Source organism: Myodes glareolus, chromosome 1 (genome assembly GCF_982192425.1).
Source record: "Myodes glareolus chromosome 1, mMyoGla1.1, whole genome shotgun sequence".
Taxonomy (NCBI): Eukaryota; Metazoa; Chordata; class Mammalia; order Rodentia; family Cricetidae; genus Myodes; species Myodes glareolus.
In genome coordinates this window covers 20440328-20584506 of record NC_142026.1, presented here as the reverse complement: position 1 = coordinate 20584506, position 144179 = coordinate 20440328, and the positions used below count along the sequence as shown (strand labels likewise).

At 43.9% G+C, this 144179-nt stretch overlaps 2 protein-coding genes across 2 annotated transcripts; both read left to right on the top strand.

Moving 5' to 3' along the window:
- The first annotated feature begins 3531 nt into the window (after window positions 1-3531).
- Window positions 3532-6255, top strand: Rnf228 (ring finger protein 228). The gene has a single exon (XM_085697872.2). The coding sequence runs from the start codon at window positions 3665-3667 to the stop codon at window positions 4679-4681; it is 1017 nt and encodes a 338-aa protein (XP_085553998.2). The 5' UTR covers window positions 3532-3664; the 3' UTR covers window positions 4682-6255.
- An 18333-nt stretch (window positions 6256-24588) lies between these two features.
- Window positions 24589-120815, top strand: Pax3 (paired box 3). The gene is made up of 9 exons (XM_048459193.3): window positions 24589-24994; window positions 26132-26367; window positions 27648-27777; window positions 28907-29041; window positions 89809-90014; window positions 100264-100429; window positions 101274-101488; window positions 118528-118774; window positions 119264-120815. Exons 1-9 carry the CDS (start codon window positions 24910-24912, stop codon window positions 119296-119298), a joined length of 1455 nt encoding a protein of 484 aa, XP_048315150.1. The 5' UTR covers window positions 24589-24909; the 3' UTR covers window positions 119299-120815.
- The last annotated feature ends 23364 nt before the right edge of the window (window positions 120816-144179 follow it).

The window sequence follows — 144179 nt, the reverse complement described above, 5'->3', positions numbered from 1 at the left end:
GAGGATGCAGTGAGTACTTTGATCCTAATTTTGGTTTAGGAAACCAAGGCACAGAAAAGGTAGCCTGGAAAGACACTAAGGGTGAAAGACAGACCTGGAATCTGGGCTCAGAACTGCCAAGGCACATGTTCGGTGAATGAACATCCCTAATCTTTTGTCGAGACAGAGACTTCTGAAACTAGAATATTGTTTGGATGGCCAAGGGAGGGACCATAGACAAAAGATCATTGGAGAGCATGGCTGTTTCCCATTTAATTGGGTCCTTCAAAATCAAATAATCCAGCAAACAATATCTGATACGTTCAAGATATGAACAGGGTTCCGGTAAAGGCAATTCAAATCCTAGAATGCAAACTGAGCTACTCCTTGCCAACTTAAGGCCCAGTTCACAGAGGCAGGCAGATCTCTGTGAGTTCAAGGCCAACCTGGTCTACAGAGAGAGTTCTAGGACAGGCTCAAAGCTACACAGAAGAACTTTGTCTTAAAAAAATGAAACAAAACAAAACATACAAATAAACAATACTCAATTCAACACATTTTTCTTCCTAGGGAAAGTCCAGGTTCCCAGCATGACCAAGCTGACATTGTGGTTCACTTGGTCTGGTGTCGTGGCCTACCTAATACTCTTCAGGTATTGCCAGCCCTCCCTGTGGCACCAAGGAAATCCTTATAAGACATTTTTATGAGTCCTAGGAATTAACATCTGTCCCTAAGTTATAAAATAATTGAGGTGTTGGATTCCTTTCAAAACACTATCCAAACTGGTTGTGTTGGCTCATGCCTGTGATTCTAATACTTGGGAAACTGAAACAGGAGGATTGCTGTGTTTGCCACCCATGAGTTCCAGAATAGCCTGAGTTAGAATGTGGGATACTGTCTGCCCACATCAAAACAAAAATATCACCTATCCAAGCACAATAAATTTTGTTATTGGTAACCAAAGTCCTGTAACTATTTATAGAAAGTATTGGCAAAAGTTATACCAGTGTCTTTCAAAGATTGTTCCATACTTTGGGACCTAAACCACCATGACTTACACAAGAAACATGGTCACAATGTGATAAAGACCTTGTCGATGCCATTTGCATACACCGGATAAGAGATGGAAGATTGGCTTCAGATCTCACTTAAAGCAAATCTATGGTCTCTGTGTCTGAAGGTCCACAACCAGGGATGGTTTTGTCTTCAGAGGATTGTTTTGGTTGTCACAATCTGGATACTTCACCATTGACTTCAAATGGGTAGAGGCCAAGGACACCACTTAACTTTGGTCATGAACAGAACAGCACCTGCAATAAAAATTTAACCCGCTCAAAATGTAAGTAATGCTGGTGTGAGAAGCCCCGATGTAAGGTGAGAATGCACAACCAGGTAAAACTGCTAAAGCTTATGTGTTTTGCCCAAACACACACTATATCCTAGCACACAGGTCTTCAGAGCTCTTACATGGCCTTTTGGGCATCTTCAGCAAGGAGCTGGGTGCGTTAAAAGAACCACACAGCCACACGTTAGCTCTCTTGAGTCTGTGCGTTGTTCCTCCTGAGACCGTTTCAAGTTTTCTGATCAGCATGGCAAGCATAGTGCACACCTAATCAGAGCTTAAAGAACCCAGTGTGGAACTGTGCGTGAGACACACATGCTGAAAGGGAGTGGCAGGTGAGGCGTAGAAAAGTCTCCAAGTTGACTCAGTTAGCTTTGAGTCAGTCTGCAACCTCTCAGAGTCAGAGGGGAACTTTTTGTTGTCCCCCAGCCGGGCCTCTCACTCCTGTCCCCATCACAGAATGAGGTATTTAATAATATATATATTCCTACATAATAATTAAAAAGCTCGAAACTAGAAAGTTAGTGTGTTTAAACAAGTTCAACTTAAAGCCTTAAATTTAAGACATCGTACTTTCACTATTCACACAGAGTGAAACTACGCTTATTTTCCAATGTTCCAGATATGTCTTATTCAGATAGAATTCCCCCAGAAATCCGTCTCGTTTTGTTTTGCTTTGTTTTGTGTTTGGAGACAGGGTCTCATGTAGCCCAGGCTGACCTCAAACTCCCTATGTAGTTGAGGATATTTTGAATGTCTAATCTCCTGCCTCCACCTCCCAAGTGCCTGGATTACAGGTTTATGCTACTTGCACCCCCTTTCTGGAGTGCTCAGGATGCTGGGTGTGTCAGCATCTCCCAGCTGAGCTGCTGCCCCCGCCCTTTTAGGTAACTCTTGTTGGTTCTCCGCTGGTTCCTTTCTGTCCTCTCTCTTGAGTTTGCTTCCTTGTTATTTTTTTTGCAGCTATTCTCCATCGCACCTGGCGATCTTCAGAGGATTAGGACCGAAAGGGCAGTGTTCCTACTGCCTGAAATAAAGGAAGAAAAAAAAAAACTTGCAAAGCCATTTTCTCCTTGTTTATTAAGTGGAGAGATGGGTGGCCATTCTCCTCTTCACAGGGTGGGGTGAGGGAGCCTGGAGAGACACAGGGGAGGAGAGGTTAAGGCTATCTCAATATCACTGCGCGGGTTGTACCCAAAGACTCCTGTACAATATACTGCTGACTTGTTTCTTTGGAGTTCCGTTACACACATCTTGGGGTTTTCAAAAGCTCAGTGTCTCCCCAACCCGAGGTGGAGAATTCTGTGTTCTCTGCGTCTGGATGATTAAAGAAGGAGCGGGGTGAGATTAGCCTCCGGGTTTAAACTGGGCTTCTCAGTCTGTGAACTTCCTTGCCAACTTCTTTCTTTGCTCTCTGTCTCTGTAACCTGGTACTTAAAACAGCTGCATCTAGAGCGTTCATCTCCAGGGGAACCACTGCACTCTGCTCCCAAGCAGTCTCCACGCCTTAAACTCAAGAAGCAACCTTTCGGAGGAGGAAAGGGGTATTGCCCGCTTCCCAGATTTCCTCCAAACAGTGGAGGGAAAATGCCCTTCTTCGCTTCCACTCTGAGATGAACACTGCACGTCTGCCTGGGCCCTGCTAATAAAAGCGCAAAGCGTAAATGGCTTGGGGATTATTGGCTTTCGCCCTTGGACTGAGACGTGAGATCACGATTTTCAGGTGGGGGAAGGAACCGCCTCTACCAGGCTGAGAGGCCGCGGCTTCCCCTTCCTCCGCGGGTCCTGCATGACATCACGGTGAGCTCTTGCTGGTAGGGGGAGAGGCGACTTCTCCCGGGACCTAACCCCAGACAGGCAAGGATAAACCAGGTTTTATAAAAGGAGAGGTGGGAGGAGTAATGTCGAGGAAGAGGAAAACAGAATAAGCGGGTCCGGTACCACACCATCTTTAGCGGCTGTGTGTACAGGCAAAAAGGAACAGCCTTAAGCAACTGCACCCCCAAATGTTTTCCTGCAAAATCCCCCAACCCATCTTTACCCTACTTTTAAGTCCAACATAAATCGACACAGAAAGCTGTGAGGAGACCTAGGTGGAGAGGATTAGGGGTATCTCAGTCAAGGACCGGGAAGGACCAGAGCATCCGCACTGGGGTGGGGTGGGGTGGGGTGGGTGGACCGGAGGGCCGGGCGGGGGCGCAGCAGCCAGCGGTTACCTCCCCCGCCAGGCGACAACAGTCAGAGGGGGGAGGCAGAAGCGCCTCCTCCCCGCCTGGAGCCCGGGCTTCAACGCAGGGGGAGGAAGACGCCTCACCTAGCCCCCGATGAGGGGCGGATCATGCCATGGCAGCGCTTGCGAACGACAGCGGCGGCAGCACCCAGAGCCGGAGCAGCAGCCTCGGGAGCCGGGAGGGAGTTGGGGGTACTGCGGCGGGAGCTCGCGACGATGGGGACACCGCAGTCCGGGACACCGCGGTGAACGCCCCCAGCCTCCCTCCTCTCGAGGACTACGAGTGCAAAATCTGCTACAACTACTTCGATGCGGACCGGCGCGCCCCCAAGCTGCTGGCATGCCTGCACACCTTCTGCCAGGAGTGCTTGAGCCAGCTGCAGCTCCGCGCCGCCGCCGCCTCCAGCGCGGCCCCTGAGCGCGCGCCGCGCCCGCCACCCTGGCACGGCCCGCCCGGCGCCATCGCGTGCCCGGTGTGCCGCCACCGCACGCCGCTGCCGGACAGCCGCGTGCACGGCCTGCCCAACAACACCAAGCTCGCTGAGGCCTTCCCGCTGGCTTTGCGTGCCGCGCACGATCCGCTACCCCAGGACCGGCTTCCGCCTCTGGCCTCTCGCCGCCCCGCGCCCACCGCTGCCTCGCCGCCAGCCCCCACCCCGCAGCCGCCGCAGCCGGCGCCACCACCCGCGGAGGACACCGTCTCTGGGCCTCGCGGCCGCCCAGGCCTCCGCGCCCCGGGAGCCTACGAGAGCTGTCAGAACTGCAAGCGTGCAGCGCTCACCGCCGGCTGCGTCTGCGTGGTCTTCTCCTTCCTTTCCATGGTGGTGCTGCTGTTCACCGGTCTCATCTTCGTCAACCACTACGGCGGTGGCGGGGGTGGGGGACCCCCGGGCAGCGGTTCGTCCCCCGGTTCCGTCCCAGCTCCCGGAGGATCGCCCTCGCCCTCGCCCGTAGGACCCATCTGTTTGTCAGTGGCTAGCATCCTGGCACTCTTCTCGGTGGTGGTCACCTGGATCATCTGCTGGCTCAAGTATCGGCCCGAGGGGGCGGCCGCGGGCTCGGCAGCAAGTGGCACGAGTGGCTCCAGGGCGCGGGCAGCCGCAGCTCCCGGCAGGAGAAGCGACAGGTAGAGGGGGCGACGCACCCGGCTCCCAGTGCGTTGCCTGCCCTGAGAGGCCCCAGAGGACCTGGCTTCTGGTCCCAGAGGACCTCAGTGCGCTGGGGTTTCTGCTCCCCCTCCCCTTTCGTCTGTGACCATGGGCTAATGCAGAGCCTCAGTTTCCCGCCTCTCTGTCTTTCTGTTCCCTACTTCATTGGGCAAGAGGGTTACTGGTGTGTGTGGGGGAGAGGGGGTCTCTTTTACCCAGATCTCTGCATTATGTGTCACCTCACCCTGGAGTGTGTGGCTGTCCCTTCCTAAAATCTGGGGATGTGCAGAAAGCGGATTGCCTCTAGCGCGTTGAACTTGTATTGCCTAAAGGAAGACTGACAGCGACGTAAATGCAAATAACCTTTCTGCATCTCAAAGATCCCCGGAGGGGAGAAACTGTCCGCCTCTGCACGCTGAGGGGTGCGCGTCTGGACCTACTTAGGACTGGTCGGCCTCTGAGCTGTGCTGGGCAGGTGCTCAGCGCGCGTGCGTGTGCGTTCCAGGCCATCTCTGTTCTCCCTCAAGCTGGCAGGCACTAGTTGGTGATGCGTTGCTTTCCGCCTGGTGGCTGGAGCCGAGCCCAGAAGTCCCATCTCCTGGAGGCTTGCGGTTGTTTTCTTCACAGTGCTACTGCCAGGAAAGTCATTTTCATCTTCTGTAACCGGACTCGACTCAGGGAGCTTAAAGAACTTGACCTCCTTTCTCTCAAAACTGACTGACTGTTGCCCCCACCTGGAAGATAATGAAAGCTATTTACGCAGAGTATAACCTATAGGCTTTCCCTTTTCCTGTGACCTTCCTCTCATTTCACTTAAAAATAATTTATTTTTGAATATATAAATCTGGAAGTTTTGCACACTGAGATCTCTAGAAGCCGTTTTGAGCGGTGTCACGTCTCTGTTACCTCTGATTCAAATGCATTTCAGAACCAGAAGCCGAAAAATCAAGGAGTGTTGGTAATTCATTCAAGATTTTATACTGTGAAACAACTTTCAGCTCTATGAAAACATAGACTAAAGCCCAAAGATGAAACTGAAAAGTGTCTCCGACTCTAATGATTATCGAGATAATGTACATTTATCATATCTTGAGTTTGGCTTTCTGCTGTCATGGAAACCATTGAAATGTCCACACCTGATGGGGGAAAATACATATCGACCTGATTTTGAGACTAACGGGAGTGATTTGTGAGTGTGTACTTGACATGGTGTAGCTGCCTTTTCAAAAGAAAAACATGGATCTAAGTGTATTTTGTATGGAAACAAATGTTCCTTCTTTTGGAAATTGGAAAGAGATAGTTTTCATGGTTTGAAAAAAATCAGAGATGTCTCTTGGGGGTGTGTCTTTTTTCCTTGTGTATTGTGTCGTCTGCATGATGCCCTGACACCATCTTAATAACTGAACTCGAATGAAGCATTTATATCTATCACATGAACAAAGTAATTTATTTGCCGTCCATAAGTAGCGTGGCTACCATTTAGGAACCACAATATGGTGTTGTGTTAGATGTCTATGTTGTCTGAATAAAAAATAGGAAGTGTTTGTAGAAAATCAGCCACACTGGTTTTGGTGCAACTTTATTTATGGTGGAAATGCTCCGAGCTATTTGCACAGCCTTTCTTTGCCTTGCACGCACCTTCCCAGCCAGGTCCCAGCTGCATGTTTTGAACGAGAAGCAACTCACACTTAAGAGTGGGGTTGCTTAAGATGAGCGTTTTGTGTACTTCTGGGCTTCTTTTCTTTTAAAGAAATGTTCCTATTTTTAAAAAAGATGTGTGGGGGTGCATGTATGTCTGCGCAGCACATGTCATCCTGGTGCCCATGGAGTTGTGAGAAGCCATTGGGGGTCCCTATGGGGGTCCTGGGAGTCTAACACTGGCCCTCTGCTTCTCTAACCAGTGAGCCTCTTTCCCAATCTCTGTTTCTGAGCTTTTTAATAAGACTCCCTAAAGACTCACTGAGGACTGTTGCAATGCTTTGGAGAGAGAAGACTTTAGTTCCTGTGGGTATGACACTCCCCCCCCCCAAAAAAAAACCCTAGATTTTGATGTCACACTGCTCTTGGTTTCTGTGAGCTATGTCAAGTCCCAAATAGGAGTCACACTTCAGAGATGACTTGTGATTATTTATACTACAAACAGCTTTGCTGCCTTTATATTTGCTTAAATGTTTTATTCACCTTTCCTACCTCCAGAGTTGTCATTCTGTTTGTAATTACTGTGACCAAAATGTATCCACACATGTATATTTGTGTGGATGTGGATGTATACGCATGGCACATGCACACTAGTAACAGACCTTGGTTTTGCAGATGTGGTCGTGAGTACACACACAAAAAGCAAACATGTGTTTGCTATTTCAACCCCTTCAACTGGCAGCCAATGCCTAGAGTTACTTGGGGACCAGCTTGCTTCTTACTTATAGTTTATTTATGCCCCACAGAAGTGAGCCAGCAATGTAGGATGAGGAATGTGTCTTTGAGGTGCCTCCATCACAATGAGAGCCACATTTTGCCTCTTTCACGGATTACACGTGCAAATGTCTTGTGAAAACTGAGTTAAAATTGTTGAAAATAAAATAGATATCACTAGAAGATCAATACTTAGAGTTATTTTCCACCTTGGCTGGCCTTGCTTTAGTTGCTAATTTCTAACTTTGTCACCAGGAATGGAGTGGTGACAAAAACATGTGTCTGCTCCTCTTGCATTCAGATGTGTGAGCCCTCTCCCTTTCGGCAGATTCGATTTAACCATACACCTTTTGCTACTTTTATATTTATACACATCCTTTATCCATTCTTTCCTTATTTTCCTCCAGTGCAGAGATTGTAATTGCTATAGCGAATTGCATCTCCACATGTGTATATGTTGTAAATATGAAAACATATGTATTTATTCTTTTGGTTGGTTTTCGTTTTTCAAGACAGGGTTTCTCTGTAGAACAGTCCTGGCTGTTCTGGAACTTCTTTTGTGAACTAGACTGACCTCAAACTCACAGGGATACAGCTTCCCAAGTGCTGGAGTCAATGGTGTATACCACCATGCCTGACTTAGGTGTGTCTTAATTATGCACACTCGTAACAGAACTTGGATTCCATATATTTTAAGTTCTGACAGAACATCATCTTAGACAAAGCAAGAGTTTGGAAAGACATTGAAATAATATCTGAGTTGTCTAGAGGGCTTCTGGGGTAACGGGAAGCACCTTCCCATGATAATTCTCCCCTAGATATTTCTTTTTCCTTCCTTCCTTCCTTCCTTCCTTCCTTCCTTCCTTCTTTCCTTCCTTCCTTCTTTCTTCCTTTCTTTCTTTCAAGTTTTCCAAGACATGGTTTCCCTGTGTTGCCTTAACTGTCTGAGAACTTGCTGTATAGACCATGCTGGCCTCAAATTCAGAAAGATTCACCTGCCTCTGCCTCCCCAATGCTGGGATTAAAGGCATGTAACATCATCTGGAGTCCCTTCACCATTTTAGAGGAAAGTGACTCAATCCTGGACACAGATCCATCTTAAGAGTAAGAAGGTCTGGTAAAATTCTATCTGGTCTGCCTTGCACAGGTTTCAGCACTCCACTTGTGCCTGAGTTCAAGGCTGCAGGTTCTTCTAAATTTCAAGCAAAAGCTTTTGTCCTGAGGGTAAGAAGTTGGATGCTTTCTTGGCCCCTGAAGGCTTCCTGATTTGATGAACAGGATCCTCCTCCAGAAAGTGCATTTGCACCTTCAGTCAGGAGAGGCGGTCTGAAGATTGCTTTCTCCTTATTTGGAAAGACCTTGGGAAATTTTGACCTCTTTGGACCCCAGGCTCTTCACCTGTAAAATGTGAGGGAAAGTTCTTCAGTGACCCACCTCTGCCTCAAGATATTGGCGGGAGGATTTGTACTATTAGGAGGACTAACTGTTAAAATGCCCTGGAAACTGAAGCTTCCTGAACCCATGTTGCTGCTTAAATTCAAGAGTCTAATGTCATTTCACAGAGAGTTCTGTCGTGTCTTCTATCTGTCCCCAGATAGTGGAACACCGTCTATCTTTCTGAAGTTTAAAATTGCTGACATAACTTTTGTTTATTTGCCCTGTTGGGTGAGGAGAGAGTACCGTAATTTGTAACCAGAATGTAAAGTCGAGAACTTTAAGAAATCTTGTTTTTCTGGTCTTCTTACAAAGCGTGTGTGAGTTCTCAGTACAAAGCAAGTGGCTAATAAATGCAGCGGTAAGCTGGCAGAAGGAAAACTCTGAAATAAATGTTGGACAGCTTGGCTCCTGACTAATTCTGCCAGTCAGTAACTCCCTCCTGAGATCCGAGGGCCAAAGGTGAGAGGGAGGGGAGAGAGAGAAGGGAGGGGGCTTTCTCTGCTTCAGAAGGATTTTTTTGGGGGGATGGAAAAACTAAGGGCCAAGGATTAGCACAGTTAGTGCAAAGAAGGCATAGGTCTAATTCCCAGCATGCCTAAAACTGAGCATGGTGGCACATGGTGCCCTCCTGTGATGCCAGCCCTGGGGAGGTGGAGGCAGAAAGATCCGGAGTTCAAGTCATCCTCAGCTCTTATGCAACCCAGGCTACGTGAGAAGCAAAACAAATGCATAAGAAATATACTTACAAAAAGCACTTTGAGTCCTGAGGGAAAATGAGACCCTGCAGGGAAACTCACACTGCATATTCAACAACAGAACCACCCAGAGCTTTTTGGCTTTTGTTTCTAAGCATTTCTGCGTTGTGACATTAGGATGTATTTGTGAGCATGCTTGTACCGTGTGTTCCATAGCGAGTGGCATCTATAAACTTGACAGAAGGCTTCTCCACAACACCAAGAATCGATCTGTTACATTTCCCTTTACCCACTACTCCCTGTTTTATTATCAATCCTGTTCACTAACCTGCTAATTTTATAAATCTCAGTAGTTCCGCAATCTGATTACTCGGATTACCAATCGGTACTCTCTCACACATCTTAATTCCTAATTGTTAATGTCTTTTTTTTTTGCTAATAAACAGATTGTTAATATCTTTACATTTCTGCTTTCACACAAACATGAGTAAATTCAGAGAGCGGGCAAGCATCCTTGTAGAGTGTACACCTCTTTCTTCCTTTGAAGTCGTGTTTTACTGAGAATGTTAGAGTGTGCCTTGACAGACCTACTACTTGAGCGGTCACTGTCTCACGTCTTAGATGAGTGTTAGAAGCAGCTGGAGTCGACCTTAGTTTGAAGTTATGTGGATGTATCAAGTGCAGGGATGATTGTATCTATAATTCACTAGGTCTCTTGATTGTCTGTGTAAGATAAAGTTTATAAGGATTACCTCATCACTTTTCCCTTCAATCAATTTTGATTCTGAGGTTTCAGCTCTCTTAAGCAGACCCAAAACTTGCCAAAAGAGAAGCAGTTTTGTTTCGGTGATAAATTTGCAGCCATTCCTGATCATAAGACATTTGGGGAAGTGAGTGTTTATAATCCAATCACCAAGAATATTCCTAGGAGCCTCGGAAGAATGCGCACATTTCCTTTACAAAAACAGTTGTCTTTGCATGTAAAATTGGATTATCTTTGGTTTAGAAATGCCAATTTCCAGGGGGTCCAGTGTGTGCGGGAGGGGCTGCAATGAGAAGAGAGGAGTGGAAAAGTCTTTCTACCCTATAATATTTCAAAACAAACCCCAACATAAACTTAAGAAAGTGTCTAATCTATGCGGAAAGACACTTATTTCAGCAGTCATTTCAGAAACCATGAATTGTGGTCCCCTCCGGCACCGAGTAGTCTCCATCACATATAAATGAATATTTCTTTTTGTTTGTTTGTTTTTCCGAGACAGGGCTTCTCTGTACATAAATTAATATTTCTATTGTGTGCTCGTTGACAAAATATTTTTTCAGTCGAACGCCAGAAAGGGTATTGCATCTGGCCTTACGGTTTCCGGGGGGAGGAATTACAATTTCCAGTGAGAATTATAAAGCTTTTGGCTGAAGGAAAATCTGGGAGAAGCAACCTCGGCAAGGAAAACGATTTGTCTTCAAAGGCCTATTTCTTATGAAACACACAGAGCGAATTTATTTCTGTATGGGAGTCTTCGCAGCTTCTCCGTGCAGGTTCAGAGTTACCTGGTGGCCTGCGAGAAGTGCGTGGAAGCTCCCGCCCCCAGAGGCTGCTGTTGATTGGCCAGTAACAGGAGGGGCGGCGCGGTGGTTTTTCTAAAAGGCGCCCCAGGTGATTTTCTAAGCTGCTAAAATTGGGAGCCACATATTTCACACCTTATTGAAACGCCACTGTCTCCCTAATCTCACTTTAATGAACTCGACCCTGCCACTTTTGTTTTGTACTTTGTTTTAAACAGAAATTTCTTGAAGGAGAGGGACAGTCCTTGGATTTAGTGAGTGGTTATTTACTTTAGAATCAGAAGGGGACTGTTTCACAGTTGGACCTTTGCTTTCTCTCTCTCTCTCTCTCTCTCTCTCTCTCTCTCTCTCTCTCTCTCTCCTTTCCTCCCTCCCTCCCACCCACACCCGTGTGTGTGTGTGTGTGTGTGTGTGTGTGTGTGTGTGTGTGTATGTGTGTGTGTGTGCGCGCGCGCGCGCGCGCGTGTCGGGGTGTACTGTGATTATTGTAATCTAGGTGCAATGCCTTTTAAATTGAGACTTTTTTACGAACTTTCCCACCCTCGTCACGGTGTCTGTGGTCTCAGATACTTAGGAAAGAAACTGAGGCAGGAGAATCGCTTGAGACTAGGAGCTGGCGATAAGCCCCAGCAACATGGTGAGACCTCATCTATAAACAAGTAAAGATTTGGGGACAATTTCTCAATAATCAGGAAAGTCTTGCGTTTAAGTGAACAGACTCCAACGGACGTGTGCAGCCGAGGCCAGCGATAGCCACAGGCTACTTCTAGCTCCTCTGGTGCTGGGGACAGGTGCGGACGTTGGCTCCAGCTTTGGTGTCAGAGCAAGCTAGCTGAGTCTTTGAAACAATCACCGGGAGAGCGGTTAGGTTCCTTTAGGAAGTTCCGCCTGCACATTAATTCCATGCCCTTGGAACCAGGTGTGAATAGATTTGCTCTGACACAGACCCGCCTCCAGTTCTGTGAAGCAAGTCAAGCCTTGATTTTTCTGTTTGAGCACAGTCTCCCGCGGTGACTCCCGCTGAACCTATAGACTAGGGAGAGCGAGTAGAGGCTGACTCCCGGATGCACAGGGGTCTTCTGCTACAATTGGAAGACCCTCCAATTGAGGGGTTGCAATGAGGAGTGAGGAGTGAGGGAAGAGGGCAGTTGCCGCTGTAGAGTCAGTAGAGAGAGAAGGATCTGGCACCCTGGGTCTGGGGTCTTCTCTAGCTTCCCACCGGCCTTCTAAGCAGACATAATCCCTGACATGCTAGGAGCGCAGATTGAAATCTGCAATGCCCCTATTTCTAGCCCAGGTACACATGCGTTTAAGATCCCTAAAGGAGAGGACCAGGACAACTTCAAGGCTCAGAGATACAGTCCAGAAATGTGTCTAAAAGCCCCACCTTTTCAACAAGAGATTAAAAAAGGAAGGGAGAGGAGGGGGGGGGGAGAAAAGAGGGGGAGGAGAGAGAGAGGAAAGAGAGACAGAGAGACAGAGACAGAGAGAGTCTACTAATGTAGACTAATGTACTTGGCTTGCTTGTCTATTTTATTCGGTGCTGAGGGTAGAATCCAGGTCTCCCTACCTGCCAAACAAGCGATTTACCCATTAGGCCACACCCCTCGCCCTGTCTCTGTGCCTTATCCACTCAGTCATTCAGATCCTTTAGCTAAAACGATTGGTTTAGTCTCTCTCTGCCTCCACTGCTGTAGCCCAGGCCTTCTGCCTGCTAAGCAAGAGCTCTCCCACAACCACACCCAGACCCACTTTGAGTAAACTTGGTTTTCAGTCCCAGGTCTCTTTGGTGACATTTCCCGGCTTCAGGTTCTGAAGAGTATTATTATTACGAATGACTAGAGTTTTTAACACCCAGGAATCCCACTAGCCACCCCTACATCTCGCCAGAAAGTTCATGTCTATTAGAACTGGCTGAAGCATCCAAAGCAGGAGTGCAGCTGCGCCAGGAGTTGCTTTCCTTGGGTTCTCCTGCCTGGCGGAGATCTAGGTTTGTGGAATTGCTGCCACCTGTGGCTGGGAAATCAGCCTTTGCTGAGTGCCCAGACTCAGTTTTATGTCTGCCGCCTGACCACGAAAGAAGGACTGCGGGGCACCCCGGTAGTTCTAGCGCTCGGGAAAACACGGACAGAAGGATGGCGTGCAAGTTCACAAGGTGGAGTGTCAGACCGAGGTCCAGTGTCTGTCAAACCGGAGCGCAGTGGGGAGATAGGTGGGAATCTTCGGATTTCCGTTTATAAATTACTCCTCAATCCCCAAAAGGGTCGCGCCTGAGGGCGTGGTCATCTGAGTGCCTCAATCTTAACGTGCCACCTTGCTGGACAGTGATGCAGAAGCAGGTAAGGAGGTAGTGGTTAGCAGGAAGGCAACAGGTGATCAGCGCCAATGAGGACCTCAGGAAGCCCCCACGCTGCCCTTTCCACACCCAGTGCTGTTTGCTTCAGGTAGGACAGAAGTCTTCGAAGTCTTTCTTTCTGCTAATAGATTTGTGCCTATTATGTGTCTCGCCTGCATACTATGCATCTGGCTAGAATTCTCAAGTCCGTCTTGGGGTCCCCAGAGAAGTAGAAACGCTTGTGTAAACTTAACAAAAGATTTGTAGTGGTTTTACACCAGGAGATGTGTTTTAAAAAGTCACCGAGACTAGATAAATTTGTGAATTGTTTTCTATTGAACCGAGCTAGCTTCGTGCTTTCTCAAAGTATCAAATGCAACCTTTGGCTGAGGGTACTGTGCTACCTTTGGGATCAGAGGAGTAAAGACTGAGACAGGAAGTTGGTGAGTTCAAGGCCAGCTTGGGCTACAAAGTGAATTCCTATCTCCAAACAAACAAACACCTAAATAAATGTGTTGAAAATTGTTTACAGCCAGAACAAAGCAAACAAGGGAAAGTAACAATTTTACGTAGCTTCCTGATCTCAATTCTTATGGATTCAATTGGGTTGAAAATTGGGGATTTCTGGCTACAGAGATCAGCAACTAACTGTTATTCTGAGTTGAAAATACTACCTAAACCTCCTAGCTGTGTATTTTGGGGCAGACTATTAGCATCTCTGTGTTTTTTCTTTTTCTTTTGAGACAGGGTTTCTCTATGAAACTGTCATGTCTGTCCTGGAACTCGCTTTGTAGACCAGGCTGGCCTTGAACTCACAGAGCTCCACCCAGCATACTCTTATAAATTAAGTAAGGTTGTCAACACGTATAAATTCTCCCAACTCTACCGCAATGCGTAGTTATTTGCTAGAGGAGGGAGATTAGGCAGTTGGATCATGGAAAGTTCAGGCTGTCTGAGCTCTTAGGCTGTTAATGCTTGGACTCCAGACATATCCTTTGAGTCTTATAATAAGACAGATGCTGAGACTGGTTGACAGAGAAGAAGGCAGAAGAGGTGGCTTATCAGGTATTGGAAAGGGGATGATGGTCATTTTCTTCTGGAGTCCCCTCTCTGACACTTTCTTAATGCCTATTTTATTACTTATTTTAAAAAATAAAGAAGACTCCTGGCTTTTGTTGTTGAGACAAGATTCCATGGAGCCCAGGTTAACCTCAAGGTCGGTATGAAGCCTAGGTTAATCCCAAACTCCCAATCACACCTGCTCAGCCTCCCTGGTGTTGGGATTACAGGTATGTGCCTCTAGACTGGGCTCTATAACTTCTCCAAGGACAGATGCCATCCACAAGTTCTTTGCACTCATTCACATGCTCCCATTTTCCCCAAGAGCCTTGGAGTTCATGATCTGAGATGGCAGCATCCTACCTCTATCTATCCTTTGACTTTTTTTTTAACAAAGGAATTTCACAACCCTGAGAATGAAACAAATCGAATTATTAAGTCAATGCTAAGTGAAGAATCTGAAGGCACAGTAAGGGATCTGTCATGTTTTCCTTCTAGAAAACATGTCACCCAGAGTTTTTACCATCCCCAGCTGCACAATTCTTGGGCTTGCAGGAGTGGTACTGGGACTCAGTTCCTATCTCCAGATACGGGTTCTTCCAGCCATGAATAGTTAAGTCATTCTGCCCTGCTGAGTGTGATCCCTCCAGCTCTTCCCCTCTCACGTGGGAATGATCTTCTTTCCAGTGGTATATTATTATTATTATTATTATTATTATTATTATTATTATTATATTCAGCTTTGAGCTAAGAATGATCTTGCTTTTTCCTTCTCAGTCTGAGCTGGCACTCTGCTTCTGGGAGCCCCTGAATCTGGTTCTGACTCCTGTTTTCCTGGGTCCCCCTAGTGAAACCACACAGTTTGTTGGGCTCTTCTTACATTTGGATCTCCTAAGCTCTACCCCCTCGTATGATCTTGTTCAGTGCCACAGAGATGGTCCCTTTCCATGACAAGGGGTGACATTTGTGTGCCTATTGTGACAGAGATGCTGATCCCTTGAGACTATCTCCAGTTCTGGAGATCTTACAGTGGTTGCTTTTCCACAAGGAACCGCTACAGTTCTCCGTTCTTCCTTCGGATATAGGACCAAGACATGGAGACATTAATTGACTGTTGGGGACAAGTGATAGTGGTCGTCTTTAGGTGAACTGTGTCAGTCCTGAGAATTTGTGAGGCACTTTTCAAGCTCCCAGTGTTGTCACCTTTACTTCCTCTTCCTTGGTCCCAAACTCCCAAGGCTTTTAAAAGATGATCTGGCCAGGAGGTGGTGGTACACACCTTTAATCCCAGCACTCAGGAGGTAGAGGTAGGCGGATCTCTGTGAGTTCGAGACCAGCCTGGTCTACAAGAACTAGTTCCAGGACAGGTTCCAAAGCTACAGAGAAACCCTGTATTGAAAAAACCAAAAAAAACAAAAAAACAAAAAAACAAAACAAAACAAAACAAAAAAACACTGAAAAAAGTGGCTGGAGAGATGGCTCAGAGATTAAGAGCACTGACTTCTCTTCCAGAGGTCCTGAGTTTGATCCCCAGCAACCACATGGTGGCTCACAGCCATCTATAATGAGATCTGGTGTCCTCTTCTGGTATGCAGGCATACATGGAAGGAATGTTGTATACATAACAAATAAATAAATCTTAAAAAAAGATGATCTGATGCCAAAGTCTAAAGTCTTTCTGGTAATAACTTATAGAGTTCTGTGTGCAATGTCCTTCCTTCCCAGCTCTCCTTGCATCTTTTCTGCTTGCCTCAAAAATTCACAAACCAGGGGATGCTGGCTAGCTCTTTAGAAAATCCATCTCCTCTGTTTTTCTGGAGAGAATTTTCTGCAGCTTAGTGGATGAGAGCAACAGGTCCAGGGGAGTGAGGACCTAAACACTGTATTTTTTTTTCTGTCAAATAAAAACTCCATTTACAGTCAGTGGTGGCCAAGATGAAGGATGAAGATGCCCAACTACTGTGACTGCCTTTGGTTCTGGAGGTGACCTGTGAACGAACAAGATTCCTTCTTAAGAACTTTCCAAGGAAGTAAAGGAAGGGACAGCAGCAGCCCAAGTGTGACCTGGGCGGTGAAGTGACTGGGAAGAGGAAGGGAGGGTAGTGCTTGCTCTGGCTACTGCCCCCACCCTCTATCCTGCCCCATTCTTCTCCCTCCTCCCCCAAATGAAAGCCGACCATAGGGTGTGTTTCTCCACAAGACTCAGGCACCAAACACTGTGGGCCAGGGTGGGACAGCCCCCTGCAGCTCCTCAAAAGAAAGCTAGACTTTTCCACTTCTGAGAAAATCTCCAAAAGGAACATCGGGCTAAAAGTGCACAAGGAAAGATGTAAGCGCCCTTAAGGAATCCTTTAAAGGGGGGGGGGTACACTGCAGGCTGTACTTCCAAAGCTGAGCTTCATATAGTGTTTACAATTGGGTTGCAAAGCCAGGTGGCCAACTAGGAACAGATGAAGTGTCCTTCTGGGTTCAGGAAGAGGGATTTGCAGGTCATGCACCACCCGCTGGGATCTTGGAAGTCATTATTGTGGATTTGGGCACTGCCACCCCACACACATTTTAATTCTTACGGACATAGGGAACTTTTAAACTCTAATGTCTAAACTCAAGACACCAGGAGGGAGGTGCTGGACAGATGGGGTTCCAGTGGGAGTGGGCAAGGATAGGGCAAGAGACAAATTCTGGTCAGGTCACACCAACTACTTGCCAGAGCATCCTTCCATAAACACCTAGAGTCTCTGCATTACCAAGAACAGAGAACCATAGGGGTGAAGAACCTAAAATTATCCCCCAATCTCCATTCCAACCCCACCCCTCCACTCCCACCCCCAGCCCACCCCACCCCACTTCCAGCTAGCTTTTCACTGAATGCCTGGAAGCTGAGACCTTTCTCTCTGCCAAGAACTGGAGTGCCTCTGCTTCAGCCCAGGCACCTGGCAGAGCCGCAATGTCCTTAAGGGACTAGAAGGCACTGGATCCTTGAACATCTAAAAATCTCACCACCCCATTATTTATGGAAGATCGTATAGGTGTCATGGAGAGGCAGGCTGAGCTAGGCTTCTACTTCCTTTTCTAGAAATGATCAGAATCTACCAGGATTGCAGCTCTGCCAGGGTTTGAGCCTTGGAAGAATTGGACTGCTTTCAGGCTCTTCTTTGCACACCCATAGTTGGAAAGACAACTGGGAGTTGCCGCGGGAGCCAAGAAAGGACACACGTTGGCACGATGGAGGGTATGGGCAGGAATGTTCCCAAACTCGTTGTGTCTGCAAACAAGCACACCCAAGTAAGGGATGTTCTTGGGTGGAGGCTTTTCCCCAACCGGGTCCAGACAGCGGGAGCCAGGCGCAAAGAGGACTTGGATGTGTAGGAAAGGCCTTCTCACCAGAGCTGTGTCCCTCTGACTGCCGCTTCGCTTCAGGGACAGCCCAGAAAGATGCAAGCAGTGGTGACATTTGGGCTCCTCCAAATGTGCTCTGGGAAAGGGATCTGGCGTATCTGGCGTGCGCGGTACTTTCGCTTTGGGCATGATTGATGCGAGCTGGGCTCTGAGGGCTGAGTAATTAATAAAGATTACACTCGTTTTTGTCGGAATGTCTCTCTTAATTAATGGAGAAGGGAGGTCGCCGAGGGTGATTTATTTGCATTGGGAATGTTCTCCAGGCAGTGCGAGCGAGTTCCGTGGAGGAGGAGGCCAGTAGCACTCAAGACTAATTGGCAATCAGTAGGTGGAGGGGTTCTTTTAGGGACTGACATACTCCACCGTCCTTTCTTAGTCTTGCTGTCTAGGAGGTTCCTCCGACTCTTATTCAGGCCCTCTCTTCTGGAGGAGCCTCCCTTTCTTCAAAAGAGGAGGCCTGCCTGGAGGGCACTGGCCAGCTTCCTGTGGAGGACACTAGCCCTTTGAGCTGCCTCCGACCCACCCAGAGTTGGATCCTTACTCCCCACCCACTCTTGGCCTTTCTCAGGTCTTTGGTAGGTGTTCTGGGAGCCTAGGCCGAGGTCGGCAAGGGCTGACTCCCTGTTCCTAACACTAAGGTTTATAGGGAAACCCACCCCCTATATGTTAGCGTGTCTGTGTTTCTAGGTGTCTGGGCGTGATGAGCTCACCCCACACCCCCCACTACAGTCCATTTCTAAATCAGCCCCCCCCCAAAAAATAAAATATACTCCTCCTGCCTATAACCCTGCTGCTTAAAAATCCTCTCCAGCTCTAAATGTTGACTCTTCTTGACTTTCTCACTGACTCTGCAGTGCAATAAGCCAGGACTTTCAGTTCTGCCTTAGGTGTGTGTGTGTGTGTGTGTGTGTGTGTGTGTGTGTGATGGAGTAGCTCCTGGAAGGGCGGCAGAGCCAGGAAGCAGCTTCAAAGGTTTCGGTAACGACTCTTCGGCCTTTATTTATGTCCCTATTAATACAATATCCATCATATGCAGATATCGATCTTTATCCTTTAAACTGATACGCTGGGAATCAATTAGCCATGCAGATTACATTTCCTACGTATCCGAATGTTAATCTTTCAGACTCAGAGCTGGTGATATATATTTTTGCAGCCAGATCGTATTAGATTTCGTTTGGAAAAGAAAAGAAGAAAGAAGAAAGGCTCTCTGACGCGCTTTCCTCTTGGGGCTACTTGTCTTGACTCTTGACTCTGTGCAGGAAATTGGAATACCCCCTCGTGAAGCTTTTTCTTGTTTGTTTGCTTTTCCTCTAGAAGGGGCAACCCTTCCACAGTGACTTCAGTGAGTTGCCACCACGCGGATCCAGGACAGCTATCTTCGAGATGAGTTTGAGAGGGCCTTGCTAGCGGGGAGAGTCTGCTCTGCAAATTGCGCGGGCTAAATTCTGGCGTCTCTCTGGCTGCTTCTTCCTTTCGTTTGTCCAAGATGGTCAGTTTTCATCTGTTCGGAGTTACCCTCGTGATTCTCCCGTTCCCAAGCTTGGGATTCAAAATAATCCTGCTCTCACTCTCGTCTGGAGAAAAGAAAAATGTATTTTTTAAAGCGGACGGACATTTTCCTCTGACCGCGGCATGGGTGAGGGTGTGGAGAGAAGGTTAGAGATGAAGAAATGGTTTAAAGTCTAGGAAGGAACTTAACACTTAAGTCACATCTACCGATTCCACCACGGCAGGGTGATTCTGGGTTGGTTTTTTGGACAGCGGGGTTTTTGTTGTTTGTTTGTTTGCTTTTTCTCGTTCCATTTTTCCTTTTCTCCGCTTTTTTTCCTTTTTCTCAGTATTCCCTCACCTCATTTTTCTTATTTTCCCTTCCTTTTCCTTCTATCCACCCTCTTCACTATAGAAAGTCTTAGGATCCTGAAAACAGCAGACTCTCCCTGCTTAGCCAAGTTGCCTACTCTGTGCGCTGAGCGTCCTTTCCGAAACCACTGAGTCTCTTCCAGGCAGGTGCACAAGGCAACTTCCGGTTGTCCACTCCTCGCTCCAGGCTGGCTCCCCGCAGGGCTTTGGCCAGATGATCCAGCTTAGAGGATGGGAATCTTGTCTCCTTCACCTGTTGAGATTTCTCTGCTCAGCGCGTTCTGTGTCTCCTGCTCCACTCCTGCCTTTAAAGTCCCCGGGTCGCAGAGCTGGGGGCACACTCGCTGCCCGCGGTCTCCAGCTGCTGCCACGACTCCCCTGTAACTAGCGTCCAGGCTCGGCGAGGGGCACCCTGCAGTTGAACACTGGCTTTCGAGTTTTCTCCCTTTTTGTTCCTATTAATTAACTAACCCTCATCCCTCCGATTGAAATCATTACAAAAATCTCCTGTAAGTCGAAGGGCTCGGATCCAGAGGAGCTGTGTCACCCTACGGCCCTGACGCCAGCACCGGGATGACTCAGAAACAGGTTCGCACTCATTCCAGCGACAGGCCTGTCTCCTCGCCCCGCCACCTCACCTCCGCTTTGCTTCTCCACCACTTTGTCAGCCCCTAGAGCAGAGCAGGATTCACAGTCCGGAAACTTAAGTCCAGTCTCCCCGGACCAGGAGCTCCTGGGAGGGCCATTTGCCTACTTTTTTTGTTCCAGTCAGCAGTCTTTAGAAAGTTTGTAGACCTTGCTTCTCTCTGACTCACTTCTCTTATCCCGGACTCAGCCTCTCCGCCTGCCTCTGCACAAAGGCAACCCAGGCTGCTCTGGGTACCAGTCAGTCAGTCCTCAGGCTAAGGAAAGCCCTTTCGCCTTCCCCCCTAACCACAGACACACCAGAGTCAGATCTATGAGCACAGGCTGTCACGAAATCGGCTCTTTTAGAGATAAAGTCCTCCTCCTCCTCAGTTTACTCCCATCGACGCGTGCAGAGAGGATTAATATATTATTATTGTGATTATTACTATTATTACTGTTACTGTTATTATTATTATTGTCATCATATTTTGTAAGACTTTTCCGACTGTGCCAGATGACCATCTGTGTTTATTTAAAGATAAATCTTGCAAATGATCTTCTGTAAGACTACAGAAACGCAGTTTCTGCCTATTCTATTGGTTTTCAGTTTGGTCTAAATTTTTTTCTTTTTGTCTCTTTTCCTTTCCTTTTTCCTTTTCCTTTCCCCTTTCTTTCCCACAAACCATATGTTCTTTATTGCGAACCCGCTCGTAGCTCCCCAAGGACCCCTCTGCTACAGGGGCATGACAAGGACAAGCCCGCTGTGGCTCACCCAGAAATTTCAAGATCCGCATCTTGTTCCTAAATCCGAGCTCACCCTGCCTGATTTTTTTTTTTTTTTTTTTTTTGATGAAGAGAAAAGCGGCGCCAACGCTTTTGACAAGCGACTGTGGAGCTGGGTTGCAAAATGACCGTCCTTGATGCTGTGGTGGGCGCGCTGCTCCACGGGTTTAACCCACACATTCACCAGTAGGTAACACTGTTGGTTGGGAAGCTCACGACTTGGAATCTAGAGTTTCTTTAGACTCCTTTTTGTAGAACTGAAGATTCTTACTCAGTTGTCCCACTGTATCCTGCCGCCCAGCGGCGCAGTCAAGCAACCTCTACCTCCCACCCCCGTGGGCTGCCGGTCCATGTCTCAGCGTCTCTCCCCACCAGCCCCGACAGAGAGAGCCCTGGGGGCCTTCACCACCACTATTCTTCCCTCTCTCTTAACATTATTTTACATTAATTATAATTCCGGGTTGGGACTTCCGTCCTACTGGAAGCGAGGTCATCTCCGAGGGTCCTGGAGAAGCCCATGCACGGACCCCACCCCCCACAAGTGAAAGGATACATAGAGAAACGTGCCCCATCAGAAGCCACTTCAGGCTTTTGCGATGTAGAGTCGCAGGTCCATATCCACTTGGGAACTAAGAAATAAGTACAGTTCACTCAGGCTTGGATTGTCAGTTTTATCTACAATACCCGAAACACCTCTAAAGTGTATGTGTGTGTGTGGGGGGGGTGGATACAGGAGTCAACTGCAATGTTCCCTTCTTCAATCCCCACTTGTCACAGGAGCTAGATAATACTATTTTTGTCCTCAAGACTCAAATTTCATTTTACAAATATGTGAATATCAGGGATGGCTGCCAGGGTTATTCACGGGATGGTGGCAGGCACTTCTCTAGACACATTTGAGGTTCGCCCTGGGCCTGAGAAGGAGTGCTGCTGTCCAAACCTGGATTCTCCATCCTAGATCCACGAGTGGCACATGTTTGCCCAATTAGGGGCTGTACTGTGGCTAGATTGAACACCTTGTCTTTGTAGCCCAGCGGCTCCTAGCTGGGACAAGCCCTGTGGGTGGAGACTCCCCCATGCAGGCTGTTGGGATAGGGTGGTTTCAGCTTCCAGACATATTTGGTGAAAAAAGGAAGACCCCAACAAACCTTCTTCCGGAAACCAGGGCTTGTCAGACCCGGCAGTAACCTGTTGTGTGCCTCTTCCAAGTTTGCTTTGCCTGATTTGATTTGGCATTGGGTGCCACACTCAGGAGATCCTCAGCCTTGGCCTTCGCCATGGAGTTTTAGAAATGGCCCATCTGCTTAATTCACTCAGTGCCCCCAGGATCCTGGGGACTTCTGTGCAGAGATGAGTTAGCCTTTATCCTTTAGGGGCATGTGGACCGGAGAGCACTGGGTAGGGGTGGGAAAGAACACACTCCTTGACCCTACCCCTACCCCATCTCCTCTGCTCGAACATTTTCCTAGCAGGTGGTAGGTATGAATGTACTATTGAACTAGCGCCCAGGAGATGTTCAACTGGCAATACCTCGGTGGAAGTGTCCCAGAGGACTTTCTTAGCCCAGAAAGAAATCTGCATCCACCCATTACAAACAGGTCACCACGGCTGGCTCTTCAGCAGGGTCAGTCCTTCAGCAGGGTCAGACCCTTCAACAGGGTCAGAACTGGGGATATACCACTGAAGCCTAGAACTAAAAAGGAGAGGAGGCTTGGCCCCAGCGGGGCTCTAACCCTCAAATATGGACCCTTTTTCACTGAGTGTATAGCCTCAGTTTACCCTCTTGAAGTTCACCTTCGGTCCTTCCTCCTCCCATGGATTAAAGTTGACCTTACAAGATGGGAAGCCCGGCTATGCTTAGCTATGGGGAGACAAAAAACTTGGAAAAGTCTGACTCCTTGGTCACTAGGGATGTACCCATGGTTTAGAAAACAAATACCCAGACTTTGAAGGACCTTAATTCTGAAAAAAGATGTGAGAAAGTTTTGGCCCTTGACAAATTGAATCATTTCATATAAAAACTTGGTTAAGCAGGACTCCAGGCAAACAGCTTCTCTGCTTTCCACTGGGAACTCAAATGCTCCTCCCTCAAGTATGGGTGGGTGGGGGTGGGGTGTCCAGACATTTTCTGGAGTCCCCAGAGGCCTGTCTCGGCTGCTCCCAGGGTCAAGGAAGCCTTTTGACTTCAGGGGGAGCACAGAACTACCCAGCTTTTCCCACTGGGAGTGGACTCTTAAAGGGCCAGCTCCTGGACTTTGAACAGTTACCCGCACCCTCCCCACCACCAATCTTGCCTCTGGAGTTTGCCTTAATTAGGGCAGGGCAAGTAGGATTGGGGGCCTGAGTTCATGTCAAAACTGTCAAAGGAGATGCGAGTAGAGGGACATAGAGAGGGGTGGAGGACTCAGGGGCAGGAAAAATTCAAATATCATAAAAGGGAAAAGGGGAACTTGAAGCCCAGAAGTCATTGTTTCCTTTATTTCAAAGGGAAAAAACCTGCCCGATTCTCATCCTTTTGATTGATTAAGGCCCTGAATACCTCTCGGCCCCAGACTGACAGTCCCTGAATAGACGGGAGGGAATAAAGAGCGGAGCAGAACGCAGGGCTGGCACTCGGGGGTGTAAAGGAGGCGAGTTCGCTGGCACTTACCAAGTTATAAATAAAAGGCTATGCACAATGGTACCTTCTCTAAGGACAGACAGTCTTTACAACACTCCTGGCGTCATATCCTGCTGGGGACACTTCAGCTCCTAGCCAAGACTTTGCTCCTTTTATTTTTCCAGCAGTTTAGTCTGAATGCCATAATAAATTCCTGAGAACAAACGCTGCAGCCGGGCAAAACCTCAACATATAGATGCATGAGCATCAGGGATCGATCTGTATGTGTGATTTAGAGTCCCCGACTTCCCAGAAGGCCTTTTAAATCGGGAAAAAAAATTAAAAATAAGAGTTGAATCCCTCATTCCAGTTTGCAACTTCTAGTTCGGAGGCCTAGTCACGGCCGGCTATGTCTAAGGCTACCCCACCTATCAGTTTCAGACTAAGGAAGAAAAAAGGACCTTCTGGGCACATCCTGGACTCTTCCCGAGGGGAGCCACTCTGGGAGGCTCCCATAGCGAGCCCCGGCACAAGGCAGACCAGAGAAAGGAACACTAAACCCAATCGGGACTCCTTAAGCCCTCTTCCGAGCTACTCCGCCCCTAGCCCCATGTTAGTCAGCCCGAAGAGAAAGCCAAAGGTGAAAAGTAGAGACAGACAGAGAAAATAGGAGACAGAAAGAGCAAGCCTCTCCGAGAGAGACACAGAAAGACTTAACAGAGAGACAGGAATGGAAAACCAAAGAGATCAGAGAGACAAACACGTGGAGTGACAGACACACGGCGAGCCCTTCACCAGCCCCAGCCGCTCTCATCACCCAGGCTGCCTCTTCCAATTTCAACCTGTCTACCCTTTTCTCTCGGGGAAAGGGGCACAGAGCTGGTCCCCCTTCGGGTCGGTGGAGGCCTGGGCACCGTCAGGGCTGGGAAGAGAAAGTAGCCTCTGTCGCCCAATCAGCGCGAGTCTTCGCCACCCGGGACGGTCTCCTCATCGGCCAATCGCAGCTCAGGGCTCCTGACCAAGCTTTGGGCGAAAGAACTAATAAATGCTCCCTAGTCCGGATCCGTGCACTCGGTGTCACGACGGGAGGAGACTCGGGCCGTGCTCCCGCCTCGTCACCACCCTCCCGCCCCCATCTTCGTGGCGCCTTGAGCACCCTTGCCAGTGGCCCCAGTTGAGGGGCCTATCTGCCAGACTCGCACCAAACTTGTTCGCCTTGGGCTTAGGATCTTTCATTCTAGGGACTCCTCTAGAGCGGGTGGACTAGGAGCTAGCAGCCCCCCTTCCCCGCGCCCCGCCTCTCTCTCCTCTCCAGTCTTCTTTTTGGGGAGGAGCTCTCCGCGATCTGGAGAGTTCCCGAGGGTCACCCGCCTCATTGCGCTCGCTTTTCCGTCTCGCCTTCACCTGGATATAATTTGCGAGTGAAGCTGCCCCCAGGATGACCACGCTGGCCGGCGCTGTGCCCAGGATGATGCGGCCCGGCCCGGGGCAGAATTACCCACGCAGCGGCTTCCCGCTGGAAGGTATGTTAGGGCCTCAGCCCATCCGGATCCCGGGGCCTGGGATTGGCTGCCTCACCCCATTCCAGGTCTCCCGGGCCTTTAGTCGTGTGTTCCCGAGAGCCTCTTCCTCTTTACTACCCATTCTAAGAAGCAATACTGGGGAGGGGTTCTCGTGGAGGGGAGAGAAGCCGCATTTCACTTTCTGGCTGCAAACAACACATCACACTCTCTACAAACCTTCGGAACTTGCCTGGCCTATTCCTGCCTGCTCCTCTTTGCTCTGTTGTTTTGGAGTTGCTGCGGTGAGAAAGGTGGACAAGCTTCGCAGCAGCGGAAGCAAATTCTCAGTCTGTTCGCACAAAGTAGCTAGGAAAGTGTCCCGGCTGCGTCCACTTTTGAAAAATTCCTGCTAGTTCGGCAAGAATTTTCCTGCTGTGGAAAATCAAGGGGTCCGTCATAACTGGAAGTTTTATTATTGATTAGTAAATTCCATTCAACTCAAGAGGCATCTCGAAGTTTCCTAATATGTTTAGAAATGCCATTTGATTTGCTTGGGGAGGTAGACATTACTGCAAACCCGAACCTTACCAAACAATTTGGGCTGTAAAGGCACAGTTCTTAGACCTCGGTCCAGAGCAGACCGTAGAGCAGTAACCTCGGCTGTGGGGACCACAGCAAGGCTCACCGCGGGTTTCCTTTCTGAGGCGTAACAGGTGATACATGCTGTCACCTGCGTCTCCTTTCTGCACCCTTGCCCACTACTCCCTGATTCGGAAACACTAAAAGCTGTCTGCTTGCTCCAGACCCGGCCGGATTCTGTTGCAGTTATTGCAAGATAGTCTAGGCGCCAGCCCTGGTTCTCCCTCCGACGTGCACTACCCCCTTTCTCCCAAAAAGAGAAAATACAGTTTCTTCTGCAGCAAGTTATCTTGCGGCAATTACTCAATTTCCGAAAGATTTTATGCCCCTGCAGTGCGTAATTATTTGAACAATCATAACCGTAAGGGTCCCGGACTGGGAGTCGAAAGCCTGGTAGCTGGTGTTTGACTGACACAGGAGGGCTGACCGGAAGGTTGCAGAATTAGTTTCTTTCTGCTGCGTTCCTTCTATTCTTCTAAATGACTTTTGCCTGGTCTCTCTTTTGCATTCTCTTTCCAGTGTCCACCCCCCTTGGCCAGGGCCGGGTCAACCAGCTCGGAGGAGTATTTATCAACGGCAGGCCTCTGCCCAACCACATCCGCCACAAGATCGTGGAGATGGCCCACCATGGCATTCGGCCTTGCGTCATCTCTCGCCAGCTGCGCGTGTCCCACGGTTGTGTCTCTAAGATCCTGTGCAGGTACCAGGAGACAGGCTCCATCCGTCCTGGTGCCATTGGAGGCAGCAAGCCCAAGGTGAGTCTGGGGCCTAGTTTCGTGGATGCGGGGCGCATGGTCCAGCGGGTGGGGAGGAGGCACTGTCTAGCTGGGAGTAAGGGACTTTTCAAGGGAGTTATACCTCATATCTAGGAAGACGCGTTTTTGTGTGTGTAGAACTCAGTTGTTATGGTTGAGGTGGTCCTGGAACACTGGAGAAAGGCTTGCATTTTTGGCAAAGGGACGCAACATTAGTTTTTGATGCCTAGGAACCTTGAAAACCTCAGCAAATTATTTTAATAAACACCTAAAGCAAGCCCAACCATTGCCGATTTTCCCCAACAGTCTTCCCAGCCCCCAATAATGACAGCATCCTAGAATGAAGCTAAACATTCCAATTTGGTTCTTGAACAGTTTCTTTCCCAGCTTTGGACCGCACCGCCCCCCCCAACCTCCGGGCGAATTGTTTTCACGAAGTCAGAAGTCAGGGCTATTCTTTTTTTTTTTTTTTAATAATAAGCCCCTTGACTCCATTTTTGAAAAGTAGTTTTGTGAGATCCTTAAATTATGTGATATATATATATATATATATATATATATATATATATATATATAAATAAGCAAGAAAGTCCTGCAGGCTAGAGAGTGGGAGGAGAAGGACCTGCCTTCTTTTTGGGTTATGCAGAGAAGCCAGTATGATTTTCTAGTTGTCAGAGGTGGGGAGTAAAATCAGGTGGACACTGAAGGCTCCCAAAACACAGTTCCTCTCTCTCCCCATTTTTCTCACTTAACCTGAGAATCTGAGGAGACAGTTTTATTTGAGTGGGTGAAAGAGTCATTCTTTCAGGTTATCTATGTTTGTTTAATTAAAAGCAACAACAACAATAACACAACCTAAATACATGGTCTTTGAAATCTCATTCTATTCTTTTCTTAGCTCAGCTCTGACCTCTTCGGAACTGACGTAATTTGATTTTTCTGTGGCTCTTTCCAGCATTCTCCTTTTAGTTTCGTTTTTATGTGGATTCCCTGCAGTTTCTGGTGATCAGACTCTACAGCCCCTACCTCCAATCTTACTTTTTTTTTCTTAATTTAATCTGGTTGCTCTTGCGTCTTTGGGCAGGTGGAGGGTCTCCAGGCTGTCCCGAATGGGATAATTTCCTGTCTGCTTCTTTCTAAACTGAATTGAAGTCATTTGGCTAAGCAGAGGGACATTCCCAGAGAATGCATGAAGGGGCATCCAACAGACCCTGAGGTGGGGGCATCCCATCGGGCTCACAATACTGGGTACCAACGAACCACCCGCCTATCTCTTAAAGCAGGTGACAACGCCTGACGTGGAGAAGAAAATTGAGGAATACAAAAGAGAAAACCCGGGCATGTTCAGCTGGGAAATTCGAGACAAACTGCTCAAGGACGCTGTCTGTGATCGGAACACTGTACCCTCAGGTACTGGGTCCATTAACTTTTCCCGGAGGCGCGACCGTCAGTCTCATACTCCAGTGGGACACACCAGCCATAAAATCGCCCCAGTTATCTATCGCGGCTATTAGAAGACTGCCCAGAAATATTTACAAGCCAGACATTCTTGATGTTTTATAGAGTATTGGGTGAACTGCTGGTCCCCAGAGTGGCGGCTTGGGGGGGGGGTGACCTGAGGTTTCCCGCAAACGGATTTCTTCTACTAAGGAGGCTGGGACGGAAATGCCGAAATGCGGGGCACAGGCCAAATGATTATGAGTATTGATGTTCCCTTCTAAAGAGAAACCAATGTTTTGGTAACCTCTACTGAAGGGAGATCCAAGCCACACCGGTGGAGAGTTGGCTGGGGCAGTAAAGAGGGTGAAAATTCGTTCAGACGCGATTTCCCCAGGAGTTCCAGAGTCGGTCCAGCATCCTGGCAGCTTGGGAGAGGTGGGGGGGGGGGGGGGAAGAGAAGGGCCAGCGCTGGGCCTCCGCGCGGGAAGAGTTTGTTTTTAATTAAAAGGGAACTCCCTTTTTCCCTCTGTGAGAACGATATATTTCAGAGCATGGATTTGTTTACCAGACTGGAATCTGGAAAAAATAAATCGTAGAGAGTGCGTTTTCTTTTGATTTTTACAATAGGGAAATATTCTGCAGTTGAAATTTAAACCCTTTCTATTCTGAAAACAAGTTGATTTGCAGGCGGCAGGCCCTCAGTGGTTCTTCTTACCAGGACTTTGGGACCCAGTGTGGGGAGGGTCACGGTGAAGGGTGAGCTGGTGGGGAGCCTCTTAGGGTGTTCAGAGGCAAGTAGCTCACCTCTTCTCGGAGAGGGACAGAGGTAACATTTCTCGGTTCTAAATCGGAGGTGCTGCGAGGTTTCTGGTTTCCAGTTCCAGTCTAAGCAATTAAAACTCCACGAAAGTGTGAGGGGTTTTTTTAAGACCGGAGAGAATGCAGAAATACTCGGATGCCACCAGAGGCAGGACACAGCAATGATGATCCCTGCCCAGGAGAAGGGCTGAGCGCCTGGGCAGGGCCTTTGAGGTCTCTTCTTTGGGATTCTTCCCTACGTCTCTCAAACTTGTATGCTCCCTTCCTCCTCTTATCCCAGTGAGTTCCATCAGCCGGATCCTGAGGAGCAAATTTGGAAAAGGAGAAGAGGAGGAGGTGGATCTAGACAGGAAGGAAGCCGAGGAAAGCGAGAAAAAGACTAAGCACAGCATCGACGGCATCCTGAGCGAGCGAGGTAAGGGGCCCCACTGGGCCGTGAGCTCCAACTAGCAAGCGCTTGGTTCTAAGACTTCTGGGTCTGCGCAACCGCAAATCGGCCGTGGCTCATCTCAGAGCCCACCTCCGGCCTCGGTCACAGCTACTGCTCTTGGGAAGGACATTCACGTGAAAGACCAGCGAGGTACTTGGTATTAAACAAGCATCTTCTCTATTCTAATTTTTATTTTATTTTCCTGGATCTCGAATCCGGTACCTCATACATGCTCAGCACGTGCCACCTCCAGTAATATTAACTCTAAGCTATTGTGAGTTTTATTCTCCACCATTTCCAGTTCCTTGGAGTCGAGAAGTCTGAAATGCTTTGCAGGTGGACGCTTTCTAGATGAAAACTAAGCTGCTCTGAAAATATATGGGTGGAGAATATGGGGGTTGTTAATTAAGTCTTCGGAACTTGAAGTAGATTTTACACTCTGGAAAATACTGTGCGCGTGGGTGAGAATTAATGAGAACATGACTCTTCTGGGCAGTGGGAACCCAAAGATGCCCCACCCCTGCTGCCTTATACATGTGTGTGTTCGTGCATGTGTGTACATAAACTGGCTATGGTTCATTTATTTTCAAGTAGGATGAGGGATATGTAACCTGTATGTGTCTGGCAACAGACGGTGCCCACGTTATAGCATTATAGGAATCTGGGTCAAAGGGATCTGTGTTCTTGAGCCTCCCTGGTGTTATCACCCTCTGTCCCCCAGGGGTACAGACCACCCACTCCATGTTGGTTGTGGCCTGTCAGCACCAAAAGAAAAATCTCCCTCCGGGGCATAGAGAATTACAGGCTGTTTCACTATTACCTGCTTGGAGTCATCTTCGAAAATAAAGGTTTACAGAAAGGAAGAACTCTTTTCTACCAGAGCTTTCCAGGATGAGCTGGAAGATGGCTCTAGCAGACAGATTGCTGTATCTTTTTTTTTTTTCAATCTTCATTGTAGCCTTGGGACAACTGCTGACCTTCCAGAAAAGCAGTCTTACAAACCGATACAAAGGCACCCTCGATATTTAGAGTTGGATGTTAGCAACCAAGTGCCTGACTTCTAATATACAGATGTTTTAGGGCACACATATAACCAATAAAAGGCATCCGGAATGGAAGAAAGTTGAGCAGGGAGATGGGCATGCTGTTACTTCTGTGTTTACAATAGGGCTCCTGTGAACCCTGTGTCAGCCTGGATAAATGCATTTCTGGTCATCTCCGGTTTTTATTCCAGCCCTAGTTGCAGTCTAGGGGTGCTAGGGTGAAAGAGGGCCGAGGGCTGAGGACCCAGACTTCTCCCAGGCCCAATGGGCTCTTAAAGCAGAGGCTAGAAGAGAGGCTCTATTTTAGTGTAGCTGTGGGGGAGGCCTTGCCAGGATCCATGGCTTTGCTACTTGTTGCTCCGAGCTCGAAGTGGCAGCCAGGCAGAGCAGCCGCTCCCTTGCAGCCGCAACAACCGAGGCCCAGGAGACAAAACGTCCCAAATGAGCTGGTCAAACATTTGTACAACTTTTCCAGCGTTTACAAAGAAGGCCTTCTCTACACAATCTACACTTGGAGATGAACTTGGGAGACAAAGCCTGGAGAGTCCATTGAAACTCACACTTTAGCTTGGCCCAGACAAAGCTCCAGCACCGAGCAGCTTGATGTGAACAAAGGAAGGCAGCCTTTTTATAATTCAAGGAGAAAAGAAGAGAAAACAGCCCCACAAAGGGCCCAGAATAGACATTATGGGCTTGCAATGAGGGATGAATTATTCAATGAGCCCCAGTAGCTGCTGAGCCAGGAAGTTTTATGGACTCTCCAGCGTGGAAAAAGTGGCCATTTCACCTACAAAATGTTTCGAGTCTTTTGGGTCGCCTCACTGGGCCGGCTGCCATTCAAGGGCAATTGCTACCATTTTTAAAAATCAGAGTGTTCCCCCACTGGGGGCTGAGTGCTTGAAACACACACACACACACACACACACACACACACACACACACACACACACCTCAGAGGCTGAAGTCTAATTTAATTTGGGGTTGTCAAGGAAGGCGCAGCCTGGGTCCCTTCAGTGCCTCCAGCTTCCTTTCCGGATGAACCCTGCAGGGCAAGGGGGCCCAGAGAGAGGATGGAGGGAGATGCAGTTTGAAGTCTAGAAACCTCAAATATTCCGCTCTGTTGTTTGGGCGTCAAAAGTCTCCGGCGGTCCCACTTGTAAAATAGAATGGAAGTTGAGAAAGGACTCTCTGAGGCCTGGCAAAGGGGAGGGAAAGGCTGGCGGAGGAGGGGCTTTCGGGAGTCCCCACCACTGCTAACTGTGTGCTCTTGCCAGATGGGCCTTGTACCTGCTACTGAGACTGACTTTCCTGGACACAAATTTGGCCTGGGGTCTGCTTGGCAGACGCTTGGATGCAGGCAAAAAGGCACCCAGACAGAGGTCAGAGCCACCCCACCCCCCAAGATCTTGTCCTTTTTCCTAAACGGTCCCTTTTGTCTTGTCCAATTTTTCTTCTCCCTTGTCCAATCCAAGAGTTGTTCACCAAATACAGCGGGTGCGTCTAGCCCTGCGCTCCAAGGGAACCCTAGGCTCTCTGCACTCCTGCTGAGACCATCCTCCCTGCACCAATACTCTGGTGAAAGAAGAGCAACGAGCGGCCGGGGACCTTCCACCCTGTCCCTGGCCAGCAGTGCGGACGGAGCAGGCGCAGCCGGACTTGCGGAGTCCTAACTCAGGCACCCCGGGCTGCGGGAGCTCAATGGGCGCCTCTGTTCCTCCCCCGGCGCAGTCGAGCGGGCCCGCGGGCGCCGCCACAATAGCCGGGGCCCCCGCTGCTGCGCCCTGCGCCAAAGCGCCGCGCCGCCCCTCCCCACGCTCCGGCCGGCCCGCAGCTTAGCTCGCCGGGCTGCAGCCGACTCAATTGCCTCCTTTATGTCCCTCTCACTTTCATCTAGACACAGCCCGCCTCCCCCTTCTTCTCCTCTTTTTTTTCCCTCCCTAGCCTGAGGCTCACATTAGTGAAATTTCTGCAACCTCCCCCATTTTTTTCTTATTTTAAAGAAAGCCCTTAACACAAAAGCGGTGACTAATCGATAGAAAGTGCTCCTTCATCATCCTCTCCTTCTCCACCTCCTCCCCTCCTTCTTTTTCCTCCTCCCTCTGCCTCTTCCTCCTCTTCCTCCTCCTCCCAACCCCCTCCCTTTCTCTCAGCAGGGTGACGCTTTTCCTGTTTGTGAGTTTTGGGCAACATTTTTGCTTTGTGCGGTAATGGAATTACCGGACAGACGGGGACTGTAGATGGACACGCGACGGGAAGACTTTCCGCTTAAATATTTAGATGTAACGTTACAATTACGGACTTGTTGCCGCGTCTTTGAAGTGGCCGTGCGGGAGCGCAAGGCGAAAGAGGCCAGATTGCCAAATTGATGTTTTGATTGGGACTGGAGACACACTTTCACCGGACTCCCCCCCCCTTTAAAAATAAAATCTCAAATAAGCGTGGGAGGTTTGCAACAATTGCAGGGATGAAACTGAGAGAATTCGGACACAGGATCGCTGGGAGCCTGTATTCTCTTCACATTTCTTCAATTTGTGGAGAAAAAGGGGCTTTTTTTGATTTTCAGAAAATACAAGTGTCAAAAGTTTTCCCTGGCCCTTTTTGTGTATAAGCTCATGCTCTTTTCTAAAATTAATGACAAATGACGTCAGATTAAAAATGTGTGTCTCTAAAGACCAAAAAAAGGAGGGGGGGGGTAAAGTTCTTGGGATATTTCGTTTGCAGTGGATTGTTTGAAAAGCTCTTTCGAATGGAGGGGGTCCCGCTGTGAAGAGGAAAGGCATTTGCTTCTTCCGTGTCGGTGGGGAAGGGAATTGCTGGTGTCGGCTTGGTGTGGTGTGGAGGCGCAGGCTGAGCCGTCCCACATATTAAAATAATGGGGTGTAGGATCATAGATTTCTGGACCCAGATCTTTTATTACTGATCGCTTCCGGACCGTTTTCAAGTCCACTCTCCAGGACAGGAGTTTGCCTTCAACATCGTATTTGGACTTGGAGATGAATTTTAAAGTTTTGCGATTCTACTCAAAGAAAACGTCCCATTTAAAGGGGGGGGGGGAGCATTGGCGGAGATAGTAGGCCACCACACTGCAGTGACATTCTCTAGACAGGACAATGAAGAGGTTGGGGAGGAGGTTTCTGTCCCTTGCCTCTTTCTTTCTCCTCTTGTTTGACTGGGGTAACTTCTGTATGCTTACTCTGTAGCTTTATTGAAAACATGCAGATTTTCTAATTAATGCTTGAAATCATATGTTTATTTTGGGGTTTGATGTGATTGTTGATAGCACCGGAACAGGAGGTAGGGGCTTCCAGTGCGTAATAATTACTGAAGGATCATTTAAGAGTCCCGAGGGCTGAGCCATAAAACCCACCCAGGCGGTGATGCGGAACCAGAAAGTGTGCCTCGGTTCAGGCAAGTGGAATATACAGGAATCAATCAAGTGCGCAGGAGCGTTGCACCAAACCCGCGTGGTTTCCAGATCCATGAATATTCTGAGGGCCAAGCAAAAACCCTTCCTAATTGCGAGATTAAACGTTCAAGTTATGCAGAAATAAGTGGGCAGCAGTGATGAGTTGCCTGGCCTGGGACCCAGAATGTTGCAGTTCAGTGGGACCCTATGACAGGTAACTTATTCATTCGCTCCAGTAAATGAAGATTAAGGAACTATTAAGAACAAGAACCGACCACGTAACTCACTAGCCACTAAACGGCAATTAAGCAGTCAGCTTGGTGCCTTATCTCATTGGCTGCTCTCGGGGTGTTTTACAACCGGGAATTAAAATCTGAAAGGAGCGTTTTCTGCAGCTCTGGCCAAATATTGATTAAGTAGCCGGTTGTTGATACCATTGTCATCCATTAAAAGGCCAGGAGCTCAGTCCCTCGGTGGCCACCTACTTTTGTGAGGGCTTCTTAACCACACAGATCAAAGCAGGATCATTTCAATTTATCTGTCTTGGAAAAAAAAATCCCCCTTTCCCTCTGAAATCTCTAAGGAGAAACTGACCAAATTCCCCTTCAAGGAATAGGAACTGAAACCAGTTCTGTGTTGTCATCTCAGAGAGACGGCTCATGGGGTGTTTTTTCAATTATCCTGTGGCGAGTTTATGTTCAGAACTGAGGCTGAGATAGTGATTTTTATCAAGTTGGTTCTCTCTTTGGACCCGGGCGGGGAAGGGCGGAGGGGGGGGCTGGGGGGGCGCAACTGTCTGTTATGGCAAATTTTCTAAATCTGAATTTGTCACTATAATTGGCTCCCAGGCTGGAATGTTATGCGGAAAAGATATCAGATTTTTATGTCAAATTAGACGGAGCATAAATTACACAGAAGACTGTGCGGTAGAGTGGCCACATCTCTCTATAGGTGGCGTTTCCATAATTTGGTGTTTGTTTTTAAATCCCTGTAACAGAGGAGTAGATATGTGTTTGTGTGCACAATGTGTGCCATCAGGGTTTATTTACAAGCTGGTGGCCGAGAATGAAGCTGGCCCCGGCGTGTTGCAAAGGTGTGTTATCCTGCAAACTGTTCTAGAGGCCTCAGAGTTGGAGGTAACAGTGCAGATCTTAGTGCGTTCCCAGATGGCGACTGCTGGGAAAAACACCTGAATCCCATCATGGCTTCTGCAGTTGCTGATTTTTAGGTCAACTATTAGGTTTTTGTTTGTTTAAGAATTTACTATATTTGTATTGGTTTTTCCTTTCTTTATGACGGCAAAAAAAAATCTTTCAAGGGCTCCTTTGGAAATATACCATTTCTGTGCTTGGTTTGCAAATTCCAACAAATTACTCTGAGGTTCCCCTATTTATGCCAGAGTCAGGCTTGGGATAGTTCCCTGTGCATCATGTGTGTGCCACTGTATGGAACTTTGTGAGCGCCCTTGCAGTGTGCATTTTGATTCTAAATAATAATTTTTATAAGGGTTTATATTTTTATTATTTACTTTTCCTTTTTCATTCTTGAACAAAGTATATATTGACATGCTGAATTAAGCCATTGCTGACTGTATTTTTCTTATAAGTATTTCTAAAAATGTCATGCAATAATCCCTTGTATTAACTCATAATTAATGATCTCATTGATGATTCATCTGTGTTCAAATACCTACTAGTATAACATAACACTAATCAACCATTACAATATACTATGCCCAAAGTAGATTAGGCTGTAAGTTAGAGTCTGCTTGAATATGTGCATATGCCTTAACTGGGTCAGGTACAGCATTATTTTATCTTTTGTTGCATATTTTACATGTACATATATTTTTATGCACACACAGAGTTAAAGCAGCTTTCTCCTCTTGAATGTGTGCTCAAACAGTGCCAGGGAGACAGTAGATTCCAGTACTAAGTTGGGCCAGATCTTCGTCCCAAGGCCAGTTTGATAAGCTCAGAATGATAGCGTCTGTCCGGGGAATTATGGCCTCAAAGGAGGAACTCTCCTACATTCTGCTTTATTTAAAATCCTGCAGCAAAATTCAAAATGTCACAAACTTTGCTGCGTGTCACACGAAGAGAGAGAAAGCGAAAGGGAACTTGGACTTTGCCGTTCTCCCTGCAGATGAACACCAAGCTGAACGTGGTGTTTTCCTACGGCTTTCTCATGCCCTACAGTTGTGCTTCTCAACCTTCCTAATGCTACGACCCTTGACCCTTTCATGTAGTTCTTTATAAGGTGATGGCCCCCAACCACAAAATTTTTTTTGTCACTACTTCATAACTGTAATTTCTGCTGCTGTTATGAATTATAACGTAAACATCTAATATGCAGGAGACCTGATACGGGACCCCTATGAGAAGGTTGTTCCACCCCGAAAGGGTCATGACCCACAGAGAGCCACTGCGTTAGAAAGTTGCCCTTGGTGAAGGGAGACGTGAAGATGGGGCTGAAGACAATCACACAGGTTGATGGGTTCTTCCCTTCGATTTCCTGCTTTCCTGTTGTTCCTGGTAAAAAGGGACAGATCGCTTCTGCTATGCGAATGCCCCCTTCTCTTTTTACAAAAGAAGAAACTGTATTTGCAATAAGGAGCATCTGTGCAAAATTTAGAATTTGATTTGTTACACTTTTCTCCCAAAAGGGAAAATGTTGAGAAGGCAAATCAGTTTACCAGGCAAATAGCAAAATAGTTTCCCAGCGTTTACAGTTCTGCTGCAGATTTGTAAGTAAAGCAGAAGCAAGGAACACACGTCCCCTTTGGGACAAAGCGACTTGATGCAAGTCATCTGAATTTTTATATCCTCCATCTACTGCACTGACAAACGGTCTTTTCTACGGCAGTTAGAAATCATGACAGTCAAAAAACAAATTACTCTCTGTCTGTGTCCTTAGACCCACTTGGTAGTTTACTGGCTAAAGTTTCTTGTGGACTTTTAGCTGTCTAGTTTTGTTGTGTCTATAATAGCATATTAACACCAATTCCCAATTCTAGGGGCCAATTCTTCTTGCTCTGGATCCAATCCAACAGATTCCATTCAGAAATAGTTGATTAAAATGCTTTACAATGAGCAAGGGAACCCCTTCAGCACTGACCAGCAAGGTGGAGGGAGGGGGCTTACAACTGGGTCTCCAGCGTGCACCATTCATAATATCATAGTAAAATTCAAAAAGTATAAATTTGTGGAAACTTATGTCGATATTTAAAAAATAAAATCAATAAGTATGACTCTCTAGAAAGAACTGCAGCATTAAATCTGCTTGGTCTTATACCATTGGATAGACACCACAAGCAAATTAGGGTAGAATAGCTAAGAAAAGAAAGTTAATTATGTTGCAGTTTGTATGAGAACATAGAATTGACTTCATTTATTTTTGTTTTTATATTGAATGTTGATGCAGTCACACACTGGCATTTTAGTAGAAAGTTAGCATTTTTCTTTTGTGATTTTTTTTATGAGTGACATAGATATGCCACATCCCTCTTATTTTTTAGGGTAAAGCTCTGGAATAAACATGGAGCTTGTTTGTTTATTTAACTCCGCTGATGCTAGGGACAGAACCCAGGGATCAACATGCCAACATGCATTCTCTTATTTGGGGCATCTCCCTCGAGTCTCAAACATGTATCCTGGAATTTAATATTCAAATGTATTGTTATCATTAAGAAAAATTGTGTCCAAAGGGTGTGTTTGTCTCTCAGTTTTCATAGCTGAGCCAAATTTGAACTAAAGAAAATTAATTGGTGTCATTTATTTTATTGTAAAGAAAGTAGAAGCCTAGACTGAACAGTTTCCTGGTTGAAGGTTGTTGGGACATTGAGTGTGTTTATCCTGTCTGGTTTAATACTTTCCTACACCTTTTTGTGCCCCAGAAGAACACAGTGCCCAAAGTAAAAATAGCCCGTGCTTGCCTTACCCATGAGACTGTGAAACAGTGACCAAGCACACTGTTCAGGTGTGACTTCCTAAACCCCATTTTTGGCAATTTTAAGAAGAAGTAGGTAAATACTAATTTCCAGGGTTCTGTGAGACTAAAGATGAGAAGATACTTGTGTGCAAATTATATTCATCCTACCAAAACTCACAGTCCTGGTGGAGTAGGGGCCACAAAACTCTGAGCATGCTGAGAAAGTGACCAGCCTACAGACTGGCAGATGGGCTCTGCCCAAGGGCAGATAAAAGCTTAATTCAAGGCTTAGCAGCAACAATGAAGACCAAACAAACACACTCAGCCTTCACACACACAGTACACACACACACACACACACACACACACACACACACACACACACACACGCCACACTCCACTTCCCTCATGTCAGAAGTGTGAGTTTACAAGCAGTTATTTCATAGACCAACTTGACTGATTTCATGGGTAAGAAAAATGATAAAGTTCTCAAACTTTCACCAAATGTCAGAGGACGTGTCTTCACTCCTTTTCCTTCCCAAGCTATCGGTTTTCTGTATTAGATGAACTTGCTGTTTGCATACTTTTGTTTGTTTGTTTATTTTGCTGGGTCAACGATGAGCACACTACCTTGTGAAAACTGATCTCCAACTTTCGCTCCAGCAACTCTGAAACGAGTTCCTCACCCTTTCTCAGGATGCCCCGTCTTCAGCCCGCCCATCCTTAAATATCCTTGCAGTTCTGCGCGTGGGATTACATGCATTCTCCGTCCTTTGTGTGCGTGATTCTTCTTAGGACTATAGCTTAGACGTGTTGAGGAAACCTTCTGAAGTAGCCATCTTAAGCGGGAGGAAAAATTACAATGACCTTTTAATATGATTTCCTTCTACTCAACCCCACCCCACCCAAAAGTGGTGGTGAGGCTGTGTGTGTGCCCTTGTGTGTCCTGTTTTACCGTCATGCACTGTGAATGAATGAAGCGAGTACTTGCTCCTGAGGCCCTGGGGACACAGAACTCCTGCTCCTGTCTCTGGCTTGAGCCGCTTGCCAGTGCAGGTCCTGGCTGCAGGGACGCTTGTTTTCTTATCCCCACATGGGCAGCTCTGACCTGTCTCAGAGATAGGTCAAGCTGGGGCATGGCCGGTTTATGCAGCTGTTACGGCTTAGGCAGCACAGCGGGCAGTCTCTGCTCCTTGGCTGCCAGGCCCCAGTAAACTGATAAAAACTTATTGGAGTGCTTGCCACTTTCCTTCTGGATGCCCCCTAACCCCCTGAAGGCTTTCAGATGTGAGGGGACTTCTAGGTTTTGGGAGTCAGCTCTCAGTTCCGTGGGCAGACTGAGGATCACATCCTCAACAAGCCAACCCTTCACATGACATAGACACCCAGTTAACTGTAGTTTTTGATTTTTTTTTATTTATTTCAACTATTTATTTTGGGGTAGATAAAACACTTGATTTGTCCAAAACTCGAAAGCTATGATTGGAAGCAGGGTAACATGTTTTCTTTTCCTGTGTTCTAGTTATCGATCAGTACCTTGCTTTTTAGGAAACTATACACAAGCATGCAATTAACTCCTATGCCCCCAGCCTATCTCTCATGTATGTATGAAGGTATACAATCTTTTCACCTCTTGTAGACAGGGTAATCTTATATATCAGCTATACCGTTCCTCATTTGTTTTTTTCATTTTAAATTCTACATTATTTCTCAACAATCCCTCTTGGCTTGGGGGAAGGCTTTTTCAACGCTGTTCGTGTAGCCACATCGCATTCTGCTGTATGGCAGAGGGTGGCTTATTTTACATTTAGAATGTTTCGAATGTAACAGCACCATTTGGCACAGATGTGAGTTTATTTATAAAATAAAGGGGATGGCATTTGTGATTTTTGAGAGCTTTGCTGGAATTTGGGTTGTGCATGGAGAGCAAATGGTGGAGGAGCTGAGCAACTGAAAGTTTGGGGCCATGTTTGCCTTGTGGGGGGGGACCCTGTGGTGTGCAGACAGGGCACTTCCTTCTATCACAGTCTATGAGGGGGAGCGTTGAAATCACTGCTAAGAGTTGTTCCATTAACAGTGACTGCCTTCTAGAATCTTCTCCAATGTTCTATTGTTTCTCCAAGTGGAACATCTTCTAACTCTAAGCCAATTTTTTCCCCCATCTACTTACTGGTTCCTTTTAAAATTTCTTTTTTGGTTTAATTTTTATTTAATTTCACGCCTATCCAAAACAGTCTCCTGATGTAAAAGTAGGCAAAAAAGCTTACTTTTATTTTGTGCTTGCGATATTATGGGTAGTTTGTATAATTTAGAAGCCACTTATTCTAATCATTAAGCTATAAAAGAGATATTATCTTCCAAGTACCCCCAAGCTGGGTTCGAACTAGTAAGTCATAGAATATCCTGTTGTATTCTGACTCTGAGCCATGCTGATGTAGGGTTTCTGTGTCTGGTAATGGCTGACTTGCAACGCTGCATGTTTTAAGGGATTTTGTATTCATTCCCTTCTACTTCACAAAAGACTGGTTATATTTTTCCACATACCTTACCTCTTGCTACACATTTTGGCCTATTTCCCCTTAAATCTGATGCTTGGGAACACAGTTGCTAAGACCCAGCTTACCTAAATTGGGAGACAGAGTCCGGACTAAACCAGAAAGAACTGTGCTCCAACTATCCCAGAATGACAAGCCACTCCCAAGCTCCAGAGATGGAGATCAATGGTAAGAGTACACAGGTACATAGTATGAAGCAGATATTTCAAGCCACCACTCCTTAGAAGCAGGCCATCCGGTGGTGGGAGAAATGAAGGGCTAAGAACTGACTTCTGAACATAAAAGCCTTAGCTGGTGAAAACAAAAACTGAAAAAGAAAAGCAAGACTTGTCTCTTGACCATTCTCGTTGCCATCTCAAGATGCTCAACAACACCATCTGACAGCGCAGAAGGGAAGGTGTGTGTTCTGTAAGCTGAGAGAGGTGTTGTTGGCTTCTTGGATTCCCTTTTCTGCTTTCCCTCTGCCTTGCCTGTGAGATCTAAAGTGGTCACTGAGGCAATGTAAACAGGCTTGGTGTTAAGAACAGCTGCTGAGAGCTGGGAACAATCAAAAGCAGCCTTTCCCCCTCTCCCGCCCCGTGTATAATTTGGACTGAATCAGGTCCTTAAAGTGTGGCATCTCATTCTTACCTGTAAGAGTATCTGGTTCCCTAGGTAGGAGGGAAAGTCTAGGAGTGGTTAATCCCCAAATGAAGATCCTGATATGTTTTCATGTTGCTGCGAGGTTGTTCTCAGTGGAAACTTAGACCAAATATTGTAAATTGTTTAGGGGCTACTATGTACAGAGTAATGGAACCCTGGATATATGGCATAGCCTCGTAGTGTTTTTATTTGTAGGGAGAGAGATGGCAAATAGAGTCAGTATCTGGGGGACTAGGTTCATAGCCCCGACAAGATGCTTTTTGGAAGAGTTTCTTCTTCTTCTTCTTCTTCTTCTTCTTCTTCTTCTTCTTCTTCTTCTTCTTCTTCTTCTTCTTCTTCTTCTTCTTCTTCTTCTTGTTCTTCTTCTTCTTCTTCTTCTTCTTCTTCTTCTTCTTCTTCTTCTTCTTCTTCTTCTTCTTCTTCTTCTTCTTTTTGTTCTTCTTCTTCTGTTTCTGTTTCTTCTTCTGTTTCTTCTTCTTCTTCTTCTTCTTCTTCTTCTTCTTCTTCTTCTTCTTCTTCTTCTTCTTCTTTTTCCTCCTCCTCCACCTCCTTCTTTGATTCTATTATTATTTTATGTATCTGAGTGCTCTGCCTGCATGCATGTATGTGTACTGCATATTTGCCTGATGCTTACAGAGGCCAGAAAAGTGCTCTTGATGATCTGGGGCTGGAGTTGAGGGCGGCTGTGAACCAACATGTAGTTGCCGGGAGCTGGAGCCATGGTCTCTGCAAGAACAAGTGCTCTTAAGCACTGAGCCATCTCTCCAGCTCTGGGGAGAAATATTCTTTCACTTTCAGTGTGTGTGTGTGTGTGTGTATGTTGTGTTTTACATGTTGCATATATGGAAATGTTCTGGTACATGCTCCCATGCATATGCACGTGGAAGCCAGAGCATGACATATGTGTCTTCTATTAGCTTTACCTATTTCCTTGAGTCAGATTCTCTCATTCAACCAGAAGCTTCCCATTCAGGGAGGTCAATGAGCTCTTAGGGTTCGCCTGTCTCTGTCCCTCAGTGTTAGGGTTATAGACATACAGAGCCACGTCTGACTTTTAAAACATACATAGGAACTGGGGATTCAAGTTCAGGTCCTCATGCTTACAAAGAAGAGTTCTTACTCACTAAGCCATCTCCACACCTCATTCCCTGAAATTCTTGAAAATAGCAAGGGACTCCTGAATCCATTTGGGAGGGGGTGCATTTCATGATTTCTATGTAGGTGAGATCTCAGTGCCTGGAAACTGCCATTTTGGAATATTTAGGGCCTTCTGACATCCTGTCGGACTGTTTTTAAAAAGCCCAGGAATCCATTCCAGGAAGGAGAGCCGATGAAATGGCTGGATCCTCACAATGCCTGGGGTAGACTAGTAATCTGCCAAGGCAAAATAGAACTTGGGGGCTCATCTGGTGTGGATGCTTTCCGGGTGGTGGATTGCTCGGTTTTGTGCAGACAGGACACTCCATGGCACACGTCTGTGCACAACACACGTTTATTACAAAGCGACAGAAAAGCAACTTCTATAGTTTCTTACTTGAAGCCAATGTCTGCTTGTGGTCACTGGTCCTGCCAAAGTCTGAATACTTGCTGAGTGTTGTCTGGGAGAAGAGGGCAAATGGATGACTAGGGATAGAGTGTCAGGTCAGAAATCCCAAAGAAGCAGACTCCAGTGTGCCTGAACTAACTAGAGGGATGCCCCAGAGCTGGGAAATCTGCTGTCAGATGGTGGACATTACTCCAGTAGAAGGTCAGGATGGCAACTCAAACTCTCACCTATTGGCCATCAGTTTTGAGTTACTCAGTGAAGGTTGGCTTCTCCGTGTCTTCTCCTTGTCTATGCTGATCTTTTTTGGGGATCCTTGAAGACAAAACCAGTGGATACTTGGGATGTAGGAGGTACCATAAATGTTCAGTGAAGTAGTTTTTTAAGATTTATTTATTTTTTATGTTTATGAGTGCTCTATCAGCATGTACGGTTTTATGACAGAAAATGATATCATACAGGGGATATAGTTTTTACATGCATCAGAGAAGGTTTTTATCCCTTACCCAGCGTCTCCTGGTCTCCTGTCGCCTATCCTTCTCCCACCTAAGCCAGGCATAGTTTGTAATGGAGAGCCGGATCATACTTTGCTCAGGCAGGAGAGGAGTCATTTCCTTGTTACAAATAACACACAGGGCTGAATTTTCTGAACCTTTGTTGGATCGTTTTCATTATTTTATTCAATTACTATAATTGATTGTCACCCAGTTTAATGACTCTCCCCCCCCAAATGAATCCTTTCTATTTTCTAAAAGTAAAAACTCACATTAAAACTAGGAGGAAAGACAATGCCTATCTTTCACGCTGACATTTCAATGTACGTGGAAAATCCTCTTGGAGAAACCTTAGGAAAAAGGAATGAACTGTCACTCAGGTCTTTATAGGAAATGATGTCTCCATAACAACTTAGTTTTCTCACTGACAGTTTTGAGAATCTTCCTGTCCTCTAACCTCATCCCCAGAGACATTTGAAAATGCCTTCTTTCCTCTACCGGCTTGTGGGCTGACCTTGAATAGGGGGAGTGGTCATTTTCCGGGCTTCTCCCTTCCCTTCTCTCTCTTCCTTGACTTCTACCTGCCTCCTCCTGTGAAGCCCTGCCACACACACAGACACTTCCACACAGCTTGCTCTTATTGATATAGAAACTCAACAGCTTCGTCTGTCAAGGGCACTGCCATTTTGCAAAGGGATATTGGGACTGGCCAATTTAGTATGGAGGAAGGGTGAGATTACAGGTGTCCATGGAGACAAGCCCTGCAAGAGGAAAGGAACTGGCTTCTGTTGCTCCTTCCATGAGCCCTCGGCAGATCCGGTCTTGAATGTGTGCATACAGGATCAGTTCAGCCAGGAGAGTCCTTGTTGACAGAGAGAACCAGAAGGCAGAGTGTCCCCCTGAGCTATCCAAGAGGAGGTGAAGCCAAGTTGGCCTCAAAGAATTCTCTACCCACGTGCTCCATCTCCCACTTCTTCAGCAGGGAAGGGCCTTGGTTTTGGTGTTTTAGGTTCCTTGGCAAATGCCGAACTAGAGAAGAGCATGCAGGTTCTTTTTGGTTCAGAACCACAGATCAGGAATGCATGTATAGGGTTCATCTTGTCTCCAAGCTGAGACAAAGGAAGCCAAAGCTATCTGAGCGCTCGCACTTTCAATGGCTCCAGGCCATTTTCCAGAGGTCTGAGGAAAAGCATCTGCCCCCTCCAGGGGACTCTAAGATGTGAGAGATGTTCTTCTTGGATGCAGCAGCTGAGAGGGCTCCAATGCCCAGTGCATCTAGAATCTAGAGTCTAGATGTTGGGTTAAGTGGTGTTATGGACCGAACCCAGTGCTTCATGCATACTAGGAAGTCATTTATTTTATCAACTGAGCCACGACCTTGAGAATCTCAGAAGTTCATCACTCCGAAGGGCATAAGTCAAGAGGCTCTGAATTGAACAACTGGGCTTTATTTTGTGTATTTTTAATTTATGTACTATTAAATTTATCATAGTCTCCTATTGGATCTTAGAGTTGGTACTTAGATTCTATTGATAGTATATGAATAGTGAATTACATCAGTGGCTATAAGACTCTAAAAGCCCTCCACTTCTGTTAGGAGGGACGCTTGTCAAAAGTGGGTCTTTCTGTTTGTTGTTGTTGTTGGTTGCTAGTTTGTTTGAGACACGGTTTTATGTAGCTTTGGTTAGCCTCAAGTTTGCTGTGCAGCTAAGAATGATCATGAAAACCTGAGTCTCCTGTACTTCCAGAGTGTGGGGGTTGCAGATCTTCACAACCTGGTTTATGAGTTGCTGTGGACTGAACCCCAGACATCATACATGCTAGACAAACACTCTACCAACTGAGCCGCATCCTCAGCCCCCAGAGGTAGATTCTCCACAGAGCCAATGAACTTGTGGAGCTGCATCTGTGTAAGCCGCTTTGCGTCTCGGAAAGGGTCCAACCGGGTCTTAATTTCCTTAGAGTTCTGCAAATGATGCAAAAACTAAGGCCTGATGAGTATCCTTCTCAAGATAGACCTCTGAGTCTCAAATGCTGCATCTGCTGCCCTCTGTCTCCAGCAGAGGTGGGGTGAGTCGGCAAGCATCTGTATGTGGCATGGGAACATGGCCCAGTTGAGAACAGATTAACCTCATTTATGATGCTCTGGTCCCCTCCATGTGTCCTTTGGACCTTCGAACTTCCCCTATGATCCTTTCTGTCACGTGTCTTGTGTTGTTAACTCAGGGGGGCAAAGTGTGAATCAGGCAGCTTCCCCACCTGACTTTCCACTATGTAGCATAGCTGGCACTCACAGAGAACCCCTCAAAAATATCTGGGACTGACGCCTCCCAAGTAGATGAAGAGGCTTCACTCACTGGAGAAGAGCAGGTAGGCAGAACTTTGTCAGGACCTTAGTCCCCTCGGTTGTCAAGGTGGCATGAAGCACTATGTAGATGCTTCTAGAAAGTCTCTGGAGATATGTTGTGACCAGCTTGTGGCTGTGACTCTCTGGCCCTTAATCTCTTGTCCTTTGGAGCACACAAGGCAAAGTAAAAGTCAAAACTTTTAACTTGGGCAGGCAGTGGTGGCTGTGGCAGTGTCCCTCCACCAGCAATTCTGGTAGCCCCAGGCAGCTTCCCTAGGAAACAGTGGGGCCACAAGGAGTCCCAGCATTCAGGACAAGAGTGGGCAGATTCTGGTTTGTCTTTGGGGTGGGGGCAGGATGGCTTTAGGTACTGGAGGGTGGTGGGTAGGACCAGAAACCTAGAAGGTACATCTGTGTACGCTCCTACAGGTGGTCAGGCAACCCTGCCTTAGCCACACAAGGAATGCATGTTTTCTTGTTCTTACTGACAAAGCTTTGGCTTATAGAAGAAGCTGGGAAAGTACGGGGTGTTCCTTTGAGGCTGCATACAATTCTGCATTTATATAAAACTGTTACTGCCTTCTGTAGAATGGTAGTGATTTCTTCATGTCTCCAGGAAAATAGAGCTGTCTGAGCACTGACCGAATAAGCATTTGAAATGATCTTGAAAGCAAGAAAGGGAGAGAGGGAGAGAGGGAGGGAGGGAAGCAGAGAGGGAAGGAGAGAGGGAGGGAAGGAGAAAGGGAGAATCTTAGACAAGGCTGTACTTCACTTACTCTGATTCCACACACTGTTTTAAGTGTAGGTTAAGTAAATGACTAACTTTCTCACATCTGGTACTGAACAGTTGTCAGAAATAGAATTGGCCAAGGAAATTTTTTTCTGTTTTTTTTTTCCTATTTTTTTCTTTCTTATTTTGCCTTGAGGTAACATACAAATATACATCCAAAAATTCTTTGAAAATCTTGTTTGGGTCAATGAATGTTTTTTTTTATACAAAACAATTTGAGAATTTTTTTTGTAAAGATTAAACAAGAAATCACTTAAAATCTGGAAACTATTCTTCTTTCTTTCCCCCCTCTCTCCCTGTCTCTCTCTCTCTCTCTCTCTCTCTCTCTCTCTCTCTCTCTCTCTCTCTTTCTTGAGACTTGCTGTGAACATTTTAGAAGCTTGGAAAGAATGTAAGACCTTTTCCTTTTGGACTGAAGACAACACAAGGCACAATGTCATGGTCTATCAAGAGGAGATTTTATTAAGTTTTCCTCCCCCTCTACCTTTTTACTGTTTTGTTTTTATGGAAATTTATTTCAACAGTTGACATTCAACATATGGACCTCTAAGCTGTATATTTTGAAAATGGGCAGAAATTCATTCATGTATTTCAGTCCTTCACTGTGGAGGCTGAGTGATAAAATGAACAACACACGGTGCGTTCTGAAATTTTAATATTTACATGCAAAACGTTTTAATGTATCAAATATCTCTGGTTCAAATTTTGTCGTAGATTTCTTTATCTTAAGTAGGTTTGTGGAAACACATGTAAGCGAATGTTGCCGTATTTACTAATCTTTTGAAATCGAGGCCGAATGCTATAAAATGAGACTAGTAGGAGGAGAAAATACACCCTTGTACAACCAGAATAATAAGCACTACCGTTTGCCATATGAAAGAGTTTATTTCTATTTTTCTTACTGATTATCCCATACTGAGATCAAATATATTGCAATTTTGAGCTCTGAATTGCAAATTTAAAAAAATTTATTTGATAAGAGTGAAAGGCAGTGCCCGACCTTTAGATTAAAGACGAAATCTGATCTTAGCCACTTCTAGCCAAAGCTTGACTCTTTTTTTTTTTTTAAAGTAACTCCATACAAATCAAAACAATCAAATGTATTGAACTCTTTTTTCCTGATTCACAAGCAAGCCCCTGCCTTACACTGATACAGGCAGCAGCTTCCAACAGGTTGTTTGGGGTTACATTTGTGAGTCAGGCATAATTTTTTTTTAATATAGTTTGAGTAGCAAGATAACCTAGAACTTTTAAAACGGCAGCGTTCATAATGCTGTGCCAAGTCTGGGGTGGCGCACCATACTTGATCTGAGTATTTGATTTCCTTGACTTAATATTTTTCTTTCTTTTTTTTTTGCCCGTGTTTTCTTAGGGAAGGGCTAGTTGAGCTGCGAAGAAGAGTTGTTATTCTGTTTAACTATATAAAAACACTAAAACATTTTAGGGAATGCAAAAATACATATGTTTCAAATTAAAATATTGAGACATCTTGGATATTTTAATAACGTTTCCACTCTAAAGTAGCAAAAACAGACCTTTCCTTTCATTCCTTCTTCTCCTCTTCCCCCTCCCTTTAGACAGGAGTTACATTCTGACTAAGGCGATCCGAACACCTGGGGGGAGCACTTTGACGACACACTTTTTTTTTTTTTTTTTTACTTTATCGGGAAGATGCACTTTGAAAGTTATTTTTTATACTCAATTATAAATGAAAATATAATTTTTTACCCACTAAAGAAGCCAGCAAATGTGAAAGTGAGACAGAAGGATGATGTGCTCGGGGAGATATATTATATTTGTGGGGAGATATATTATATTTGTATCTGCTTCACTGAGGTTATTCGTAGTTTGTTCAACAACTCATTTTGAATATTAGAGACCTGAAGAAAACCCGACACCAGCAGAGCAGAACCCAGGGTGGCCAACACTTGCTTCTAAACGTTCTCCACACACCAAGGGGCTCTGTCTATTTTCGTCTCATGAGCCTTTTTGTGAAATAGACATCCCACATCAGATTTAAAAGGCCTTCTCCACAGGAACCAAATAAATACTTTGAATTCACTGGCAGGGCAAGTAACAGTTTCGCTAGGCTTCTGAACTTAGCGTGATGGGGACTGCTCAGTGAGCGAAAATGAATCAAGCAGCAAAGTTGTAAGATATCCCAACACCTGCTTTGATTTACTGAAGCTGTGCTCTCCTTCCGCTGTAGTCCCAAGATGTGTTAAACTACCTGAAGAGGGTAATAGGTTTCTCAAGAGACACCCAAGTAAACGAACAAATAAGGAAAGAAAAGGGAATTAGCCCAAAATGCTAGAACCACACACCAGCCGTCTCTGCTAGGCTTTGCACACCTCTGACTATGAAGGAATATTAATTTTATGAGAATGAGCTGCCTTAAAAGTGCGGGTGGATCGGGAGCTGATTTTGGCATGCCTTCATTTTCTGCCCCCACGTTCTTTTGTTCACTTGACACCCAGCTTTTCATAGGCCAGTTTTGCCAGGCACCTCCAAAGCAGCGGTCACTGGACAGTCTGTGCAAGCAGGCTTGGAGGGTTTCTCTAACCAGCAGCCAGAGGGTTAGTTACATAGTATCCACCCTGCCTACCGCAAGCAGCTGAAGAAATAGCTGTTGGCATCAAGGTACTGATGAACTTAAGTTCTCTGGTGTTAATCGGGCAAGGGATGCCCTTGGTGGTTAAAGAGAAGGACAAAAATAAAACAAAAGCAAAAAAGAAGGGAAGAAAAAAGAAAGGGAAAGAAAGAAGAAAGAAAAGCCCCTCCCCACAACACTCCAGTCATGTGGTTATTATTACTGTTCGAAATGAAAAAGAACCATAACCCAACAGTTGTGTGCCTTTCGTCTCGTGCAGAGGATGCGGAGGTTGAAGAAATTATTTTGTCTATTAATCCTGCTTCCATGTCCTGCTCGGCTGGCTCGAGAGAAAGGAAAGAAAGGTGTAATTTTAAGCACACCCTGATTTGTTCTTATTACATAACAAAGGTCCATTTCTTTATCATGTTATCATTCCGTTAATAAAAATTAGCTACAATAACAGCATCAACTTTAAAACCCCTCCAAGTCCAGGGGATTTTCTTTCACAATGAACATGAATACTGTTCAGAAATACAAACAGTCAGAGGATAACTTTAGGTCTGAAAGAGAAACCCGGCGAGGGTAATTGAATAAGCCTGGGTCCCCTGACCGTGTCATGGTGAGGGCAGTCAACATGTCATAATTAGGTTTATTGAGGGCCATTCTGACAATCTGCTCCTATTCTCCCTTCCTTATTGTCCACAGCTAGGCAAATAGCCAAGGGACAAAGGAATCAAGTGCTGACAAAACTTGAAAGAGGAAAAAGATTTAGCTGCTTTTATCAAAGAAACTGAGAAGGACTTTGTGTAAATAAAATAAGTGGCTGGCCATCCTGCATTTAGGCAATGCCGTTTTCATTAGAATTAATTCTTGACATATTGGAATAGTTCCAAGGAAGGATTTCTACTTCTGACAAGTTTAATTTGTAAATTAAAAACAGTTGGTTAAACATGAGCCTCCATCAACAAAACTTAACCAAAGCCATGCACGGTAGAGGCCTAAGCAGGTGAAAGAGAGAATGGCTTTGAAAACAGCCTTTCCCCCAAATTATGCAAATTCTTACTATTTCATAGCAAATGTTGCCCATTGAAGCCTACAGCAGGATACCTGCTCCCGGAGCTTTGCGGAGACTAGGGGTTTCTTCCCCTTTAAACCTCTTTAGCTGATGCTACAATTACTCCAGGCTTGGACAACCCCTCCAGTGCTTGGATGAAGCGGTGGTGGTAAGGTTAGTGGAGAAAGACTTAGGTTTTAAAAGGAGCAGGCCAGTACAGCTTCGGTTAGTGTACAGACTCCTGATAATTCTGTCATTTTCAACAGAAGTGGAGGGGATTGTTCTGAGTGTACCTTTGAATCCTAACTGGAACGAACCCTGGGCAACCGCCGTGTAGTTCTTGACCAAATTATCATCAGATCCCAGGTCAGTGTTGCCCGCTAGGCACACGCAAGAGCTGAGACCCAGGGATGTGGAGAGAGCCGAGTCCATGTAGCGAGAGGTCCAGCAGGCGCCCGGACACGGCTCGCACTGAAGTCTCAGAAAGTCTTGTACTCCAACAGCAGCTGCTTGTGAAGTCCACACCGTCCCACTGCATGCTTACCAGCTTGCAGGTTGAGTTTGGTGGGTTAGGGGGAGTATTTCCTGTGGGGCTTCAGAAGCCCTTTCCAAGCTGCAAATGGGAAGCCCTGCACATGGGAAGACACAGCCATCACTGGGAATGATTTGCTCTTTGGAAGAATAAAGTTTACTTGGATATCAAATGCCCCTCAATTTTATTGATAGTCACATTAGAAATAAACGGATGATGTAGGTAGCTTCCCTGAGTAGGCTATTCAGAGTTACAGACTTTAAATGGTTGTTTCACTTGACATTAAACCCTATTGCCCCATCCCTCTGCACCTGAAGTTAAAGCGAAAAAAAAAATTATTTTCTCAACTCAAAGAATAAAAATGATGTTAGATACTGGATATGAGACTTTTAAGTAATGCAGAGCCCCCCCCGGGGGGGGGCTGAGGATGTAACTCAGCTGATAGAGCGTTTGTCTAACCTTGAGCATGGGTTTGGTCCCTAGCACCAAATAAAAGGGACGGGTGGTCTGTGACTGTAATCCCAGCACTTGGGAGGTGGATGCAAGGTGACCGGGAGTTCAAGGCTATCTTTAGTTACATAATCAATTTAGGGCCAGCCTGGGCTGCATGAAGCCTTGTCTCAAAAGAAAATGATGATGACAACAGCAATGAAGGCAACGACGATGAAGAAGGAGGAGGAGGAGGAAGAGGAGGAGGAGGGGGAGGAGAAGAAGAGGGAGAAGGAGAAGCAACGGCAGCAGCAAGTGCCTAGACAGACAGATGTAAGTTCTAATCAGTAGCAATTCAGAATCACCATTATCAACGGCCATGTCATGTATACACGACTGTAGTGTTCTGGGTAAGCATTAAGTATGTGGTCCAAATACTTTTCTTGTGTCTCATTAAGCTGGATTTGCAGTGCTTTTGAGTGTGCGCCACTTGTGGATTTTGGTAGAGAAACCACAGAGCATCGGGCTGCCAGCGGTTACTTTTGCGTTAGTGGAACTCTGGCTGTGAGCGGCCGGGCTAGAGACTGGCTTGTGTCCTCCTCCATCCTCTGACTCACTGCCTCTTCTGAGCTGGACTCCCCGAGGAGGGAGATGACAGTGTCCGCACCCCCCCACCCCGCCAGACATTGTTGTGATGTGTTCATGACCGCAGACATGCGATAAACTCCAAACAAATAGAGTTGCTATTTACTTGAGATCTTCTGTTTCTTTTGGCTTGTATTGAAATAAGATTTGCTCCCTGACCGATTGATTTACCTTCATACTTTTCTGAGAGTCCAGTTTAACCAAGGTTAAGTAGCTCTTCTCCTGGCTAGTTCAAAATACACTGAACTAATTCTCTAGCCTGCAAGGATGGGAGCTGGCAGCTATTTTATTACTCCATTCTAAAGCAGTAAGCTGGTGCATAGCCTGCAGAACACTGAGATGGGAGAAACAGCCATTGAGAGTCTAGATTTGGGCAAAATAAGTCTTTTGCTTTGTACCGTATTTTGATGCTTGTTGGCTCTTGTCAAAGGATTGGAAGGCCCAGCAGGGCAGGAAGGAGTTTCTTGGGATAAAGTTGGAAACTTCGAGAGATTGGCTGGCTGACTTGCTGACATTTATTTGCTGTCCTTTCTCACTCTCTTTTGGCAACTCTGAACCAGATAGACAAGCTCATGGAAAATAGAGTCACTGAGGAAGAGGTGCCTTTGATTTCCCCTAAGATAAGGGAGCTCTCTTTTTCCCTCTCTCTTCTCTCCTTTAGTATAACACTGGTAAGCTGGTGTGCCGGAATTTAAAATTGGCAATGTACTTTTGGGGAGGAATTGAAGCATCGGAACAAGGTCCTTCCTTGTGCATCATTGAGAGTCACATAAACTCTTTTTCCAAGGCATCCCGAGAGGAGACAAAGGTCTAGGCCTTGGTCAGTCTCAGTGTGATATCTACAAGAGGCTAACTTGGGTGTAGCTGGGTCCCGGAATGCTGGTTCAAGCTATGGCTAAGATGGTAATTCCCCAGGACTGGGTTTCTTCCTTAATCACCAATGCCTTTAGAAGGAGGAGGAGGGAGAGGAAGGCTGGCTTACTATTTCACTCTGTAATCATGATGATTTGAGCTGAATTTTACCTTACATTGACCTCTGCTGCTGTGGGTTTGTGCATGCCTTGTGTAGTTGCCACTGCAGTGTTACCCGGGGAAACCGTGACAGTGGCCACTAATTGCTGATTTCTGGGGAAGAAGTGTAAAGTATGGGCCAGGCAGACAGTCAGACAGACAGACATAAGTTTTAGTATTTTAGGTGCAAATTAAGTTCTCTTAATAAAATAATCAAATGTGAACAACTTAAGCACAATTCCTCATATGAAAAGTCACTCTATCTTGGACTCTGGGATATTGGTTACAAAAAAAATTATGTTTTCTCAAGATCTTAAGGTCGTAAATTTATTTTTCCCCTGCTACTCATGGCCCAGCCTTTCAGAATGACAATACTTCCAGGCCTGTTTTTTTGAATTTCAATGTTGATATATGGGATTAAAAATGGTGGATGGATTTGCTAATGAACTGTAGCTTTTCTTTCTTTCTTTTGAATGGATCTGTGAGTGGGGATTGCAGTTTGGGATTTCAGCTTATATTTATTTTATGTTGTCTCTGTTTGTAGACTTTTTTTTAAAATTTGTTTACTCTTGTTTGTTTGAACTAATCACTACTTAAGGAAAAAAAAATTCTCTCAACCTCCCCTTCACCGAGCCTTTAGCCATGGCGACCATTCAGGCATAAAAACGTGCTTATCTGCAAGTGAATGGCAGCTCTTTGCTTCATTAAAGCCCTTTTCTCTTTTGGCACTCGCATTGTGACCCTTTGATATTAATTCAAAGGCCAATTAAAGAATGCGGCCCATCTTTGAAGTAAGGCATTCAGGGCAAGGGTAGGGACGAACCTGGGCCTCTGATGGACCGCACATTCAACAGGCCCCTTTTCAAGGCAGTTTGAAGAGAGTCAAAGAAAATGGGCAGGAGAAGGTCAAAGAGAAAAAAGGGGCTAAAGAAACAGTCTGTATTTGTTCGGAGTATTAGCCAAGCAAACTGCAAATAGCAACAAAATGAAACAGTTAATAGAGCAGCTAGACAGAGCCTTGTCAATCACTTAACTTGAACAGCCTTATGCTTACGAGGCTCCTTCCACTGCGTTACCTAATTATCTTGGGAAAGGCAGTAGCTGGAAGTAATGGTATTGTGTGTCTTTCTGCTTACTGCCCAGAAGAGGTGATAAATACCCACTACTCTATAATTATGCAACATATATACATAAAGGAGTGGGAGGGGGTGGGAGGGCGCCGAGGCCGAGGAGGCGTTGAAGTCCCGAGTCATAGGTCCGAAGATGGCACATTCAAATGTTAGCAGGCTGGAGGAGAGCTTAACCCATCGTCTCGGGAACTGGCCGAAATAGGCACAATCTCTGCTGGAACAATTCTTTCAGGCAAACACCTTTATCCTTCTAGAAAAGTTTCTTCTGGGAATAAAAAAAAGCCTCGCTCCAATCATAAAATGGACTTGGTGAATACATCCTTTCTGCCAAGGTGGCAAAGAGATGACGAGGGAAGTAGAAGGCTCAGTTCTGAGCGTTGCTCCCTGTGGCTGGCTTTGGGGACAGGCAGCTGGAAAAACCCTGCTGGCAAGTGAACAAGGTGGCCTATGTGATATAGAGATGGGTGTGGGGAGAAGAAGGGCCGGGGGCCCTGGTTGAGATCTGATTGGTTAGGATGGACATTTTTGCATTCCATTTTTATTGGTCATCAGGACGAGCAAAAGAACAGTACCAACCCAGCATTGCCTCGCAAGTGCGAGCAAACAGAGTTGCAAAAAATGATTTCCAGACTTCCCCAGGGGCGTCTGGGTAAGACAGAGGCAAACACTGGAGTGTCCCTATGAATGTCTGCAGATAAGTCGAGTGTGTTTCTGTAATTGCAAACCGCAGTCTTCTGAAAAGGCCCCTGCAGACTCTGCTCAGATGACTTGCCGCCCGGCTGGTGAGGAATTGCTGTTTGATGTCACATTTGTGCATAATGGGAGGGACAGTAATAGAACACAGGGATCTGTTATGCAACTTTTGACAGGCTGGACCAGAATTCAGCTATTAATATGAAAAGCGGTCTTTGCAAACATGTCTGTTACCGAAATAAATATAGGCGGATGGTCTGCGTGTTCACCCACATACTGTATGCAGGAGTCTGAAATGTTCTTTTTCTTATTTTAGGGTGAAAACATTCTTGATTTTAGGGTCATTCAATGTACATTGGCTATTAAGTAGTGAAAACAAGTTATATAGTTTTTATACCTCAGTTGCTCAGTAGGATTGGCCAATAAATGATCCTCCCTCCCAGTTTAGCACAGCAAAGGACCAGGGCTGGAAGGTATGGCTGTTAGCGCAACAGTTCACAGACCTGTAGTTGGGGAAACAGTATCACAAATAGCCCAGGTAATTACAAGTGCTGACCAAGAAGGTGTAAAACAAGGGGAAATAAAGTCGTAAGGCATAGAATGAGATAGAGTATTTTCATTACCAGTGAGCATGGACACATCCTTGTTTAGAATACATTTCTTTCTTCCCTTCCATTTTTCCTTCCTTCCTTCCTTCCTTCCTTCCTTCCTTCCTTCCTTCCCTCCTTCCTTCCTTCCTTCCTTCTCTCTCTCTCTCTCTCTCTCTCTCTATATATATATATACTTATATATATATAGTATATTATATATATATTATATACTATATATATACTTATTTATCGAGTCAGGGTCTCATTAAATAGCCCTGACTGTCCTGGAACTCACTATCATAGACCAGACTGGCCTCAAATTCACAGACATCTACCTATCTCTACCTACTGAGTGCTGGAACTAAAGGCATATGCCACCATGCCTGGCTTACTTTTAAAATAGTAATTTGGATTTTATCTATCTATCTATCTATCTATCTATCTATCTATCTATCTATCTATCTATCTATCTATCTATCTATTTATTTTCTACCTCCAGCAGAGCTGGGGATTAGACTCAGGACCACAAGCATGCCAAGCAAGCCCTCTACCTCTGAGCTGTATATTCCCCATGTCCTCCCTCCACCCCTATTCTCCCCGTTTTAAAGGGTGACTGAGGATCATAATCTCTGGGAAGATCAGAAGCCTCAGGTCACCGAAAGTGCTCGCTCATGGTGCATGTCCCAGTCAGCAATGCGGGAAGCAAGGTGCAGCTTCTGGAGAGTCACCCCCTGGTCCTCTGCAGCCAAGAACTGCCAGCTGCAGTCACCTTTTAGGCCTCTGTCTCAGTTCCCCACACAAACCAACATTGTTTGCTGTAAGGAGGGGAAGCTAGGAAGAACACTTGGCTCTTTTCTGTTCCCTGTTGTTTTTACCCTCCTCCCCCAACTGTTGTCTGAGAGGACAAACGCTCTTTGGGAGAGACTGAGGTCAAACAGCCTAGCTGTTTGTTCTGTCTGTGGTTTGGTGAGTTTGGGAGACGGTGGCTACCTCTGGCTCCCAGAGGACACTTGTGATCTGTGCACACGCAGTTTCTTCAGCTTCAGCTTCAGCTTCAGCGTCATGTGTCTTCAGGGGTTTTAAACAAGACAAGCCAATCCTCCCTTTCTGTAAATGGACGAATTCATTTACGGAATGGAAGTGCACGAGAAAGTTCTGGAAGCTGGGAAGCTGTATGTCCTTGGGAACGGGGGGGGGGGCGTTATGGTTTTAGTGGGTCTCTCAGATCGGAGTGGGATAGGGTTTTCTCTATCTCCTACCTCCTTTGGATGTAAGTTTATCGTTAGATCTGTCTGGTAACCCTTCTATCTCCAAGCGATAACAGTAACGATGCAGATTCTTGTTCACAGCCAAGGAAACAGAAGACAGACAGGCTGACGATCACACTTAGTGAATGCGGAGTGAGATGGGAGGCAGAAGGCAGAGTTGCCTGATGATAGCGCATGCGCTACTCACGGCCACATGATATAATCGCCTGGTGGCTTCTGGGAAGACAGTTGGCCTTAAGCTAGCCCTTTGGAGGGACTGTAGGAGGGAGTATCCCCGAGGCCTTCATCGCTGGTCCAAAAAGTGGAGAAATTACTGGCATTTGCCTGAAAAGTTACGCAAAAGACCCTGAGACAGTTTGGCAGGGCTGCGGAGAGCCGCTCGGCAATGCCAGGTTAACTTTTCAGGGAAAGGCCTCGGGGTGTGAGTTGATTTCTCGGGAAGCTAATAAAGCTTCGACTTGGAGCCTCCTGCACATGTGAGTCCCGGAGCGCGCTGAGAGTCTGCTTGGTGCTGTGGAATGTTCTAGATGGGAAGGAGAAGCCAGGATGTGGACAGATGTTTCAGAGGAACAGTCCCTGTTTGTTTGTCTCAAGAGATGCACAAAAGCCACTCAAAAGCTTTACTGTGCCTTTTCTCCCATTGTAAACAAATATTCAATTTTCTTTTTCAGAAACATGAGAGAGAAGCGGGGAGAGCCGGGGGAGGGGTATGAATGCGTGTTTGTGCTGCACGTACGCTGTGGAGTTTATCTGGAGGTCAGAGGACAGCTTGTGGGAATCAGTTCTCCCTTTCCACCATGTCAGTTCTTGGGATCGAAGTCTGGTAGTCAGGTTTGACAGCAAGCACCCTTTCCTGCCAAACCGTCTTGCAGGCTCCAGGTACTCACTTTTTGAACCTGACTTGTGTTTTTGAATCTACATTAATTTTAGAGTTCCCCCAAATTTTACAAGTTTCTAGCCAAATAACTCTTAGACCTCTTCGGAGCTTCCCCTAGTGTTTTGAGGCTGGCCCTGCCTGAAGTATTGAGGCTGCTTCTGATGGTGACTAAGTGGCTGGTTAAGTGTGGTTTTCTCAAAGGCATTAGTGGAGAGTTCTCTAACGCAGGTGTTGAATTCTGAGTGTGTGTGAATGACTCAGATCTACCACAGTATTTGGGAGCTACTTGAATCTTCATTTGCTGAGCGTTGTAACATTCAGTATTTTTTTTTTCAAGACAGAGTTTCTCTGTAACTATGGAGCCTGTCCTGGAAGTCACTTTGTAGACCAGGCTGGCCTTGAACTAAGGGAGATCCACCTGTGTCTGTCTCCCAAGTGCTGGGGTTAAAAGCGAGTGCCACCACCACCACTACACTTAGGATCTTGAAAGAAGACAAAACCTTACTGTGAGTTTCAGCTGGAGATGCACAGCAGGCAAACTTGGAATCGCTGAGAAAGCCCAGAACCTGGGGAGCCAGGGTTTACCTTAAAGCAATGGTAGTGGAAGTTGTGAATCAAGGAGAAACTGGGCCCAGATGCCATGCCCACTGTGCTAACAAAGGTGTCGGGCAGTCCACAAATTCACCGGAAGTTCTCTCGCCAGTTGCAGGAGAGAACAAGGATGAATGAGCTTTGTTTCCTCCGAGGGCCTGTAGCCCGGAGGGAAAGGCAATCACATGAGTATCTCATGGCAGCTTCCACGGTTCAGTACTTTCAGAGCCCGAGGCACCATCGGACTTCAGGGTAACCTCCCATCCCCACCCAAGCTGGATCCTGAAACTTGAGAAGAGGTGCTGGAGGAGGGTCGGTTGTTGGTTCCCGGCTGCTCAGCAGCTCAGACCCGAAATAATCGCACAGAAACTTTATTATTTAAAACACAACTTGGCCCATTAGTGCTAGCTTCTTATTGGCTAACTCTTACATATTAATTTAACCCATCTCCATTAATCTGTGGCAGTGGTTTACCGGGTAAAGTTCCATCTGGCTCCCATGGGACTACATGGCTTCTCTCTCACTCTGCCCATTTTTCTCCCAGCATTCAGTTTAGTTTTCCCCACCTATCTAAGTTCTACCTTACCACAGGCTCAAGACCAGTTTCTTTATTAACCAATCATATCCACAGCAGACAGAGGGGAATCCCACATCAAAGAGACCTCAGGCCTTAGTGTGTGAAGTGGATGGTCAGGAATTAACCAGTCCAAGAAAGGCCAAGGAGGAAAGACTTACAGGCTGAGGGAACAGGATGGGGAAAGGCCCAGAGCCATGGGCTCCTGAACGGTGAGGAATGTGTGAAACTAAAGACAGCAGGGGGGCTTGTCCTCAGGTTTCTTCATTTTTACAGACAAAATAAGTCCCTCCTTTTGGGCCATGTTCTACTCTGTGATGCATTCTAAAACCTGCTTTCAAAAAACTGTACCTGCAGCTCTAAACATTTGCAATTAAGCAAGGGCTGTTTGAAAAGAAACTAGAGTTCACAGGCATGCATACAGACAATTGAATTTGTATTTCGCCACGCTGAGACTTGAACCCAGGAGAGTGTCAGGCTATGGCTCTACGACCGAGCTACCTTTCAATGCTCCTTCTGCTCTTCTTACTGTGGGCAGGGTTTTCCTAAATTGCCTGGGCTAGCCTTGAACTTGGGATTCTCCCATTTCAGCCTCTAGGGTAGCTTAGATTACAGGTCCACACCACCAGAATTCATTCTTTAAGTTTTTAAAAACTTGGGACAAGAACCTCTCACACTGTAGGGATCCTGTGACATTTTTGGGTGGGAGATCCTCTGGAATTTGACAACTTAACTCCCAGTCTCGATTTGTGCTGTGTTTAAGGTGATAATCCGACCATGGTGTGGGGGGGGGGGGTCACAAACTATTATTAACTTTTGTTAATGACTGGCTTCTCATGACTTTAAATTGATCTTTAGAAATGATCATAGCGAAATTGACTTTTTGGATTATATTGTATTATAGTGAGATTTGTGTAACATTAAGCATTTTAAAGTGACCAGCGGGCTGCAGATATAGTCCCTGTTGTAAAGGGCTTGCCTGGTATTAACAGAGCACTGGTTCAGTCCCAGCACTGTGCTTGGGGTCACATACCTGCAATCTCACACCAAGCAGGTGGAGGCCAGAAAATTATGAGTTTGAGGTCAGCCCGGGTCACAAGACTATGTCTCAAGAAACAAAAGAAAACCTCAACTCTTTCCAGCCATTTTGTATATTCACAGTACTGTACACCATGAGTTCTAAGCCCAAAATATTTTCATTGCTCTTAAACAAAACCTTGTACCACTTAATCAGCTGTTTCCCAAGCCCCCGCTGATCTCAGACAAGTGCCAGTCTGTGTTTGTTCCTAGGATGAGCTCACAGAAATAGACCCAGACAGCATGTGATCCTTCCTCATCAACGAGCTCCTTCTTCAGGCACTCACTCAGGTTGGGGCTGCATTAGTCCTTCATTTCTTCCTATGGCTGAGTGCTATTCCGTTGGATACTATTCATAGATTCTAAGTTGATCATGCATGTGTTTGTTAGAGGACATTTGAACTGTTTTTAAAAAATTAATATATATGAATTCCAGGAGTCATTGTCATAATGACATAACATCACATTGACACAAGACAGAGAACAATTCCATCACATTACACAACACCTTCCAGCCTTAGTCCTGAGAAACGGCTTATTTTGTTATTTTGTTCTAAGAGTATGGTACGAAGTCAGTCATGGTGTACACATGACTGTCCGAGACCCTCTGCTGTCTTCAGTATAAGTTCCTTCAGACTTGGCCACCTTGTGACTGTTCTAACAGTCATCTTTTTGATTGGTGGCTAGCATTCTGTGAGCTGGGCATGTGTCCCAGTCTTCTTCTTCTCTGCTGAAGAGCATGCGAATTATCTCCAGTTGGGGGTCGTTGCAGGTAAAGTCACTGCGTACCTCTCTGTGGAGGTTCTGTGTGAACACACACCTTAGGAGCGAAAGCTTCAAGTCACATGTGAACTGTGAAAAACTAATGAATGCTTTTTTTTATATCTAACTGGGCCATTTGCCTTTTACTGGTAACCCACGAGGGCCAGGAGTTCACGTTGTCAGTAGTTTTCACTGTGACCAGTCTGACCTGCAGACTGGTGGCGGATGTCATTTGTGGTGTATGGTGGCGGATGTCATTTGTGGTTCCCAGTGGGTTCCAATGCAAAGCGTCTCCTGTGATGTGCTACCTTCTGCGGCATTGTCTTTAGCAAAACGTATGCTCTATGTTTTTGGTTTTCAGTGTGTTTTATTTTTTATTTTTCAACTTTTTAAGATGCAGTCTCATGGTACCCATACCGCCATCAAACTCACTATGTTTGCATGGCTGACCTTGAACTCATGATCCTCTGGCCTCTCCCGTCCAAGTGTTGGGGGTTACAGCTATGCACTCATGTGCCCAACTCTTTTGCTCGTCTAAAAACTCTCCGTGTTGCTGAGTTCCGAGAATTCCTGTGTTCTCACTACCAGTTCTTCCTTAGAATACATGCTTTGCTAATGTTTTTCTTAGTCTCTACCTTGTTTCTACATCCTTTGAACAAAAAAATGAATTCAAGGGCCGTCGAGAGGGTTCAGTGGGTTTGGGTGCTTGCCACATAAGCAAGCTGACCTGGGTTTGATCCTTGACATCCATGTAAAGGTGGAAGGAGAGAGCTAACTCCACAAAGCTGCCCGTTGCACCACGCGAGTTTTGTGGCATGCGTCTCCCCTTCATTATGTACATAGATAATGGTCATTAAAATCTAGAAAACAAATGCACATGTGACTTTCACTTTGATAAAGTCTAACTTGTTGAGGTTTGACTTATGCGCTGTGGTTTTATGTGTCTCAGCATTTCTTTCAGCCCTGGCTCCGAAGGCTTTTTCTGTACAACACAGCCTTCGGGTCTAGGATGCACTGCAGATGCCTGCTGCCTGCAGTTAGGCGGATGGCAGAGTCTGTCTATGCATCTTCATGTGTGACTGTTCAGTTGTTCCAACACCGTGTACAGAAAGTGATTTCCCCGCCTCACGGATTCATTCTTGCGCTTTTGTTCAAATCAACCGGTCTTGCCTGTGTGAGTTTGTTTCTGAGTTCTGTGTTCTGTTCCATTGCTCACTTCTGTCTGTCTCTGGAAATATGATTTTTCTCATTTTGGTCTTGTTTGAAAGTGTGTGTGTGTGTGTGTGTGTGTATGTGCGCACGCACATTGTTCATGCCTGTGCCTGTGGAAGCCAGAGAACTTCCGCTACTGTTGCCCAAGAATGATGTCCACATTGTTATTATTATTGTTATATTTATTTATTTTGATAGTAATGGCTTGAAGCTTCCCAAGTAGGCTAGGATGGGCAGTCATTGCGCCCCCAGGGTCCCTTCTACCTCCAGCTCCCAGCACTGGGATTACAGGAAAATGCCACCACCTCCAGCTTTTTTGCATGAGTTCTGCCAGTGGAACTAAGGCCCTCTTGCTTGCACAGCGAACGTTTTCCTAACTGAGTCATCTTTCTAGCCTCTGTATTCACCTTCTTCTTCTTCTTTTTTTTTTTTTTTAGCTATTTGTAATGCTTTTGCTGCTTCTGCATATGTTTTAGAGTTAGTTTGTTGATGTTTACGGGAGGTCATCTGTGCACAATTATCTTAATTAATGTTTCAGTGCTGAGGAATCAAACCCAGGGCCTTGCATGTGCTAGACAATGCTCTCCCACAGAGCTCCAGTGTATTCACTGACTTTTAATTGATGTGTATGTGTAGGGGCGGAGGTACTGGTTGTGCATGTGTGGAGGTCAGAGGAAAGCTTTCCAGACTTGGTTCTCTCCTATCATGTGGGGTTCTGGGGATCAAACTCAGGCCATCAGACTGGCAGCAAATGTCTTTACCCGCTGAGCCATCTCAGTGGCCCAAAGTTTACTTTTTAAAAAGCTGTGTTATTCTGCTTTCAAAGAGTTTGGAAATCTTTGAATTTGTGTGCTGATAAAACGAATCTATTTCTATCATCTACAGAATTGATAAAATTATCTACCAAATTGGGGGTGTCATTCTATTACAAATGTTTCCCCCATGTAACTGCTTTCTTTTAGTAAAATGTTTGGCTGTAAGTCCCAGAGGCGGAGCGAAGCCGTGATATCTACACCAGAGAGAAACCTCGGATTACCACGCGTGTTTAACCCGCTTTACTCATTGGTCATGCGGTGCCCAAAGTCACTCTCTGAGAACAAGGAAGGCATACACCAAACGTTTAATGTGCATTCATAAAGAACAGGCCAGCTTGCTCATGGCCTTTATACCGTTTATTTAATTTATAAAGTTTTAAGCACTTGGACCCTCAAAAGCCTTTGCAAATGTGCAGTGTTCTAGGGTTTCAGGGCGGCAGCGTTCTGACCTAGGATGGAAAAGCTAGCCTATCGGGAACGGGAAGGTAGGATGTTTTGGTTTCTTTCTGCTTAAGTCAAGGAAGAATTTAGCTGCTGTTTTGCCTCAGAGGAGAGCAGCTAGAGAGATGGTCCAGGCATCCTTTCCCTGTGTCTGGAGCATCGAGCCCAACATTCTGTTCAAATAACACATACGCTAGATAAGATTCCTTTCTGCAGGGTAGTGGTGGCGCACGCCTTTAATCCCAGCATTTGGGAGGCAGAGGCAGGTGGATCTCTGTGAGTTCGAGGCCAGCATGATCTACAGAGGGAGTTCTAGGACAGGCTACAAAGTTACTGAGAATCCCTGTCTTGAAAAACAAAACCAACCAACCAACCAACCAACCAAACAAACAAAAAACAAAATCCAAAACAAAACAAAGAGCCCAAAAAACAAGCAAGCAAAAAGATTCCTTTTTCCTACCTCTGCCCAATGAATTTGCTAAACTTGACCAATTACTAAAGTTTAAAAGACAAAGCCAGTGTGAGAGTTAAGAAAAGAGCTTAAGGACTGGAGAGATGGCTCAGAGGTTAAGAGCATTGCCTGCTCTTCCAAAGGTCCTGAGTTCAATTCCCAGCAACCACATGGTGGCTCACAACCATCTGTAATGGGGTCTGGTGTTCTCTTCTGGCCTGCAGGCATACACACAGAGAGAATATTGTATACATAATATATAAATAAATATTTTAAAAAAAAAAAAAGAAAAGAGCTTAAATTATTACCAAGAATTCAATGGGTTAGTCTCAAATTTGGCAAAGGCCCCCGAGGACACTCCTTGCCTTCAGGAGTGTCAATTGCTGTCAACACACTTTGGCAGGCTGCTGCGCACAGGCTGGTTCTGGCAGGATGATGGCTTATTGCTATCATTTTGGAAACTTTTTGAAACTGTACATTGAAATGAGCATCTAAGGCTAAAATTGCTTTGTTATAAATGTAAGAATTCTAGCCTAAAAGTGTTCTACATTAGAAAGGATGCAATACTCAATATATCTGACTGTTAATTATTTATGCAAAGTCTAGATGATGTTTGTTGGGTTTTAGTATAAAATAAATAATTTTCATCCCTCAACCATTGACCTCAGGGTGTTGAAATAAAAATAAATGCAAATGATTGTTTCTTCCCTCCTTTCCCCTCCCCACTTTCTTTTTTTGAGATAGGGTTTCTCTTTATAACCTTGGCTGTCCTGGAACTCACTCTGTAGACCAGGCTGGCTTCGAACTCAGACGTTTGCCTGCCTCTGCTTACACCCACCTTGTATGATTTCTTTATTGAAGGGTATGTAGAAAAATTATTCATATTCTGCTACGAACTGGCATTTGTTTGAAGCAGGGCTTCTTTGTAGCTTTGGAGCCTATCCTGGAACTCACTCTTGTGGCCTCAAGCTCACAGAGATTCGCTTGCCTCTGCCTCCCGTGTGCTGGGATTAGAGGTGTGCACCACCACCATCTGGCTTGTTTTGCTTCTTAAAGCATGGTGTGGTCCTTCTTTTCTACATAGATCTCCCAATAGAAAGCAGAAGGATGCTGCACTCCCTAGTTTAAGTTCAAGAAAGTGAGGATAAGAGAGGTGGGTGACTGGCCCAAGGTTGGGTAGGGGTTGGCAGGGGTAGAGCACAGAAGAGTCTCACACTTCACTCTGTAACAGCGAGTGACTCTCCACAAAGAAAAAGAATGGATGGATTCCAACCTCTGCCCTTAGCGTGCTAAATCAAAACTCGGTGGAAATTTTTAATTTTTACCCCCCATAAAATAAAATGGAAAAATTAAGATAAAATTGCGAACACCTATGGGCTCAGTGCTGGGTTTGCAATGTCCCCCAAAATAAAACCACTTGGGATTTTTCTTCTTTCTCAATTTAATTTATCTGCTTGGACCAGCAGTTCTAAGGATTTAATTTTGATGTTCTTAACAGCTGTTGGTTGGTATAACACCGTGTTTGGTGTTTGGTTGCTCGATCACTCTATTACCTGCGAAGTACTTATTTATGTTTTGCATAAACTCTCAGTTTTACCTTTTGATCTGGATATAAAACAGGCAGAAACAATGTGATCCCTGCCGCTAGTGAAACATGAGTCCGGGAACTAGGACTTTCCACCTCAGACTGTATCAGGAAGTGGGGAACGGGCTTATTCAAACAATGATGTTCTGTTGGACAAGTTAAGTTCATTGCTTCCAGGTACTGCGTGTGCTTGCCACGTGTGCGCATGTGTATGTATGTGCGCGTGTGTATGTGTGTGTGAGTGCAGATTTGTTTCTAACTAGTCTGAATAGACTTTTCCTGTTACAAGAAGCCATTCTTGGATGTTAGATATGAGCTGTTGTAAATGCTGTAAATTATAGAACACATTTTATATAGGAAAATTGGCACATTAAGACTGATTAGAACTCAAACAGGATCCACAGATCTCAAACTTTGGGAATCCTCAGGTGGAGATTTTATAGCTGTTGGCCATGCATTCAGTCTCAGATGTGATTTAATTCTAGAGAATGTGAGTGAGTGGTGTGTGTGTGGGGGGAGGGGGTAAATATCAGTGTAACTAGAAAGGCGATAATTTTAAAATAACTGAGTTTCAGATCCACAAATTTAGAAAAATGTGTTTAGTGCCTGGTCCAACTCATATTAAAGAAATTCTTCATCTCCCCAAGTATCGTCTCGTCTCACTGCAGATGGTACGCAAGGTTAAAGAATCAAATCCAGAGGGTAAAGGCTTGCTGGCTAGCCAGGGAAGGAGGGGAGAGAGAGATACACCAAAGCATGTCAGTTTCCTGATTCCAGGGTCAAGCTGTTCTTCAAAGGAACAAGGTTCCTTCACAAAAAGTGTGATTATCAAACACCCGGGTCAAAGTTTATCTCTAGGTCAGTGAAAAGGAGTGTGTATGTATGGAAGGGAGGGGGTGGGGTAGGATCATTCCAGCGCTGAATATAAGCTCTGTATTGAAATAAATTTGCAGCCAAGTATTCAGGTTAGAAAAACCCAAATTCCCCTATCAGGCTTATTAAATATTATTTAATAATATTCAGATAGAAACACAAATTACCTTATGAGGTTTGTTAAATATTATTTAATAATAAAAACAAAAATGTTCTCATGTATAATAATCTAATAAGAGGCAATAAAAATAAAATTTCACATGCATTATATAATTTAACCCTCACCACAAGGCTGAAGTAAATAGTATTCCTATTTTACAGATGAAATTATTCAGACTTGGAAGCATGACCGCCTCTTCTAAGGTTGCAGTAGAAAGGAAAAAAGTATACTGGTATATTGTTCTTTCCAACATGATAGCTCCCTCCTAAAAAATTCCCCCCGAACCAAAAGCTGAGTGGTGTGTTATGAATTAATCCTAATGTGGATTTTATTTCTACAAGAGCTGTGCTTGACAGCACTCCCAAAAATCAAGTCAGGTTTAGCACGGAAGAGAGATTTCTCGAAAGTTCTTCATCCTTTCGGCAGTTTGGACTTTTCCCTTGGCTTTGTCCCCTCATCTGGAGGCTCCCACAGAGGTAGGTCCCACTGTGAGTGGCAGTGAGTGATAAAAGCTATTGCCAGGGATCAGAAGCAAAGCTTCTCCTGCCCCGCACAAAATGGCCCATTCCCAGAGCCTCGGCCACACCCATCCCACCCTGGACATCTGATATCTGCGCTGTGTCCAGAATCAGAGGGCCTGCCAAGCCTCGGGTTCTCTTGTTTTCCTTAGCTTTGCTGTTTATTATTTTACTATCGTGAGAGGTTGCTTTAGATTATCCTTCTCTACACAAAATGAAAGAGGCTTTTGAAGAACCATCTGGAGAATGGGCGCTTCCTTAGTGGTTGCCGTTGAGAAGAAAAGCCTCTGTAATGAATATGATGAAAAACAAAAGCATTCATTTTCAAAACATGTTGTGAGTTGCTGAGTTCTAAATTTTTCAATCATCGTTTAGGAGGCAAAGTAAGAATAATAATAAGATGAAGAAGGATAATTTTTCAGTTTTTTTTGTTTGGGACATAGTCTCGCTGTGTAGCCATGGCTGTCCTAGAACTCACTCTGTAGACCAGGCTGGCTTCGAACTCACAGAGATCCTCCTGTCTCTACCTCCCATGTGCTGGGATTAAAGGTGTGGGCTGCCATACCACATCTGGCCAAGGAAGATAATTATTTTCGCACAGAACCCTGAATAAAATATTGAAATGTACTGACCATTCCTCTTTAGTTCTAGGAATTAAAAGCAAAAGACAGAGACACAACTTGGTGAGTAGCCATGGTAATTTCAGCCTCACGTTTCGAGAATTTCTCATGTGCCCAGAGTGAGCTGGTCACTTAGAGACGTTGAAACAAGCTCAGGCAGTTAACAGATACACTAAAGAGAAAGTCATCCCCACCTTACCGTGTTTTCTCAAACAGCCTGTGACATGGCATACCTGGGAGACTGTTTTCTGTTGTCTCCTTTGTATTTACGATCTCAAGCTAGTTCTAGTCAACAAAATTATTTTACAACTGCAGGGTACATTTGAGTGATGTAGGCTGAGCCGAGGTTTAGAGTCATGTGGGGTGGCCATATGTGTCCGTCAAGGGGTGGAATAGGTTTGGAGGTAGCCTGAGACACCGCAAAGCAGGGAAGCATTTCTTCAATGACTTCTTTTCCCCTCAAAGTCAGGTTAGTCTTCTTAACGCAAGCTGCGTGGGAAGCAGCGTCGCATTCGCTAGACCACATTCATTGCCGTTTGAAGATTTCTTTTTTCTCTTAGCCAAAGGAAATTTAAAAAAGCATTGTTAGTTTAAAAATTGCTGTTAAACAGTATTTAATTTTATAGTCATGAGAAAATGAGACTTTCGGGCTACTAGTAAAGTAAAGTTAATTCCTTGCAGTAGAAAAATCAAAGAGTCTCTGGGGTTGAAGGAGCTGGAGGAGTTAGGGGGTCTTTGTGCCGGAGGGATTGTCTCTGTGGGAGTGGAGAGTGAGAGGGAAGGATCAGGAAGAGCCAGGCCTTCTCAGTGTGAGCCCGGGGATAAGGGAAGAAGGGTAGGGGCCTCTAGCCAGAGGCTGGAGGCAATTCTGCTCTGCATCTAGGAATGATGGAGTGGCCTGTAAGAGAGTCACAAAGCCTCACGGGGTGAACAATGCTTTTCTGTGAACTCACAAGCCCTTTAGCAAACCCTGAGAACCCTTTGGAGGATCTGACGGCCAGCCACGTACCTCCTTGGAATGTAACAAGGACAGGGTCTGTTACATGCCAAAGTAGGCCACACCTACTAAAAGTAGGCACTAACAACCGCAGGTTAAGAATGTACTTGGCATGCTACTGCTGTTACAGTACAAATTTTCTAAGAGTGTACTGGTGCCCACTGTAAGATAGCTTCAGCTGACCATGGCCAGACAGCCATGGACTAAACTCAAGTGTCCTTGGCTAGCCTGTGACCAGTGACTACTAGTCCAGCCCTGATCCAGAATTTGGCCCTACATGCAACTTAATTCAGGTCTAGATAGGCCTGTGCCCCAAGAATTGCAGGGACCTTTGAATTATACAAGAGACCATGGACATGTGTATGTGTGTGTGTGTAAGATGCTCAGAATACCATCATGATAAATGCTAGGTAAGAACTAAGAGCAGCGTATATCCTTCTCTGGGGTCCTTGTCTAAAAATATTATTTGTAGGGGTAAGGGAGGGAGGGAGGAAGGGGGATCACTCCGTTGATTAAGTCCCTTTTTCCTCCAAACCCAATGACCTGAGTTCCATCCCCAGGATCCATATGGTGGAAGGAGATAACCTGCTCCCACAAGTTGCCTTCTGACCTCTACATATATGTGACGTGTCATGTATGCCCCAGTTACTCTAACACGCAAAATAAAAGACCAGTAAATAGATATTACATAGAGGTAGCATATCAACAATGCTCCCAAGTTCACCGTCTAGCAGTCCCGTTGAACCGCAGTGTTCTCTTGTATTATGAGTTAAAATGGTAGTGATGTCAGTTTAGGGAAAGATCCAAGAAGAGGCAGAATGGATAACTATGGAAAAGCTATGTTTCCAAGGACTTCCTGGTCAGCCAAGAGGTACTGAGTTCCAGCCCCTAGCTTGACTTTTTGTGCCTGAAACATTAGACGATACTGATCGCAGGAGAAGCATGTCTGAACACACGCCACAAAGCCAACATAAATGTCAGGTTAGAAATGAGTGTCATAGCAAGCCCCACTCTCTCTGAGGCAAATAATATCTACATATGCAAGATGGGATCAGAAATCAAAGTACTATCTGGTTTTCGATCGAACAGGTCTGACTTAAAACTTAAAACTCCCCATTAGGGGGAAAAACCATTTACAATTGTGATTTCCTGGAAATTGGCCACTGGAATTTAAAAACTGATATTGACAATACTGTGGGCTTTGCTTTGCTCAGCTTTTTAGGTCACTGCTCTGACAGCACTGGATATGAAGTAGAATGAAGTGATAAAATTGGGGACTAGATGAATCTGAATTCAGAGAAAACATGCATCATGGACTCAACGGACAGCTAGCTCAACCCTTTCCCGCTCCAGTCTTTTGCGGATGAAAACATATTCTTTAAGTAATCGTGTCTGATAGATGCCGATGTGTCCCGCTCCCCAGACTCTGGATATAGTGTGGAGAGCTTGTTTTCTTGGCATGATCTTGGATCATGTCTCTTCTAGGTCATTCACTTAATGTAGAATCCTGGTGAACACCATGTTGCAGATCCTAAATCATACCCTAAAATGTCTGTAGGGTTCAACAAAGTTAAATTACTAACGTCAACTCAGAACATATACTTGATACTTCAATTCTATAATTTACTTTTATTTTATATCTGTGGTGCTCAGCGTTTTTCAAAGGTTGTTCCTAACCCACGAAAGCAATTTCTCACGATTACCCGTGGGTTGTTATTACTCCTCAGAGCCGGGGAATCTGGGAGCCATGTAGTTTAGGCAACTTGCCCAGCTGACTGTCCGGGTCGAGAATAGAATCCTGGGAAGAGAGTCACTGTTCTTCCTCCTTCCTCTAGCTTTCTTGTTTACTGAAGAGGTAACTCTGCTGGCTTGATGGTGGCTGCTTGGTTATAAAGGTTGGAAGTACCACATGGAACATCCGGGTATATATAGGGTTAAGGGGGGAGCTGACAACTCTGGTATTTCTGGGGATATAGCTTATGGTCTACATGAAATGTCAGTGAGTTTATGGCCTTGAACTCCAAGATGACTCAAAGTTTAGATGTGAAGAAGCTAGTGTGAAGTTGAAGGAATCACAGTACCATACCACCTAGGAAGCACCTGATGTTCGTCCTCCTTGTGAACTGAATGATCGTACCAATCTCGGCTATAATTAATTCAAGAATTAAGTGTTGCATTTGCTTAATTAAATTCAGCAAGACCACAGAGACTTAACCCTTTATGGGAGAAAATTCCAAGCTGACTCTAATTTCATTTCTGCTAGCGGTAGCAGGATCAAGGATACTTATCCTCTCTGCCTACTGGAGAAAGTATAGGGCTTGCATAGTATTGACATAATACTTGACATAGTATTATGTCATTGATGAGGGGAGGGCGAGCCCATGTCTTGCCTGCTCTGGGATAGGCTTCTGCAGTGACAGGGAGTGTGAATGACTCTGGGATTTATAACTATCAAAAGAGATTTAATATCAATTTTGCCTCCATTATATACTATCTGTATTACTATACAAGTCTCATTGTTTACATCTCTAAAAATGAGGAGAGGTCATAATGCTGGCTTAAAGTATTATGTGCAGGCAGGTAGTGAAGGTGTGTGGCGTGACTCATGGAGCATAGTAAGCACTCAAAATATTGCCATCCTACAGACCAAGCAAGTGTCTTCTATCAAGGCTTATGGAGTGAATATTTCTGGACATTCTAGCCTCTGGTCTCTTAGAACTGCATAGCTCTACTGCTATAGTTCATGGCCATGAAAAATGCACATATGAACAGTGTGGCTATTTGTCAATGGACATTTTTTTAATGGACACTAAGATTTGGTTAATGTTATCCTTTCTTGACAGTTTAAATATGTAAGAACCATCCTTGGGTGACTTGTCCTAACAGGAAGTGGGTCATGTTTGTTTAACTTGTTTAGCTGGCTTTAACCTGTTTAACTCTAAATATTATTTGGTTTTCCATGGCGTATTCATGTTCAGGGTGATATCTGTGAGAGTTCTGTTGGTCGCCTCTGCCTTCCTACTGCAGCAACTTCAGAAAGCCGCTGGGAGTCCATCTGGGCACCCACGGTCTTCCTCCTTCCTGCCGTACTCCGCAAGGGACACCTCAAAGGACTATGAAAGGGTTGGAGTAGATGGGCTGGAACGTAGATTTCTCAGGGAGGCCAGGCACCTCAGGAGTCTACGGTACATGTATTTGATTCAGATAGTAACATGTTAGAACCGCGAAGGTTTGTGGAAATGGGTCTGTGCCGGTTTAGAGGGTGAGGTGCGCGGACGCAGCATCAGTCAGTCATCCGGGGCCAGCCTGCGCGAGGTGCCTGACACCTAATCTCAGGGATGAGAATGAAGCCACACCTTCAGACGCAAGTCAAGGAGACACAGACGGAATAAATGTAATTCTTAAGCCCCCATGCTAGAATCGGCCAATCATTTAACCAAGAATAATGTTTTCTCTTGTAACTTTCCAATCGCCCCATTTCCTCTTCGTCCGTTTCTAGGGTATTATGTCTGGCCTATGTGTGATGGTAATGTTTTTCATAACTTTCTGAGTTTCTGCGGTGTAAACATTTCTCATGCAAGATGGTTGTGAAGGGCTTGACACTCACAGAATTTTCACTAGTGTTGGTCACAGTTGCTTTTGTACCCAGGGCATCGGGCATCTATCAGTTAAGAGCGTCCCCAGTATTAATTTATTTGCAAGTTTAGGAGGATGATAACATTTTGCTTTTAGATACAAAAGAATTATATGCACTGGCTAACATGTTGAATCTACTCTGTTATTACAAAAGTAACACATATTCATTACAGAAAAAAAATACAACAACACAAACCAGAATTTTCCATGAGTTATTTCAGCTTTCTCGCGCCCTCCCACCCTCCCGCTCTCTTTCTCCTCTCCTTCAGAGAAAGGAGATGTTATCTTGCTATGCCATTCATGGTAGCTGTGAGCCCCTGAGGTCAAACAACCCTCTTGCCTCAGGCTGGTTAGTTGCTCTGGCTGTAGGGACAGGCCAAATTGCCTGGCTGAACTACATTTCCAGGGAGACCCAAGGAACACTGAGAAAGTTTCCTTGGAGGAACCAGGCCCATGGAGGTTATTCTAGAAAAGTACCATTATACCTGTGAGTTCCTTACACTATCCCTAATTTACACACCTTTTTCTAAGGCTACATAAGGCAATGTGACTTCCCAGGTTTCATTAGTTCTATGGATTATCCGTGACTTATGTGGTCTTGTTATTCATGGGCTAAGGTTGTGGCCACCCACGAGATTTGACTGCAGTAGAACAGCAAAAGAAGCATTCGCTATATAAGGCTTTAGGGCAGTTCCGATCATGACTACCAGGTGACTGATCCGTATCTGTCCTTCCATGGTGGAGTTCAGGAGAGTATCACTGCCACTCCTGCTGTTTAGGGACATTTTAAACTGTGCTCATGGCACAGGGAATTGATTTACTTGGGGGACTGTATGGTTTTACCAAAGGCTCAAGAGCAGAGGTGAAATTACTGTGAAGAAAATGGCTGGAGAGATGGCTCAGTGGGTAAGAGCACTGGCTAGTCTTCAAGAGGACCTGGGTTAGAGTCCCAGCGCCTATGTATTAACTGCATTTAACTGAACTGCCTGTAACTGCAGTCCCGGGGAATCCAGTGCCCACTTCTGGCCTCTTTGGACACTAGCTATGCATGTGGTAGTGCACAGGCATACATGCAAGCAAAGCGTCCATATACATAAGTAAGTAAATGCATGGAAAGAAAAAAAGAAATGTCAGGGATTTTCCTGGGCCAAGGTTCCCATGGACACATGTAAAGGCCTTTCACAATGTCCTGCATTGTCCTGGACCTTTGGACAGTACGCCAAATTTTGCTTTCTTTTAATCGTTCTGCTATTGGCTTAGTGGCAGGCTTCTGCTAGATCGTCCCGGCGAGGCTGAACCAGATGCTGGTTTTTGCCTCCTTGAAAAGGAGTCCACAAATCATAAAAGCTTTAGGTCCTCACAAAATATGGATCTCTTTCTGGTACCAGATTGGAACTTTCTCAGCCTTCTTTGAGATAGGAGAAGAAATATATCTTTGTCGACGGATATGTAGGATACTAGAGATTGAAGCAAACACCGTCCTTAAGACCCAAAACTGAAAACAAGAATGCGACAAGGAGCGACTTACTCACGGGAAGAGTTGCTAGTTTGGGGAGAACTGCTTCTGTTGATGTCTTCCTGTATTAGAGGAAAGAAACAGGAAGCCTTAATTTAGTTGGAAGATCTCATTCACTCCAGTGATTTTTTTTTTTAATACAGGGTCTCATAGCCCAGGCTGGCCTCCACCCTCTAGGTAGTGTAGTATAGCCTTGAACTCCTGATCCTCTTTTTCTCCCTCCCTGATGCTGAGATGACTGGTATGCACGACCACATTCGGCCTCTTGTGTTGGTATTTTCTCTCCCGTAGGATCCTGTCTCTCCTCTTTAGGACTAAATGATGTCTGTTGATCTGTCCTCCCAGGGCTGACTGTTATCACTAGTAGCAATCTGGTTGTATTAGTGAGGGAGAAGAATCTTTATTGAATGTTACAGTTTAGGATGCTGCAGTCACCCTCCTGTTTCTCCCTTATTGCTAACTACTGAAAGTGAGAGGACCTGGGCTGCCTCTTAAACGAACCGGAACCCTCTGGGAGGTTGGAACAGAATATACCTGAGTCACTTTTCTTCTTTCCTGATGTCATATGATGCCATGGGCCGGTATCTCTTCTGGGAACTCACTGGCACCGTACAGCCAAAACAACCAGGGAACTCTGTTCTGCGTAGCCATTTCTCTCAGAATGGCCTCAGATTTCTCTTTCTTGTTTGCAAAACTCTTCAACTGGCAAGCAAGGAACCAAGTTCCCTCCAAACCTGCTCTTAGGAAAGCAGGCTTCTTTGCCTCATTCCGGTTTGTCTCTCAACCTCTGAATCACTTTGACTGTTTGACTCTTGCAAAGGAAGCTGGTACCCGTGGGACACACAGCCAAGCTTGTACAAATTCAAGGAAGTGGCCAATCAGAGAAATGAACCTGGTCTCATCAAGAGTTGACATGTAGGTTTTAGCCACAGTTCAATAAGGAAGGAAAGTTGGCAGACACATAGAAAGTACTGATGTTCTTGGCAGAGCAGGGAAGGAAGACAGGGAGAGCATGGAGAGACGGAGGAAGAGAGGGAAAGAGGGGAGGAGGTGAGAGGAAGGATGCGGGCAGGCCTTTAATGGCTGGTTGGTTCAGGTATGACTGTGGATCTAGGCTTTCAGAGCTACATATGGCATTGTGTAAAGCTAGGCAAAAAGAAATTCTGGTTTAGGAAGACAGCGAAGCAGGTTAGGAACCAAGACATAGCCAAGCCTTGGCCTTTTGGAGAGTCACACAAGGGCTTCTGGAAATCCATGAGTTCACTGATAAATTAAAACCAGACCCAAGGCTTTTCTCTACATGTTCAATTTTATAGTTATTACAAGTCCTCTATATTTTGGAGCTTATATACTCATATATTCATTCTTAGTCTTTATAAAATTGGTTATTAATGATTATTATTTGATTGTAGGTGGGATTTGAATGAAAAACAGAACAGAATAAAACAAAAAACCTGTGGCTGATACAAAGTGATAAAGGATCTCATATCATTTCTGGCTGTGTGTTGAGTGAAGGTAGTTTATCTTTGTAACTTTAGCATCTAGTTGACTTGCTGAGACTTTGGGAAAATTTTTTTAAAGCCCACCAAGGATCAACTTCACTTTCAAGACTGAGGTGAGAACTTCTGGCTCGCGAAGATCTCTGGAAATCTAATGGGGAATGAATCTTTAGATACCAGAAACAGAAAACAGCCTTCTAGAAAAGGGCTGTCTCACAATGGTTGCAATGCTAGTGATGAGGGGCCCAGGGGAGCGCAATGGACTTCGGTTAATTTCCTTAAGTTTTGTGAGTGTGTGTGTGTGTGTGTGAGTGTGTGGGAGAAGGGGAGTGTAGATTCTTTGGTGGGAGGAGCTCGTTACCACCGCTGCCTGGAAAACAGAAGTCAGTTACCAGCAGGTCCAAGGAAAATACTGGTTTGACTGTGAGCTAAGGTGGAAACAGCTAGAGATTCGAACCAGAAGGTCTAGGTGGGAGGCTTCACTCTGCCACCAACGAGCCAGGAGGGAGGGATCTCTTTCAGTTCACCAAAATCTCCATGTAGTGGTTTTATTTATACTTTCTGAAGAGCTCTTGATGATCCTTGAAGTGATTTTTTTTTTGAAGTTCTAAGACCAGCGGCCTTCAGGATGAAACAGGAGTGTCTTGAGAAAGCAGTGGAAAGCAATTTTAAATAGTGGCCAGCCCCTGGCTTTCCTCTTGCCGTTTAATTATGTTGCTAATTATCGGGCTGTTGTCTTCTTTCACCTCAGCTGGCGTTCCTGACCAACCAGTGGGCACAGGCTCCCACACAGGCATTCACACACTCTTCCTGTCCTGGCTCCTTCTATTCTGAAGAAGCAAACGTCTGAAGAGCACTCCTCCCACTTAATTGCAGGCTGCTAGCGCTGGGGGGTGGGGAAGGATGGCCATTATTAACAGCCAGCTCTGATGACTCAGGCCTTTGGCAAGTGTTCTCAGGGCTGCGGCCTCTGTGGAGGGAGGGTGGAAGCAGAGGTGAGCGAGAAGTGGCTCAGTGCTGGCTTTTGTGGAGTCCCATACCTGCGCTGTATAAAGGCATTCATCATGGCCCTCATAAGGGGACAAGGACATGGTGCATTGGGACAGTAGCTGAAGCTGTAGGTGATAGGAAACCTGTGCCTCAGAGCCTCAACACTCAGGTTAAAATTTCAGTATTAACAGCCACTGGACGCTCCTTTGGTTATTACTAAAACAACAAAGGCAATTTCTTTGGTTGGATGCTAGAAGACTTGTGTTTGTTTTATAACGTGTGCCCTTGTCAAGAAAGTTTTAAAAACTTGTGTTATTAATATTATACACAAAACAGAAGAGTCGGATGAAGCACAGTAGCTTAGCCTGACCCATCTAAATGTGGGTTTGTTATCCCCCCACCACGCACCCATCTTGATGATAATTTAGTCATCTAGTTTAAAATCAATGCTGGTTGTTTTAAATGCTGCCACCACTGTTTCTAACTATCAGACACTACCTGGATTGTCTTCTATAATGTTTTGTGTTAATTGCATGTAACAGAAACAGGGAAACAACAAAATTTGTAATTTTGCTTGAGACACTCTTTGGTTTTGTTTTTGGTCACCCCCCCCACACCCCCCCAGGGTTTTTTGTGTAGCCCTGGCTGTCCTGGAACTTGCTCTGTAGATCAGGCTGGTCTCAAGATCACAGAGATGGTCCTGTCTCTGCCTCTCAGCGCTGGATTTAAAGGCGTGCGGCAACTGCCCGAGAGACTTTCTTACTAGAAATGAAGTGGCTATGACTGGAAGGGAAATAGCAAGATTAGAATCTACAGGGCGCCATGCCGCAGAGGCTTGGATGCTGGCGTCTGTCCTGATATGTCCCTGGGTGACTGGAGGAAGTCCCTGGAGGCTACGGATGCTGGGAAGGATGGGTAGGATCAGTCTCTCATAGAAATCCTAGTTCTTTGGAATGCTTACCCAGGTGAGCTGTTCTCAGGAACTGATGGAGAAAAAAATGGCTGTGGTCAGTCTACTGACTCTGAACCACTTATTGCCTTAATTATTATTATTAATTATTAAACAGAAAGAAAAATTGACTCTTCTTTCCCCCACCTCTCTGTTCCTCTTCCAGTTTCTCTCTACCTCCCTCCCTTCCTCTCTCCTTTTCTGACTTCCTGCTTCTGGGCTTTTTCTCCCCATTTCCTTCCGGTTCACACGATGTTCTCTAAAAAGGTAACAGAGATGGAAATGGACTCGCCAGTGTCACTCATAAAAAATATGCTGCTTACAAAGTCTTGACCCTGACCCCACTTTCTGGAGTTGGATACCTGACCTATTGTGGCTAATCAGAATGATCAGACAGAACCTGTTCACAGTTGGGCTTCATTTTGCCCATATTGCTTTGTTTCAATAGATAGCAGATGAAAGTTTGTCGCCAACAGAATGAAACAAAACACTCAAAACCAAAAATAACAGCAACCTGCCCAAGATATAAATCATAATACAGCCACCAGCAAAACCTAACACTCCTCCAAAACCGTATCAGAACAAGTATCAGCAGAAAAGGAATTGTACCTAGTTTGTTCTAGGCTGCTTGCTTTCTTTTTTTTTGAGTTTAGACTTCTTGTCTTGGGGGTATCTGGGCACTGGGACTGACTCCTTTTCTTAGCTTCATTAATATTGAACCTTGGAGTGCAGATGTCTGGCCCAGGCCAGGATTTGTGAATGGATTCGGTCTGAGATGACCTGGGCTTTAGTGGACACACAGATCGATTGGCTATGGCCAGGTCTTCAGAGGAAGAAATGGCACCAGATTGGACAATGCGCTTATTTCACAAGCTTGGAAACTCCTAATATGCTGTCAAAGTTCCGTTCTCCTTTGTTCTGCATTGGGATTTAGGGAAGGTCCTTCTTCATGCTGTCTTTCTACCCCTGGAGGAAGGAAGGGAAAGCATCGGGAAGCGGGTGAGGGGACAGGGATGGGCTGAAAAGTTCACGTGGGAACCTTGGTTCTGTGTATGTATTGTTTGTGTTTTCAGGAGTTCGCCATTGTTGATAGCCAGTCTTTGAAACTGGAGCTCTAAACCCTATCTTACTGATAAGAAAACTAGTTCAGAGGGCTAAGAAGCTGCCCCACATGTCAGACCAGAAGAGGCTCAGTGAATGTTTGAACTGCCCTGGCTGTGTCCTGAGTGCTAAGTTTGCCACCACAACATGGAGCCTCCCTTACTAGGAGCTTTGGCATCACCTTGCCTGTTGCCTAGAGACAAAGGGGAAGGCAATGTTTCCAGGCAGCCATTCCTACTTTGAACTGGTTACAAGTCCTTCATTTTATCCACTTAGTAGTCTGCCTGGTTTGCCTAATCTTCTAAAGAACCCTTTGGTGACCATGGCACCGGTCTGGAAACCCACCTCCCAACTGGAACTTTCTGGAGATGCAGGAGGGGACTTCTCTCTTTTTGAGTGTGTTATCCTTCTCTCTCTCTGCTTCCCTTACAGTGCAGAACCCAGGCATGATTTCAGATGATGACCTGGATGTTGTTATTAATTCCTCTGCCATTGAGTATTAAGCTGAGCCAGCTCTGTTTCCTCCAGGAAAAAAGAAAAGTTTCCCTTTTTATTTATGTTCGACTATTGACTCTTGCTATCTTCCAACAAGCAGTAATTGACCCAGATAAGACTCGGATTTTCAAAACAAGCTTCCTGTGCCTATTGCCCTTTCTTCTTTACAGAACCCAAGAGAAAACGAAAAGCCAAAAAGCCAATCTTAAAATGCCATATGGGATGTGTCAGTTACAGCAAGGGCACATTATTTTGATCTCTGTATTAAAGATCTTAGGCTCCCCAAATCCAAAGCTCTGTTATTTAATAAACAATGTATCTAAGTTTTTCAGTCTTGAGAGGACCGTTTCATCTCTGTTGCCCCAGGGCATGGCTCTGCTTTCTCTTCTATGGACTCTTTCTTCGGCCCTGGGGAAGGGAGCTAGGAAAAAGGTATTCCACTTTTTGAGTTTAGATTCCATAAATTATTCATATCCACATCCCTGGTACTAAGGCTATCAGCCACATCGTAAACATCCAATGAATGTTTGTGGAGTGATGTGTGATTTGGGGGTGACCCTGTTTGCTCGGCCAGGGGATGGTCCCCGGGGCTTCTTATAAGGCTGATAAGTTCTGTGAAAGTAGCGCTTTGCTGTGGTGTTCGCTGACTTATTATCTCCTTACTTTGCACAGCTCTCTGGCACACAAAGCTTGCGTAGTATTTAACTTTCTTCTTAAGTCTGTCTTTCTTCTAGTTTTCAAACATCTTGTGTCATGCTAATCCTGGCTGAGCTTACGTGTGGATCAGGCTGAGGGGTTTTGTGTGCCCTTGGGTAGTCTTGTCTTAATAAGGGTTGGCAAAAGCATTCTTTTGTTTTCTACTCCGTGAAAGGTTCTCTGTGTAACTTGTTACCTAGTCTATATATGGAGCCTTTGTTTATTTGTTGACTTTAAAGCCATTTAGGCACACAACGGCAAAAGTATTTGATAGTGGAAAATACGAATGAAGGCCAGGCTCTTGTTTGTCAGTTTGCCCTTGGCCGTATTGAGCGCACTGTGTCTTATTTAAAGTTCTGCAAACATCGCTTAGGTTTAATTTTCAGAGTCAGAGTTCTTTCTTAGTAACTGTACTTAACACACACACACACCTCAACCCCTGCTGAACTCACCTCTCACCTTTCCTGTTCACGTTTTCACAACGGATTTCCAGGGTTCATTAAGTTCTGAGTCAAGATCCGTGGAGCAGCAAGGGAGAAAAATGATGAATTTGGCCCCAGTCTTTTTTTTTTTTTTTTCAACTCCTTCCTGACTCAAATGACAAGGCTACCCAGGTCTTACATTAGGTTGGCTCGGGTTCTCACTGTAGCTTGGGGAAGACAGAGAGGAAAAAAGGTGCGTATGGAGGATCTGGCTGTGAGCATGGCAAGCTGGAACCAGAGATCGAGGAACCAGTTTTCCTACCTATGTGGAGAAACAGTCACCAAAAAGCTTTTGAGAACCATGCTCTGCCTCTGATTAACCAGTTTATAGTGATCCACAGCTTCAGATGTAAATTGGCTTACATGGCAAGGAATGAACCACATTTGGACTGAAAAAAAATTGTGGTTTCAATCGGCCACAGTAACAAAAACAAAAGCTACAATTCCCTTGGAAACCAGTCCTTTGCAACATGGCTTTTCTTTTTCTGTAGTGGGGAAATATCTATCTATCTATCTATCTATCTATCTATCTATCTATCTATCTATCTATCTTCATCTGAAAGAAGAAGGTACCTTTGGGAAATGCATGCATCTCGAAGTGATTGTTTCCTTTTCTATCGTCAGAGAAGTTAATGGTTTTCAATATGAAATGAGAACATTTCTATTATCCAGCAGTTTTGAAAAAAGAAGGTGTAGGTGGATTCCAGGTACACAGCAACCGGACGGAGCATGGGTTTATGTTTAACAAGGAGTTTACTGTTTCGTTTGTGACACCTTCGAAATTCCCGTTTATTTGCGAGAGATTAAGAATGCCTGCCGTTCCAATGACTTGTAGTGTGTCTTTTCCTCCCTCCCCAAATAAATTCTGTTGAATATCTACGGGTTGTCACATTTTAGTCAGCAATAACTGCATCAAGCTGTGCTGACAAAATGTCCCGACATAATTGTTAATAAGCATTATCATTTTAAGCATGAAAGAGTTTAGCTAATGATTTATCTCTTACAACGCAGCTCTTGGGGCAGCTGTACGAGTCGTCTCTTTAGCAAATCAAGTAATTTCTTTAACAAAATGTTAAGCACAGATGGGCCATAAGCTGTCAGTTAACTATTCTTGTGCCTGCATCTGCCGGCTTTCAATGCACTGTTTTACGCATCCAGCCAGTCACTTAGCTGCGGCTCAGTGAAAAGCTGAACCTACTCTGATTGGCAAATAAAATGTTCATTTGTCTCTTCTTCCTATTGTTTTGTTTTGGTAACACATGTCAGCAGCTCAATTACCCAGTTCATTAACAGCTCCCAAAGGACACGATGGCCAGCCTGTGATAAGAGGGCAATTGTGGCCCATATGGCCAATAATGGCCTCTTTCTTGGCAATTGCAAACAGAAGTCTCTTGGCCCTTTGCCTTTCAGAAGTACTGTTTTCCTGTTCCCCCCTCAGCGTGCAAATTACCTTTCTTAGCTGGACCTAGCTTGCTGTGCTTAGGGAGCCTGCGTACCCATTGCAGCCCCAGCTCTCAGTTTTAATTATGACTGACTTTAAGCTCTTGAGGGGAAAGTTCTTATCGTGGGAGACTATTCTTAGAAAGCTGTTAGCCGATTAATTGGTTAACTAATCAGTTTTCCTAATTGAATAGCAACACATTTTCTTGGGGGATTTAGTCTCGTTTTCTCTCCGAAAGGCTCTAGTGGAAGTTACCATGGAGTCTTAAAAGCTATTTTTTTTTAAAGCATATAGAAGTCATTTGTGGGTGTGTGTGGAGGGACTAGTCTTCTGTGAGATGGTTGGATCATATTGCTAATGGAATTCTTTACGCACTACACACACACACACACACACACACACACACACACACACACACACACACCATATCCCTCAAGTCAAAGGATTTCAGAAGTCACTGGGCTGATTTAGGTCAGTGTCCGCCTCTCCTAAATCAGTAAAGAAACTTTCCTTGCTTTGAACCCTTGAGAGAAAGTGCTTACACAGGTACAGGTTGACCAGTTGTCCCTACCTTCAGCCCAATGCCATTTTAAGAGCATTCCCAGTGATTAAAAAAAAAAAACTACTAGGAGAGACCCACAGATGCATGAGTGAATGGAGTGGGACATAAATCTTTCTCTCCAACAGTGCTGCAACAGAGAAAGCCCTTGAGAGTGGCTAATGGGCAGGTGTTAGCTGACGGTGGAGACTGCCACCTAGAGAAAGGTGTCTCAGGTCCCTCAGAAGAAAATTATGTCAGGAAACCTTGGGATGCAGGTGCCTTTGGAGTTGGGTGTCTCTGAGTCTCCTGAGTCACGGGTCCTCCTGCTGGTCTATTTGCTAGCCCTTATCTTAAATAAACACCCAAGGGCTCCTGTTGAGCGTTTGAAATCTCTCCCTGTGAGAGAAGCAGAAGCGCTCCTGGACCCATGCGCATCCGGCCATATTCATAACCAATCTGTACTCTCTTCCCAGGGCAGCGGGCACTGAGGGAGTTGTCGAATGTCAGGGTCTATTTGTGTTATTTTGATTAGCCCCAACCTGGCAGGAGCTTATTTTCCTTCTAATGACCTCATGCTGTGAGGCGACAGCTTCGAAGGGAGGTGCTTGGGTCTGAGGGGACAGGGGAAGCCAGGAACACTTCTGCAAGCCAAAAGACCAGGGACGGGGCAGGACCTGGGTAGGTAAGGAAATGAAGGATCCTAATTAGATTTAGTGATCTTGAAAGTGTCTTTTCTTGAGAAAGCCCTGCATAGCCTTGTCAGAAACTGCTCAGACTCAGCACCTGCCCGCCCCCGCATGCAAATTTGCCAAGAATCCCTTTGTTATCACGTTTGGGCTTGAAGTAATAGATGACGTTAAAAACAAGGCAGTCGTTCCCCACGCCTAAGCCACTGGTTACATTATTAAATCATCTCTCTTTGTGTATCTGCTGGAAAACCTGTAGTTACTCATGAGGGTGGCTGGCTGGGAAGAGGAAAGGGGCTGTGGAGGGGTGGTCCAGAGGGTAATGGGAGTGAGAATATTCAAAATGCATTATATTAATAGGTGAAAATATATTTAAACCCACTATTGTGTATTATTAACATAAACTAGGGAAAACTTTGGAAAATCAGTTATTTGAATCTCAGTCTGGGATAAGAATTCTGGAAAGAATCATTTATTACTTGGTAGCTTGTTAGATCATGTATCAGTCCTAGCTCTCTCTTAGGGTTTTATGGCAAATCTTTGGTTTGTTCCTGTCAGAGGTATGATTCTTTTATTTTCTTGACATATGTACAGTTTGAAAACAACATCCTGGTTTACTTTGTAGCTTGTGAATTAATGTGGAAGGGATGCCTGCAGGTGCCTGCCGAAGTCTCTGAACTGGCTTGGATTAACCCCTACTGTGCATCCATTTTAAACTCCCCCTCCTCCCTTCTCTAGAAAAAAAAAATAAAAAAAGAAAAACACCCAACCTCCTCTTTCTCATCCACTCTGGCTTTCTTTGTGTCTCCTGCACCCTGCCAGGCAGGTGTCAGAACCCTGAATGAGGGTAAATGCCCCGTTGATGGATTCCACAGATGGAGCGTGGAAATTGCTAGAATAGGACTCAGCCACAGGCCATTTCTTGGGATCCAACAAAAGCCTCCGAATAAGTCAACAAAAATCTCAAAGATCACAAAGGGAAAATGTCATTTGTCATTTACTCTGGGTCCGTGAGGGAGTATCAGTCTTGCTTCGTTCCTGACTTTCACCCGAGTAAACACGGGAGAGGTCATTCACGTCTTTTTCAGTGTAGAGGGGCTACTTCAGATCTGAAAACGGCTTGCTGGTCCACTGAGCGGTAAACCTCACAGGCATAGGAGACTCTGCAACCAGTCAAAAGGTTTTAGCAAAGTGAGAGCCAGTCTGCTCAAGACTTTACAGAATATGCAGTCGTTCCCTTCAGACACAGTGTGAAGTGATTCAGGGAGGAGTCTTGGTTTTATCTTGTCCCTTTTCAGTGGAGTAAAAGGAAAACAAGTTTAGTCCAGGAAGGAAGACTGCTGGGGTCTGTTCTGGGGCCATCTTAGGGAAATGAAGGATGACTAGGAAGTTGGTCCGCCAGAGATGCCCCCACCGTCTCCCTTGTCTGTAAATCCCATTGTATTGTATCTAGGGCAAACCTAGAGTTTAAATGGCTGTCATGTTTTGAGTCTTTAATTATTCAAATAGATGGGCTTGCTGGGAAGAATGACAGTGTGCCAAATGCACGCCTGTGAATTACTTTGTTTCTTCATTTTTCCCCCCTGTCTCCCATCTCTGAATTATATTTGTCTGGAAACCAATAATTACAGAATTCCACGTGACTAAATCCCTATAAAATTGAGGCAAGATTTCATGTATAATAGTGTTAACTAGGGTGAAATATTTCCCGAGGCTACAGAAGGGGTCACAAGGGGCTCAGGGACAAAGACACACACTCTAATTCTCTAATTCCATCTTTAATTAAACTTCATGGTTAGGCCACTGGTGGTATATACTTTCGCCTTCTCTTCCCAGTTTGATTCGTCTCTGAAGCAAGGATTTGTCTTCCTGTGGGGTGTGACAGTTGTCTTATTCCTTCGTTCTTTTTAGTAAGGACCCTCATTTCTCCAAGTTCAGTCTTAACAAGGTCAGGTGAAATGAACAGGCTAACGGAAACTTCCCCTCTGAAAACGGAGAATTAGTTGGAGGGAGACAAAGACAGACCAGATTTATAACAATACTGAGCTGCAGCACCCAGTTACCCAGAGAGCTGTTATGCTTTTCAAACGTTCTGCTATTTGTTTGTTTGTTTTGTTGACTCAGAGCCATCCCTACGTATTTCAAATTTGTTATTCTTTCACTTTTCTTTTGAAAGACTGTACAGCTCTTGATAGCCTTTCACCAAGTGCGTTGTAATAATAATAACAACAAAAAACCTTCCCGAAGACTGTAATAAATAAATAAAACGGAACAATCCCTTCAGTTGGTTGTGGCTAGTGCCGGGTTCCAACCTGCCTCTGAAGGTAGGCCCAGGAAATGGCTTTGATGGCTCTTAAAGGAGGCTGCAAACTTAAATGTTTTTAATCTTACCTCTATTCAGTACCTTGACAAAACGGGCTTGCTTCTGAAGAATTTTATGGCTTAAAAAAAAATTAGACCTTGACCTTTTACAGAAATTAACAAAGTTCCACTGAACTGAATTCCACCAGGCTTTGGTGTGGTGGAGAATATCAGTGCAGCGGTTGGTCCCTTTTCTGTAAACTTTTGCTTGTTTCGGGTAGTGTTTGAAAATTTGAGAGAAAGGGTAACAAAAGTGGCCATCAGCTAGATGATTGACATCTGAATTCTTAGTTTGGTTCTCTTTTCTGCTATGCCTCTTCAAAGAGAGAGAGAGAGAGAGAGAGAGAGAGAGAGAGAGAGAGAGAGAGAGAGAGAGAGAATGCATGCTATTTAGTGCACACCAAGGGATAAGAGATAGAACAAAGTGTATCTTCTGAAGTCACACATGCCTTGGTCAAATCTTTAACTGTGTGAGCTGAATAACCCTGGTCGTCTCAGTTTCTTTTGCTGTATCCAAGGTGAGCTGTCCTTTGCTTTGCAACGAGAGACAGAGACAGACAGACAGACAGACAGACAGACAGACACACACACACACACAGAGGGAGAGGGAGAGAGAGAGAGAGAGAGAGAGAGAGAGAGAGAGAGAGAGAGAGAGAGAGAAGAGAGAGATTTGCTCCATGGCGCTTTGAGACACTACACTGAAGTGATGTGGCAGTCAGAGGGTGGCTTGTGCTGGGATACTGAAAACTGAAAACAGAGGTTGCAAAAGCAATCACAGATAACATTCAGGGCTGGGATAAAAAAAAATCTGTGAGCTGTGATGCAGTTCAAATCCATAGCATTTCCATTTTAAGCTATGCAAAGCATACTAATGTGCATATTTTTAATGAGAGCTATTCTGAAATTTGAACACTGAAAGCAATCTCTTTAATGAGTCATAGAGCGAATTTTGCATATGAGGATACTAATGAGATCATATAGAATCTAATTTCTACAGCCTAGCAATATTTCTTTTTATTATTATTTTTTAAAGAAAACAAACTATCTTTCTTTTTTCATTTTACGTACCAATTCCAGTTCCCACTCCCTCTCCTCCTACCATTCCCTCCACCTACTCTCTCTACCCCCCCCCCCCCCCCCATCCACTCCTCAGAGAATAGGGTAAGGCACATTGCTTTGGGGAAGGTCCAAGGCCCTCCCTACTATATCTAGGCTGATCAAGGAGAATGGGTTTCAAAAAAGCCAGTACAAGCAGTCAGGATAAATCCCGGTGCCACTGCCAGTGGCCCACAGTCTGTCCCAGCCATATGACACCCACGTTCAGAGGGACTAGTTTGGACCTGTCCTGCTGGAGTTGATGAGCTCCCATTAGCTCAGGTAAACTGTTTCAGTGGAAATACCCATCATGGTCTTGACCTCTTTACTCATATTCTCACTCCTCCCGTTCTTCAACTAGACCTTAGGAGCTCAGCCTAGCATTTTTTTTGGGGGGGTGGGTCTGAGACATCTATCTGCCTAGTCTCAAAGTCATAGCACCAGGCATTCTATGCAGAAAAAACAAAAAACCTGTTATTTCTTTCTATCAAGCTGCAATAAAAAGGTTTGTTTTCCTTTTTATATTGTATTTAGGACCCACTATCCAGTTTGTTCTACTAGCCTGAGTAATGCAGAATATGGATAATGCATGAACTACAAGGAAATGATCTTTGTGTGCCAAAAGACTTAAAATTGAGATTTGCTCAATTCACTCAATTATCGGAAATTAGGTTCTGTACAAATATTAAGTTTCACTTCTATTGAGAGATACAAGAAATAGTATTTCCATGTTAGAAAGAGCTGAATTTTCCTAGCTGGTCAATTAATCTTGGATTGCTGACTATACATATTTTAAACCCATATCCTTTTGGGGTTTACAGATGGGGAGAAGTTACAATTAGCTTGTAAAATTGCGGCTTTGTATTGCCAAAAATGATCAGTTGGTTCAAATAATTTTCCAGTAGAGAAATCAAGAAATAATTTCCTCCCAGTCTCCTGAATTGCTCCTTCTAGAACTTTCCACTGCTTTGGGGTGCTCAGTTTAGGAGAAAAAGTAGTGATTTGTTGGCTCATTAGAGAATTTTATTTGCGGTAGAGAAGGTTGTCCTGTTGATTTAAAAAATTCTGAGTCTTTTTATTTGCTTTCTTGAGATGATTTTTTAACACACACACACACACACACATGCAGACATATTTATACAGGCACACACACACATAGACACACACACATCTTTTTTTGAGAAAAAGTAACAATAATTCCCAAGACACATACAAGTATACAAATGGTTAGAAAACTTTGAAAATAACTTTTAAGAACCTGGAGGCCCACCCAAACAACTCTAAATAGATATTGGGAGACTAACAGAGCAGAATCCCCCTTCTTAGAAAAGTAGATTATCAGAGAAATCGGTGTTAGAAAAAATTAAAATTTTGCCATGGGCTTTCATTCATTCAACTTGCAATTATTAAGCACCTACTGTGTGCCAAGACCCCAGCATGAGCAAGTCAGGGAGAAGGTCTTGACCACACAGAGTTTATTTTCTGGGGATATTGATCGCTAGGTAAAACATGGTGGTCTTGACCCTCAGGATGAATTCTTGCTGGTCCTTGCCAACTCAACCAGGCTTTTTCTTCAGAAACTGGAGATGATTTTGATGAATTGACCTGACAGTGCATGACACATCATATCTACTTGGGAGAATTTAATAACCCCAGAGAGTCCCCAAGGAAACATGAAAATTTCTGCATACCTTTATCCTAAGGGGATCATAGTAACAGAATGTGGCCGTGAGGATTTAGGGTTCTCACAGGCAGAGGTTCTGGAAAGACCTTTATCTCTGTTGAACCTTTCACCTACATTCACCATGGAAAGAGAAATCAGAGCAACAGAAATCTGGAGTGGGGACGAAAAGGGGTCTGTGGAAATGAATAGTTTCCTTGGGGAATGGGTGATTTGTTTCTCTAGGAGTGTAATATTTACAATGTAAACATACCTGTAAAAAGTAACAGCTGTGGACCAAGTGTGGCAGGAAGTATTGTATATGCTTGGGAATTATGGGAGGGAAAAGAGGTGACAGGGACTGGCTGCTCGAAGTTGTTCTTCGGTTGTCATCCGACATCTGCCACGCTGTCCCCTGAGACTGTATCAGAGATGCAAATTTGAAGGGCTCAGACCCAGCTACTGAATCCCGAAATGCCAGCCTGTGTTTCCCTGAGACCTCTGAGTGATTCTGCTGGTCTAGACACCTGAGAACTACTGTTCTAAAACTGTGTGCAAATCAGTACACACACATTTATTTAGCTCACTTTTATCAAGCAGATGTTCTATATGGGTTGTATTGGGAGCTGTTGAACTTTATAATGTAACACATGACATATTTCATTTTGAATCTTCCTTTAAAATATCCCCGCAGTTAAAGGAAGCTGGGTTTTAAAGTTAATACCTAAAATGGGATCTATCTCAATGAGATAATTTTATATTAAATTAGGTGAGGGTAAGTTGAAAAAACATGCGCATGACATAACACACACTAAATATACTGCATGTAATTTTTGCTTTTATGTGAAATGCATTTGTTTCCAGGTATATTTTCCTTAATTTTTCAGAAGAAGTGGCTAACTTACTGTTTCCTCATTTCAATCTGTAGGTGTGCATCAGATATAGAAGTATTGAAATGATAGAAAACTTATAACCACACCTAGGACCTCACTTTACCTTTTGGGAAGTTTATAATTTGTACCAAAATACAGTGACATTTTCATTTCTATGGGACAGAATCAGGCTTGACCTTAAGAAACGAGAAGTGATGGGGACAGGGAGAAGGCTCCCAGGCCTGACAACCTGAGTTTGGTGTCCTGGACCCACATGGTAGAAGGAGAGAACCATCTCTGGGAAGTAATCTTCTAGTTTCCTTATGTTTGTTATTACTCCAGAGTCTTTATTCCTACCCCAAATATGTAAATAATATTTTTTTAAAAAAATGCTTAGATCAATAGCTTGAAAGAATAGCATTCACTTATGATTCCAACCGTCTGAAGGCTGAGGCAAGAAGACTATGAACTTGATTGGAGCTTGGTTTCCACATTGAGTTTGAAGCTAGCCTTGGCAAAGTAGTTGACCCTTGTGTCAAAACAATATCCACAGCAAATTAGAATTATAGAACACATTGTGTCTTTTTACTGCTTGTCTGATCCTACCGACCTGAGTTAGAAAACAATTGCTTTGATGTTTACAGAAGCTATTTATTTTTGTTGTTTGTATAAATGGTGTGTGTGTGTGTGGGTGTGTGGGTGTGTATTGGCACACTTACATGCCAGGTGCATATGTGGCGGTCAGAGGACAACTGTATAGAAGTCAGTTCTCTCCTTTCATGTTTATGTGGGTCCTGGGGATCAAACTCAGGTTGTCAGGTTTACGTGGCAAGTAATTAACCACTGTGCCATCTCGACACCCCTCCCTTGAAGGCGACATGAAGAACTTCATTTTTCTGGCTGGTGTGCCTATTTGCTACAGCACATCTCAATCCCTCCTCTGAAGGTTTCCTAGTTCTGTGGGTGGAGGTTTTAGGGTACATTTGAATGTGCTCAGGAGCAAAGACACTGTGGGTCCTCCTCCTGTCTTGGACTCTGTCCCTGATAGCCATGGACAGCACACTGTCCCTTGCCCTAGTGTTTGGTAAGCGCAGCTCTCCTGCCCAGTGCCAATGTCTTGCGGGTCTTCGATTCACAGACTCCACTCCTTATAGATGATCAGATGCTCTCTTATGGGAGAGACTAGCTGTGAAGGCACTAACACTTTTGACAGAAACAAGGTGAATCATGTACCGACTCTTTCCCCGTGAAATGATGGCCTAGAAATGGCACCACTGGTGTCCCAAGGTTTCCAAGCCCTTCTTACAGCTTCTTTCTTTAAGAATCCAGATCTCGCGTTTATGGGAGAAGTGGATTGTTCATTCCTGTTCTGCCTCATTCTCTGATTCCCACTTCTCTTTCTAGTCATTCGCATATTAAGTCATAAAGCTCACCCCCTCCCTATTAATATAAAAAAGATGTAGGCTGCTTGGGGAGAAGTCATCGTAGGGTCAGCCTCAGGGTCTTTGGTCCTGTGCAGTCATGCAGCGTCTTGAGAAGGGTCTAAGCACTGGTTAATGCTGTCTTGAAATCTGTGATAACTTTTGAACAAGGGGCCTGCCTTTCCCTTTTTGCCCTGGGCTCCTGCAGTCAGGCAGCTAATCCAGACTGCTACCCTGCCTCAGCCAAGATTCAAACTTTGAACTTCACTTTAGGGATGGTTCACCGAACAGTGTCTCCCTTTTGGATTAGTTCTTGAGATTACCATTAATAAAACAGAAGTTCTCCTTAAAGCACTTCCCAGTGTCTGGAGATGAGAGATAATGATATTTTTATAGGACTGGCAGAGCCTATAGCATATGGGAATCTTGCAATAGTTTTCTATTGCCCGTTCTTTTTAGACACCCAGTCAAGTTTAAAATATTTTTAGTCACAACTTGTCTAGCATAAAGGTTAATAGCATATTATTTTAAAATTAAAATTTAAACTTAGCATACAAAATAAATGGGTTTCATTTTGGCATTTTCATACATGTATGCTGTTAACTCTCATTTGTCCCCTCTCATCATTAGTAAACAAACTAAAAGCTGGGTGTAGCGGCACATATCTGAAATCCCAGCACTTGGGAGAATGAGGCAAGATTTTTGAGTTTGAGGCCAGCCTGGGCTATGTAGGGAGACTGTGTTTCATTTATTACATAGACAAATGCTAAGCACAAGGCTGTGGAGATGGAATAAGACTAATCCTTATTTTCTAAGAGTTCAAAACAGCAGATATCCAGGGCAAAATTTTCTGGGGACGTGAGGGGGACTGCTTCAGAAAGAGAGAATGCAGGGGGATCATAAATATTATTTAATAGCCCTATAAAGGTATACTATATGGAGGGGCTTGGTGTCTTGAGAAGACATTGAGAAAGTACTTTAGGCTTCCAGTCACGGTGGCTGGGGAGAGTGGCTTTTTGATTTAATTTTACTACAGTTTTCTTCCCCCCTCATGTGTTTTTAGCCTCAGCGCCTCAGTCAGATGAAGGCTCGGACATCGACTCTGAACCTGACCTACCGCTGAAGAGAAAGCAGCGTAGAAGCCGGACCACCTTCACCGCCGAGCAACTGGAGGAACTGGAGCGGGCTTTCGAGAGAACCCACTACCCAGACATCTACACCAGGGAGGAGCTGGCCCAGCGGGCAAAGCTTACAGAAGCCCGAGTACAGGTACTGATGCCCAGACACTGGAGACATCTAGGAAGACACCCCTACCACCGTGGGGAGGTGGGGGGTCTCCTCTTGGGAAACATTTTTATTGTTTGTTTGGTGGTGAAGTTTCACTAAGTACCAGGCTGGTGTGGGCTCATAAGCCTCCTGCCTCAGCCTCCTGAGTGCCGTGCTTATAGATATACGACACAGCACCCAGCTGAAAAGTGTTCGAAGCCAAGAAAACCACACTAGTCATAGTGCTTAGTGAATGCATATCTGTAGACTTTGATTATTGCTTTGAATGTTCTGGTTATGACACACACACAAGTTCATTTCATTTTTGTGCATCCTGATGGTGTACCAGAAACTATATGGCTGTTGAGGGTGGTTCCCAGATTAATAGCAGACATATTTTGAGTGGTTATTTTGCACTAAGCACTATTTTAAGTCTTGTATTTCACATGGGTTAACTCATGAGTTATCACTAAAACCCTTGACTGACGTAGTTACTACCCCCAATCGATGGATAAGGAAATAGAAACTTCAGCTTGTTAAAAAATTATCTAAGCTAACACTGCTGCCTGATAGTATAGAAACCTTTGGATTCCATGTGCTTTGCCTTTCCATTAGGAAAATATGGAAAGTGCATACGGTAGTCCTTTCATTTGCGGACTGTACAGTCTGGAAGCAATTATATTATTTTAATAATACAATTATGATATCTGATTTTGGTTGTCAATTTGACACACCTAGGAAGAGGAAAGTGTCCGGTTGAGGAGTTGCCTTTATCAGATTGGCCTGTGGGTATGTCTGTGGGGCATTTTTTTGATTACTGATTGATGTAGGAGGGTCAAGCCACTATGGGTGGTACCATTCCTAGGTATCATCCTCAGGTGGTCTAAGATTGGTCAAGAAAACAGGTGGAGCACGAGTCAGAGGAATCAAGCCAGTAAGCAAGGTTCCTCCATAGTCTCTGCTGTGGTTCCTGCCTCCACATCCATGTCTTGGCTTCCTTGGGCGGATGATGAACTGTAAAGCATAAAATGAAATAAATCATCTCCTCCCCAAGTTGCTTTTGATCGTGTTTTTCATGGCAACAGAAAACAAACAAACAAACAAACTAGGTCAATCATGTTTGATTCTCTTTTATCTTTTTACATGACTGTGTATGTGGTGTGTGTATATGTGTGTGTGTGTGTGTGTGTGATGTGTTTATGTTGTGCATGCATATGTGGTGTATGTATGGGGTGTATGTGTGGTGTATGTGTGTGCTGTGTGTGTGTGTGTGTGTGATGTGTGGTGTGTGTGTGGTGTGTGGTGTGTGTGTGTGTCACATGTGGAGGTCAGAGAACAACTTGTGGGAGTCAGTTTATCCTTCCTCCACATGGGTTCTAAAGATTGAACTCAGATTAAGCTTGGTTTCATGTATCTTTAACCAGCCGAGTTATTTCTACAGCCCTGAGTTTTGAACTCTTAGGAGGGCTCCTAGAAAAGGCTATTTAAGTTAGCACATCTCTCTCAAGTGTACAATAATGTTCTCTTAACTCGTGGTGCACTTTCACTTCAAGTTTTGGGCACATTACACAAGACTAAGGGATTCCCAGCACCCCTTACCATCACACAAGTTGAGCTTCTCTATCCGGAAATGCCATGCAATGCACCCAGAATTCATAGTCGAAGTCAAGATGGTACTCTGGCAGGGAGCTATTCAGGTGTTGATGTGGTCCCTTATCAACATTTTTACCTGTCCACCACACCACCTTGTCTATTGAAACTGCTTCTTCCAGCTGCAGAGTCTAGAGAGAAGGCTTTATTCAGCCTTCTGTGTGATCTGTCATTACCAGAGCAGTCAAGAGGTGAAGAGATGGACTAGCAGGTCTCTCCAGGAGCTGCTGCAGTCCTGCAAAGATAATGATCACCATATGAATAACCACAGACAAATGAACAGAGCAGATGTGTCAAGTGTCGACAGAATTGCATCATGTGGGTGGAGAAAAAGAAAAGTTGAGATTTTGGAGAAAAATGTTGGCCAAATATTGATTGGTCAGAGATGGGGAGGGAAACATGCTCATCCTAGGGCAGAACAAAGGGACAAAGCTGGAAGTGCCTGGGCTCTGTGAGATGACCACTCAGCTTTCCACCCAGGCATTCTGGAGAGATCAGGGCTTAGTCCTTTCTGGTTGGAGTATGAACAGAAGAAAGGTAGGAGAAGGATGGGTACAGAACGAGGCGCAGGATATCCCGTGAAGGCTTAGCTATCGCGCTACCTGGCTCACATTTATAAAGAGCACTGGGAATGTGGCAAGAAATAGACCATGATGTTGGCAAGGATGGGATGATGGCGAAAGTGTTCTGAGGTAGCAGGTAGGCAGCTGTTGCGCAGCTGGAGGTAGGAGGGAAGGATGAAGAGAAGGGCCACAGACATGCCAGGTTTCTCAAGACGGAGTATTTAACATTGGAAGTATTGAAGTGGGGAGATTGCTCAGTGGTTAAGGCACTTGCTAAGCAAGCATTAGACCCATAGACAGGATCTCCAGATGTCTGTAATTCCAGCCTCAGAGGGAAGAGACAGGGCATCACCAGAGCAAGCTGGCTAGCCTCAGACTAGACCTGTTGGCCAGCTTTGAGTTCAACTGCAAGACTCTGCTCCAATAGATAAAGTGGAAGAGATTGAAGCTGATTCCCAACATCAGTCTTGAACTTTCACATGTACATGAACACAGATGCATGGATTCTTATCCATGTGAACACACACACACACTGAAAAAAAATGGGGCAGTTTAATTTATCTACCCATTTCACTGGGAAAGAGTACTCCAGTCCTCACAGGACAGAAACCATCTTCTTTAGCCGTGGACCAGAATGCTTTTCCTTTGCATCCCAGTGAACTGTGTTGAGGTCATCAATAGTTCTCATATGCTGTAATACTGTAACCACAGGTATAGCATCTGTCTTGCTTCTGTTAGAGTCTCTGTGAGTGCCCAGTTTAAACGCAAGGTGAGGTCCAATGATTTCCCACTGAATGTCCACTCTATTTCCGTTCTTCACTCTTGCACTTCATGGCTGGCCCAGCCTGTGTACTGATGGGTTCTAAAGGCTGGTCCCTAATCAGCTCTGAATGCAGTGTGAATAAAAACTGAACTTTAGAACAACGAGACAAAGAAGAGTGAGAATCTAAAAATCCTCACCCTATCTTATTCTTGCCTTCTTCAAAAATGAAGGAGGGGACAGAGTGTGTTTCAAACCCACATGGCTTGCACAGTCCCCAGCATTCTCATCTGGCTCAGCGGAGGCCCGAGCACAATAATAACAGCCTATTAACTTTCAGAGGACATGGGATCAAACCAATAAAGAGTGGTTTATATTTTTCTATATGGTTACCTCCCCGCAAAAGCAGGGCCCTCATTAATGTAACAGCTGTCTTAATGTGGCTTTAACCCGGTGACTCTGTACATTCCTCATGGCTTCTTTAGCTCCCTTGAGACACATCAAGTCTTGCACCGGACTATGATCTACAGCCTAACAAATTCCCTAGAACAGCCAGCACATGGATCTTTTACTTAACCCAGCAGGAAAAAGAAGAGGGCAGTTAATCACTGATTAAAATGCCAGCCGAAAACACTGGGGTCCTTGGGAAGAGCTGGGAACGCGGTAGCTAAATCAACTCACTTTGAATGATAGCCAGAGAGTGTGAGTTACTTTAATTTGGGGGCACCTGGGAAAAACCAAACCTCAAACCCTCAAAGTCCAAACCATGTCTACATTCCACGTTTTACCCCTCGGAGGGAAAATATTTCCAGTCTCCTCTGGATGGAGATGAAACTAAAGCTATAATAACTTGGGCCTTTGTCAGTGTTGCGTAGAAATTTGTTTGGACGCTTGTGTTTCTCGCTGCCAAATCTGTGCGTGCAGCAAGCTAAGGCTCTCTCTTGTGCAGCAAAGCCTCCATCTAGAAATAATGTCAGAAGAAGAGGAAGAAGGAAAGAGAAATCAGAAAAAGAAAAGAGACAGAGACAGCCTAGCTGCTGAATTCATTGGGTAGCTGCAGTAAAGCAAATATTGGGATCATGAAGGTTTTATTGAAACAGAATTACTTGCAGATATTTATGGCATGCAAGCGTTTGAGTATTTCATCTCAGAATGAAGTAGGCAAGTTTCTTACTGTCAAGAGGAGAGAAGACACGAAGGACAGCTACCTGTGGAAACAGCACTTGGTCACACGACATAGGAGGTGCAGCTTTTGGTTGCAGTTTGCCAAGAATGTTTTGTTGAGCTTGGGTTAGTTTTTATCTATTTAAGTATGGGGCGATTATATCAGGTGATCTCAGTCTGGTTTCAAGGATCTCCAGGGTAATCATGGGTAGATTTCAGGAGATCTGGGCAACATAAAATGTGTATACACGTGAACATGTGTGCATGTGTGTGTGTGTGTGTGTGTGTGTGTGTCTCTGTGTGTATGCACATGTGTCTATCTGCACAAGTTTTAGCTAGGGACAGTGTCTCTGGTTTTCATATTTGTAAACACCAGCTCTTCTTTATCACCAAACTGAAAGCTACTAGGAGGACTTGGGGAGATGGCTCAGTGGTTATAAACACTTGGTACCCTTACAGAGGACCCTGGTGCAATTCTCAGCAACTACATGGCAACACATAGCCATCTGTAAAATTATTTGACCTAGCTCTACAGTTTAGAAGGTAGGATAGGTATAGAAAACCCGGACTCCAGAATGGAACGAAATGATGGTCACCTGCCACTCTCCAGTCCACCTTGCTCTTGATGTGTCAGGATGCAGATGACTGGGCTTGCATGTGTCCATGGACCTGTGACGCATGTGAGAACACGGCTGTCCTCCTCCTTTGCCTGCTCTCCCTCCACCCATAGCCTAAAGCTGGGGAGCAACAATGATGGGAGGGAGGCTGGGGAGAGCAGGGCAGTGGAAGAGGAAGGAGATGGGGATGAATGAGAGGGTCTGGAGGAACCAGCACTGAGTGCTGAGGCTACCTACTTGGCTTGCAGCAACTCTCCTTGACATGGTAGCAGTACAAGTCACAGAAGCTAGCCGTCAGCCTTTTACAACCCTGTGGCACTGCCTTTTGAAGGATGGAGTATTATGCTTTCCTTCCCATTTGTCAAATTGCATTTGAAATAACCCATCTGGAACAATGTAGGTTACATTGCCTTTGAGGACAATCTAAAAATGTGAACAAGTAATTTATTGATGGGTAAAATTAGGCTCACACCATGGTACAATTAGCACTAATCCATGAAACTTGGAAGCAAATTTGACCTAAGCCACCATTCAAGTCAAACTGGCTCTCCATTATTTGAGGTGTTCTGTGGGCACTTCTCTGTTTACTCATTGGCACAAAAGGCTTTGGCTGCTGACTGCAGAGGAAGGACAGCAAGCCAGGCTTTAATTGGGTTTTCTCAGAAGCGCCCATGCGAGCTTTTAATTTAACAGTTAGTATTTATTGAGCATTTAGTATCTCCTAAACATCCTTGTAAGTGCTTTGCCTTATTGTCCTCCTAAATTATCTCAACAGTGTCTTGCAGAAGTTCTACGCATTTCTCATTTAGCAAAGGAGTGGCCAGAACTCCCCAAACACTGAGCAAAGCATTCAAGGTCAAAGTGGTGTCAAGCAGGGAGCTTGGGCTTGACTTTAGATGGCCCAGTGGTGTAAAAAAGCTTTCCTCCATTTTCCCTGTGGAAGTACTAATTCCCCCAAAGTTGTTCAGGGTTGAGTTGGAACAAGTTGGTCACTTTCCTCAGGAAGAGAAATTTAAAAAACAAAACAAAACTATCTTTTCTCATTTTACATACGAACCCCAGTTCCTACTCTCTTCCTTCCTTCTGCCCCCCCATCCACTTCTCAGAGAGGGAAAAGCTTCCCATGGGCAGTCAACAAAGTCTAGCACATTGTTTTGAGCAAGGACCAAGGTCCTTCATGGAGGACCTTATTTTGAATATTTTGATTATCATGATTCAACTTTGAATGGTTTGAATTTTACCGCACATAACTGTTGGATATTATTATATTGTGAAAATCTACATTTTCAAATAATGAAATAATAACATAATTTCACATAATAACATAAGATTATTTTTAAGGAACTGTAGCTATCATTTTATTGACAGGCTCCATGGCAAGATAAAAAGGCTTGAGTCAGGTAAAAATCAGCCGGGGGTATACTTAATCTATTTCATATTATACAGACAACTATGGGCAATTCACTATATATGCTAGTAGACTATAAAGCAATGGACGCCTCCTTCCCTCACTTGCTTAGCTTGTTAGCAGTTATGGGAAAGCCGGAAGAGGTGACGTGGAGAGAGTAGAATCACAAGGGCTCCTAGATCACAGAATACACTTAGCAGATAGATAGCTGACTTTGTAAACCTTCTTTCTGCCTTATTGGCAAAGACATTCTTAAAACAGCAAGAGTCAGTTTGTGTATGTATGTATGTATGTATGTATGTGTGTGTGTGTATATATATATATGTATATGTATATATATATATATGTTTTAAATGTGTGTGAGCGTTTTGACTGCATGAATGTCTGTGTACCATGATGAGCCCAGAAAAGGGATTTTTATTCCCTACACCTGGAGCTGAAGATGGAAGTGAGTCATCATGTGGGTACTGGGGAGTTAAACCCAGGTCTTCCAGGTCTTCTGGTGCTCTTAACTGCTTAGCCACACCTTCAGCCCCTAAGAAGGAGATATTTCTAACTACTGTAACCAAGTCATAAATTCTCTAGACCTGTTGGGGATGGAGCCATTCTGGATTATGCATTCACAGTAGATTATGTGTTGATTGCCCATTAAGAATTGCTAATTCACTGCTGAGTTATGAAAGGTGCCCGCCTGAGTAGTGGGATTGCTTTTCTCCTTCAGTTACATACAGGGTGATGACAACATTCCAGTATCCCATGCTCAGTCAGCAAAGGTATTGAAAATAAAGGTCATTTCAAGGGCAACTTTTTTTTTCTGCTGGAAATTAAAGATGCTGCCTGAGTTTAAAAATACAAGGCAAAGACGGAGTCCCATTTTCAGCATTAGTCTGTTTTCCCTTTAAGTAATGTGTCTGGCAGGCATGGGTGGGCTGAGAAGCACAGAAGTTAGCATTGGCTGGATCACTCAAAACCTCTAATAAACGCCCAGAGGAGACAGGCAGTCCGGTTCTCACTGGCCCGGTTTTTCTCTCCATATACAGGGAGCCTCAGCTTAAATGTTAGGATTATTTCCTTTGGGAATCCTGAACTTCCGGTTGAAAGTTTGTTTTTCAGTAAAGCTTTGCTTCTCAACTATTTTTCTTGACTTTTTTTTTTTTTTAAATATAATGCTTGAGTTTGAACCTGAGACCTTTTTGTGCTAGGAAATTTCTTTATCATTGAGGTATACCCCTAGCTCCTTCCTGTCATTTTTTTTGAATTGTAGCTATAACAGGTACTATGCAATAAACATTTAAAAATAAATTCCTCGTGGCCTTGTTCTATATCTCCAGTAATTACTAGTGTCAGTTTGGAAACATAAAATGAGCACCAACTTCAAATCCGTAGCCACTTAGTTTGTTTTGATTCTATCTTTTGAAAGTAATTGTGGAAAGTGATAATAATTGTTCATCATTACTTAGGCAAAGACGACCTCTCCTTCCTTCCTTCCTTCCTTCCTTCCTTCCTTCCTTCCTTCCTTCCTTCCTCCCTTCCTTCCTTTCTTTCTTCTTTCCTTCCTTCCTTTCTCTCTTTTTTATTTTGTTGTTTTTTTGTGTTTTTCATGACAGGGTTTTGACTGTACTGGAACTCACTTTGTAGACCAAGCTGGCTTTGAACTCATAGAGATTAACCTGCCTCTGTCTTCTGAGAGCTGGGATTAAAGGCATGTGCCACCATGCCTGGCTAGACCTCTACCTTTTGACATTGGTCTATGCATTGGTAAAATGCTCTTTGATGCAGTGGAATGCTGAGCTTCATGGGGAGCTCAGGCATAGCCAGCCCTGGTCAATCCAAGCTGGTTTATTTATCTAAAGGCTATAGAAGTCAGAGGGCAGAGGATTGACCAGCATGCTTCAGCAATAGCCAAGCAACAGGGTTCCGAGTGTTTCATGGAGGGGTGCACTGGAATTCAGGATGGTGACCACGTGAATGAAATCACCTCAGGACATCGCTAGGAGTTCACTTCTCCCATGATATCACAGAAATTTGGAACTATGTGGCATGTAGTTGATTTTAAATTCCAGAAGGGTCTTTTGAAGTTGTCGCTTTATCATGGTTGCCTACAGTATATGGTAGGGTAAGTACCTTCAGGCATGAATTCTCACCCCTAGACTCTTCCACTAACATGGATGATGTCAAAGCCCTTCCTTGGTTTTCTTCCCATGATGCCTCTGGGAGTCATAAATAGTTAAGACTTGCAGAGAGAAAACACAACCAAATGCCAGTTTGAAATAGAGCATTCACGGTACCATTATATCAGGTGGCAATTTATCAAGTCACTTGAAGCTCCGATTCAATTATTTATCCACATGGGAAAATACTAGATTACATTATTTTCCTCTTGGAAACATAAGAAGTATGAAAAGGTAATATTTGGGGCTGGTGAGAAGGCTCAGTGGGCAAAGGTGCTTGCCACCAAGCATGATGGCCTGCGCTCTAGCCTGGGAGTGCATACAGTGGAGGGAATGGACCCTTGCAGGCTACCTCCCAATTGCATTCTAGGCAAGGACATTCCGTGCTGAGTTCTCTTTTCTTAGCCAGGCTGGTTACATCTTTCTACTCTCTACTGTAGATTATCTAGAAAGATAATCCTTGTGGTAATTGCATACAGCTTTTAAAATGAGCAGAAATTTTTTCCCCACTCTGAAGTCTTTCTGATTCCTTGACTTTCTAACACAGAACTTCCGTATCTTGTGAGCAATTCTTCTGGGCTCCGTGAAGAAGGCCGCCTGAATGTGACCTCCCCATCACATCCCTTCCTATCCCTTCAGCCTCAAATGCGATGTGCTTCTTCGTGTTATGTTTTGGAGAACTTTCTATACAAATGCTAATACTTGGTTGATAGGAGTCTCTTTTTGTGGTATGGTAAATAATACTATGTGTACACCCTGGAAAATCTACTCCAAGTTTTACATTTTTTGTTTGTTTTTGAGGCACGGTTTCTCTGTGTAACAGTCCTGGCTTTTTTGTTATACTACATCTTGAAGTATAGTAAAACTCTGTAGAACATCATTCAACATGTTAGACATTCAATTATATTTCTGGTTGATATCTTTTCCTTTTCTCCATTGACACACAAGAAGACTGGAGCTTTGAATTACTGGAAGACAAATTATTTTCCAACAGATTTTTTTTTTCCTGAACGTAGGTGATTAGTATAGTGTTCAGCACAGATTATTACATTGCATAACACAGACACCAAAAGAAACTAATTCCATTGCAAAATACTCTTCATCAGCATCCATTCTAATTGAGGTCAGAGTGATGATTCACACTTTGAGAGAAGGTGGTAAAATGCTTCTACTTGTATGAATTTCTGTTTAATTCATGTGACGACCTAGAACAGCGGTTCTCAGCATGTGGGTCGTGACTGCCATGGGGGTCAAACGACCCTTTCCTAGGGGTTGCCTAAGACCATTAGACAGCACAGATATTCACATTAAGATTCATAACAGGAGAAAAATTACAGTTATGAAGTAGCAATGAAAGTAATTTTATGTGTAGGGGTCTCCCGCACCATAAGGAACTGTATTAAAGGACTGCAGCATTAGGAAGGTTGAGAACCACTAACTAGGACCTATACTTACACTGATTATAAACATATAGAAATAGACTGATACAAACACCAAGCCTAAGGCTTGGTGTCTGTAATTGGCAAGGTCAAATTTAGGACATGTGGCATGCGTGTGACTGTCGGTGTGTAGGGGGGCATCCAAGTGACTCAAGATTTCCTGGAAGGCTGAGGGATGAGGGTAAATGACATTGATGGCAGCAGTAAAGAACACTTACTGTTCTGACCCTGCCTTCCAGGACCTGCCCAGGGTCCTTATCAGCTTTTCTGACACGAGTCCACACAGGGTCCCTGCAGCCCCTTTCCTGACCCCTGATATTTAACTTTCCTTTCACCCCGACATACTATAGAAGACAGAGGACTCTTGCCTCTACTTGCCCTGTCAGTAGGGGCCTTTAATCTGTTTTAGCATGAAAAATTCATTAAGAGTGTACTATTATTTCATCAGTGAAATCCTCAAATTTTAAATTAAATCCATAGGTCTGGTTTAGTAACCGCCGTGCAAGATGGAGGAAGCAAGCTGGGGCCAATCAACTGATGGCTTTCAACCATCTCATTCCGGGGGGATTCCCTCCCACCGCCATGCCGACCCTGCCAACATACCAGCTGTCGGAGACCTCTTACCAGCCCACGTCGATTCCACAAGGTATCGGAAGAAAAACAGGGTGATAAGGATGGAACTCCCAATAGCTTCCTATTGGCTGTTTCACAGGGTGAATTCTGCCTGTGATTCTGACATGGACGCTGTTAATGTGCCAATCATCTGACCTCAGCTGTCCCTGTACATACCTGCATCCATACCTGCCTTGTCTCAGAAGTAGTTTGAGCTACATTTGATGCTCTTCAGATAAAATGTGCTATGCTGTAACACTATTTCGATGTTTAAAAACAATGCAACTTTCCCAAAGAAATATGGGATTCTCCACACACACCCCTTTTGTTAAAACCTGAGCACTGTATTTATATTGCTGGTTGCAATCAACTGAGGATCTAGGATTATAACTAGTTGCAATAATAATTCAGAGAATGTGAATGTTGCTAAAATTATAATTTATTAGGGCAAGAGGGAATTGGAGTCATGTTAAATTGTAAGACTATTGTTTCGAGGTTGTGAAAGCATGTTCTCAACACTTGAAACTCTGATGTTCTATTCATGCATTACATTTGATGAGGTGTTTGGTACCTGTAGTGATTACATTGTGTTCACTACTCAAATTGGCTTGTTGGTCTTGCCAGTGTGGTATCTGTGAGTATCTGGGTATCTGGATGAATGTGACCTGGGAGTTTCTACACAGTCATGAGCTTGGAGACATGCCATGATAGACATTAACTGTATTTGTTGTGTGATTTCTCAACTGAGCTGTAAGAAATGCACTTAGAGTTCTCACAACATCTGATCAAATGGGTAACTCCTACTGGGAACTTCTGCGTTGAACTTGCTCTGCTTGTCCAGCCGAGAGCATCACGGTTGATCCTCTTCTTTGTTACAGCCGTGTCAGATCCCAGCAGCACCGTGCATAGACCTCAGCCGCTTCCTCCAAGCACCGTCCACCAAAGCACAATTCCTTCGAACCCAGACAGCAGCTCTGCCTACTGCCTCCCCAGCACCAGACATGGATTTTCAAGCTATACAGACAGCTTTGTGCCTCCGTCGGGCCCCTCCAACCCCATGAACCCCGCCATTGGCAATGGCCTTTCACCTCAGGTCAGTCCTGTGTTTCTAGACAGATGATTCGCCGTTACCAGAACCAAATAGTCAATTCCCCGAGGCAGGGCTATAATGAATTGCCAAATGTAAACCATAATGTATTCTTTATACAAGCCACATGATTTCAGTTTTCGAGTTTCCTTTCTTTCTTCCCTTTCTACTGGAGGCTTCAAAAGTTGTAGCTTAGACTTAAAATTCAAGTGACTTCTAATGCAATCATGGGGACGCTGTGTTTATACTTAGTTGTCAAGGCGTTTGTCATATGCCTTCCCTGTCCTTAGCTCTGAGCTTTGGTTGAAAGCCTTACAAACTTGCCAGGGTTTCTTTTTTTGGGGGGGGGGTTTGTTTGCTTGTCTGTTTCAAGTGATGTTTGGTCAGCTGACAGAATTTTGAGGAAAAACCCTCATCAGAAAACACCAAAGCTCTGACATGACAATTGGAGGGGAAGCAGAAAAGTTGTAGGTAGAGGGAAGGGGCAGTAAAGAGGATGAGGGGGAAGGGCAAAAGGGAAAGAGGGAGGTGGGACAGTAGAAGAGGGAGGAGGAAAGGAAGAGAGAAAGGGAGAAGGAAGGAGGGAGGGAAGGAGGGAAGGAGGGAAGGAGGGAGAGAGACAGAGGGGAGAGAGAGAGGGAGGGGAGAGAGAGAGGGAGGGGAGAGAGAGAGAGAGAGAGAGAGAGAGAGAGAGAGATAGAAAGAGAGAGACCCAGCTGAGGACTGCAGAACCTGGAATGAATGAGTTATAGGAACACAAATTAGGGAAATTGCTAGTCTTTGGGTCTGTATAAATATTTGGACGTTGTAATTGTTTTTGTAATTTGCATTGGACTATGAGGTTTTTCTTGAAGGATTGTATTAATAAATTGCCCTGATAATTGCATGTCAGAAGGATGGTTAAATTTCCTACATGTGGCATCTGTCTGAACTTGACATTATTAGCAGTTGTTTAAATACAGATAGCTTGATTTTATTAGAGAGAGAGAGAGCAAGAGAGAGAGCGAGAGAGAGCAGTTGGCCCAGGTGGCGAGGAGAGCCACCCACTAAATTTGGAGAAATGTCACAAAGGGATTGCAATCTATAATTGCAATCGAGGATCTCTTTGGGGCTGAGAGCGAGAGTTTTTAACAGCTTTATCTTTTCTCTAGCTCCCTTTTCCTCTTGGTGGTTAGAAAAACAGAGAGAAGCTCAGAATGACACAAATGAAAAGTGAAAAGACAATTATACTCAATTACACACTAATCACGGGCTATCACCGCTGCCTAAGCACCGAGAGGGTATTCTAATAGGCAGAAAATGAGATTTTAATGGCACAAAGGGTGGCCAAAATAACGACTCATATATCTTCGCCTTCCCCGGCTTCTTCAACTTGTGGTGTGCGTCTTCGGAGTGGAGCTCTTGCGCTCTGTGTCACGGTGATAACTCCCAGCAGCTGAGAAGTTCAAAGCCACGGGAGTTGAAAAGACTCGATGGCAAAGGCAATGAAATAAACATTTCCGCCTCCAGGCAAAAGTTCATAAATCCTTTTTTGTAAGAGTAAATGTAATTAAGTTTTATAGATTCCCATAGCACATCCTGGGCTTAAAAAAAAGAAAGAAAGAAAGAAAGAAAGAAAGAAAAGAAAAGAAAAGTAAGAGGCTGCTTTTTCAACCTCAGCAGGAAAACAACAACATGGAAACAATGGAAGCCTCCGACAGGACTTTCAACTCCTTTGATTTCTAAGTACTGGCATTTGGGGATGCCATTTCACATGACAAGGACAGGCTGCTGCTGAAACAGCCAGCTTTGCAACACTCAGATTTTTCATGCAGACACTTCTTCCAGAGATTAGAAGTAGCATTGAAAGGGTCTGGAAGTTTTAGCATCACCGCTCGGAGGCCAGAAGACAGCAAAGCTAGTTTTCGCTCATCTGATTTATTTTCATGTGTCCTGGTGTCTTGCCTGCAGGGGTGTCTGTGTGAGGGTGTCAGATCCCCTGGGACTGGAGTTCCAGGCAGGTGTGAGCTGCCATGTGGGTGCTGGGAATTGAACCTGGGTCCTCTGGAAGAGCAGCCCCTTCTTTAACTGCTGAGCCATCTTTCCGGCCCTCTTTCTTTGTGGTTGGATTTGGTTGAAAGTTTCCACGAGAGTAATGTGTGAGTGTAGCTGCTTCTGTGAGAGGCAGGATTCCATCAGGGGGTCTTGTAAACTTCAGTTGTAATGCAAATAACACGAAGTTGAACTCTGTACGCAAACTGGTTAGTGTCTTGCACACAGTGATCTGGGAATAATGGTATAGCAGTATTTCTTAAGTGGATGTGTTAGCAATTGGTCTTCTGGCCATTAAAGCTCACCTTTAAGAATGTTGCTGGTTTTCAGCTGTCAGTGACTCCAGAGCTGGTGCCAGGGTGGGGTCACTTCATATGGAGCAGTGGAAAAATCTCACAGGCAACGCTGCCCTGTATTTCTTAATTTCATCTTCTGTACTACATCAGCTCCGTATTCACATTTGCGATTAACTAGTGTGCTTTATGTCTCTGCCGCAGACCACCAGTAGGGTTCCATGCTGACTTAGTTCTTACAACATTCCCAAAGAGTCAGAAAAGGAAGAACAGTGTCCCTCAGTTCAAGTCGAGGATGAGACAAGGAGTGAGTGGATCTGCACCATTCAGATATATTTATAAAATAATGGAGGAGAAAATGGAGACTAGACCTCAGATTTCTACAGCCCTTTGGACTTGCGTCTTAGCAATGCTTCTGTAAAAGATTCTGTAAAAGATGTAGGTAAAAGATGCCGACAGTGATTTTGGTTGTCTGGCTTTATTAGACATTAGTTTAAAGAAAGCTAGGACAAACCCAATTCTAACAACTTTGTCTAGTTGCCCCTGAGAGGAAAATAAGAAGATAGCAATAGATGGTCTTGTGGTTTCTGCGTTACAGAGACCCCATTACTGACACATTGGCTGGATCACGTGATCCTAGGACCAGACCTGGTGTGACTATCACTTCTCTTATTGACCACTCCTACCTCCTCCACCTCTAGCTTGTCATCTATTTAGCAGGTAATTCAATGGCAGAACCAGAGGCTGTAATCCACTGTTAGTGTAAGGGGGTTGGAATTCGAATCTGGGATTCTTGACTGCTGGTTTAGGATCTAGTCTATCTTGAATGGAAAAGAAGTGCTCTTCAAAACAAAGCAGAGACAGGATTTTAGTCACGTTTGAAAACATTAACAGAGAGTGGTTTCCTAAGGTTTTTTCTTTCTTTTTTTTTTTTTTCAGTGCTGGAGATTGAATTTAGCTTTTTCAATTTTAGATTCATTCATTTTATTTTACGTGTCTGTGTGTTTGGTCTGCATGGATGTTTGTGCACCACATGCATTCCTAGTGTCTGCAGAGGCCAGAAGAGGGTGATGGATTCCCGGGAATTGGAGTAACAGACATTTGTGAGTCACTTTGTGGATGCTGGAAATCAAACCTAGGTTCTCTGAAAGAGCAGTTAGTGCTCGCAATTGCTGAGCCTTTTCTCCAGCCCCTGAATTTATGTTTTTAGTTTAGGTAAGTTTAAAATTTTTTGTTAAGCCTGATTGATTTTCATTTATCTTTTAGTTTCTACCAGTAATAAAAACATTCCATGCTGACTGTATAGTAGTTCTTTCAGGACAACCACTCATGATATTTTTGTACCTTGAATCTGGGTTCTTTTTATATCTTAGGCCTTTCTAAAACTGAAGATGGATGGTAGTGTATAGATTTTCCATCTGTTGGAATGTTCTATTGAATTATTGTGACCAATTCATTGTAGCTCTTGTTGGTGGAATCTGTTTGGCACATTTAAACTATTTGTGTATTTTATTTGACATTTTCTCCAGGATCACCAGTGTTGGCACCTTGTTGGCTACTAAAACTGACAGGAAATAGAATGTGTGAGAACCATTTTTTTTTTGTATTTTGTTTGTTTTTCATTTCGTTGCTCCTCCCACCCCTCCCCTCTTAACATAAGGTCTCGCTCTGTACCAGGTGAGCCTGGGACTTGCAGCGTTCTTTTCTCCTCAGTCTTCCACTGCTGGAAATGCAGGTGTGAGCCACTCTGGTTGATCAAGTTCTAGCTTTTTGGTAAGGAACTGGTAGACACATTATTTTTCAAATGATACCTACCCTCTCTCTATCTGCCCTTCCCTTGTTATTCTTCTTGGAACACGAGTCACACAGTTTTGTTTCTCTGCCACTGCCTGATTGTCCTCTGAGCCTGGTCACATGTTTGCACAAATGGAAGGCCTGGCCTCCCATTTGCTAGTAAAGGCTGGATCTGTTAGGACACCTGAGGCAGGATTCTCAGAGATGGACAGGGGCAGGGTAGGTTAGAGCTTCAATATTTCCTACCTTCTGAATAGTTGTCGCACTTATTTAACCTTTCCAGGAGATGGGGCTCAGAACGAGGATCCAGTACACCCTGAGAAGACCACCCAACTCACCCTAGTGAGAAATTGCCCTGGTAGCAGCAACTTTCCTTTGAAAGGTTATATTCTCCTGCTACAAGGATCATACAGAACCCACATACACACTGCTCAATGATATCCCTTTCTGCTCCCAGAAACTGGTTTCAGTATCTTGTACACGTGTGGTCAAGACAGGGGACACTGACTTGGAAGTAGGATTGCAAGGAAATATTGCCACACGCTCAAGACATGAGGCTCTTTAACGTGTGGCCCATGTTCTTTTAATTAACTTTCTTTTGCATGAAATACTACCCTGGGTGCTTCCCCACCCCCAAAACACACAGAACCAACACCCCCAACATGGGCAATTAGATTAACAAGCTTGCATAATTTCATGCCCCACCTCTACCTATTTCTATAAACTTCACAGTATTTGTCGAGAACTTCCAACAAGCTCTTGAGTAAAATGTACTGTCACTGGGTTGCAGAGGGCCTGGGGAAATTCTCTGTTGCTCTGTCATCTATGAAAATGGGTCAGCTTGGCAGCATTTAGGGTTCTTCAACAATTGCAAATGATTCTTCAAATATTCTGGGTTTGGTCAAACCTAAAACACATTTTTTTCTTTTTTTGTCAAGCACCTTTCCCCCTTAGTTTTTCAAACTCTGTGTTTTAGGGAACATTTGATCCATATGGTTTTGATTCATTTACTCTTATATCATTGAGGTTTTTTTTTCCTATGGAGCCATTTGATATGCAAGAGGCTTTTCTTCACTCAGTTTAAAGCCCCCTCCTTCTTAAAGGGAGGAAGTCCTGTTTGCAAATTCAGAGGCCATAAATTCGTAGATCCACTCAATCCAGCAACACTTACAACTACATTTGGTATAAATCTGGGTCATTATGAGCATATTTTATGTTTAGAGCAGACACAGTTTCATTCTCACTTATGAGTGCAACCAATGACAAAATAAGAAAATAGGCCTAAATTCTGAAAAAAAAAAAGGTTTTGTTTTAGAGAGCATTTAACTGTTACTAACCAATCCTGAGGTCAAAGCTACACCCAGAGGCTGCCTTTCAATTTTGTCCAGGTTTTGGGTAAGATGAAATAAAATAACCCGTACACCTGTCCTGTTTTATGGCTAATCTACCAAGGGGGAACATTTCTCACGAAAAATTGTATAACAGCTTGAAAATGCTTGACTGTCCCCTTGGCACTCAGCACATCCGGAAGAAGGGCTCGGTCTGTGGATCTCATCAGGTTCGTTGATCATCCATCTAAGTCTGGTTGAACTGTCACACACTTGTAGTGCTGAGATCCCAGACCTGAAGCCTAAGCAGAAAAAAAATGGGAGGATCTTCGCGCTAACGAGAAGGCGATTGATGGTGTGAGATGCCAGGATCTCTGTCTGGCATCTTCTGTCCTAATTCACACTCCACAAGAGGAAGCCTTTACCTCCAACACCCATGCAGTTGCTTTTAAAGAAGAATGTTAAGATTGAGATTATTAGTGTGTAATGTATGTAAATTGCATGTTTGGTGTCAGCTATGCTTATTAGACAGTTTTTCTGTTTCATGCATATATGTATTAGATTATCGTGCGTGGTCCCATTTCAGATTAGATTCCAAGTGCTCACTGCAGTAGCTTTTGACAAACATTTGTTAGCACTGAAACTTAATAAGGTGAAGCAGCTAAGTGTTAATATGTATACATGGAAGTCAAGACTGCTTTTGATTTTGCTTGTATTTTTTTCTTGGACACGGAGTTAATCACGATCTCACATTCTTTAGCAGCCAGGCAGGATGGCGGTGGCTTGTTCTTAAGATCTAAAGAAGAAGAACTTGCCCCAGGCCAAAGATTATTATATGGATGGACTATGGTCATTAAAATAAACTACTAAAGATAGTTACAGTGGCTACTTTTCTGTTTCATAAGTTTTAATGAAAGTCTTACAATCATGTATGGGAATTTCTTTGTGCCCCCCACCACTTTGCCTTTGTGCTGCTTCAGGTAAACACAGTAAAGGTTGGATTTGCTCTCATTTCAAGAGAGCTGTTTTTTTTTTTGGACATTTTTAGGGATACATTCAAAAACTATTTGAGGCTACTATTATTGACAAGCCATTTGTTTGGCACATTGGACACACAGATTGCTGATTTGATTCTGTACCCTTGGCTTACCTTTTATTGCTTAGAAGAATCAGACAAGCAGGTGGTCGGCCACACTAACCTGGTCCCCAAAGGAGCCACTTCCTTCCTTCACACTTTCCAGAAACTAATCCGCGGAGGAAAGAGGGGTGATTTTGATTAAAGAGATTTGTTGGGTGTCAAACAAAGCTGGGATGTAGACACGTTCCGTATGAAAGTGGCTGGCTCTCCAAAGCCCCCACATCTCTCTGGTTCTTTTCTAAACTGGTCCATGAGCTCATTCCCAGGGCTTGAGAAGCCCTGTGTGTTTACGAAGACTCAAGGCTGTTTACGATCATAAATGAGCCTGTTTCAGCTACATCAGAAGAGCTCTGGGTCATTTGTGTATTTCCAGCAGGCCATATTCTGCTGGGGGGAGATGAGGGGCATCTGCTCTGTAGTGAATATGCTGCCATTAATTCCTTTGCTGAATACATGCAGGCTGCCACTGACCTGGTGCCTTGAATTTTGCCTCTACAGGCTGAGGTCCCTACCCTTAAAAACACGAGGTGGATCCTGGCTTATGCTGACTGTCGTTGTAGCCTCTAGACTTATGTAGAATTGGATAGTTGTGGGAATAACAGTGAGTTGATCCAAATCTCCTTTTCACAGAGAGGAAATGGCAACCAATGACAGCATCAGGAATCAACGATCCTACAGAGCCAAAGGCAAATCTTTTCTGCTGAGTTCAGTTTTGTGTATCTGCTGAGTTGATTTCAATAGCAATTCTGTCAGTTCTGTCCTTCTGTACATTAGACAAATTAGACCATTGCCTGTGGTCTTTTAGACTCGTTTGAATTCCTCTAGCCACTGAGGAGCAGAAGAAACATCGAATGCGATTGCTTAGTTTATGACTAAGTTACTAGGATGAAAAGTTTGTCTTTGTAGTGCGCAGTACACAGAAGAGCCGTGCTAGGTCCTCACACGAGGCCTACGGTCTGAATCAATCCTTTATATGCGGTTGGAATGCGATGTAAAGCTTTTAATTTATTACTGCATTTGCGAAATGGCAATATCTAGAGAAATCTGAATACTTGCATATTTATTCAATTACGGGCTGAATGTATGCTCTGTGTTGCGAGCACAGAAGACTTGATTCAGTCATTAGTTGTGTACTGTTTTTTGTTTTTGTTTTTTTTCCCCTTCCCCTAAAGAATCTGTCTGGGTTTCATCAGAGGTGTATATTTTTCAATGTGTAGTACAATATTTAAAAATTGTTCCAGGCATTCTGCTGGAGGTTAGTAAACCGGTTTTTCTGAGACTAGTGATTGCAATGACTAATGGAAGAGGTATCGAGCTGGGAGACTTTTTAAGATTGCACCACTGGAAAAACATCTCTCTCTCTCTCTCTCTCTCTCTCTCTCTCTCTCTCTCTCTCTCTTTCTCTCTCTCTGATCCTTTAGTACACATAGAAAATGTGTAGTGCTAGATCAGGGTAATTGGTTTTCTGATACCCCCTTTTTCTTTGAATTGGCAACATCCAGCTTTGAAATATTCAGTTATTTGTTGACAACTGTAATTATCCTACCATGCCCTAGAATGTTCTGTTACTTTTTATATCAAATTAGACCTGTGAACACATGATTCATCCTCTCTGTACCCTTCTGTCCTCCTGGTCTTTCTTCCATACCTTTTTGGAAATGCTATTCTGTTTTTCGTTTGTTTGTCTGTTTGTTTTGTTTTGTTTTTTACTTTTTAGTTGGAGTTTTGAGCTTCCACATGTAATTGATAATGTGGGAAGTTGGGCTTCTTTCACTTAACATAGGAGACTGCATATTTTGGAGATGGGGCAGACAGTACAGTGGGTAAAGTGCTTGCTGTCCAAGCATGCGGACCTGAGTCAAGAGTTAGGCACTATAGCATACGCCTGCAGGGCCTGGGGCTTGCAGGTCATCCAGACTGTCTAGTTGAATTTGCGAGCCTCAGCTTCCAGGAGTGACCATGTCTCAAAAATAAGGTAAAGAGTGATGGAGGAAGACATCAACATCAACCTCTGGTCCCTACACGTATGAGAATGAATACACACGTATCCACATACCTATGTGCATTCATGTGCACATTCATATACAAGGTGCTTTGTGGAATCGCATGTTAATATTTCTAGACGAAAGGGAATCTTTTTTTTTTTTTGGTCATGAGACTCTATATAGCCAGTCCTTAGTGCTGAACCAACAGAGGTGTCTTTTTTTTCTTTTCTTATTTTTTTTAAAATATTTATTTATTATGCATACAATATTCTTTCTGAGTGTATGCCTGAAGGCCAGAAGAGGGCACCAGACTTCATTACTGATGGTTGTGAGTCACCATGTGGTTGCTGGGAATTGAAATCAGGATCTTTGTAAGAGCAGGCAATGCTCTTAACCGCTGAGCCATCTCTCCAGCCCCCAACAGAGGTGCCTTTTACAGACATAATGGTTCTATTTTTTTTTCTTCTCACAAAATGCTCATGTGTCATTGAAACAGCTTGCACTTAGAAGTTCTAGTTAACCTAGTATGATCTGCTCTGAGATTCATGCCTGGCTGGCCCCTGTGGAATTGATCCCCAGTCTGTGTGCCTCTGTGGACCACCCTCCCAACCCCTACCCCCCTCAGGGTCAACTCTCCCCTGACTCTCAGGCAGGATTTCTTATTTTCGCCTCTGTGAATGCTACATGGCTATATTTATAACTTGCTGAACAGCCAACTATCAAGGTTTAAAGGAACATTTCCTAGGAAGTAATGGGTGATTGATAACACAGGTGGAGACCAACTCATGGTCCATTTATCTTTAAAATGGTTGGCTTTTGCACAGGTGAATAAGTGATGTTAGTTAACGTCAGATGTGTCCTCTGTCCTCTGCCTCCACATGATCTCAGTCCCCTAAGAACTTGGGGGTGGGTGGGAGGATGGCTAATTTTAAAGAGAAGGCTAAAGACTGTCTGCTACCATTTAGTTAGGGCAGATACAGAGACAAAGAAAGAACGAGGTCTTTGCTAGTCACTTGGCTGTGGTTTGGGTGTGATTCCCTGATCTAAACAGAGCCCCACGATTAAAGCCATTAGATTTCAAACCATCCTCCACCTGTTCTGAACTCTGGGTGGAGGGAAAAGGGAATGACCATATCCCACTTCCTTTCTTCAGGAAGTTGGAGTTGAACTCATTGCAAGGAGGCCGTGTGGATTTCCAGTTTATTGGAAGCTATCTGAGAGCCTCAGATTGAGCTATGTATGCAGTTAGGGTTCGGGGAAGCGAAGTTTGCGTGGGTAGATGCTTATCAGGGTGGATCTGCTCTGCATTTCCTTAAATGCAGGTTTAGTTTATAGGAAATTAGAGAGAAATTCCAAAATACCATCTCATTAAAGCGCTGATGGATGCCGAAGCATAGAAATTTTCCTTTCTATAGTTAGACTCCTAAGTCCCAAAGGGTCAATTAGCGTTTAGCAAACATATCCTGAAGCAGTCACGGAACAAAGCTGGTGTATGTTTGATTTTCCACAGTCATGTCCTCAGACAGGTTGCTGAAGTGGTCACGGGTTTGAGGGCACACTCTTTAGAGGGCAACTGTGATTGTGAGAAAGTTCCTGACATGAGAAGAGCCAACAGCAGGTAATGCCATTCTGTGGGGAAAGAGTTTGCGACTCAGCGTTAGGTGATGAATGAGGTTGCCTGACCCACATCTGTTTTGCATTAGAAAGGAACATTGCCCTGACATCCTCAGGAACATTTGTCAAGATTCCCTGGACAGAGCTTCTGTAAATTACATGCTGCGAATGTGTCAGGGTCAGATAAGAGGATATCATTAACTTCCCAAGTTTACTCAGGACTCTCTCAGTTCCCCGTAATACGCTACAGGCCAACAATTTTTTTCTTGAGGTATTTTGTTATATTTTTCATTCATAGAAGGAAAAAAAAAATATGTGTGTCTTATCCCCCAATACCGAAGTGTTCCTTTCTCATAAATCATATTAATTATAGACATGGTCCCAAAGCATATTAAATGCAGGCATGCGTAAATGAATTAAAACATATGAGAATTTTATTATGTCCGTGGTGAGTCCAACATATTCCAGGATCGGTTGTGTTTAACAAGCAGGACTTTTTCATCTGAGTAGACAGAACTTCTTAATGGAATTTATTTGCTCATTTTTTTGATGATAGGTAGATATGACAGAACAGTTCATCATTGATTAGAAGTAAACTAGAATTACACGCATGCACATATGTGTGTATGCACCTCTTGCATTTCTAGGCTGTTTGCCTTGATTTATATTTTGTTCATTAGTCCTTAGAAAAATTTGTTTGACTGAGGATGTAGCTCAGTGGTTGAGTGTTTGCCTGGCATATATGAGGCTTCAGGTTTGATCCCTAGCTCTTTAAAATCAAAACAACAAAACAAAGATGATGATGATGATGATGATGATGATGATGACGATAAAATCACTGAAAAGTGCATGGCTGTCAACTTAATCACTTAGCTCTACTGAGAAACAGATACTGAAAAGACTTTAGAAACTGGATTTGATTTCTGTGCTCGGTCTTGGGACAGAAGTTAGAGTTCCATCAGGCTACTTCTCCTTGTGCAGTTTGCAAATGTAACTTGGAAGTGTGTGTAGCACAAGAGACCTACGTGTCTGGCACTCATTTTTTCTTTCACCTAGCATTAAGCATTGCTACTTGTGACATGTGAGCTAAAATTAACAAAAAACAAAAAACGGGATTTCCTAAGCTAGGCAGGTTGCATATTTCTCTCTCTGGTTGTGTAAAAGCGTACCTGGGCCTTTGCCTAACACTCATGATGGGTGAGAAGGTCACCACACAGACCCCAAGGGAAAATCCTGCCTGTAGGCAACTTCCCTTTTTCTTACAGCTTTTCAAACAGACAAGACCCAAATCTAATTATTTAGATGCTAATCAATTGCAGAATAATTCCTAAGGCATTTGAATCTGAAGATATTTTCAGAGAAGCTGTGCCTTCTTTAAAATTGAGGCTTTTCAGCCTCAAAGGTACACTTGTTAAGATTTAACCATTAATGGATTCCCAGGATACCTGTGTTGGTATTCAATAGACAGTTGTTTTTTTTCTTTTTTGTTTAATTTTGGAAATAAATCATATCTAAAAAAATTTGTAGTCAATAGGCTTTTGGAGGCAGGGGTAGAAGGATTAACAAATTCAACAATTGAACAACACTGTGTATCACTACACACCGTCACCGAAGCTGTTTTTTAATTAACTAAATGTTAATTAATGCTAAATCAAAAGAACATCTGACTACTTGAGAGCAAGAAGGAGAATGAAGACAGGAACACAGATTCATCCTAAGGCAAAAAGAAGTGCCTATGCACACTCCCTAATTTGCTTAGTCATTTTGATTTCTGATAAGCTTTGAGCAAAGCCATAATGTTTGTGCCAAGGCAAATATTTTCCAGACACATCGTTTTAAATGTAAACCTTAATTTGGCCCATAGTTTTTTTTTTTAATCTTTTATATTTAATCTTACAATAGGGAAATTAATTCAAGAGAAATGTGGCATGAAGCAGTTGCTAAGAGTTGGTCTCTCCTGAACCATGTAATCTCCCAATCAAGATGTAAACAACCCATTCAGAATCCTGCAACTTGAGAATGGGCTGAAAGGGATCTTCAGAAAATGTCTCTAATAAGCAATGGGGGAGTGGGTGGAGGAAGTGTGAGCGCAGAGCTGCAAGGTTTGGGGGTCTGTTTGTAAAGGCCACCCTGTAACACAGGGCGGAGGGAGAGTCCAGGCAACACCGCAGGGGAGTGCAGAAATGCGCTTCGTGGAATATTTTGTTCAGATACCTTGATTAAGCGTTTTATGTAACTGGACTTAAAAATAAAAGAGTCGTGGGCCAGTGGGATGGCTCAGGGCATAAAGGCGCTTGCCACTGAGACTGAGTTCCACCCCCAGGATGGACATGGTGCAAGGCAATAACTGACTTCAGTAAGTTGTCCTCTAATCTCCGTAGCCATGTGGCGTACTCCCACCACCCCACACCGTACCTATGCATGTTCTTGCGTGCACATGTGCACACACATACACACACACACACACACACACATACACACACACACACACACATATATATTTGTATATATAGGTTCCCAAACAGTCAAAGAGACTCTCATCTTTTCCCAAGAGGAGAGAACCTTTTTTTAAGAAAACCCCTCTTCCTCCTTGTTAATCTCCCTCAGTTACCTGCCATTTCCTAAAAATGTGGTCAGCATCTGCGAGGCAGAGTGGAGTCACTTTGAAATCGTTTTCTTTGAAATTATTTTTGAAAACAAAGCAATTGTGCTTCCCCAATTTTTTTTTTTTTAAAAGCTAGTATGGTAGTATACATAGATTATTAATGGTATAAAGGAGGAGTCCAGGGATTCGTCTCACAACAAGTGAAGATTTTATTTTAGGCTTTGTGTAGGAAAAGCACAATGGGAGAGACGAGGGTGAGTGCATGGCATTCCAAGACCGTGTGGGGGAGGGCTAAGAGGCTTACTTACTAACTTCTTGTTCATGAGAAGATGCTTCTACAGTTTCCTTTGAACCACATGAAGCATAAAATAGCTTTTAAAGAAACATACTTAAAAGTGTAACGGGACCCTTCCACAGAGATTTGAGGTTTTTGAATTATGTCAAGGGAAAGTAAAGCCGTTTCTAGTGATATATTCGACTTCTCTCACCAATTTCTCTTTTAATTTTTAAATGGCAGGTGATTAAAATGGTGTATTTGCAGTTTTCAATATGAATTATTGAGACAATCGGGTGGTGGTGGCGCACGCCTTTAATCCTAACACTCAGGAGGCAGAAGCAGGCGAATCTTTGTGACTTTGAGGCCAGCCTAGTCGACAGAGCAAGTTCCAGGGCAGCCAAGACTACCCAGAGAAATCATCTCAAAAGAATAATACACACACATGCACACGCACACGCAAATGCACACGCACACACACGATGCAAATTACTGAGACAAATAACATGATAATTATTTGTTAGTCTTTCTTCCCGTCTCCTCCAGTCCTCCTTCTCTTTGTTTTCTTTCTTTTCTTTTGAGAATGGGTTTCTCTATGTAGCTCAGGCTGATTTTAATTTTTCAGTTTTCCTGCCTTAGCCTTCTGAGAGCTGGGACTTTAGGTCCGTGCCAGCGCTCCCTGCTTTCCAGTCCTTAAGATGTGAGGATCACCATGAGAATAGACATTTGTGTCCAGTGCCACCCTGTTGGGCTGCATCAAGAAATGAAAGGGGCCAGGTTTCAAGTTCTCTTTCTTCCTTCACACCAGTCACAGGGCTGTGGAACAAAGGCCATTCCTAGGGGGAAGCAGTTACTTTAGTCATTGTTTCTCCATTTGTTTGTTTAAGACAAGATCTCTCTACACAGCCTTGGCTGTCCTGAAACTCCCTATGTAAACTAGGCTGGTCTTGAGCTCATAGAGATCTACTTGCCTCTGCCTCTAGAGTAGAGGAATTAGAGGTGTGTCCTTTGCAAATACTTAAGAGTCTTAAAGGCTGTCTATCCATTGTCCTGACTACAGCTGTATCTTCTCTATCTTCCAATAGCTATATCTCAAGTTCTTAAAGTGAAATTTTGTTCTTTTTTTTTTTTTTTGCCTGTAACACAAATGCTGCAAAAAGTTGCTGCATGAAGACACTCATAAGCTGAACTTTTGGCTAATGTTTCCCATCTTTTAAGACTCTGAGTAGGCATGACTTTAATCCAAAATGTGGGAGGCAGAGGCAGGTAGAGGCTTGAGACGGGCCGGGTCTACATAGTGAATTTCAGGACAGCCAGGCTATATATGGAGATCCTGTCTCAAACAAATAAACAACAAACAAAAGAAAAAGAAAAAAAATCTCCCATTTTGTTTCCTCCTCCTTTTGGAAAAAGTTACTACTGTTTCCTTCAAAGTTATACAGCAAGAAATGTGTGGCAGGGGATTTGAAAAAGTTTATTACAAAAGTATATTTGTATAGCGCACGGAAGAGCCACAAACGCCTCAGGGGGAAGAAGAGGAGGGAGAGTCCTGAAGGTGTAAGGCATCCAGGAAATAATTTAAATACATTCTTAGTTACATTTGAAAATTTCAAATGGAATGAACTTAACAACAGTGTTGGACAGGATCCCATTAGAAGCCATGCTCTAGTGATTGTCTTCCTGTTGCTGTGAGCCTATTGATTGGCTCTTCATTTTGTTAAAGTCACTTGCTTGCAATCTCCAAGCCTGGCTTGGCTACCTGATGATCAAACTTCCAATTTGATTTATTTTTTATTTCTTTGCACACTTTACCATATAGCTTCCTGTGCTGCTTTGCCTTGCTCTTGCCTGCCTTCTATGAGTTCCTATCAGCAATTAAAAGGGAGCGCAGGGAGGCGAGGGGCCTTTGGATGGAGAAAGGCAATAGCATCTCTCAGGGATGGTGTCGTGTGGCTTCCTGAAGATGGATCAGTTTAAAACTTTATCAAGATTTTGTTTACTTCTAAGGTTATGCAAACTTTCCCCAAAGGAAGTTATGGGACCTTGTTGTCTAATTGGAGTACGAAGGCTTTGTGGGGTGTATGACTGCCTTTCTAAACCCTGCGATAGAGGCCTCAGACCCAGAAGTCTGTTGCCCGGATTGCCTGCCTGTAAACCTAACTTTGTGCTTAGCATGGAGGACTGTGGTCTGGGTTGGTTTTTATTTCGGCAAGACCTTGACAGACTGTTGTGCAGCTATAGTGTGCCTGATTTATATACGTTCTTAGTAGGACCTTCTTTTCAGGGAGGATTCTTCACCCACTAGTAGATTTCTTCTGCAGTTGCTTTTTGAGAAAAGTCACTTTCTCTCTTATGTGGATGTTTTCTAGTTTTGTATTAGTTGTCCACTGCCATTTCATGATGAAAGGGTTGGGAGGGTAAAGTGCGTATGAGTTTGGGAAAAACTTCCTGGGTCTGATCTGATTGTTTCTGTTCTGTGATTACTGCTTCTTAAGGTGCCATTCTCTGGAGTCATTTAGAGCCCTAAAAAATCCCCACGTGTGTTTTTAAAAACAAACAAAAACAAAAACACAACACTTATCTGTAAACTGCGAATCTGTGAAGGAAGAAATGAGCAGATATTAGACGTAAGTGCTAGGAGAATCTTCAGATTTGCTTGGGTTTTTTGAGACAAGGTCTCACGTTATAGAATAAGCCAGTCTCCAGCTCAGGACAATTCTCCTGCCTCCACGTCTGAGGGCTTGGACTGTGGTCCTTAGCCACTGTGCCCGCCTGAAGAATCCTTGACCATTTGCTTGACGCCCCTGCTTCCAGGCAGTGCTGGGCCGGAAAGCAGCAAGCGTCATAGCTCTCCGTTGACTTTTCTCACAAATCAATGGGGAAAAGTGAGACAGCAGCGTGGATATAATGAGGAGAGCACAAGGGAACGCCGGGGCGGGGGAGTGACTTCTAGTTGCTCACTCATGAATGAAAGAAGCTGTTTGGAGAGGCAACATGGTGAACAAAAAAGACATTGAGGTCTCAGGATACATACACAAAAACTTGACTCCAGCGTGTGTGGGGGTGTTCAAACTCAGGGATTTCTATGTCAGGCAATCACTTTGAAGGTACATCTTTAGCCCCAACTTCTAATTCACACACACATACATACACACACATTATATAAATGTACACACACACATATACACATGAACACATACATATATGTGTGTGCACATGTACAATATACATATATAGATGCACACACATATACACATGAACACAAATATATAAATATATGCACACATATATGTATATATAAAACACATGAACACAAAGCATACATATGTATTACATACACACATATGTGCACACACATATACATGTACACATATACAAACACACCTATTAATACATACATATATAGCACACATATGTGCATGCACACACACAAGCATGTGTACAAGTGACTTTTTAATTGCCTGGCTGGGATTAAAACTGCATGATAGAGTACTTGCTGAGAATGTATAAGTCCAGGAGTCCAATCCCCAGAAACACACATGCACACATACATACAGAAATGCACGCGCACACACATGTACACACACACAACCATTTGGGTGTCCAGATGTATGATATTAGGAGTTTTTCTGTATAGACTGATCCAATGTCTCTGTCTCTGTTGCTCACGTCTTTTCTTTGAAATTCCAGTCTGATGTTATCACAGTGGACGGACGTGGTGTAATCTCTCTTTCTCTGTCTTCCTCCACTCCTCCCTTCTTGTCCTTCTCCCTCCCCTTCCTTTTTCTGAGACTGCAGTCAGATGTTATCATTGGGTGAGGTCATGTGGCTGCCGCTTTGAATCGAGGTCAAAGTCCTCAGAACCATTCCTCGATAGATTTCCAAAGGCATAAAAGTTGGCCTCTCAAGATCTTTCGATGGGTCTGGCCTGCCATCTGTTTCTGCCCACACTTTAACTTCTTCCAATCTGCCTGTTATTGCAGGTAATGGGACTTCTGACCAACCACGGCGGGGTACCACACCAGCCTCAGACCGACTATGCTCTCTCCCCTCTCACTGGGGGCCTGGAACCCACGACCACGGTGTCAGCCAGCTGCAGTCAGAGACTGGAACATATGAAGAATGTGGACAGTCTGCCCACATCTCAGCCCTACTGTCCCCCAACCTATAGCACCACAGGCTACAGTATGGACCCTGTCACAGGCTACCAGTATGGGCAGTATGGACAAAGTAAGCCTTGGACGTTCTAGGGGGTAATTCCCCCTGGAAGGGAGACAGATCACCTCTGTCTGAGAAAGGGGAACTGGACGCATGATTAAGTCTTTCATCCCAGTATCAGTTTGGTGGCAAAGCTGGCTGATTGCTCCAGCACGGGCTCCCTTGTGTAATTATTTTCTTAACTGATGTCAATAACATCTTGCAGTTATTAATTGCTGGGACGTAAAGCCGGATTGTCAGTAGGTAAAACACAGAGGTTGGCCAAAATGAAATAACCTCTGGCATTAGAAACACATGTTCTTAATGAGGTCAGCGCCAGGATCATATGGGGATAAGCCCAGGACACAGAGTTGTGTCAAACTTGTCTCAGGAATAAAAATATTAGTCTCGATCCTTTGATACCGTGGTATTAAATATGACATCGTCAGCCTGTAGCTGATCTTGCCCCTGACTGTGAATTGTCCCAGCGTGACCTAAAAAGCTGCGTGTGTTTCCTTACAGGTGCCTTTCATTATCTCAAGCCAGATATTGCGTAACTGAGCTGTCCACTTGGAGCTAAGCTGGCCCTGTTTCCGGCCTCCACAGACTAGACATGAAGAATCTTCTCAGAAAAAAAAAACCCACAAAAAAAACAAACAAAAATAAATAAAATAAAAAATATCAGCCTTTGGGGGAGGTGGAGACAAAAGAAAGTGATTGATTTTCTTTCTCCAGTAGTCGGTTTCAGATTCTTTGAACACTTTGGAAAAATGGCAGCAGAGATGAGGAAGGCCCACTGCTATAAAATGCACCGTTTTAAGCCAGTGACTGGCTAAATAGCTAAATGTCCCCAACCCTTTGTTGTTGATCAAGAAGCTAAAACATTCCATGTGCGCATGTGTGTGCGTGCGTGCATGCGTGTGTGTGACAGAGAGAGTTACGTGAACTGGTCTGAGCAAGCACAATGTTCTCATATATCATAGTTGAATTCTTGAAATCGAACAGGTTTGATGACCAAGGCTGACCAGGTTTATGACACGCATCCTGCTTACGTAATGAATCGGGGATGGAGGAATCCTTGACTTCGACACACTGGAAACTGATAGGAAAATCAACACCACCGTTTCATAGGAAGCTAGACTAGAGGTGAAGGATCTCCCCAATAAATTATTGCCATTCCCTCATTTGTAACCTAGTTGTCAATCAGTGTCCCAGATATGTCTCATAAAAAAAAATGTAGGATAATGAGAATAAGTGTGTCCTGCTGTGGGGATAGATCGACAGTGTCTCATTCCCAAGACACAGCCATCGGGATCCAGTCTGGGTGGGGGGAAGGGCATGATGGAGAGGAAGCGACATCTATCACGTATCTGCTTCTCAGCGTGCAATACTGTGTACCTCACAGACACTTTGGCCGTGGCCAAGGTGATAGAAATGAAGTCAGAACTCTATTTTTGCAGGTGTTTTTATTTTTGCAGCCTGTAACTCATTGTGGTAGAATGCAGTGATGTTTGCTCTTGCCAAACCGCCAATGCCCCCACCCGCTTGCTCCTTTTGCTCAAAGACCATGTCCGAGAATTAAGCTTCCCACAGTGATGCCGTTTACATTCGTCTCTTTTCTACAAAAGGCAGGGCGAGAACAGAAATGTCCATGTGGCTCTCATGTACTTTTAAATTATACAATGATACCCAATCTTAAAGGATGATAGGGAACAGAGGTTTACATACATTTATGTGGTGACACTTAGGATGTCAATAAATCCGTGTTTTGAAACGATAAGAGGAAGAAGGTGGGAGGTGCTGTTATTTATTTCTTTCTGTTCTTGGAACCACGAATGAGGTAGGCACAAATGCATTCCCTTTAGACTTAAGAACAATGAGGTAGTATGTTAGTGGGACTAGATATAGAACTGAGTTATTTTATAAGTTGGGCAAGGGTGATGGAACAGGAGATGGAATAGTATCTTTGTGTTGCAGCCTCAACCAACAATGATGTGTTGTAAAAATGTCTTTCATGTAAAAAGTGCAGTAAATATTTACTATTTATAATGAATAAACAGTTAATGAAAATAAACCCAACATTGTTTTTTTTTTTGGGGGGGGGGAATGGGTTTTTTTGTGTCACTATAGAATGAATAAAAAGGTGACCAAGGGATGCACCACAGAGCAATTCTCCTGCTGGTCCCTTTCACATGCGACTGTGACACGGTCAGCAGAGTTCCGTATAAACACAAGATGCCGGCTTCAACATATTCTGTAGGACCTATTTTACAATGTCAGAAATGTGGAATCTTGAACTGACCCCTCCCCTGTCTACTCTTTTTGGTTCTCTCAGAGATGGCAAATCCCTTCAGTATCATTTGGAAGTATGCCCCCCATTGCACCAGGTTCTATCCCCAAAATTCCCCTGCATTGAACATTTTATTTAAAAGACTTTTAGCAGCTCCTTTCAGCCTTAGAATGAAGTGGTACTGCCTATTTCATTGTTTCCCTTTCTCCTCCTTTCTCCCTTCCTCACTCCTTATTTCATGACACTCTACATACGTTAGGCATAATACTAGACGCTGCTATTGTGATGACACAAAGTGTTGAGGCAGAGGTGTGAATTGTAGTTGGAGACTGCTCATTTGTTCCCGGCTGCTCAGACCTCAAGTAATCACACAAAACCATATTATTTGCAATACTGCTTGGCCAATAGCGTAAGCGTACTTCTAGCTAGCTCCTTATATCCTAAACTAACCCATCTCCATTAATCTGTGCATCATCACGAGGTTGTGGCCTACAGGAAAAGTTTTCACAGGCTCCAGCAGAGTTGTCTATCTCCTCTGGCCGATACATGGCTTTTCCATGACTCCGCCCACCGTCTCTCTACATCTCTGTTTGGGTTTCCCACCTGGCTCTACTCTGTTAAGCCATTGGTTGAAAACAGTTTTATTCACTAGCCAATAAAAGGAACACTAATACAGAAGGACTTCCCATATCATATTTCCTTTTCTGTCTAAGTAAAAAAGGTTTTAAATTTAACATAGTAAAATTACATATAACAAAACAGGTATCAAGCAAGAATTACAGTTGAAATATTTATATTTACTTTATCTTTGATCATAACTAAGGAAAACTATAACTCTATCTATTCTTCAACTACATCAAAGACTCCAGAAGGATATAGTACTTAAGTAAACAGGAAGTGCATTGTAAGCAATCTCCAAAAATCTAGAATTAACAGAAACATCTTGCCACCTGGACAGTCACCCGAAGTTCCTTCGTATTATTGGGGCATCCAATCTTTAGCCCCCACACACATAGTATCCAGTAGACTTTTCCATGAAGCAGGAAATTTGAAGATCTCTTCTGCCTCATAATGGCAAAGTCCATTAGTTGCTTTCTTCTGTGTCCTGCAGAGTGTTTAGCAGACTCCTTCATGAAGCAGGAACCCTGAAGGACAGTCTCACCTTTAGGTTAAGTACAGCAGTCATTTTTCTGTGGGTCCTGCGTGTCCAGTTCATACAGCAAACATCAAACAGTCCAGGCAAGAGCAATCTCTTGCCCAAATGGCTAACAAATTCCATAAGGAACCTCTTTGATACCCATCATCCTGTTGAAGTAATTGGTACTTCCACGAACAGATGTGTCTCAGTGAATGTTTTGTTTCAACACATTCTGACAATTGTTATTATGAGGGAATTAAACACAATATCCATGGAGGCTTTTGTATTAAATTATTCTTAATGTCTCATGTGATGTCATTTCATGTGTGCAACAGCCAAATATGGCCAGAAATTGCTGTATGGCGTAGCATTGCTGTAGAACATTCTGGAACTTTGTTGCAGAAAGTTCTGTCAGCCAACTGACCTAAAACATGCAGGATTTTATGCATTCTAACATTTGTTGTACGGTGGGTAAAAGTTTTAAAATTAAAAAATTTCTATTCTCTTTTTAACTTCTACTTGTCCCTCTGATCTTTTTGTCCTGACAATTATCTTTTCAAAAAATAATGCAGTCATAGGAAAGGAAAATAATTGTCATGGACTGCTTAGATTTTATCATTTCTCACAGAAATTCTGTGAAGTAGACGTCATTAGCCCTACTTAACACATGAGTGGACCCATGCCCAGAGTTGTTAAGTAGTTGGGCCAACACCAAAGACCAGGAGACACAGAGCTCAATGTCTACCAAATATCGCAGTAGAAGCCATGTAATTTTATTTCGCCAAATGCTGTCTCCAATACCCATTTCATTATGTCAACCTACCCTTGTGCCAAAACCCAAGTTAAAAACAGGCATCAAAAAAAGCAACTCATTCTCAATGCACAAGAGACGTGCTGCCAGGACTCGGATTTCACAACAGAAGCTGCTCTTCCCAGAGCCCTCTCCTGTCTGCTCCTGACCTAAGGACCTGCCATGTGTGGCCCAGCCCTCTCTCTGATATATTTCTCTCTGCCCTTCTCTTATTTCTGGATGTCTTCGAGGTTCTCTGCTGGCAACTCTCATGTTCAAAGTAGCTATAGATCTTTCTTCCTCTGATTTTTTTTTCATCTAATCAATCTCCAGGCAAATGAACTCCTGACTTCTCCCCTGGGTTGGAGTCCCTACTCTTCATCTTTTGGGACAAGTCACAGAGAGGGCTCTGAAACCCTGATATTTAACTAAGCTTGACCCTGCTTATTTGTGAAGTTGCCCCTGGATCACATCATCACTCACATGCCTTTAAAAAGCTAAAAGTGAAAACTACAAATCAGAATTAAAGATTGTCACATCGTGGTCATCCTGTGGTCGGCTTGATGAGCCATTCATAAGCAGTTTCACAAAGAATAGGCACCATATTTTACAAATATATTCCTCTAATTAACACAATCTGGAGGTATATTTAAGCACACACGCACATGCATACACACATGAATATTTAAGCACAGTTGAAAGGGATGCCTATTTATGCTGGCATACAGAAACAAGTTTATGAACAAGACCACTGGTTCATGGTTGTGAGTTTAGAAATGGCAGAGAAGATGGGTGAAAGAGCGATCTGTATGGATAAGGCATAGAAAAATCTGTTCTCACAGTGCATCAGTTAGAGTCAAAATCAGTACATAGGACCAGAAACAGGGTCTATAGAAGGACACTGACTCTGGGGATAAAGAATTGGGCCTCATTTATTATGAGCGAATGTTTTTGATATTCAACTATCATTTGAACATAGTTAACATCACACAAGAAAATGCACTAGTGCCGTATAACTGGAAGTTTCTCTCCTGCCCGCCATTTCTCAAATAACCACTCTGAGGATTAGTATTAATTAAAAGCTGTTGATCTGTTAGCTCAGGCTTATTATTAACTAGCTCTCATTACTTAACCAATTTCTATTATTTCATATTTTACAACAATGCTTGTGATTTGTTACCTCACACCTTGCTGCCCTGACTGCTGCTGGCACATCTCCCTTGACCCCACCTTCTTTCTCACTGTATTTCTGCTTGAATTTCCTGTCTGGTCCTATTCTGCCTGGCTATTGATCAAATCAGTTTCTTTATTAACCAATGGTAATAAGACATATTCACAGCATACAGAAGGGAATCCCACATCAGTGTCAGGAGGCAGTGTTTATGACAGACTCTAGGTGTAGACAAGCATTGAGGAACATGAAGGTTAGCGTTGGATGAGAAGGAAGAGGGAGATGGGAGAGATAGGATTTGTCTGGGACTTTTCCCTGAACAATGGAGATCTAAGGCACACTTACCTTTTCTACAGAGCCCTCTCAGTATTGTTAAGTACTGTATCCCAGGAGCTCAGCACCAAGTCTCACCCATAACAGGCACCCCAAACCTACTTGTTGAATGAATAAATGAGTAACGAAGAGTGACTCTTCTGTTCTGTCTCTACTCGACCTCTAGTCAAGGGGACACTCAGCTCACGCAGGACCAAAGGCTCAAAGTTGGATTGGTACAAAGACCAAGGGAAATAGCAAAAGACAGGATGTCTAATGAGTCAGTAAATTCCATCTGCACCATTCTGTCCCTGGCATTTGCTTTCAACAGGGCAATGTCTTTCCTCACCTCTTGCTTCAGACTGACCAGTATAAGCCTATAAGCCATTCTTACCAATTATCTAGTTGTTGGAGACTTGCCAGTCAACCTTTACAACTTGATCTTGCTGTGTTAAGGAAAAGTTTGTTGGTTTTTTCCTTCCTTCCTTCCTTCCTTCCTTCCTTCCTTCCTTCCTTCCTTCCTTCCTTCCTTCTTCTGATGCGGGAGAATTGTCTGTTTTCTGTCAATCATATTTTAATATAATGCTGATTGGGCAGGCAGGCAGTATAGGCGGGAAAACCAGACAGGAAGTAGAGGTGATGCAATGAGAACAGGAGAATTCTGGGAAGCAGGGAGGTTCCTCTGCCATTCCTGTCCAGACCACCAAAGAGGCAACAACATGTGAGCTGACAGCTGAAAGAGGTACCAAGCCATATGGCTAACATAGATCAGAATAATGAGTTAATATAAGCTGTAAGAGTTAACAAGAAGCCTGAGCTAATGGGGCCAATCAGTTTATAATCTTATGGAGTCCTGTGTGTAATTTCCTTTGGGGCTTGCCGGTTGTAGGGTACTAGGCGGGACAGAAACATCAACATGTTGGCCCTCATGTTACAAACTTCTCTCCCCCTCCATTTTGTCCCATTTTACATTTTTCTCTGGATTATACTGTGCAAGTCCTCACTGTACACACAAGCTAGCAGTTCCTTGATGTGGGATTCCCCTCTGTATGTTTAATTATGTTTTATTGCCACTGGTTATTAAAGAAACTGCTTTCAGCCAATGGCTTAACAGAGTAACAGAGCAGTTCCAGAGCTGGCAGTGAATTACCTCAGCCACATTAAAAGGCTGAGAGAGGCAAAGCCAGCATCCAGACCTGCAGTGAGCACACTGCTTAATATTTTAAAATTGTTTTGTCAGAAAAGCATTTCAGATACACAATAGGAGAGATTCAGACATAAAAGACCTCTAAATGAGACACAGTGTGTTTAAAAATATATGTAGGCCTGGGAGAAGACGAAAAAAGTATAGAGACTTATAAAAAAAAGAAAGTCTTTAAAGAGAGTACAGACAGTCACAGATTAAAGAAGAAAAGAAAAATAAGCAACATAAAGATGGAATATACACAGAGAGTCTGGACTATGCATATTATTGTGTTTTCTTTGAATATTTTTTACTTCCGAGAGACATTTGATTCTGGGAACTGCTAAGCTAAACCAATATATATAATTTAAAGTGATCTTGACTTCAAAATTTTGATCTAAGGATATGCTGTTTTGGAAAAGAGGTTCTGTTTTTGTTTCCACAGAAGATGAGAACCTGTGGATTCCTTCCAGGTTAATGTGGTTTGATGGACCAATACCCTATGAAAGATCTCCAGGTACCCCAAAATTGCTTTGCCCAACAAAAAGGAGGAAGCAACTCAGAGAAAATTATGCTCAAGTTCCCAAATATTGTTTATAAATGTTTGTTTACATTTAAAGAGGGATATGCTATAGACATGAATACTTAGCATTGGTATGGATCTTGGTTTATTGATACAATTTTAAGGTCAATTTTGTTATATATTTTTCCTCTTGATTAAAGTATTGTGTTTGTGCAGATCATTTAAAAATACAAAAAGATATATATATATATATATATATATATATATATTTCAGTTAAATAGGTATTCTTCAAACCTTTCAAAGACTAACAGAATATGGCATTTAAGATATTTTAAGAACTTAGGACTTTTCATGACAGTGAGTCACATTTGCTCCTGGCAGCACCAGTTACTTTAAGAGGATGATGGGCATCAAAGAGGCTCCTTATAGAGTTTGCTAGCCATGTAGACAAGAAACTCTCTTGCCTGGACTGCTTGATGCTATTCTGTATAAATTGGACATGCAGGAGCCACAAAAAAAGACTTCTGAACTTGCCTAAAGGTGAGATTGTCCTTTGGGGTTCCTGCTTTGTGAAGGAGTCTGCCAGACATTTTTCAGGACACAGAAGAAAGCAACCAATGGACTTTTCCATTATGAGGCAAAAGAAATCTTCAAATTTCTTGCTTCATGGGAAAGTATACTGGATACTATGGGCCTGTAGGCTGAAGATGGGTGCCCTAATGTTACAGAAGAACTTTGGGTGACTTTCTAGGCAGTGAGATATCTCTGTTAATTCTAAATTTTTGCAAGTGGCTTACAATGCACTTCCTGTTTACCTAGGAAATATATCCTTCTGGAGTCTTTGATGTAGATGAAGAATAGATAGCTATAGTCTTCCTTAGTTATGATAAAAATAAAGTAGATATAAATAATGCAACTATAATTCTTGCTTGCTACCTGTTTTATTATATATAATTTTGCTAAGTTAAATTTAAAAACCTTCCTTTTTATTTAGACAGAAAAAGGGAGGTGATGTGAGGTTCCCCTCTGCATGCTGTGATTTATGTTTTATTGCCATTGGTTAATAAAGAACCTTCTTTTGCCAGTAGCTTAACAGAGTAAAGCCAAGTAGGAAATCCAAACAGAGATGTAGAGAGAAAGTAAGTGGATTCAATGAGACACTGTGCAACTGCTGCAGGAGAAAGATACGCCTGAACATTGCTGGTAAAGCATGAGCATCATGGTAAAATATAAAATAATAGAAATGGGTTAATTGAAGATGTAAGAGCTACATAGAAATATGCTTAAGCTATTGGCCAAACAGTACGGCAATTAATATAGTTTTTGCGTGATTATTTCGAGTCTGGGCAGTCAGGAAATGAACAAGCAGTTTCTGCCTACAGTCCCTAGGTTGTATAACAGAAGAGGAAAGTTAAGAGCTTGCATTTGTAAATAGAGATGGCAAGAAGCAGCTTTGGTTATTGAAAGCTTTATTTCTTCCTTACGAGTTCATATTTCAAATTATATTAACTTTGAAGATGTCAATCCCTCCTATATGGGCTTGAAAGTGTAGACGTCCATAGAAGAGTAGATATCTGCTCACGGGGGCAGGGCTAATCCATTTTTAGAAACACAGGTGTAAGCTGAGAGCCCTGTGGACATATTTGAATCTGGGAACTATGGCTATTAGTTAGAGTCAATTAAAAAATACAGATTTGGGCAAAAATTGAATTGGGCATCTCAATAAATGAAGAGATGTTTCACAAATTTGAAGGAGTACAGGGGAATCATAAAGGGTTGTGTAATAGCCTAGCCACAATAGAAGAGTGACTGTACCTAGGGATGATGAGCAAGGGAGGGAGGAATGGAGAGAGGATGCTCTTAAGAAAGGACGCAAACATCTCAAGGAGGCCTCAGGAAGAGGGATCCAGGGGCTGAAGAGAGGGCTCAGCAGTTAAGAGTATTGGCTACCCTTCTAAAAGAGGTCCTGGGTTCAATTCCTAGTACTTGCAACTGTCTATAACTGTAGTCTCATGGGATCTGATGCCCTCTTCTGTTATACAGACCTACATGCAGACCAAACATCCACAACCATAAAATAAACAAATACATCTTAAAATAATTTCACAACATTAAAAGGAAAAAAGGGAGGAGAAAAAGATGAAGAGAAGGAGGAGGAATCTAGGGGAAAGAAGTCTTCACCCAAAGCTCCTGATCCTTTTGCTAGGGTCTTTATTAGCTGAATCTGATTAGAACTAGAAAGCAAAGAAATCAAACATACCTCACAGCAATATAGCAATATCCTTTATAGAGAGCGGAGAAGAGAAGGGGGAGGGTCTCGGCTCAGTTTGAAGTCTTCTACTTTGCAATCTGAATGTGTTTGCTCCTCTTTCTCCAAATCCATGTTTTTAGTTTCATTATGGTAATTGTCAAATTGCCGGAGATATTTCTTCAATGGAGTAAAATTATTGCCGTTTACGTTTGGCTATTGTGCGGCCCATGTGTAATTATTTAAAACTTATTATTTGTTTGTTCTTTTGATTAGCATATGAAATATTTGGGCTTAGGTTTCATTATGGGATTTTCAAACACACCCTGCTTTTGGATGGCCCTCCTCCCCACTTCTCCCCATCTCCCTGCCTCCCATGGCCGTCAACCATGTAGCCTGTGTTCCACTTCCATTGCATGTTTTCTATTACCCTTCCCTGCTCATGGTTTCATTTCTATTGCCATGACCTATATAACTGCAATCACACCCACAATCATTTATAAACATTATAAGAGGGCTATACCTTTGAGAGAGAACTTCAGACAAGGTACAATATACCTTCACTATAGTAGACAGGTTTTTTTTTTCCAGTTGCAATCCATCTAGACTCTAAGTTTCATGCTATGTGCTTTAGTTTTTAAGGCTTTCTGATACCGTGATGTAAATGGTCTCCTAAAATTGAAAAAAAGCACAAAAGGCATTTATTTAGGACCTTGGTTAATTCACTACATCTGTTTTAGGTTCCAGATGTTGGAGAGAGGAAAAAAATCGTAATTCCTACAGTCAAACAGCTCTGATCTATGAAAGGATTTATAATATAATTTGTAAGACCATTTGATGAAAGCTAAATTTTAATCTACTTTTGTACTAACAATGAAGAAAGGACTTGCTAAAAATAAATGCAGTGAAACATGATTATATAGGAAATAGTGAGCCTGTTTAATAAAATCAAGTTTGCAAAAATCACAAAAGCAATCACTAATAAATGAAGTTGCATAATAATTATATTTCAGAGGAGTGTGTATCTGACCATAAGGCATAGAGACACTTCTACTTACCAATGCATTTCTAATTGGTAGCTTAAATTGTTGAAGGGAGGTGGCCCACTTGTTCTTTCTGGCCACCTGGCTAGCTTACACCCAAAATAATCACACAAATGCTGTATTAATTAAATCACTGCATGGCCCATTAGCTCTAGCTTCTTATGGGTTAACTCTTATATCTTAATTTACCTCATTTCTAGTAATCTGTGTATGGCCATGTCGCAGTGGCTTACTGGCAAAGTTGCAGCATGTCTGATTCTGGCGGTAAGTCTATAGCATCTATCTTGACTCCTCCTCCTTTCTCCCAGCATTCAGCCTAGCTTTTCCTGCCTTCCTAAGTTCTGCCTTGCTATAGGTCCAAAGCAGCTTCTTTATTCATTAATGGTAATCACAGCACATAGAGGGGACTCCCACATCATTAAATTACTTCATATTTGATAATAATAAGGTTTCTTTCTTTCTAAAAGCTCTGCCAATTTGATTTTATTTTAATTATAAGAAACAATGACCACTCATGTGTAGAATCCAGCATGAGGAAGAACAAACTTAGGGAGGGCCTGCTGCATGAGCGAAGCCAGCCTGACCTACTAAAGAGTTCCAAGTCAGTCAGGTCTACACAGTGAGACCCTGTCTCAGAAATGTCAAAACTAAAACTAAACAAAGATGATCGTCTTACTTTGGGGAAAGCATAGCAAATGTTATTCTACTCGTGTAATGGACACTGAAAGGGTTTTTTTTTCATTATTTGACAAAGTATACTCACACGTTTTCAGGAGTGTGTGTGTGTTTGTGTGTATGTTCATGGATAGACATGCTTTTGCATAAGCATGTGTATCTGCATGCATATGTAGAATGCAGGGGTCAATGTCTTCTTCAGTAACTCTCCACTTTATTCTTTGAGGCAGGGTCTCCCACTGAATCTGGAGCTCACTGTTTGGCTAGACTGGTTGGCCAATGAGTTCCAGGGACCTACTTGTGTCTGCCTCCCCAGTGCTAGGATTATGGACATAGAATGTCTCATCTCACTTAACTTTTTAGTGGGTTCTTGGAAGTTAAACTTGGATTTTCATGTTCGCACAGTGAGTACTTTACCTACTGATCCATTTCCCCAGCTCACACTTCAGATGTTTTGTTTCATTGTAGAAAGAAGCAAAATTGCTCCCTACAACTGTTCTTGGATCACACTATCATTTCTCAATGTACCCACTATAATTTTTAATAGTTTTGGTGGCTTTCACGATTTAATCTAAATCAATAGGCTTTTTATGTGTTGTGTTTCTTCCAGTTGCTCAAAACTGTGTTCTGTTCACAATGTCCAAAACAAGGAGCAGGAATTTCTTGAACCCTTAACCCAGCATGTGTACAAGAGGGTGCATACACGTGTGCGCATGCGCGCGCGCACACACACACACACACACACACACACACACGTACACAAACACATACCCCCCATATAGACACATACATCCTACCATCTGTGTATGAATGTGTATTTTGCTTAGGCTCCCATTTTAGCCATTTCTCTTTCCTTCTCTGTCTTTCTCTCACACTGACTGCTAGAAATGAATGGCATCCTGATATTTGACCACAGCACAATGTTTCCATAGATTTTCATACTGGCAGCCTCTTTACGAAACCATGCTTCTGTTAGACTGTATCTCTCTCCAGTCAGCTCTAAACAAGTGCCTGCTGTTGTCTGGCCTTCACCTTTTTATGCTCACAAAAGAAGCTGGCTTTGTGAGTTTCCTGAGGGGCTGTGTGCCATCACCTGCTGCTTTAATAGGATGCCGAGTCAGTTCTGAGGACAGCTCCTGCCTGCTGCGGTTGCTCAGTCTCAGCTTTACCCATAGCCCCACTTCCGCTGTCAAAGAGGGAATGGGGGACGGGTGGCGATAGAGGGAAGTCCTGATGATGGTAGAAAGGATGACCAAACTGCACCGGAATCACTGATGAATTAGCATCAGTTGTCCATTTGAGACAGTGGTGGAGGGAGGGGCTCTGATGGAGATATTTGGAGGACGTCCCCATTTATCCCTTATATCAAGGGATTCCTCAGCACCATCAACCGTGCTACAGGTTCACAGACCAATCCCACATCTGTAATTAGGCTGGCATCTTCTTGGAGTTTCAGTATCATTTGATTTCTAATTAAATGTGAGCCTGAAGAGTCCATGATATAGTATTTAGGAAATGAGTCTTTCTTTTCAATGAGTGACAGAATAATACACATCCAAGGAAATTCCTATTTAAACACCACCTGGAGAAATTTGGAGTCTGACCTGGAGAACATGATTCAAAAAGATATGGATGTAGGTTGGATAGTGAGAGGCGAGATGCCATGGCAAGCTTCTTATACCTGGTGAGCCACCTTTAGGTGAGATTTTGGTAGGACCACGCCAACACAGAGTACTGGGCCAGGTTGCTTTAGCTCGATTCTGTTGTAAACATGAAGGCTTTGCCACTGGCGCATTCTAAAGAGACTGATGATAAGAGTCAGGTTTAGGAAGTGACTCCCATCTTATGCTTCAGCGGTAAAATGCTCCCGATGGGTTCATATGTCTGACCCCTCAGTCTCTAGATGATGGATCTCTTTTGAGGAATCAGATAGACTTCAGGATATGTGTCCTAGCTGGAGGGAGGAGATTATGGGAGGGGAGGAGACTCATGGATTACAGCCCCTCTACTTCTTAGTCAGTGGAGATACAGCCCCTGGCTCCACACTCCTGCCAGTAGGGAGAGGAGCTGCTCCCACCTTCCTCACTGTGATGATGTACCCTCATGTCATGGTTCTGTCAACTGGACACAGACCTAAGCACACCTGGGGAGAGGGAATTGAGTTGAGGAGCTGAGGAATTGTCCCTATCAGATTGGCCTGTGAGCCGATCTGTGGAAGCATTTTCTTGATTGTTGATTGATGTGGGAGGCCCCAGTGTTGGTTGCAGCCACATCTCTGGGTAGGTGGGCCTGGGATCTGTAAGAAAGGTAGCTAAGCAAGTCAGGAGAAGCAAGCTAGCAAGCAGCACTCCTGTGGGGTTACTACTTCAAGCTCTTTCCCTGGCTTCCTTAATGACCCATTATGACATGTAAGCAAAATCCTTTCCTTCCCAAAGTTGCTTAAATATCACAGCAACAAAAAAAGCAAGCTGGGGAACCTTAGAAACTGGGAGCCCAAATGAACATTTTCTCTCTTGAGCTATTTGTCAGGTATTTGGCCACAAAGATATGAAACCAGTATACTCCAATTACATTATATTTATATTTCTTATTATCATTTTAATTCATGTACATTAGTGTTTTGCTATGGGTGTTGGTTCTGAAACTGTAGTTACAGACAGTGGTGAGCAGCCATGTGGGTGCTGGGAGTTGAACCTGGATCCTCTGGAAGAGCAGCCAGTGCTCTTAACCTCTGAACCATCTCCAGTCCTCAGTAATTACATTATAACTTGCTTCTACAAATAATAATCTCCTCAGGCTGCTGAAGAGACTTTATATATGATCTCTGCACCTTCACGGCAACTCAGACATACAGTAATACTTAACGATCCTAGAGAGAGTTTCAACAAACTGCCAAAAGCCACACGACAAGCTTTACTGGCTCAGGAGATAGAATATCATGAGCCCCTTCACGTCCCCACTATCTTAAAGGCATCTCTTTCTAGATCCTATGTTTGTTCCTCTTCCCTAATCCTTAATACATTATAGTTAAGAAAAATAACAAACATGGACTAAAATCCAGAGCACCCGAGAGATGTCAGAGTGCCCTGCTCCACAGGACACAGGCGCCTTTAAATGTGGAATTTAAGTCACTGTGGAGAGTGCAATCAGTGGGTTTAACTGAGGGCAGAATCAAGAGAGTTAAGGCAGGGAACCGTTACAGTAATTCATAGAAAGACAAGGAGGACACAGACAAAGTACCACAGGGCAAGCAAAGGGACTTGGGAGAGAGTTAAAGGTAAATGGATGAGTGCTTGTGTTGGTAGATTCCTATGCAGAGTGGGGGCACAGAAGAACCTAGAAACGTTTTCAGAGTTCTCATTTGGGTGGTGGACCTGATGGTGAATTTACTAATTACATTATAGAAAACAGAAGATAGAGGGAGGGCATTGTTTCCTTTGTGGGATTAGTGCAACTCGGGATCCGGTATAATAGAGAATATGGTATAACGGGATGATGTAAGCACACCTAAAGTCACGTGTGTTTATCTCATGTCTTATATGAGATACCTGATGTCTGGCCTAAGAGATCTGGTTGTCAGTCAGAAGACTGGAGAAGCAAAGCAAGCATTTCCGGATCTTGTTAGATGGCAGAGACTTATCCATATTCTTAGAGAGAAGGGAATGGGCTGATGTATGGGCGACGGCTGTAGTTTGAATTGTGCCATTCATAAAGATGCGTGCAAATCTATTTCCTGATATTTGCAACTATGATCTTACTGTGGAAGGAATCCTTATAAATGTCACTAAAATGTTTTGGCCGTGGCACTGGTGTCTGGCTTCTGATGCTGACATGGATAAAGATAGATACAAGTGAATGAGGAACAAGCCTGTTCCTCAGCAATGAGCAATGATCCTCAGCAATGAGGAACATTGCTGAGTAACGGGAGCAAAGGAATGGCAGACAAAGGGAGAAATTGAGCTCTACTTGCTAGATCAAGAAAGACTTGGAAGGAAGAAGAAGAAAGAAACCTAGGAAACAGATTTCCCAGACAGAAGATGCAGTGTGCCTGGTGGCTGGATTTGAGAGGCCGTTTTGCTCACTTGGGTTACTGAACTCAGGACCTTGTTTCTGGTGTGTTCGAACCTGGCCAAGCTGAGTTATGCCAAGTCGCCTTGGAGGCCACAGCCTGGAACTTGCGTTTGATCTTATATGAGATGGGAAACTTACATCTCATATAAGATTCTGTGAAATGTCTTATAATAGGAACTTAAATCCTGACAGAAGAGAGGCATCTGTCTTCCAACCTTTGTGGGCGATAGCGCCGAGGGAAGGCAGGATTAGAAACGCCAGGCAGTTGTCACTAGGAAACTTGACCTGCACATGTTGGCTTTAGCATCAGCCAGACATGGGTTTGCATTCTGATTTACCTGTGGTTAATTGACATATTCTGCTGGCCAGTAGTTTCTCTGAGCCACTTTTCAAATCAAGTAGAAAATGAGAGAGTAATCTCGTCTCCTAGGATGGTAAGATTAATTGGGATCATTTGGTGTATTTCAAGAGTCCGAAAACATCTAGTGAGATTCCAAAAAAATGTTGATTTTCTTTTCTTTATTTTGGTTTTTCAAGACATGGTTTCTCTGTAGCTTTGGAGCCTGTCCTGGAACCAGCTCTTGTAGACCAGGATGACCTCAAACTCACAGAGATCTGCCTGCCTCTGTTTCCCAAGTGTTGGGATTAAAGGCGTGCACCATCACTGCCCAGCGATTTTCTTTTCTTGTTCACTGGATAAACATTAAAGGCATGCCTATTTTTTTAAATATTTATTCATTCATTCATTCATTTTACACCCCAACCACAGTTTTCCCTCCCTCCTCTCCTTCCATTTCCTCCCCCACCTTCTCTCTGTCCTTCCCCCTCAATCCACGCCTCCTCTGTTTCTGTTCAGAAAGGGGCAGGCCTCCCATGGGTATCAATAAAGCAGATACCATACTTCTTAATGAGGAAGTGTGTGAGGCATAGAGGCCAATGTGCTGGTGACAGCAAGAGAGGAAATAACTCTTGACCTTCACTCAAAAAATGGTAAAACTTAACTTTTTCATAATAATAAAATATTAAGTTTGGAAACCATACAAATCTAGAAATATGAAAAAAATTCTTTAAAACAAGAACCATACATGATCCATACATAACTGCTGAAATTCTGACTTTCTCCCCTTCGTTGTACCTGGGACAGTGGTGTCTGGCATTAACTACTTGTTGGGCATGCTGAAAGAAAAATGAGGCCCTGTTTGTGAAATGTTTTATAATAGGAACTTAAATCCTGGGATCCTCCTTTGGACTGGGCAGTCATTCAGAGTCTCAAACCCTTTGCTCTATTAGGGTAGGGGAAAGAGCCAAATTTCCCAGCTGAACTTACACAGCTGAAGAAGTGCAGCCTTAGAGTGAAAGGTACTCTATGCTAAGTTATCACTTGAGTAGAGTGTGAACTTACGGCGTCAGGTCCTGTTGTTATCCATTTGAATCGGTGCTGGCTTCTTCTTGTGTAAGTAGTTCAAAGTGGAGATCTGAAGATGGTCAGGCACTGAAGGCGTTAGCTTGGCCATGGCACTGCAGCGTGTAAAGCTGCATAGCCCAAATGACTGACATCATCCCCCAGAGAATCAACATCTGGACATCAATGTGTTCCAGTCTTTGGAAATACAGTATTATCCGGTTTCTCAGTCTTCACTACAAAATAGGAAGGAAGTTCAGAGAAGATACAGCCCACTTGACCTTTGCAGACCGCTGTAATGGAGTCAGCTTCATGCAGAGCTATGAGGGGCAATTGCTGATAAAAACAGACTCGTGCCTTGTCTCTTTCCTTTCCTCCATCCTTCGCAAGTGCTTCTTAGTCTTATTAACTCTTTAATGTTTTCATAATTGGTGGTATTTGGCCCTGGGGCCATAATGACAGCTCTGAGGAGTTGGATTCCGGTACAATGAAGATTCTGAATTCCCTAGGTTTTCACCCCCTTTCACCACCCGTATTGATATCTTTGTCTGTATAATTAGGCAAATGTGTTTTCAATTGCTTTTATGTGTGTACACATTTCACCCCTTTTACTGTTATCTTGATGGATGTTTTATGGGATAACTTTTCAATTGGGGGGCCTCCTTTACGTCCAGAGGTGCCAACTTCGGCTTCTGCATCCACTTAGGCCTCTATCGCTTCCATCTGCAGGTGTAACTGAATATGACCCTCCGCTTTCGGGAGGAAGCCCGGGCCTCCTGGGTCTTCTGAGAACTCTATTTTCCTAGTATTTCACCCCCTGTTACTTACCCTTTTCTGCTCTTACTCCGATTTAAGATGAAATATAGACCTACTTGAAGCAATTTGGAAACTACAGGAAAGTTTAAAGAACCCTCTTTGTGGTTTTTAGAGCCGCCATTTGCTGCAGTGATTCCGTCCCAGAAGCCTCTCTGGCCCTCCAGGCCCATCATGCACCTGGCTCCTCCCAGGGATATCAGGAGGCTTGGACTATGTGAGAGCACTGCATCCTTACCTGTTATATTCTTACTAGTTTATTGGCTTATGTGAGAGTAAGATCTCACCTGACATTTTTATAAAGACTTTGTTTTCAATGTACGCATGTGTGTATGAGCATGTCTGAATGGCTATGTACACATGTGCATGCACACATATGTCAGAAGAGAGCATCAGATCCCCTGGAACTGGAGCTTCAGGAGGTTGTGAGCTACCTTGTGGGTGCTGGGACATGAACCTGGATCTTCTACAAGAATAGTAAGTGCTCTTAGCCACGGAGACAGTCTCTCCAACTCCTAGTCGATCATATTTAATGTACTCCCCTGTGTTTATAATCGCAAGGAACATATTCAGTGCTTGATCAATACTTCTTGAATGGATAAATACATTTATCATTTTAAAGCACATTAAATGTTTAGAAATGTGAACAAGTTTGAATATAATTTTTGTGTTGTTTTTCTCTTTATTGCCAGAACTCCTCTTCTGTGTTCCACTGTGTAACATGAGCTGGCCTGCTTGTTGGGGTTTTCTGTCCTGCCCAGTCCCCCCAGCAGTTTAGTTACAGAGAAAAATCACACAAAGGACTCTATAAGTTATAATGCTGATTGGCCCATTAGGTCAGGCTACTTATTAGCTAACTCTTACATCTTGATTAACCCATTTTTCTGATCTATTTTAGCCATGTGGCTCAGTACCTTTTTCAGTGGGGCAGCTCACATCCTGCTGCTTCGGTGATCTGGGCAGGAATGGGGGAATCAACTTCCTTCTCCCCAGAATTTGCCTGCTCTCCTTATGTCATTTCCACTTCCTGTCTGGTTTTCCCACCTATACCTCCTACCTGGCCAATCAGCATTTATTTAAAACATGATTGACAGAATACAGACAATTCTCCTGCACCATTGCCCAAGAGGTCTGGGCAATGTTGTCACAATAAACAACCCAGCATCACAGTGGTGGCAGACAACAAAGTCTGCTTTGTCTCTACTTGTGTGGCACTTCCAGGACGGCTATGCTCATCAGAGTGACTCAGTACCCTAGCTGATGAACCTCTATGCTAACATCTGTATTTCAGTGTGACTGGGGTAGGAGGAGGGATGCAGTAAGTTGGATCTGAGTCCTTAAAACATCAGCCTAGACATGCCACAGAGCACATCTGCTTGCCTTTTATAGACCAAAGCGAATCCCACAGGCTAAAAGCGGGGAATGCATCCCCAGCACGCAGCAGAGAGAATCTGGATTTACATGAACAGTAGCACTGGCAACTTCCACACAACTTAAGAGCACATTTGGAAAATTAAGAAATAACTTTATTTTATAGTGTTGACCCGTTTTATCTGTCCACAAGGAGCCCTATAGCAGGCTCTGCTCACCATGTTCTCTTTATGTGCAAACAGATGGGGCATGTGTGTTAGCTATATCTGTATGTACAACCCCCTATTTTTTTTTTTACTACTCAAACAAAATGCTAATCTATTTGATTTTGGTCTAGTCCTTTTGGTTCTGGTTGTTGGGCTGTTTTATTTCTGCATTGTACATGTTGGAGAACTTTCTATAGTTCTTCCATGAGTGTTCTCTACAAAATGCCCTACAATTCCCATGGCCATTTGCTTTCTGAGAGAGAAGCAGGGTGATCTTTTTCTTTGATGACTAAGGCAGACAGCACAATACACTTGGATGAAGCTGTTGTGGTATAATGTAACGAGAACCAGCTTGGCTTGGCTTCAGAAAGATCTGCTTTGTAATCTAAAATCCCACTGATTAACTGAATAAGCAGCTCATTAAGCCTCAGGAGCCTTGGTTTTTTTCTCAGTGATAAAATGAGCTATTAATTCATTCCTCGTAGAGTTGTCAGGAGAACTGAAGGAGAATATTTTCTCTTACAACCTAATGCCAGTTTGGTAATTTTGCTCTGGGAGTGTTTCAAGGGATTGAATTTGAATACAGGGCTTGTCACATGGCGCTTGTTAGGACAGGAAGGAGTGTTTAGCAAGCACGCAAATGTATGGAAGCTCAGAGTTTCTTTCATGTCTTCCTGTATTTTCATCTTTTTTAAAATTTAGTTTTAATTTTAAATGATATGTATTTGTGTGTATCTGCATGTGGGCATGCACACATGAGTGCAGTGTGCTCAGAGTTCAAAATGAGGTGTATGATTCCCTGGAGCTGAAGATACAGGTGGCTAAGACCACCTGATGTGTCCGCTGAAGAAAGAACTCAGGTCCTCTGCAAGAGTGTGTGCCGTTAACCACTGAGCATCTCTCTGGCTTCCTTCCTTCCTTCCTTCCTTTTTCTGTTTTCACTTAATCTGAATTTTAAAGAAGAAAATTGGGCTTTTTAAATTTCATCATCTAAGGTACAAAGATATAAGTAGAGTCGTATGGGCATAAAAGTATAAAAGTATCTCATTGTGAGGACCTTTGGGAATATACACACAGACACACACGCAGACACACTCACACACACAAAAAGACACACACAGATGCACACACACACACACACACACAGACACACACACACACACTATGGAAGAAGTGGTGTAAAATCTCTGGGCCTAGCGTTGGCTTATGACTTACGGTTTAACATGATCATTTCCACTTTCTAATCTGTAACTGAAAATTACCTGCTGGGAAGTCAAATGGGAGGCAGAAAAGCAAGTATCAAGTATTCTTTACCAACACTTGTGTTCATCGTATTTCTTTCTGTCATTTGCATATACATTATGAAAATTGGCTTTAGATTTTTATTTCTGTAGATTTTGTCAACTGTCTATGGCATCCTTTTCAATATTTCTTTTCTATCTTATTCTATATTTTTTATTCTATTCTGTTCCATTTCACTAATTTTTCACTAAAAGAACTCTGGTCATGAACCTTGTATTAATATTATGATCCATTAAATGGGTTAAAGTTACATGGTTCGAAAAATATTGCCCTAAAATTTTTATTTTTGTTCTGAGCTCTACTAGGTAGCTTTGAAGATGGCATCACTCACAGTTGAGTATCTACCAGAATGACCAGCTCTGCGTTTGTTTCTACCTCATTGACCAGAGCAAGCTGTGTATTCCCTGGGACGTGGCCCCTGGACTAGGCAGGAACCAATAAAACCTTTTAAACTTACTGTATCTCAAGCAGAAGCCTTTTCTTCCTTTCTTGGTGACAAGTGGTCCCTGAGTGGATTACTCCCCATCTGAGCAAATGTTGGCATCACTGATTCAGCGGAGCCAGTCCCTGACTCTCGTGGCATTTCCCCCACACAAATTACCCTCATGTTCTACTGACTTTGTGTTCAAATGTGTATCCTGACTCTAATAACTTCTCAACACTTCCGCTGCTGATACTCCATTCCCATCAGACCCTGTCTTTCTTACATGTCCCCTTAGTTCTTCCCCAAAGGAACCGACTTTTACGCTTGCCCCCGCCCTCTCCGAGTCAGTGTCCCACACAGCACCCAGTGTGATCCTTCTGAATGTAGGTGACATCTGTAAGTCATCGCCTTAGTTGATTTGTATGACTCTGTCACCCAAACTGTGGTCTGTGATCTCTGTGTTTGTTGGGTGGTGGATGCGCAATGTGAACACATCTAGGTATAGGCCGGTCTGTAATGGAACAGGAGTTTTCTTTCCCAAATTTGTGGTATCTGCAAATGCTATTTCGTCTCCTCAGGCCCCTGGCCTCTCTGTCTTCTGTTCTAATCTCTTACACCCTACACGGGATAGCTGGGGGAGGCAGTCAATACGGCTGAATGTTGAAGGACTGGCTTCTTCCTAATACTGTTTATTATTAAACAGTATTTAATTTTATTACTTATTAAACAGTAATTTAAGTTTAAATTAAATACTTAATTTAAGTTAATTAAGTTTAAGTTAAATACTTTAAACAGTATTTAAGTTTATTAGGAAACTGGCTGTTTCCTAATACTCTAAGCACGTTCATCTACCTCAGGGCCTTTGCATACTTTCTTTTGTGCTATGGGGAATTGAACCTAAGGACTCACACATAGTAGGTGTGTGCTCTACCACAGAGCTGTCTTCTCAGCCCTGCACCTTTTACATTCTTTCCAAATGTTTGTCCTTCCTCAAACATTCACTCCCCAGATCTTCTGAGACTTGATTTTTCCTGGTTGACATGAAAGTCTTCACTCACTCCATTCTTTTTTGGCATTTTCAAGACTCTGGGTGTGTTCAAAATATTAAATTCTAGGACAAAGAATTGTTAAAAAATATGAATGAGGAAAGTGTATCCATTGTATTCTTTTGGTGTTTTTTATTATACATAGAGTGTTGATTTTATTCTGCTGTCACCACACCAAAAAAGAGGCATTAAGGAAAGAAGATGTGAGTCTGCACATGTCTGTCTATCCCCTCCGAAGTCGAGGGTATCCGTCCGTTCACTTACACACATATAAGCACACCCTACATGTCACTACACATCTCGATACACAATATTGCAAAGATTGGCTCGTCATTTTCCCTTGCACTGTTTCTGGTTGGATATGAACAGATTGCAATCAACTCTTTGTCCCCGCGTGTTGGTGCCTCCATTTCCATAGAGCAGGTTTTCCTGATGCAGAATTGTTGTGGAGAGCACCTTCATTTTTTTCTGGACTCTTCTTAAGCTGTCTTCTTCCTCCTTTCAACACTCGGCCATATTGACTGCCTCCCCCAGCTATTCCGGGTAGGGCATGTGAGATGGGCACCGCGGGAGGCAAAGTGACTGTTTGTTTATAGAGACAGTTGCTGAAGCACACACCCTGCCCCTTTTGATTGGTGGCAAACGGAAGCAATTGATACAAAATCCATGTGGTTTTTTTTTTCTTTCCTGGATGGTACTTGATTTTGTTTTCAGAGAAAACTGAATAAGAATAAAAGCACCCGTGAGTCAGTGTGAAGTTTCACCTCTTTTATGGCGGAAGGAGCAAATGAGATGCTGTTCGAGGCTTCTCAAAGTCCCATAAGATGGAATGGTGGCTTCGTACACCCCTGAAAGCTCCACAGGGATCATTGTGAGCATTTATTGGAGCATCTATATGAGACAGGTGGGTCTTTAAAAATAATTCTAGAAGACAATTTAGCATCAAATCTGGCCTTTTGTTGAACTTACTTCAGCTTCCATTCAGTGCAGTAATTTCTAAGTTTTCCTACTATTCTTTCTCTTCAATGAGGTGCTAGTTTACTGGTTTTTCTTTTGAGTGTCCCTGAGTGATGTGATTTTTATTGTATTTTAAGCAGTCAATACTTGGTCATCAAAAATATCAACTGCTAAAAAGAAAACAAAAATTTTACTTCTGGATGGACTGAAGTAAGAAACAGAGCAAAGTCAAACAAACCCCGAAGAAAATATGTGGATGAGACACAAAAACCCATAAAGAAAAAACACAAGAATTGGGACTCCCACTTAGTAGTGGGGCATTTGGTTAGCAGGCATGCAGTCCTGGATTATAGCCCCAGCATCCACAAATTAAAAAAAAATTCAGAAGGAAAAGTTGCTGTCAATTCACCATAAATGACCTAAACAACACACACAGCAGTTAGCAGAGGCTACCTTCCACTCCAGGATGTGCACATAGAAGTTAGCAGAGGCTACCTTCCACTCCAGGATGTGCACACAGAGGTTAGCAGAGGCTACCTTCCACTCTAGGATGTGCACACAGAAGTTAGCAGAGGCTACCTTCCACTCTAGGATGTGCACACAGAAGTTAGCAGAGGCTACCTTCCACTCTAGGATGTGCACACAGAGGTTAGCAGAGGCTACCTTCCACTCTAGGATGTGCACACAGAGGTTAGCAGAGGCTACCTTCTACTCTAGGATGTGCACGCAGCAGTCAGCAGAGGCTACCTTCCACTCTAGGATGTGCACACAGAGGTTAGCAGAGGCTATCTTCCACTCGAGGATGTGCACACAGAGGTTAGCAGAGGCTATCTTCCACTCGAGGATGTGCTCCATTCATTTTGCTGGTCTGGCCAATAAATATAAACCGCACCACTTGGTGTAGCTTGAAGAGCATTTTAATTTAATGCCTCGCATCAAAAGAGTATAGTAAGAAAAGCCCAAAGGTTATGAAATCTAAAAGCCACCATTAAATGAGTAAGGCTTGGCTATCTGGTTTTATCTTCTTATCAGAGATCTAACCTCAGGACTCAGGGCACTGATCACATGAGATCAAGAGGAAGGGGGGGATTTCAGGACTTCGTTAGTCCCCACTGTAGTCTCTCTGGCTGGTTGTGTTGTGCTTTGTTGTCCCTCCAAGAGCAAATGAATAACTGGGTTCTAGAAGGCAGAGGGGGCGCCGCGCGCAGCACGGGACTCCCAGTACTATTGTTCCTATCTGATTTTGCTCAAATTCATCAGGGAAAATTAACCTTGGCAGCTTATTCAGTGACTAAATCTTGATATTTTTCTGGCTTAATTCATAACATAACTGTAAGCTATTGCCCTGTGTTTATATTTCCCATCCATTTCTCACATTTCCAAAGCATGCCGATATGTGATCCGGGCAGTTTAGCTACCATAATTGGCATTTTTCTTGGGCCGAAAGGAAACAAACTCCTCATCCACCATACTTTTTTAATTTCTGAAAAACAACAAGTAACATGGTTAATCCCCCTTTTTGATCTTTTTTCCTTTTGAATTTTCCTTATATTCTTTCTCTCTTTTAATCTTTTACTCTCTTTTTAATCTTACCATTCTGCCCCACCCCATTTATTTGACTTCTCATTATGTATTGCTTTAAAAGAATTGGTCCAGTCTATGGAAGTCGGTCTTTAGAGTCGGTTCAAAGACCCATTATCCACATTTAGAGGCCTTGCTCGTTCTTTAAAGAATTTCATTGTGGCATTTGCAAACTGCCTTCCACAATATTAATAGAATGCAAATCTTGCTGGCAAAATAATATAATTAAATTACTTCTTGCAATAAGAAGTTTTTAAAAAGGGTTTTCATTTTTCTACATCCATGAGTAAGATAGAGGATTATCTTCAACTCTGCAAAATTGACAGTGCATTTAACAATTCAAGCAGCTGTTCATCTAGAAGTGTCTATATGCATTTTTCTCAAAGTGTTGCTGTCAGACTTTGTAAGAGTGGGGTGGAGGCAGGTCAGCCTAGTTTCAAATGGAAGCATCTTTTAAGAGTAGATCTTTACATCCTTCTATGATTTTGAGTTTGGCATCATGGGGTGCTCAGACAATTTGGTAGACTTTCAGCTCTAGGAGCTAATGATCTGGGAGGAGTGAAGAAACAGAGAATTTATACATGAAAGTGTGTTTTCAGGCCTCTCACATCACTTGAAAGTCTTCTTTACAGCAAGGTGCCCATTTCTTTCATAAGTCACATTTTCAAAACCTATCCTATAATATTTGGCTGCTGGTCTAATATTACGCTTTTCTCTTTCATCTCTCTCTTTTACTACAAACCCTTAATGACAAATGCAGGCAGGTCAGTGATACTGGTTTACCTTGCTTTAGCATGTGAATTAGTCATCAGACAATAGGTTCAAGGGTCAGGCTTAGAGAAACAGTACCAAGTGAACGACACGCAGGTCACAGGAGTGTGCTCCACTTCA

Coding starts and splice junctions, on each gene's coding strand:
- Rnf228 (XM_085697872.2), top strand. CDS start 3,665: ATGGCAGCGCTTGCGAACGACAGCGGCGGCAGCACCCAGAGCCGGAGC.
- Pax3 (XM_048459193.3), top strand. CDS start 24,910: ATGACCACGCTGGCCGGCGCTGTGCCCAGGATGATGCGGCCCGGCCCG. Junction 26,368..27,647: donor TTGGAGGCAGCAAGCCCAAG/GTGAGTCTGGGG, acceptor TATCTCTTAAAG/CAGGTGACAACGCCTGACGT. Junction 27,778..28,906: donor TCGGAACACTGTACCCTCAG/GTACTGGGTCCA, acceptor CTCTTATCCCAG/TGAGTTCCATCAGCCGGATC.